Source organism: Henckelia pumila, chromosome 3 (assembly GCF_033568475.1).
Source record: "Henckelia pumila isolate YLH828 chromosome 3, ASM3356847v2, whole genome shotgun sequence".
Lineage (NCBI taxonomy): Eukaryota > Viridiplantae > Streptophyta > Magnoliopsida > Lamiales > Gesneriaceae > Henckelia > Henckelia pumila.
The window spans coordinates 30397263-30541441 of record NC_133122.1 but is presented as its reverse complement, the minus strand read 5'-3'; the positions used below and the strand labels follow the sequence as shown (position 1 = coordinate 30541441).

The following is a 144179-nucleotide window of genomic DNA, read 5'->3' as shown; positions in this document are numbered from 1 at the left end:
GTTGAGTAAATTAAATTTTATTACGGACAAAATCGTCCTTTACATCTTTAATCCCTTCGACTGAATTACATCACAAATCAGTCTTCAGTCTCCCTGAAAATGGAGTGCTCTTACAGCTTTCGATTCCAATCCCTAACGTACCATTCGTAACGAAAATTGTGAATTTCAGCTTCAATTAACCAACTTTTCCAGGTTAGTAAATCTCTGTCTCTCTGTTGATAACCGGCTTTGATTTCATTTTTGAGTTTGAAAACAAGTAGCGCTTCCCGTTTTGATTATCGGTGGGGTTCTCACTTTTTAGGAACATGAGTTTTTCAAAACTCCGCCGATACTCTACGTTTCTTGATTCAACAATCAAAACCCACCTCAAGAATCCTGCGGAACCATTTCTAGTTCCCACCGGTTGCAAAAGCAATCATCTTCCGTTACCCTATAGATTGTTGCCGGCGGCCAAGGGCCAAGATAGTGACTTTGTGAATGTAGCGTACAGTCATTTGATTCATTCCGAATGGGATAAACTTAGTAAGCTATCATCTGGTCTGACGCCATTTCGAATTAAGCACATTTTGCTGAAGACCCGAAAGGATCATGTTCTTTCCCTTGAATTTTTCAAGTGGGTTGAGCTCCAAAGTTCCGAACTCAACACCCTTGATGTGCACTCGGTAGTCCTCCACAGTTTGACTAAGCTTCTGAAGTTTAAAACCGCGGAGTCAATTTTGAGTAAACTCCTTGGAGTGGGCATGCTGGAGTTGAATTATCCGCGTAAAGTGTTCGAGGCTTTGGTCTACTCTTACAGGATGTGTGATTCGTCCCCACGTGTTTTTGACGTGTTATTCAGGACTTATGCACGTATGAAGAAGTTCAGGAATGCTACTGATGCTTTTTGCTGGATGCGTGAGTATGGGTTTTATCCCACCATTGAGTCTTGTAATTTATACTTGAGTATGTTGAATGGCTCGAACCATGCAGATGTTGCCTTGGCATTTTATAAGGAAATGTGCAGGTGTCGGATTTCGCCTAATGTTTATACTCATAATATTGTTATTGGCGCTTTTTGTAGAGTGGGGAAATTGGAAATGGCAGTTGAAGTGTTTGAGAAGATGGAACGAAAGGGATTAGCCTGTAATGTGGTCTCATATAATACATTAATCGCAGGATATTGCGGTAAGGGCCTCTTGAGCAGTGGTGTGAAGCTAAAGAATGTGATGGAAAAAAAAGGGGTGAGCCCAAATGCTGTTACTTATAACACCCTAATTAATGCATTATGCAAGGAGGGGAAATTACATGAAGCAACCAAGCTGTTGAGTGAAATGCAAAAAATGAAAGTAGCTCCCACTATTGTAACTTATAATACATTAATCAATGGTTATAGTGAAAGTGGAAATATTGAGATGGGGAACCGCCTTTTTGAGGAGATGGCAGTGGCTGGTATCAAGGCTGATATCATAACTTATAATGCTGTGATAAAGGGAATGTGCAAGGAGGGGAAGACCAAGAAAGCTGCATATATGGTAAAAAAACTTGATAATGAAAAGTTAGTGCCGAACGCCTCAACCTTTGCTGCTCTTATTACAGGTCAGTGTGTCAGAAGTAATGCAGAGCGTGCTTTTCAACTCTATAAAACCATGGTATATAGTGGTTGTCATCCCAATGAAGTAACTTTTAAGATGCTGATTTCTGCTTTCTTGAAGAATGAAGATTACAGTGGAGCAGTTCAGGTTTTGAGAGAAATGATTGGGAGAGCTATAGCCCCTGATTCAGAGACATTGTCTTATCTATGCAATGGACTCTGCCAATGTGATAGAGAGGAACTGGCCATGGATTTGTGCAAGGAGATCGAATGTCAGCGACTTATGCCAGAAGGTTTTGGGAAAGCAGTCATCAAATCGGTTGAGTATGCATGATAGTAGACTGTCTCTATGTTCTTTGATATAGTCTGTGTGGCATTATTAGAGGTTGTAGTTTGAGCACTAGATCACAGAAAAGTTTGACCCTACCAGTGAGTTCATATATCTTTTGAGAAAATAATTATTATGCTGCAACTACCGAACTACGCAGCTGGAACATTTTATAAGAAATTGGAATGACTTTTTTAGTTTGGATGTTACTGGATATCGTGGATGCTAAGATGAAAGTATGTGCCCTCTCGGCTCTCAATCACCAGCAGAGTTGGTTGAGTTAAGTTGTACTCCTTCTTACAACCAATTATGTTGGGGATCAAATGGTTACATATACAACAATCTCTCATAAGATATTGATGGTGCGTCAAGCTTTTCTGATGACCCATCTTCTATAAATAGAAGTCAGACACAGTGACAATGGTCGACCCTTTACCCTCACTTTGATTGCATCAACTTGTTTGTGGGCTTCACATTGTTATTATCATTCTTGTCCATGGATTTCACGACCTCCTGCCATTTCGGTCCATCTCTTACACTTCCTTTGCAATTATAAAAGTCTGGTATAAGAAAGTCGCATGGCTCATGCTGCTCTTGGTGTCATCCAAACCAAGAAGATCAACCCTCCAAATGTACTCTTCTTTTTATCTTTTGCTTTTAGTAAAATCTGCAGAGTTTGAAGTTTGCTAGATTTGCAAGTTTGTTTTAGAATACTGAAGGGTATAGTTTTGCAGATGTACATGGAGTTTTTGAATCTTGACTGGTTTCACTTTGACATTTAAATTTTTTTTATTTCATGAATTCTTCAATAAAACCGTAGATTGAGTTTACTCGTTGTACAAGATTTTTTGGGTTGCTGTTTTCTAGAATTTTGTTACGACAGTTGGTCTCTGTTCAAGTTGTCTATGTCTCTATGATGTCTTGATTTATTTTTGTTGAAATTCAGTCATGAGTGTTTTATTTCTTTCTTTAAATCCATTATTTAATTGTTTATGCCTCTTCGTTATGCATTAAACCTCATGGTTCATGTGATTATTCTTGTGTTTTGGCATGTATTCATATGTATGTTTAACTGTGTTCTTTATTGGTGATATAATGATTTTAGGATGATTTAAAAGATGCTAAAAGAGGCTGATTTGGTAGTATGGGGAGGAGACATGCTTGTTTTGAGAGTGTATCTGCTGAACTGAAGCCAAGGCCCCAGCTCCAGTGATCGTAATTGGTACGATTTCTTTTCGAGTTTCTAGATGTAACTGATGAATTGGTTTATTACGTTGTAATCGCATGAATTAGTTCAATAGCCGGTGTTTTCTCGCAACGATGTAAAATCTGTACCACTCCAGTTTAATTTCGTAACTAATCTGATTAATTAAAAAAGATCAAAAGGTCTCCTGTAGACTAATTTAGTTTGTGTAGAGAAATTCAATGTAGAATTCACATAGAAGGAGAAAAAGGTAGTTGAGTTCATGAATCAACTTTGAATGTTCAACATGCATATGATTCGTTAGGTAGATAGGTATAGAGAAGAAGAGGAGTCTTTAGATTTTGGCTTATCAATGTATAGTGGCAGCTTCTTTACAGACAATGGCCCCGGTGGTATTCACCTCCTCTTCGGTGTTTTCATCCCATATTTTGTCATTTTCACAGCATTTATAGGCCCTGCTGCACGCGATGTAGTACAAGAAATTTGCAGCACTCAAGATGGTGAGAATCCAATAATAATAGTCATAGTGTCCCTTGTTCAGATTACTCGATACCCAACTTTCATTCCCACCCCTTTTGGATGCAGCATCCACAATAGTCACAATGAGGCTGCCGACGAGGTTTCCAATGGCCAAAGCGAAGGAGAAAAGTGAAACCGCGATGCTGCCCATGCTGTTCGGAAATTGAGAGTAATAGAGCTCAATTTGGCCGATAGCATTTAAAGCCTCCGCTAGTCCGGTAAGACAGTGCTGCGGTATCAACCACATGGCCGTCATGTCCACCTGCATATGTGAAGTACACTTACATGATCAGGCCGGAGAATGAAGATTTAAAAAATGATAATCAACATATCATACCTGTGCTTTTGGAGTTTCCAACAATCCCTCCTCTATAGCTCGGGCCCTCCGGGTCCTCTCCACCATGGCGGCTGCAGCGGTGGCCATGCAAGAGATGACAAGCCCCATACCAATACGATGTTTCACCCCGATTCCCCGGGGATTGGACGTGTACTTGGAGAGACGAGGGACGAGTATCCGGTCATACAATGTGACCCAAGCTGTCAATGTTAGGATTCCAAATATGCTGAAAGATCCTGGAGGGATTTTGAAGTTCCCAAACAGGCGACGATCCATCGTGCTTGCTTGAAGAACCGGGAATGAATGCTGGCTTATGGTTACGGCGATCATGATTCCGGCGGACCAAATGGGCACCAATTTGATGACTAGTTTGAGTACTTCTACTTGCTGGACTGTGCATAGTTCCCATGGATTTGAAGCTGAGCCATCTGTGTTTATGTCTTTCTCGGGGTCTCTTATGATACAAGCTTTGTTGAGGTACCTAAATTACATTCTATTTATTACAAAAAAAAAATCACATAATATTTTAATAAAATAAACATCAAATCTTAAAAAATTATATCATATAAAAAATAAATTTTAGGGAAAATTGTTTTTTTGTCATGCATGTTTGTCAATGTGCGATTTTCGGTACACCCTTATTAATCTTTTACACAAAAACCATAAACACCATAAAAATGTTATATTATATATAAAATAACTAATTATATGCATACAGAATATATGATATATATGCACCCCTGTAAAAATCAATCTCTGATATATGATTAGCTGGGAATGTATTATCAAAGTCACGTAAACTTTCATGAGATGTTCATTGGTCAATTTTGTGAGAGTGATCTTCTATTTGATCCGACCATGAAAATATATAAGTTTTTATGTCAAAACTATTACTAATATTTATTATAGATATTGATCAAGTCAGCTCGTCTTATAATAAATATAAATTCCTGGATCATGTCACAAAATCCATGTGAAAGTAGAAGCATCCTATATATGAAGTAATCATACTCATCAAGTCACTTCGAATTTAATAAATAAATTGTTTTTTACTTTATAATCACCGTCTTATATGTTTTTAAAATTTTTATCATGTAGTTAGTCAATCTACTGTCTTAGTTAACTAATTTGCATATTTTTTCTACTTTATTCATTTTTTATCACAATGCTAACGTGTCATTGAAAAATCTCAACGTAACAAAAGACAGTCTGATGTCACGTCTCCACCATATAAGTACCTTGACGAGTCTGTTGGCTGAACGAGTTTCGAACCTTTGGCATGATAATAAGAGCAGCCTCCAATATCATCGAGCTTCCTATTCTTCCAAGATGCCACCCCAACTTGAAACAAACCAGTGAGCAAACTCTTGTTCGGCTTCACCATCACATAAAATCTTGAACCCAAGAAGAACACGATCCCGGAGAACAACATGAGGCCGACAGGGACTCCGAAACCCACGATCCAACCGAATCTGTTCTGGATGTAAACTATAACTGTCACTGCTATCATAAGCGATACCCCCACCGAGGCGTAATACCAGTTGAAGAAGCTCTGTAAGACCCTAGAGTTATTAGGGTTTTCGGGGTTGTTGAGCTGGTCTGCCCCGAAGGCCATCGAGCATGGCCTGACTCCGCCGGCTCCGATGGACATGAGAGCGAACGATGTGAAAAGAACTGCGAGTTGGCCTGGTTTCCGCTTCATACAGTTTCCAGCTCGTGGATCGCATGCTGGTGGCCTTAGGTCTTGGAATATGGCTGTTGACCACAATACTACCAAACCCTAATGCAAGAAAAGTTTTTGATGTGTTGGGTGAGTTTCTACGCAAAATTATTTGGATTTAAGAAAACAATAAAGAATTTTTTTTTTGGAAACCTACAATTTTGGTGATTATGTTTGTTTCGTTATGATTCGGATACTCTATGTTCTCCAATTTCAGTCTTGGTCATATATTCTTCTATTTTTAGCAATTTTAGTCATTTTTCACCCGAAGTATTGTTATGTGAGAAAATTGCAACAATGTATGAAACATAAAAAATTGTCACATGCATGTCTAATTCGGAAAATTCGATGCTGTGCAGCGTGTCAGGCCTTGATTGGCCCAATGATGTGGGCCCCACATAAAATGTGTGGGGCCCACATGCCTTGAGCCAATCAAGGCATGACAGCTACCCATGGGGGTAGTGCCCCATGGATAGCATCGAACTATCCGTCTAATTCAGTATGTTTAAAAATCCATCACATCAATAAAAACTCAACATTTTTCAATTAAATGATAACGCATGTAATAGAGAATGTTACAACCATGTTTTTTTTTCTTCTTTATTTGCCATGATTTCAAATCATTTTAACATAATTTTGTGTCGAAATTTGAATTTTGTGTGTCAAAAAAGAAAATTTTGAATATAAAATCTTTCCTCAAATTAAATCTCCGATATTCTAAATAAAATGTTACCGGACAAGTTTTGTCTTTTTTTTTTTCTAGCTAAAAGCATAATCTCTACCAATTGTCTATGATTCTCTAAAACCATAACTTCTAACGAGTATTAATTAAGTTCTATCAATTTTCTAAGCTCCTAAAAAACTTTAAAATCATATATATCATACATATATAGTTTCTGTTAATTTTTTCTTATTAAGCTTTTTGAAAGCTTTAAAACCCAAAAAAATAAAATAAAATCATACATATGAAATAAAAAAAAAATTAGAACTTTTCCATCCAACAAACATAAACTCGTAAATTGCAAGAAAATCTAATATACAAGCAAACAAATTAAAGTGGCTAGCTATAAATTCATATGCTAATTAATTCTCACCATGAACGTCGTGATCGTTCCCATGGAAATGACGAGGTATCGCCCCAAGTACGAATCCGAAAGAAAAGCACCCAAGATTGGCAAGAAGTGGGAGATGGCATTCCATATGAACAAAACATTTGTTGCACTTGCAGCATCAAAATGATACACTATCATCAAGTAAAATGTCATATTTGGTTGAAGCCCGAAACTTGCAATCTTTTCAAACGCCTCATTTGCTGAAAACATTACCAAAATAATAATAATAATAATAATAATAATAATAATAATAATAATAATAATAATAATAAACTTTTTGTTAAAAATATATATATGCATCATCAAATGGACTAAACATCGATCTATATATAACGTAAGTTCTTGATCTTGCCTATAACAAAAGGCATGGTCCGAAGGCCGCCTTTTCGCCGCTGGTGCTTCTGTGGATCACTCTCATGTGAAGCATGATTATCAGAACCCTCCATTTTTGTTCTTCACGAACTAAGAATTTAATTTCGTTTATGTTTAAAGATGAGATGATTATTGAATAATGTGAACGAATTTGATTAGGACATATATATTGAGTTTGGTTTCGGACCTCATCGGAGAAAACGAGAGACACGAGACTATTTATTTTTGGTTGTAAGAATCTGCTGAACGGTTTTGTCTTTACATTTTCTCATTTGTAAAAGAATATTGTTTGTCTCCTGTCATAAACTATATATATAACGATAATTATTTAATCCGTCTCACATAATTGATCGGTAAAATCGTTTCATAACATTTTTTATCAATATTTAAGGAGTGGAATTCGGAATTTGATATTTAAAATATTGAGTTATAAGGACGTGTTAAGATTTTAAAACTTATTACATTTTGTCTTTTAATGAATCTATGCCTTAATTATTGAATTGTTTTAGTATGTTTATGCTTTCACTTCAATGTCGATCTCCACCACTTATTAAGAAATTTGGACTTGAGAATCTATTTATTTTCTATATCAATATTTACGGTTTTGCGTTTTTTTTTTCACCTTTACTACATTCGGTGAATCTATACATTAAATATTGAATTATTCTAATTTGTTTATGCTTTCACTTTAATGTCTCCACTCTCCACCAAAGATTAAGAAATTTGGGCTTCAGAATCTATATATTCTCTATATCAATATTATTATTATTATTATTATTATTATTATTATTATTATTATTATCAAGTGGTATTTTGGTTATGAATTTACAGTTTTGTTCTCATTTTCCTGCATTTAATAATTAATTTTTTTTGTGCACCTTCATGATATTCTGTGATGTTTTTAATGAACTTTGATGCTTCGTAATATTTTGTGTTAATTTTAGTTTGTTTATTTGTTTTCACTTCAATGAGATGTCGGATTTATTTAACTAAATAACTCTTGTTTGACCATGATTTGGAAATATAATCTTTTCAATTTTTTCCTTTGTTTTGTTTTTGCATTTCCTTTGTATTTGAAGGTCATTTTGCAAATTTTTTTTGAAGGAAAGTCATAAATCAAAAAATTTCGTTGACCAAGGTCATTTTTCAAAATCTCTATTGAAGTCTCGATCGACCAATGTTTAAGGAATTTGGACTTGAGAATCTATGTATATATGTATATAAGTGGCGCTTTAATTTGGTGCTCGATCTTTTTAATGAACTTTGATTTGATGCTTCATACTATTTTTTGCTGATTTTAATGAATCTATATATTAATTATTGAATGGTTTTAATTTGTTTACTTGCTTTAATTTCACTTCAATGCGGTTTAATCAACGATTAAGGAATTCGCACTGAGAATATGAATAAAGTGGCACTATGGTGTTGTTTTTAATGAACTTTGAGTCTTTGATGCTTCATATTAATATTTTGGGTTGATTTCAAAATCTATATATTATTTATTGAATGGACTTCAGGTCTTGACCAGTGATTAAGGAATTTGGAATTTTTTTTTTGACCATAAGGAATTCGGACTTTAGAATCTATATATATATATATTTTAAATATAAAGTGGCAATTTGTTATTGTTTTTAAATAACTTTGATGCTTCATAATATTTTGTGCTGATTTTAAAGGATCTATCTATATACATATATATTAATTACTGAATGGTTTTAATTTGTTTATTTTTTTATTTCATTTCAATGTTTTGACCAATGTTTTGCTTTTTTCATTAATTATATATATATATATATATATATATTTCTTTTTATCTTTGTGCATCTTCATGATATTCTTTCATATATATTTTTAATTAAATTAGTAAAATTCACGTGCGATGCACGCAGAAACATCTTTTATTATCGATAAGTGTTGTAAATAAATGAGTTAGCATGAGATGAGATGCAATTAATTAATGATTTTATGGTATTTTAGTAAATAGTAAAATTAATGTAATATAATATGTACAACATGTATTATAAAATGAGTGCGAACAATCTTTGTTGAAATATTTTTATGTGTTACAAATCTAATTAAATCTATAGTTGTTGGAAACCATTGTAATAAATATTATAGATTTGTATAAATTAGAAATTGAGAAAAATATATAATTTGATTTCATGATATATTTAATAAAATAAAATTAAATAAAAAATAATAATACAGTATTGAAAAATTATTTTACCACTATTGATTATTGAAAAAAATATAGATAATACGTTCTAAACTTTAAATTAAATTATTGCATTTTTTTCTTCCATTATACCACTTTTTATCCTTCCATGATTTTTTCGTTTGTCATCCGTTTTATTTTTTATAAAAAAATCAATTTTCTCATCATTTTCATAACAATTCTTGTGATATTATATATTCATCAATTATTTTCATTTGTATATCTTTATTCTTTGATTATTTTTTTGGTTGCCCACTTTTTTATTTTTATTTTTTAATGCCGAAAATAGTTCTTTGCAAGAGCAGAAATAATTTTATTGACTCCAATCTCCATTCTTGTATTATTGTCTTCAAATATTTGTAAGTTTATATCGATAATCATGTTAATGATGTTATTGGACATTCTTTTTTATTTTTAATTTCATGTTTATAAGTTGTTCGAAATCTACTATCGCAATAATTTTGTTGCTACAATTTTTTTTTTGATTTTTGAATGCTTTTGATTAAAAATGCGAACAGTTCGTCTTTTGTTTCAACCGTACGTATTTTTCATTTTGAAAAGAAATATATATTCTTCTTTATTTGGTTCTTTATTTGGTGTCTCTAAAAGCTTGTAGTATATTGAAGTGTTGTTGTCATATAGATAAAGTAGATTTTATTAATAATTGGTAATCATACTTTTCGAAAGAAAAAAAAAACTATCTACATGTCTTAGTGAAAAATCAATATAATTTTCAACGTTGCAACTAATAAAAACATTTGAAATATTTTCGAACAATGTAACCCTTACAGTTTCAATGTCCATCATTTACGATCATCATTATTCTATATCTATATTAACTATTTAAAATTAGACATTATCAATAACTCATGTAAACTTATAGATATAATATTTAATATAATTTTTTCTTTGTCATGATATTGATATTGAAGATTGTAATTATTACAGCTCGGGTTTTCCATCATTTGTTGATTAATGTTGAGTAATTATGACATGTTTCGTACCATGAATGTGTCTTTTTTTTTTTTTTTTCAATCTCATTATTGTATGTTATGAATCAATATAATTTATTCTGTATTTGTTAATAAGTGAGATACGTTAATCAAATTAGATTAAATATTAATTTGTAATTTCATATCTTATGTGTTGATTACTTATTTTACGAATATTGATTTATGTTAAATATATATATATATATAATATAGATAATGCATTCTGAAATTTATTTTAAATTATTAATAAATATTTTTTCCTTTATATTTTAGAATTTTCTGTCTTTCACAATTTTTTTTTCATTTACCATGTTTGTTTCTTCTCTATGAAAGAATCAACATTATCATCATCTTTAATATCAATTAGTGTGGTGGGTTTGGCCAAACCCGAGATCCACCCCAAACCTGCTTGTGGACCCATTTGGGCAGGTCTAAAATTCGCCTCGCCGAGGTGGGTTTAATACAGGGACTGATTTAGACCCGGTCCATTGTTATTCATTTATTGAAGTGTTGTTATTATTTAGATAAAGTAGATTTTATTAATAATTGATAATAATATATATTATTTGAAAGGAAAAACTATTACACGTAGTGATGGAATCGATATAATCTTCAATATTGCAATTAATAAAAATATTTGTAACATTTTTTAACAATGTAACACTTGCAGTTTTAATGTTTTTATTACGGTCATCATTATTCTATATGTACATTAATAGTTTAGAATAAGATATATATTATCAATAATTCATGTAACTTTATAAATATATATATATAATGTTTAATATGTAGTTCTACTTTGAGACAATATTGATATTGAAACTTATGCAACTATTACAGTTCAGGTTTTTCAATATTGTTTATTTGATTAAATTCGTCTTATTTTCTATCTCATCATGTATGTATGCAAGCAATATGATTTATTTTGTATTTGTTAATAAGTGAGATATCTTAATCAAATCAAATTAAATATTGATTTTGTAATTTCTTCTCTTATGTGCTGATTATTTATTTTTTGACTATTGAAGTAATGTTAATGAATATTTTTTGTAAATATTTATTTATAAAAAAATAACAAATTTACCTTAAAACATGTAATTTTAAATTACAGAAAGATATAACTGGTTTATCTATCTCCAACTCTTGTAAAAATATTCCTTCGTTAATTGCAATGATCACATAAAATAATTGTTATAATTTTTAGTCTTTATGAGGAGGAAAAATAATTAAATTTTTTAATTTCAAATTTTAATTTACATACATGATGTGTGTGTGTTTATTTCAACATCAGTGTCTAATTTAATTAATATATATATATATATATATTAATAACTTTTACAAATCTTATATTTTTATATATGTTAGTCGGATATGAAATGAGGAACAAATATATTAGAAATAATATATTTAATTTCAAAAATTAAATAAAATTATATATTTAAATTCATAAATATAAAATAATTAGAAGAACAAGAAATGTGGTAGGCTCCAGTGAATTAAACAAGTAGGTGACCGAAGCCTGTGAAGAACACAGTTTTCTTAAAACAGATTCGCCTCCTCACCGACGGTGTTTTGAGGATCGTATAGACGTCTGTCTCTCAGGATACAACGGTACTACCAGTAGCAAATAAACACAAACTTGCAAATCCGGCGAACAAAAAATATATCTGATCGTAAATTCTTAATCACCTTTTGACACAAAATAAAAGAAACTTAAAAGCACAAGAACAAGCTTTTAATTGTATATGTAAGAGGATGTATCTACGAAAAAAATTGAATGACAATATATAAAGTTTAAAAAATAAAACACACTCCATATTGCATTCAATATCTATGGTTTCACTAAAGATATAATAAATGCATTTAGTTTAACATGTAATGCATGTTACGTTTAACTACACTTTATTAATCTAAAAATTAACTCTTCAATTTAATTCACAATGAATTTATTCCAACAATCCCCCACATGAACTAAAATTGATCCAGAAAAAAAACTGGGTGATTTGGTTCAACAGTTGAATCTTGCATAGGATAGGTAGGTTTTACCCTTTGAACCTTCCTTTGTAAAAGCATATATATTACTTTACTGGCTGATCAGTGGACACGATGTCCTTGAACTATTCTGTTTTTTTGTGTAAACTTTGATATACTTCACACAAAATTCTTCTTGATACACTTCTGTTATCATGATTTTGTTCATTTTGGCCATGAACACACGCCTGGTTCTGTGAGAGGGTCTAGAATTGAGCCGTGCAATTCCTTCGAAGCGGCCCCACTTTTCTCTCACATAGGTGATTTTTTGTAAGAAAAAATTGCCTTATTTGGCTAATTTGCTGACACATATGAATCATTAAAAGTCGTATGCTTATCCTCTACTTTCACTGTTTTACCATAGGAATGGACAAGGGATAAACCCCACAGTGATTCACCAAGTCAGTGCAAGTAGGTTGTCCCATTGAACCTAGTTTTTGGGATCTCCAGTCAGCTTAGGTTGGGTTTTCCTTTGCACCAACTTATTCGGTAGGCTTGAGTCCCATTCCCTTCAATGATTTTGCAACTAGCTCTGTAGTGACCCGCGCCGTGATCATCTACTAATCAGAACTTAAACATGCTATTAATCAATAAAATAATATTAATCAGAGTAACTGCAGAATTAAAGTAAGTCAAATACCAGATAAGCAAAACCTAGTGGTCAACCCTACTAACCAGCCTTGGTCACCACCTAACCTCCCCATCTCCGGAAGAACTACCTGCATCTGCCCCATGGAATAGGGCATCCAACCAACAGAAAATAACTGGAAGTGAGCCTAACATGCTCAGTACGAGAGTATGAGTATACACTATTATATGCGCATGAATGCAAATGAACTGGGTATCAAGACACGAGGTCAAAAATATCTGATAGAGAATAACTTGGGCCTTGGTATGTACCACGCTGAGCTATCGCTACAGGAGGTGACAGACATACCTAGATGCCCTGATGGTGACCTAACACAAATCCACGTGTCCAACCAAATATCAGTGACTGACACGAGCTTATGTGTCCAACTAATATTGGTAACCTGACACGAGCCTATGTGTCCAACCATCTGCTGACAAGGTAAATATCCCAATATTGGATATCACAAGGATACAGACTCAATATGCTCATGTATGCAACATACAATCATGACATGCTGTATATAAAGGCATATAAAACATGAAATCACATAATCCATGCAAACACATAATACATGCATACTCAATCTGGATATCTCGATTAATACTTTTGTACCTTACTAAGGCAGATCCTAGAAGCTCCCATCTAGGTCCAAGCCTACCATGCAACACTACAACATAAATAACCATCATTACCTAGCATGCCAAACATCACCTACTAGGCTCTAAAAGCCTTAATTAAACTATAGCCTACTCCCTATTTACTATAGGGAACCAAAGCCATACCTTCGTCCGTCGTCAGTCCGCTGATGTTGCATGCCCCAGAGCCTGGGCATAGCCTAGCTACGACCCCTGGACGCCTCGCCAGAGCTCCACCGCCTGGCTGCTACTGCGAACACTGTCCGCTATAAAAAAAATATTATTTCCTACTCCAACTCTTAAAGAAAGAGTCCCGAAGCCCTTAAATAGAGCGATTACCGGGAGAGGAGAGGAAAATTTGCTCTTCAAAATGAGGAATTCGGACCCCTATTTATAGACGAAGTTCGGACGGTCCGAACTGGGTTCGGATGGTCCGAACTGCCACTTGTCCGAGCCTTTTAGACACCTGGACCCTGCGGAGTTCGGACGGTCCGAACTCGGGTTCGGAGGGCCCGAACTGGTCCGTGTGCTCTGAACTGTTTTGGTCCTTCCGAAGTCATTTTTGGACCCCCGGGACCTACCCCACCATTTTCGAACGTTCCGGATCTGATTTTCCACTTATTTTCACCAAATAAGGATTCATTAAACATTTTTTGACACTTTTAAAATTATATGTCATTTTCTAACATGTTTAAAATCACTTAATCTTGTAAAATGGAACCGGGCTACTACAAGCTCTCTATTTAACCCTTTGGTTAGCGGATCCGCTAGATTATCCTTTGACTTCACGTAATCAATAGAGATAACTCCAGTTGAGAGCGGTTGTCTAATAGTATTGTGTCTACGACGTATATGTCTCTAATTATCATTATACATATTACTATTTGCTCTTCCAATCGCAGATTGGCTATCACAATGAATACAAATAGCCGGCACAGGTTTCGTCCATCTTGGAATATCTTCTAAAAATTGACGCAACCACTCAACCTCTTCACCACATTTGTAAAGGGCTATAAATTAAGATTCCATGGTGGATCTTGCTATTACTATCTTCTTAGAAGATTTCCAAGCAATAGCTGCACCTCCTTGTGTAAATACATATCCACTAGTAGATTTTGAGTCTTTCATATCAGATATCCAGTTTGCATCATTATATCCTTCAATAACAGCAGAATATTTGGTATAGTGCAGTCCATAATCACGAGCATACCTCAAATATCTAAGCAATCTCAAAATTTCTTTCCAGTGTTCAGTTCCTGGATTACTCGTGAATCTACTCAATTTGCTTATCGCATAGGGTATGTCTGGTCTTGTACAACTCATTAAGTACATCAGATTTCCAATGATTCGAGAGTATTCTAATTGAGATACACTCTCATTTTGATTCTTCGATAGATGTTGTCTCATATCTATCAGAGTTTTAGCCAATGCAGAATCATCTTTGTTGAATTTTTTAAGAATTTTGTCAACATAATGTGTCTGGCTCAAAACAAGCACTTCTGATATTCTTTGGATCTTAATTCCAGGAATTACATCAGCTAAGCCCATGTCTTTCTTGTCAAATCTTGAGTTCAACAACTTCTTAGTGGATTTAACCATCTTATCGTTGCTCCCAATGATAAGCATGTCATCTACGTAAAGACATAAAATAACCACTACAACAAATATGTGAATTAACCACACTAAAAAGACAACGGTTTTATACACAAACTGTTGTCTTTTGGTCTTTAACAACGGTTTTCACAAAAACCGTTGTCGTTGGCCGTATTTTAATGAAAAACGACAACGGTTTTTAAAAAACCATTGTCGTTTATAAGTAAAAGACAACGGTTTTAAAAAACCGTTGTCTATGAGCGGGTTTTGTATGACCTACGGCAACGGTTTTAATTGACCGTTGTCTATGTGCGCGTTTTTGGAGCTCTATGACAACGGTTTTTTTTAACCGTTGTCTTTTTGCATTGCTTTATGTTATCTAAGACAACACTTTTTGTAAACCTTTGTCCTTGGTATTTTTTTAGGCAATATATATATATATATATATATATATATATATATATATATATATATGGGCACAACCTATATGCACCTACACACGGGAAGAATGAAAAGGAAAGAAAAGAGAAAACCCAAACCCTAGCCCCAACCCGTCTCCCCTTCGATCCAAGTCAGCTCCGGCGCCCTAGCCGCCGATCGATCGCCGGAAACAGGTCGTCCTACCTCCTTTCTTCTAGCATCGTGCTCATGGATTTGGAGCCCGGGACCATGGACAGCGTCAGATCTGGTACGTACAAGCAGATTTTCCAACCTAATAACTTCGTTTTCGGACAGTCTGGGACAGGGAACAACTGGGCGAAGGGTCATTATACTGAGGGAGCCGAGTTGATCGATTAGGTGCTCGATGTGGTGAGGAAAGAGGCGGAGAATTTTTCATTGTCGCCTGAGTTTTGTGGAATTTTTTCGTTCTTTTAGGTAATTTTCATCAGTATGCACTTACAATGAATTTTTGATTCTTTTTGTTGGGTTTAAGTGTGATTTGTATATCTTTATTTTTATTAGTGCATTTTTTTAGCCTCCCATTGGTTGTGTTTAGTTACAATTCTTCAAGGCATTGTTTTGAGTGATTATTGGTCTGTTTGAGTGTAATTTTAGTCGATCTGTTGATAGAAGTGCAGTGTTGTGTCTGATAAAAAAAAAAAAGAAGTGCAGTGTTGTGGTTTTCAAGGTATTTTTAAAGTGAACTGAATTTGTGACAGTGTACGTGTGTGAAAATTGTGAAGATCTCACTCGTGGATGATCTCATAATCCAAAATCAGTGCATATAGTTTTCATGCCCGAATTTATTAATATAAATATTAGAGGAGGAATAAAGAAATAATGATCATTGAAACTTTTTTTGCTTTGTTTAAGTTTTTCTTTTTGTTTCTTTTTTAGTGGCAGGGAAAAAGACTTTATAGTATCCATTTTATGACCTCTAATTGTTGATGTCAGAATGATCCATTTTAAAAATAGCTTTTATTTGAAATCTTCCCTCCTGTCAATTAATCCAAACTTTGCTAAATTTGCTGCAGGATGCGGACCTCATTATGCTTGCCTTGACAACACATGAAATCCATTTTTCTATTATCAAAGAGGTTTTGGTTCAATGGCACTGTCTTGCCTTTGAATATTTTTATTTTCGAATCAAACTTATTATTATTGTGTTGGATGGTATTAAAATATAGTTTTGAAGAGGATAATTGGTTGAGACTTATGTATGAATACTTACGGATTGCTGGCGTTTTTTCTTTTGTCCATGGGCTCTTTGTTTAACAGGATCTCGGACCATCAGCGGAGAGTAGTGGACTTGAAGCTGAGGTTTCTATCTTGAAGTCAAGGAGATGGATCAAGAGGTGAGTTGGTTCATGGTTGATGCTTTATGCTTTATGCCATGATCCATTTAGTTGTTTATGTTGTATCTGATTTCGACATTCATAAAATGCTCATTCTTTACTTACAGCATAGGTCATTTGACGCCCTTAAACATGATGACAAGCCTTTGCCTTCAGAGCCAGGTTCATCTATAGGAGCTGCTATAGCCGCGTTTGTTACCATTCCTTCTGGATCCACTCGCACCGTTACTTTTTCACTAGCTTGGGACAGTCCTGAAGTAAGATTTTACAGTGGGAAAACATACCACAGGTAAGTAAAGAAGTAAAGAACTATAGACTATATTCTCAGATCTTCTAACCAACATGCAGATAATGATTGTATATAACATGCATATCAATGAACTGGCAGGTGCTATACAAAATTTTATGGTACCCAAGGGAACGCTGCAGCAAGAATTGCACGTGATGCTATATTAGGTAGCATTATAAAATGGTTATATTAAAACAGTGACCTTTTTGGAATAGTAAATGATCTCTGTTATCATATACTTGTTTTAAACATCTCTTTAAATGCTTGTGGCAACATATGCAACCAGAACACAAAAACTGGGAGCTCAAGATTGAAGAATGGAAAAGGCCAATCCTTGAAGACGAAAGGCTTCCAGAATGGTAACAGTGAAACGAATTCAGTCTTCAGTGCAAATATGCTTGTTTGTCTTGATTTCTTGTTTATTCTCGAATGAACTGAATTTTTTTAGGTACCCTTTACTACTTTTCAATGAGCTCTATTACCTTAATGCCGGAGAAATGATCTGGACAGGTAAAATAGAAACCCGAGTATCTTTCACTGATGTTTGTATTCATCAAGTCCATAATCAACTTTTATTGCTCACAGATGGATCCCTACCAATGCAAAGTATTGCAACTATTGGAGAGCAGAGATTATGGGTTTGATTCTTGTTTCCCCAGTATGCAAAGCACCATCTTGGACAGAGTGGTTGAATATGGTAGATTTTTCATACTACATTCTCAAAAGGAACTGTACTTGTTTCTTGTATTACTTTGTCAGTGACTTTTGTATTTATGAACTTTTTCAGGGACCTTTCTTTCAATAATTTAAGTGGTCTTTTGCCAAATATTTCTGCTCGAACATTTAAGTAGGTCATTTTTTTGTTTTTGTAACTGATCATCTCTTGCATTGTACTTGTCTCATTGCTGGAATTTCCTTTTCAAAGTAGCCGGAAATCCTTTGATTTGTGGGCTAAATTCTCAGAAGAATTGTGTTATCCGAGATTCTTGCTATTTAAGTAAAGGTATTTCCTTTTTTTGTGAGTTGGTGCTTTTTTGTGTATGCAAGTAATTGTGTATTTGTTGCATGTTGATGCATTTTTTCACTCTATTTTGGTGGGTTCGTGGTTACCCTTATAGTTTATTTTGGATGTTGTGTTGTTGTGATTCATGGTTTGACATTATTGAATCAATACACATTCTTGGGAACTAAGTTGAAGATGTGCTTATTCAGGTGACACTCCCACTGCATCATGTTTGGACACAGTACAATCTCATTGTTTTTACATCTGAAACATTGTTGTAGGTTTTCCATGCACGCATAGCCACACCAAAAGCACAACTTGGTCTGCCGGAAATCAGCCTTGGAGTCATCACTAGATTTGGAGGTAGGACTACTAGATAATAGTTTATTTTTTGTATCAGGCATGAGTGGAAAATGCTATATGATTCCGCTTTTCCTTTGTTATAAACAAGTAAATATTAGGTTTTTAATAGTTTTCTGTTTTTGTTAATGATACATGAGTTGTTATTTGAGACTTGTTTATTGTTTTTCGAATTGCTTGGTATGGGTATTTAGATGATTTGCACAAGTCTCGGACTTGGAACTTGGGTAATTTCCTAATGGGTTTTTGGATTTGATCTTGGATATTTGTTCATGAAGATATATCATTTTTCTTTGTTTGGCTTTAGGTGGAAAATACCGTCTTTCTATTTAGTATATTATTTCATCAGTAGCCGCATTTTATTCTTTTTTGTTCGACTGAGTAACATATGCTCCAATTTCGATAGATTTGTTGAGATTGCTTTCCGAATTGATTGGTGTGGGTATTTAGATGATTTGCACAAGTCTCGGACTTGGAACTTGGGTAATTCCTAATGGGTTTTTGGATTTGATCTTGGATATTTGTTCATGAAGATATATCATTTTTCTTTGTTTGGCTTTAGGTGGAAAGTACTTTTCATTTAATGTTTTGGATATCTCTTAATCTTTGTTTGAGAGTTGTCTTCTACTTGTATCAGGTTGGAAAGAAAAACATTGAAAAAAAAACGAGTTACAGGAAAAGAGATTGTTGAAGGGTGTTCCAATTTTATCGAAATTAATGTATAAATTTATTTTTTAGTGTTCATTGAATCAGAATTCGATTATTTTTAATTTCGAATAATTTATAATGTTTAAAAAATTATATATTAATTTAATTTTTGATTTTTTTAATTTCGAGTGATTATAATATTTAATTAGTGTTTTTAAATTTTAATTTTTTTTTGTCACCGTTGTCTTTGCTCAAATAAAACTGTTGTAAACAAACTGGTTATTAAAAAACATGCTCAAAGATAATGGTTTAAAACTGTTGTCGTAAGTCTCAAAAGACAACGGATTTAAACTGTTGCAAAACCGTTGTCGTAAGTTCCAAAAGACAACAGATTTAAACTGTTGCAGAACCGTTGTCGTATGTTTCAAAGACAACGGATATAAACCGTTGTCGTAGGGTATACTTTCGACAACACTGAAAAGTACAACGGTTTTTTAACCCATACGACAACGGATTATATCCGTTGTCGTTTGCCTTTTTTCTTGTAGTGAACGTAGCCTTTCTCATTGCATTTTTTAACGTATACACATTTGTCATACTCGTTGACTTTGAATCCACTTTCTATCATGAATTTATCAAACTTTTCATGTCATTGTTTTGGCGCTTGTTTTAAGCCATACAAAGACTTCACCAATTTACAGACTTTGTTTTCCTGTCCAGGTGCAGAAAATCCTTTAGGTTGTTCCATGTAAATTTTCTCTTCTAAATCTCCATTTAAAAAAGCTATTTTTACATCCATTTGGTGTACTTCAAGATTCCGCAAAGCATTAATTGCAAGTATCACTCAAATTGAAGTTATTCTCGTTACTGGAGAATAAGTGTCAAAGTAGTCAAGCCCTTCCTTTTGACGATATCCTTTAATTACCAATCGAGCTTTATACTTATCTATCGTTCCATCTGATTTTATTTTTTGCTTGAAAACCCATTTATAATCTAGTGGTTTGCTTCCCGGTGGAAGATCCACTAATTTCCATGTATGATTTTGTAAAATGGATTCAATTTCGGAATTAATCTCCTCTTTCCATTGAGGTTCATCGGATGAATTCACAGCTTCTTTAAAGCTTTGAGGTTCACTTTCTAGCATGAAAGTAATAAAATCCGGACCAAATGATTTTTCTACCCTAGCTCTTTTGCTACGTCTGGGTTCAACCTCATTGTCAACACCATTTTCTTGTTCCATCTTCTCATATGATCTTTTAGAAGAACTTGATTCTTCTTTAGACTTGCATGGGAACACATGTTCAAAGAATGAGGCATTCCTCGATTCCGTTATCGTATTCTTGTGGATATAAGGTATTTGAGATTCATACACAAGAAAATGATAAGCACTACTGTTTTGTACATATCCAATGAAAATACAATCAACAGTTTTTGGTCCAACTTTTACCCTCTTTGGAGTAGGTACTGCTTCTTTGGCAAGACACCTCACACTCGCAAGTATTGGTAAGACGGTCTTTGTTACGCCTTAAACGCATACAAATTTCGTGTAATGAGATTAATGTTTTTAATGCATTAACAATTCTCATAATTAAATTGTTTTGATGATTACAAAACTCGGTTAAATCATTACTAACAGTTTCAATGAGAAATTTGCAGATTATAATATTTTTGAGTATAGACAATATTGGAAGCAAGAACCGATAATCAAAAATTGGGAATAAAAATTCAATGGTTTGAATCTGCCCAGGTTCGAACGATCCGAAGCCCACTTCGGACGGTCCGAAGATTTTTCCAAAATTAAATAAAGATCGAAGGACAGGCTCAGAGGCTTCGAAGACTACTTCGGACGATCCGAAGACAGTTCGGACGACCCAAAGATTTTCCATGATTTTAAAATTGCTCGGAGGCACCCTCGGAGGCCACGAAATGCACACTTCGGACGACCCGAAGACAGGTTCGGATCACCCGAACTCCTTTACGGCCATGAAGATTTTGTCGGAAGAAAAATTGCCGGAATGAATTTAATGCAGCCGTTCGGATGACCCGAAGAGGACTTCGGACCACCCGAACAGTTCATAAACCGTATAAATTTGAAAATAATCAGACAACGTCCCGAAGACCCGAACGGACGACCCGAACCCGTTCGGATTGACACCTATAAATACATGTCATTTGAAGCCTTCTCAACTCACCAATTCACTCTCATCTCTTATTGCAAGCAACATCTTCTTCTTCAAAGTATTCAAGTGATAGTTGAGCATTTTATTCAAAATCGAGGGTTGTTTGTAATATTTCGTGAGTTGGTTGCTCGGTTGTTGTAAACACTTGTGTGTGAAGCCAAGTGTATTATACGAGTGTTGTGGCTATCCTTGGAGCCCTTAAGGCCAAGTGTTGAGTTGTATCGGCGCAGTGATCGTGTTTAGTTATACGGCTATCTTTGGAGCCATCAAGGCCAAGACGTTGAAGTGCTAGTGGATCCTTGGTTAATCGATCTTAACCAAGAAGGGGAGACGTAGACGATTTATCGTCGAACTTCCATAAACATATCTTATCCCTTTTACTGCTTTTTTTAAATTACGCATTTATTTACCGCACTTATTATTAACTGCTTTAAGTCTTCCGCTTGCGTATTTGAATAATCGCTTTAAATTGCTAAAGTTGCCAATAGAACCTAAATTTCCCCCCTCCCCCCTCCCCTCAATTAGGTTCTAACAAGTGGTTTCAGAGCCACCTTTTTACAAAATATTTTCAAAAAAGGCTCTATGGCAAATCTAGCTAGCGATTATGCTCAAGGGCAATCAACCAATCGTCCTCCTCTTTTCAACCACATAAACTATGGATATTGGAAAAATTGAATGTCCCTATATATCCAATCCATAGATTATGACCTTTGGAAAATAACTGTGAAAGGTTCCTACATACCTACGAAAGAGGTTGAGGGTGTCAAAATTCCTAAGGGAATGGACGACTTATCCAAGGAGGATATAAAATTAATATCTCAAAATGATAAAGCTATGAATATTCTTCATTGTTCCTTAGATATGAACGAGTACAATCGGATTTCAATGTGCTCATCCGCAAAAGAGATTTGGGACAAATTGGAGATATGTCACGAAGGGACCAATCAAGTCAAGGAGACAAAAATCGATCTACTTCAACTCAAATACGAGACATTTGAGATGGAGGCTAGTGAGGATGTTGATACCATGTTCCGAAGGCTCTCTCAAATCATCAATGAGCTAGCCCAACTTGGAGAACAATATCCAACCAAGCAAGTGTAGAGGAGAGCTCTACGTGCCTTACCCAAGGAGTGGGATGCAAAGAGGACAGCCATCATAGAATCCAACAAAGGCGACTCCGCTTCCTATGACCTTGATCAACTCCATGGGACTCTAAAAACCCATGAGTTGGAACTATCCACAAGGAAGGAATTAAAGAAAGAAGATATCAAGGCAAAGGGGATTGCTCTATCTAGCCAATCCAAAGAAGAAGATGAAGATGATGATATGGCACTCTTCGCAAGAAAATTCAAAAGATTTATGCGAGAAAACAACTTCAAAAAGAAGACGGAAAAAGAAGTTACTTGATACAACTGTCAACAACAAGGCTACTATGCAAATGAGTGTCCTCTCAAGAAGAAAGTTGACAAGGGAAAGAAGAAAGCGCTCATAGACACTTGGAGCGATAGCGATGATGACGAGGAGAAAGCCAACATCTGCCTCATGGCTAGGAGTGATGACTTCGTCTCTGACGACGATGACGAGGTACCTTCCTATGATGAATTATTGCATGCATATAAACATATGTTTGATATGGCTAAATCACTTAGAAAGGAAAATAAAAACCTCAAACATGAATTAGATTCTAAGGAGCATGAAAACCTAAGATTAAAAGATGACATAGCTCACTTAAAAAAATCTTTTGATAAGTTCAATATTAGTAGTAATAAATTGAATAATCTACTTAGCATGCAGAAATGTAGTTTTGATAAGGGTGGAATAGGGTATGGTAAGAAATCAATAGACTTTACTAGCCTAATTGCTAAGGCAAAAATGAAATCACCCCCTACATGCTCTTATTGTTGTAAAATAGGTCATGCTAGACATGTAGTGACCCGCACCGTGATCACCTACTAATCAAAAGCTTAAGCATGCATTTAACTTAATCAAATAAAATATCAGAAATAACAGCGGAAACTTAAACAATGATAAAAATATTTTTTACAACCATATCGAATAAAACCAGTGTATTAACCCAAATACAACTGAAACAAAAGCTTAGACAATAACCCTGCTGGTCCTCCATCGCCTAAGCTCTCCTGGAACTACCCGCATCGTCCAGCCGCAGACCTGCCCCATGGAATAGGGTGTCCAGATACAACAAAGTACGGGACGTGAGCATGATAAGCTCAGTACGAGAGTATGAGTATACGGTGTTATGTGTGCATGTATGCAAGTGAACTGGATACCAAGACTCTCAGGTCAAGAAACAAGCTCATAGACCGGGCCCAGGGTATATAGCACGCTGTGCCGCCGCATCAGGAGGTGGCTCATATACCTAGTGGATAATGGTGACCTGATACTAGTACATGTGTCCAACCATAAGGTGACCTGACACAAGACTTACGTATCCAACCATCCATAAACTCGTAGGGTGAGCGCCCTACTACAGGATACCTCTAAGGTAAAAGCTCAATATGCTCATGTATGCAACATACAGTCATGACATGTTGTATATATAAAGGCATATAAAACATGCAATCACATAATCCATGCAAACACATAATACATGCATACTCAATCTGGATATCTCGAATAATACTTCCGTACCTCATACACTAGGCAAGCTAGACCAGCACTATGTCCAAGTCTACAGTCCGCACTACAATGCAAAGTACTCATGCATTACCACTTTATTCTAAAAGCCTTAACTACGCTATATCATACTCCCTATTTACTATAAAGATCCAGAGCTATACCTGCGTCCATTGCCAGCCCATTGATGACGATTGCCCCAGAACTTGGGCACCACTCCACCGTAACCCTGGAGCGCCTCGCCAACCTCCGGACCAAGCCTAGGAAGGCTAGAATCACCCCTAAAACACCTAGAATACTCTAAAACCGAGAGAGAATATGTGAGATTGGTGTGAAATTGTGGCCCTCGGAACCCCTATTTATAGGCCACGATCGAAAGCTCCGATCACCTGATCGGAAGCTCCGATCGGTGCATGTTTGCCACGTTTTGGACGGCCGAGATCGGAAGCTCCGATAGCAGGATTGGAAGCTCCGATCTCCTGTATCTGGCCACGTGTTTAAATCTCCTTGACACCTGTTTCTGGTTAAGATCGGAAGCTCCGATCTCAGGATCGGAAGATCCTATCTCGGATCGGAAGCTCCGATCTGCCCGAAAGCTCCGAACTGTTTCTCATGTTTCCGAACTGGTTTTGGGCCCCCAAGACCCCCGGGACCTACCCCACCATTTTCAAACGTTCTGGATCTGATTTTCCACTTATTTTTACCAAATAAGGACTCTTTAAACATGTTTTTACACTTTTAAAATTATATGTCATTTTCTAACATGTTTAAAATCACTTAATCTTGTAAAATGGAACCGGGCTACTACATTCTCCCCCTACTTAAGATATTTCATCCTCGAACAATCTTAAGTAATGAATGCAGTAAAAAACTGAATAAACATCTTTTATTCAAACTGATTCATTTTACAAGTTACAATCTGAAAATACAACAATTCAAAATAACTCTGGATAATCTGTACGCATACGACTCTCAAGTTCCCAAGTGGTCTCCTCAGTGCCTCGATGCTGCCACTGAACTAGAACAAGAGGAATGGTCTTGTGCGTAACACCTTATCCTTATGACCTATGATACGCAAAGGTCTCTCCACGTATGTCAAATCCGAGTCCAACTGTACCTCATACGGCTGTAAGATATGAGACTCATCCGCCACATACCGTCGTAACAGTGAAACAAGGAACACGTCATGGATTTTTGACAAATACGGTGGTAACGCCAACCTGTAAGCCAGATCTCCAACACTTTCCAGAATTTCAAACGGACCAATGAACTTAGGAGATAGCTTACCTTTGTGACCGAATCTAAAAATCCTGCGAAATGGTGAGACTTTCAGGAATACTTTCTCACCCACCTCAAGCTGTAAAGGTCTGCGCTTGACATTCGCATAACTAGCTTGTCGATCCTGCGCAACCTTAATTCTCTTCTTGATCTGTCCAACAATATCAACAGCCTGGTGGACTAACTCTGGTCCCTCAACCTGTCGCTCTCCCACTTCCTCCCAGAATAGTGGAGTACGACATCGTCGCCCGTACAACGCCTCAAACGGAGCCATCCCAATACTACGATGGTAACTGTTGTTGTACGCGAACTCAATCAATGGCAACTAATCTTGCCATGCTGGACCAAAATCCATAGAACATGCTCGCAAACATATCTTCAAGAGTACGAATCGTGCGCTCTGACTACCCGTCAGTCTCTGGGTGATATGCTGTACTCAAACTAAGAGTAGTACCCATAGCGCGCTGAAGACTCCCCCAGAACCTGGAAGTAAACCTGGGATCTTGATCGCTGACGATGCTCATAGGCACTCCGTGCAATCGAACAATATCCTGGATGTACAATCGTGTCATCCTATCAAAACTAAAGTCTCGATTATAAGGAATGAAATGTGCTGACTTGGTGAGTCGGTCCACCACAACCCAGATAGCATCACAATTCCTCGAGCTTACCGATAAATGGGTCACGAAGTCTATCGTGATCAACTCCTATTTCCACTCAGGAATAGGTAAACTGTGAAGCAACCCTCCAGGTTGTCGGTGTTCTGCCTTGACCTGCTGACACACCAAATATCTAGAAACATATAGATACACACTCTTTTTCTTTCCTTTCCACCAAAACCTGGTACACAAATCCTTGTACATCTTGTTGCTCCCCGGATGAATACTCAATTTAGAACGATGAGCCTGGGATAAAATCTCCTCCCTCAGAGTATCATCCTTCGGAACAACAATACGGCCAGATAAACAAAGAAAACCATCTGACTGATAATGGAATCCAGACGAACTATCATTCATGGCTAAACGAGCCAAACGTTGGGTCTTTGGATCAGCCATCTGAGCATCTCGAATCCGAGAATACAAAGCAGGCTCAGATAAGATCGCAAATATTTGGATACTCTGCATACCTTTCTTATGATTGAAGGTATACCCTGAAGAACAACAACCTTCAATTTCACTTGCCACAGAACAAGTCTGTAGTGCGGACAGTCGCACCTTGCGGCTCAAGGCATCAGCAGTGAGATTAGCAGCTCCTGGATGATACTTGATTTCACAGTCATAATCCTTAAGCAAATTCATCCAACGTCTCTGTCTCATGTTCAATTGTGCCTGAGTAAACAAATACTTGAGACTTTTGTGGTCTATGAAGATCTCAAATCTTTCTCCATAAAGATAATGACGCCAGATCTTCAATGCAAATACAATAGCTGCTAACTCAAGAACATGCACTGGGTAGTTATTTTCGTGAACTTTTAACTGTCTAGAGGCGTATGCAATCACATGCCCATTCTGAGTCAGGACACATCCCAGTCCCTGAAGAGAAGCATCCGTGTATACTACATACCCTCCAGATCCAGACGGCAAAGCCAACACAGGCGCAGAAGTCAACCGTCTACGAAGTTCACAGAAATTCTCCTCACATTCTGAGGACCACTCAAAATTCACGCCCTTCCGAGTAAGTTGTGTCAAAGGTCGAGCGAGCTGCGAGAAATTCGCGATAAAGCGACGATAATATCCTGCTAGACCCAGAAAACTACGGATCTCAGCTACCGTCGTCGGATGCGACCAGTTCATTACAGTCTCAATCTTGCTCGGATCCACAAAAACTCCATCTCTGGATATAATGTGGCCAAGAAACACCACCCAATCTAGCCAGAACTTACACTTACTCAATTTGACGTACAACTGTCTATCCCTCAGAGTTTGCAATACCAGCCTCAAATGGTAAGCGTGTTCATTTACATCATGTGAATACACTAAGATATCATCAATAAATACAACGACAAACTTGTCCAGAAATTCTTTGAATACACGATTCATTAGATCCATAAATACAGTCGGTGCATTAGTCAACCCAAATGGCATTACTAGGAACTCATAATGCCCATACCTGGTCCTGAATGCTGTCTTGGCTATATCTTGATCTCGAACTCGCATCTGATGATATCCAGATCTCAAATCAATCTTTGAGTAAACCGACGTACCCTGCAATTGATCAAACAGATCATCTATACGAGGCAAAGGATACTTATTCTTGACCGTTACCCTGTTCAACTGGCGATAGTCAATGCACAAACGCATAGACCCATCCTTTTTCTTCACGAATAGAACAGGTGCTCCCCAAGGAGAAACACTTGGACGAATATAACCCTTGTCCAACAGATCCTGAAGCTGCTGCTTCAACTCACGCATCTCTGACGGAGCCAGACGATACGGTGCTCGAGAAATAGACGAAGTCCCTGGCATCAGATCTATACCGAACTCAACTTCGCGTACTGGAGGAAATCCTGGAATCTCTTCTGGAAATACATCTGAGAATTCATTCACAACAGGAATAGCTTCTATACCAATACTTCCAGCGAATGTATTAACTGCGCAGATGAGGTAGCCTTCCGTGCAAGATTCCAAAGCTCGACAAGCTTTCAAAGCTGATACCAATGGCATCTGAGGTCGCGCTCCCTCACCGTAAAAGAACCAGTTATCATCGCCAACCGAATGAAATTTTACCAATCTCTGGTAACAATCCACTGAAGCTCGGTATATAGTTAACACATCAATTCCCAAAATGCAATCGAAATCCTCCATTGCTAATATCATGAGATTCACCATCAAGACATTCCCTTCGAACTCTAAAGGGCAACCCATCACTAGACGCTTAGCTGATGCAGACTAACCCGTTGGGGTAGAAACAACAACCACTGTGTCTAGTGAAATATATGGCAACTTATATTTCTTAACAAAACGTGCAGATATGAAAGAATGAGATGCACCAGTTTCAATGAGTGCAAAAGCAGGTATATCAAATAACAAGAACGTACCCGCTATAACTTTCTCATTCTCATCCACCGCCTGATCATGTCTCAAGGCGAATACTTGACTGGAAGCACGAGGTTTCAAATTAGAACCCCCTGTCGACTGTCCCTGTGGCCTCTGCTGCACTGAAGCCTGAGAACCAGAACCTAAGCCAGAACCAGCTCCCCCGGCCTGTGGACAATCCTTCTTCAGGTGGCCAATTTCTCCACATCGAAAGCACGCCCCTGAAACCTTCCGGCACCTGTTGGCAGGATGATTCCCACCACAATGCTTGCAAGGACCTTGATTCTTTATGCCGAAACGCATCACCTCCCCAGATCCTGAGGAAGAAGAAGTAGAACTAGACTTCTTGAATGACTGAGCACGGGGACCCAAGGAACTCGTGGGTCTAGATGAGTATAAGGATCTATTACGGCGGATTCTCTCCTCTGCCTGGTGACATCGGCTCACTAATCACTCGTAAGTCATGTCATCTCCCACAGCAACTCGGTCATGAATCTCCGGATTAAGACCTTGCAGGAACAGATTATACTTCGCCTCCGTGCTATCAAAAATCTGGGGGCAATAAGGCAGTAACTCAAAGAACTTCAACTGGTATTCCTCGATCGACATCGATCCTTGCCGCAAACCCACCAACTCACTTGTCTTCGTCTGTCGGAGAGCAGGAGGAAAATACAGCTTATGAAAAGCCGTGCGGAACTCATCCCAGGTAGCAACTCCTCGGGCTGCAATAAAAGGTGCAGAAGTAGAATCCCACCACTTCCGAGCTCGTCCTTCGACCAGGAAATCAAGAGTCTCCATCCGCTGCTCCTCAGTGCATCGGAACTCCCGGAAACAAACTTCCATACGTCGTAGCCAGTTTCCCGCATCCTCCGGTGACTCTCCTCCGACTAAAGGCTTCGGACCCATCTGCATAAACCTATGCATGCTGAAACTCCTGCGATCATCATGGCGATGGTGATTACGGCCATGACGATGTTCCAGATCGTTCTGATCCTCCCAACATCCACCTACGCTGTCGTGACTACTCTCGTCATCATTACCCGCCATCTACACGATGATTAAAAGTTAATCTCAATTTCAACAATCTAGATCCCAAGATTACTATGCATGCTCTGATACCATAAATGTAGTGACCCGTACCGTGATCACCTACTAATCAGAAGCTTAAGCATGCATTTAACTTAATCAAATAAAATATCAGAAATAACAGTGGAAACTTAAACAATAATAAAAATATTGTTTACAATCATATCGAATAAAACCAGTGTATTAACCCAAATACAACTGAAACAAAAGCTTAGACAATAACCCTGCTGGTCCTCCATCGCCTAAGCTCTCCTGGAACCACCCGCATCGTCCAGCCGCAGACCTGCCCCATGGAATAGGGTGTCCAGATACAACAAAGTACAGAACGTGAGCATGATAAGCTCAGTATGAGAGTATGAGTATACGGTGTTATGTGTGCATGTATGCAAGTGAACTGGGTACCAAGACTCTCAGGTCAAGAAACAAGCTCATAGACCGGGCCCAGGGTATATAGCACGCTGCGCCGTCGCATCAGGAGGTGGCTCATATACCCAGTGGATAATGGTGACCTGATACTAGTACATGTGTCCAACCATAAGGTGACCTGACACAAGACTTACGTATCCAACCATCCACAAACTCGTAGGGTGAGCGCCCTACTACAGGATACCTCTAAGGTAAAAGCTCAATATGCTCATGTATGCAACATATAGTCATGACATGCTGTATATATAAAGGCATATAAAAAATGCAATCACATAATTCATGCAAACACATAATACATGCATACTCAATCTGGATATCTCGAATAATACTTCCGTACCTCATACACTAGGCAAGCTAGACCAGCACTATGTCCAAGCCTACAGTCCGCACTACAATGCAAAGTACTCATGCATTACCACTTTATTCTAAAAGCCTTAACTACGCTATAGCATACTCCCTATTTACTATAAGGAGCCAGAGCTATACCTGCGTCCGTTGCCAGCCCACTGATGATGATTGCCCTAGAACTTGGGCACCACTCCACCGTAACCCTGGAGCGCCTCACCAACCTCCGGACCAAGCCTAGGAAGGCTAGAATCACCCCTAAAACACCTAGAATACTCTAAAATCAAGAGAGAAGATGTGAGATTTGTGTGAGATTGTGGCCCTCAGAACCCCTATTTATAGGCCACGATCGGAAGCTCTGATCACCTGATCGGAAGCTCTGATCGGTTCATGTTTGCCATGTTTTGGACGGCCGAGATCGGAAGCTCCGATCTCCTGCATCTGGCCACGTGTTTAAATCTCCTTGACACCTGTTTCTGGTTGAAATCGGAAGCTCCGATCTCAGGATCGAAAGCTCCTATCTCGGATCGGAAGCTCCGATCTGCCCGGAAGCTCCGAACTGTTTCTCATGTTTCCGAATGTTGGAAAACTGGCGGTCAGATCAATCACGATTGATACCCGGTGCAGCGGAAGTTTAAAAATTTTTATCATGGAACAATTCCATGGTGTGGGTATCAACCATTCAACGATTAAATTATTGTGTGTGTAAAATTCAAATAACAATTAATTAAATTTTACCTTCAATCTCGAAGCGAGATTATTGGACACCACACAGATTTCTCTGCGCTTCTTGTATCTCCCAGGAACTGATGAACTCCTTCAATCAGGTCCACGAATGGGGTTTAAATCCCTCTGATAGATTGCACTAGAAAATCTATCAGAAGTTTTTCTGCGAAGAGATTAAACGAATCTGATTCGTTATTCCTGACTGCAATTAAAAATCACAGACTGGAATTTCTCGGGCAGAGGGGGAGGGTTCGGCCGATTTCTTTTGAGAGGAGGCTAGGGTTTCGAAAATCCTGTCTCAAAAATTATGACCTGTTGTGTGTAATTTCTGTACTGCAATAACTTATTTATAATGCAGGCCACTAACACCTTAGGGCCCATTAATCATAAGTTAGGGCCCGACAAGCAAAGCCCGCACGTTCAGAAATTAATATAAAATTCATCGTGACTCCGATTGATGAACCAATTTCACCAATGTGCACAGAAACCATTTCTGCACATTTTAAAGTCAAAATACATTTTCCTGAATCCGAATTCAGTGGTTTCCAAAAATGTCCATCCCTATGTCATTTTAGGAAATCCTACTCCCTTACTCTTATTTAAGAAGTCCAACTTCTTTGTTCATTAAATTTAACTCTTTAAATTTAACTATCTCAACGGGGATTAAAACTCCATTACACTGTGTGACCCTCAATGGTTCAGGGATACAGCTAGCCGTGGGCTCACAACTCCTTGTGACTCGGAACAACACTTTCCGACTTGCCCAACGAATCAAGGTAAAGCGCCTAGCAACATCGCCCCATGATTCCCTAGGTATCACTGATAGTGCCTACAAGAACCAGTAGATTTTGGTTAGCGTACAGTACGGTCCCTTCATCCATATATCCCGATCGAATCAACAACCATTGGTATATCGAGAGTCGCTCAAGATTCGATAACTATGCAATACATCTTGAAGATCAAATTAGTGACATCGCATGTGCTACTAAGAAACCATTTCTTAAATCACATCAAGTACTCTGGCCAGAGATTTGTCACACTAATATCTCCTCAGATCGCATAGGATATCCACACTCGCAAGTATGTGGTGAATCCTTGACAACAATGCATTGACTCCTATATGTGTCGTGACTGTACCCAATCTCGACACCTGATGACCCCCATAGAGTCGGTAAACGAGTCAAAGCACAGCACTAGCATATAGAGTCTCCATGATGTTTCAAGTCGTAAGGACTAATGGTGTACAACCAAAACCGCGGACTTTATCCACTCGATAAGTGATAACCACTTGGAAAGTCCGGATAGGGTAGTTCGATTATTCATCCTATGAATATCCATTTGCATGCTTCGAACATCTCCATGTTCCCTACCAATGAAACGTGGTACTCCGCATCGCAAATGCTAGTCTCAAACTCGAGCGATCCTTATCCTTATTATCGGACGGCTCAATCGACTAGGAACGGTTTTAGAATATACAGTGACTATAAGATGTATTTCATGATAGACATCCACATGTTCTACCACATCTTACATACACTATAGTATATTCAAGGTCTTTATCAAAACAACAATAGTATATCACAATATAACAATATGAAGTAATATAAAGTCATTGCCATTAATAAAAGTGTAAATAATATTAAACAAAAGATTGTTTATACAAAGAGTCATCAAAGCCCATAGCCACACAGTTGGCTCACTGGGCACCCACTCTTACAATCTCCCACTTGCCCTATAGCCAACTAGTCATACTACGTAGACCCATTGCTTCGCGATGTTTGTCAAACAATGGTCCTGGCAAGGGCTTAGTAAGCGGATCAGCGATATTGTCTGCAGAGGCCACTCGTTCGACAATGATGTCTCCTCTTTCCACAATCTCCCGGATTATGTGGTATTTCCTCAGTACGTGTTTGGATCTTTGATGAGACCTTGGTTCCTTTGCTTGAGCAACGGCACCCGTGTTGTCACAGTACACCGGGACTGGACCAACAAATTCAGGAATAACGCCCAACTCTTGGACGAACTTCCTCATCCAAACGGCCTCTTTAGCAGCAGCTGATGCTGCAATGTATTCAGCCTCAGTGGTGGAATCCGCTGTGGTGTCCTGCTTGGAACTCTTCCAAGAGACAGCACCGCCATTGAGCATGAACACAAATCCAGAGGTTGACTTCGAGTCATCCACATCACTTTGGAAGCTAGAGTCGGTATAGCCTTCCAATTTGAGATCTCGTCCTCCATACACCATGAACATATTCTTAGTCCTTCGCAAGTACTTAAGAATGTCCTTCACGGCTTTCCAATGCATTTGACCAGGATTAGACTGATATCTGCTCGTGACACTCAGAGCAAATGCTACATCCGGTCTGGTAGATATCATCCCATACATGATACTACCTATAGCTGACGCATATGGTACATGTGTCATATTCTCTATCTCTGCATCAGTCTTGGGACACATAGACTTGGATAGAGAAACTCCATGACACATGGGTAGATGTCCTCTTTTGGACCCATCCATTGAAAACCGTTTCAATATGGTATCGATGTAGGTTGATTGAGTGAGTCCTATCATTCTCTTAGACCTATCTCTATAGATCTGTATCCCAAGAATGTAGGATGCCTCTCCCAAATCCTTCATCGAAAATCTACCTGATAACCATATCTTTGTTGACTGCAACATCCCTACATCATTCCCAATGAGTAGGATGTCATCAACATAAAGTACTAAGAATGTCACCGCATCCTTAACTACTTTCTTGTACACGCAAGGTTCCTCCGGGTTCTTGATGAAACCAAAATCTTTTATTGTTTCATCAAATTTCTGGTTCCAACTTCTTGATGCTTGTTTTAGACCATAAATTGATCTCTGAAGCTTGCATACCTTATGCTCGCTTCCCATGGATGTGTACCCCTCAGGCTGCTTCATATAGATTTCCTCCTTAATGTCTCCATTAAGAAAAGCAGTCTTCACATCCATTTGCCATATCTCATAGTCATACCATGCAGCTATGGCAATTAGGATTCTTATGGACTTGAACATTGCAACTGGTGAAAAGGTTTCGTCATAGTCAACTCCTTGCCTTTGAGTATAACCTTTAGCCACCAATCGCGCCTTGTAGGTCAATACCTTACCATCAGGCCCAAGCTTTCTTTTGTAGATCCATTTACACCCTATCGGAACAATTCCATCGGGAGGATCTACTAAAGACCAAACTTGGTTTGTATGCATCGAATCCAATTCTGACTGCATAGCTTCAAGCCATAAATTCGAATCCGCATCAGAAATTGCTTCCTTGAAGTTTCTTGGATCACATCCAATGTCGGGTTCATCTTGATCCCCTTCAAGAAGAAGACCATATCGAACTGGAGGTCTAGAAGTCCTTTCGGATCTTCTAGGTGCAGGCGTGTCCAGCAATGGTTCCTGAGGTGTAGGATCGTTATTTTGTATTTCGGGTTCTTCTCGAACTTCTTCGAGTTCCATCATCTCGCCTTTCTTATCCAATAAGAACTCCTTCTCCAAGAAGGTGGCATTCCTAGAAACAAACACCTTTGTTTCAGCAGGATAATAGAAATAATATCCGATTGAATTCTTCGGATACCCTACAAAATAACATAAGCTGGATCGACTATCCAACTTATCTCCCACTGTCCGCTTCACGTAAGCAGGACATCCCCAAATCCTCAAGTACGAATACTTAGGAGCTTTGCCATTCCATAACTCGTATGGTGTTTTGTCCACTGCTTTAGTGTGGACGTTGTTCAACAACAATACCGCCGTTTCAAGCGCATAGCCCCAAAACGAAGGTGGAAGCTCAGTGAAGCTCATCATAGATCGAACCATGTCCAACAAAGTTCGATTACGACGCTCCGATACACCATTAAGCTGTGGTGTCATAGGAGGAGTCCACTGAGAGAGAATCCCATTCTCTTTCAGATAGTCCAAAAACTCGGTACTCAAGTATTCTCCACCTCGATCCGATCGAAGTGCTTTAATACTTTTACCTAGCTTGTTTTCTACTTCAGCCCTGAATTCTTTGAACTTCTCAAATGCTTCAGACTTATATTTCATTAAATATAAATACCCATACCTTGAATAATCATCAGTAAAGGTAATGAAGTAGGTGTGGCCATGTTGAGTCCCTACTCTAAATGGACCACAAACATCTGTATGGATCAAATCCAACAGATTCTGACTACGCTCAGGTTTCCCCTTAAAAGGAGATTTAGTCATTTTTCCTTTTAGGCAGGATTCACAAGTAGGTAGAGAATTAATATCAGACATATCAAACATGCCCTCTCCCACTAGCTTGTTCATCCTCCTTGAGGAAATATGACCTAGCCTAGCATGCCAAAGGTTTGCCGGGTTTTGACTATCGATTTTCCTTTTGTTTGTTGTCGCCGGTTTATCAACATAATTCACTGGAACGTCTTTTAGTTTTAAGTTGTATAGATCGTTTTCAAGTTGTCCATTTCCAATTAAACATTCATTCTTGTAAATATTGCAAATCCCATTCACAAAATTGCAAGAATAACCATCTCTATCAAGCATAGAAATAGAAATAATGTTTTTAATTAAATCTGGCACAAATAAAACATCATCTTAACAATAATTTAAAACCGTTCTGCAAAGTCAAACAAACATCTCCAATGGCCGTAGCTTCAACTCTGGAACCATTCCCGAGCCTCAGCTGGGTCTCACCCATTCTAAGCCTGCGACTTCTTGTCATCACCTGCAAATCATTGCAAATGTGAGATCCACATCCGGTATCCAATACCCAAGAAGTTGTATTAAGTGACATGTTTATTTCAATATAGAACATACCCTTTGCAGTTCCCAACTGCTCAAGATATTCCTTGCAGTTGCGCTTCCAATGACCCGGCTTCTTGCAGTAATGGCAAACATCCTTGGATTTTCCATTGTTTGAAGCCTTTGTCTTTTGCTTCTTCTCGGGCTCGACTTTCTTGGGTGGGGTAGAACGTTTCTTGCCCTTCATACTTGGCCCCTTCTTAGCAGAAGATGAGGAGCCCACCAAGAAAGCTGGCTTATCCTTCTTAAGTGTGGATTCATATGTAACGAGCATATTGACCATCTCTTCTAGGGTGGCCTCTATCTTGTTCATATTAAAATTTATCACAAATCCATCAAATGAAGAAGGAAGAGACAGAAGCAATAAATCCACATTGAGTTCATGCTCCAACACCAAATCTAGGGTCGCCAACTTCTGTATGAGCCAAATCACTCGTACCCCATGATCACGGACCGAAGTCCCTTCACGCATGCGGCACGTCATCAACTCCTTAACAGTAGCGAACCTTTCAGCCCTCGACTGAGCCCCAAAAAGTTCCTTGAGTTGCGCGTGAATGTCAGCAGCATTCACCGTGTCCTCAAATCGCCTCTGGAGTTCATCAGACATCGAGGCTTGCATATAGCATTTGGTCTTGATGTCATGGTCACACCATGCATCAAGTTTGGCCAATTCCTCCGGACTTATGTCAGCTGGTGCTTCCTTCGGAGGTGCTTTCTCTAACACGTAGAGCATTTTCTCCGAAGTTAAGACAATCTTCAACTTCCGGAACCATTCCGTATAGTTGGCGCCAGTCAACTTGTTTTGTTCGAGGATCGAGAATAATGGATTTCGCGAATTCATTGTATGAAATACTGAAAAGAAAAACAGACATATATCAATGATTGTTTAACAATTTACTAAGACATAAAATAGGCGAATTTAATTTTATGAATCTCACTCCCACTATTTTAACGATTTCACCACCCTCTAGTGAAAACGGGAAACTTTTTCCTTAGTGAGAACATGGAGTCCAATTGACAAACTTATGGTCCCGAATAATATCAGCCAACCATAATTCTCAAAAGGTAGAGCCCAATTGCTTCCAAAGCAACCCCCATGTGTTTACCTCATGTCCAATAAGGGCCCAATAATATGACGCCGTTTAAAGTGACATGTCAAGATGACCCATCAATATTAAGTTGTGATGGACGGTCGCCATGTGGATCCCCCAATAATATGAGCCGATCCCATGGGAGTTCCACCCAACTTACAACATTTGTCGATCCAATGTACAGCTTTCCGACGGACGGGCCCCCCAATAATATGAGCCGGACCGTATCCGCGGGTAGCATCACATACATTGACCGTTGATGGAAGGTGGGAACATTTAAACAAATTTAAATTTCCTTTATTTATCTTGATATAAATTTTAAATCATATTTAAAATGAGGGATTTTTAATTATAAAAATATTTGTCTCATCATATTCATTTTATTGCATGCTTGCCGGATTCACGCAATTTATGTCTAAACATGCATACAATCATAATATCAAATTATATAGGATGATCGATTCCATTTCTAATTGACCCGTGGTTGCCAATCACGGTCTTAGTCCAATCCTAGGTAATATGCAGTATGCAATGCAATCCTATTACATGTGCTTCCAATTTACATTTCTTCAGTCTTTATTGTCTGCTGGGCCCACCATCTTCAAATCTTGATCTCCCACTAAATCTAATGCATTTACAATAAATAACAATGACAAGTAGGGGATACATTTTTAGGGGTGGGAACGGGCTATAAACCAAGCCCACTTTTATTACATATGACATTCATATCGGGCCATAAACCAGGCCCATTAATAAAACCAACAACAATAAAAACAAAATGTAAATTCCTAACATACACCTACAAAATTGGTCATGGCAATCGATCATCCTTATCCAATAACATTTAATTCAAAATTAATTTATTGGATAACATGCAGTGGCAATTCAAATTTAAACAAGATAAAATCATATTTTATATATAAAATCTCATTTCACATATAAAATCATATTTTATCTCTATATCAAATAAAATCATATTTTATCTATAAAATCCAATTTTACAAATAAAATCATATTTTACTCAATATATCATAAGATCATATCTTATCATCAATTGTACCAAAATAATTGATTTCAAAATTCAATTTACGGATAAAACATTAAAATTTTCCAAAAATTCAAATTTATCCAAAATCAATTTTAAAATTTACGGACTCGAACAATTCGATCCGAAATCTCGTGAACCAATCAAAAACAATTTTTGACCGGACCAAAAATAAAATTTTATCACATTAAAATTAATTTTAAATAAAAATTTAATTATTCCCGCGGGCCGCCCGGGACACTCCCGGGCCGGCCCGCACCCGGGGCGCGGCCGGGGGCAGCCCGGCTGCCCCCTTAGGGCAGCAACAATTGCTGCCCTGGCGGCGCCTGGTGCCGCCGCTGGGCGGCGCCGTGCGTCGCCCTGGGCGCCGCCCCTGGGCAGCGCCGAGCGCTGCCCTGCGCAGCGCCCAGCGCTGCCCTGGGCAGCGCACAGCGCTGCCCTGGGCGGCGCCGTGCGCCCCCTTTGGGCGGCGACGGTCGCCGCCCTGGGCGGCGCCGTGGGCCTCCCCCCGGGGCAGCGACCATCGCCGCCCCCACCGGGCAGCGATCCAATCGATGCCCGGGTTTTGCCCCGAAAAAAAAAAAATTTATTTAAAAAAATTTATTTTGTTTCAAAACCGAGACTCAAAAATTTTGTACAATTGATTAATTCAATCGTTTGATCTGAGCAACCTGGCTCTGATACCACTGTTGGAAACTGGCGGTCAGATCAATCACGATTGATACCCGGTGCAGCGGAAGTTTAAAAATTTTTATCATGGAACAATTCCATGGTGTGGGTATCAACCATTCAACGATTAAATTATTGTGTGTGTAAAATTCAAATAACAATTAATTAAATTTTACCTTCAATCTCGAAGCGAGATTATTGGACACCACACAGATTTCTCTGCGCTTCTTGTATCTCCCAGGAACTGATGAACTCCTTCAATCAGGTCCACGAATGGGGTTTAAATCCCTCTGATAGATTGCACTAGAAAATCTATCAGAAGTTTTTCTGCGAAGAGATTAAACAAATCTGATTCGTTATTCCTGACTGCAATTAAAAATCACAGACCGGAATTTCTCGGGCAGAGGGGGAGGGTTCGGCCGATTTCTTTTGAGAGGAGGCTAGGGTTTCGAAAATCCTGTCTCAAAAATTATGACCTGTTGTGTGTAATTTCTGTACTGCAATAACTTATTTATAATGCAGGCCACTAACACCTTAGGGCCCATTAATCATAAGTTAGGGCCCGACAAGCAAAGCCCGCACGTTCAGAAATTAATATAAAATTCATCGTGACTCCGATTGATGAACCAATTTCACCAATGTGCACAGAAACCATTTCTGCACATTTTAAAGTCAAAATACATTTTCCTGAATCCGAATTCAGTGGTTTCCAAAAATGTCCATCCCTATGTCATTTTAGGAAATCCTACTCCCTTACTCTTATTTAAGAAGTCCAACTTCTTTGTTCATTAAATTTAACTCTTTAAATTTAACTATCTCAACGGGGATTAAAACTCCATTACACTGTGTGACCCTCAATGGTTCAGGGATACAGCTAGCCGTGGGCTCACAACTCCTTGTGACTCGGAACAACACTTTCCGACTTGCCCAACGAATCAAGGTAAAGCGCCTAGCAACATCGCCCCATGATTCCCTAGGTATCACTGATAGTGCCTACAAGAACCAGTAGATTTTGGTTAGCGTACAGTACGGTCCCTTCATCCATATATCCCGATCGAATCAACAACCATTGGTATATCGAGAGTCGCTCAAGATTCGATAACTATGCAATACATCTTGAAGATCAAATTAGTGACATCGCATGTGCTACTAAGAAACCATTTCTTAAATCACATCAAGTACTCTGGCCAGAGATTTGTCACACTAATATCTCCTCAGATCGCATAGGATATCCACACTCGCAAGTATGTGGTGAATCCTTGACAACAATGCATTGACTCCTATATGTGTCGTGACTGTACCCAATCTCGACACCTGATGACCCCCATAGAGTCGGTAAACGAGTCAAAGCACAGCACTAGCATATAGAGTCTCCATGATGTTTCAAGTCGTAAGGACTAATGGTGTACAACCAAAACCGCGGACTTTATCCACTCGATAAGTGATAACCACTTGGAAAGTCCGGATAGGGTAGTTCGATTATTCATCCTATGAATATCCATTTGCATGCTTCGAACATCTCCATGTTCCCTACCAATGAAACGTGGTACTCCGCATCGCAAATGCTAGTCTCAAACTCGAGCGATCCTTATCCTTATTATCGGACGGCTCAATCGACTAGGAACGGTTTTAGAATATACAGTGACTATAAGATGTATTTCATGATAGACATCCACATGTTCTACCACATCTTACATACACTATAGTATATTCAAGGTCTTTATCAAAACAACAATAGTATATCACAATATAACAATATGAAGTAATATAAAGTCATTGCCATTAATAAAAGTGTAAATAATATTAAACAAAATATTGTTTATACAAAGAGTCATCAAAGCCCATAGCCACACAGTTGGCTCACTGGGCACCCACTCTTACACCGAACTGGTTTTGGGCCCCCAAGACCCCCGGGACCTACCCCACCATTTTCGGATGTTCCAGATCTGATTTTCCACTTATTTTTACCAAATAAGGACTCCTTAAACATGTTTTGACACTTTTAAAATTATATGTCATTTTTTAACATGTTTAAAATCACTTAATCTTGTAAAATGGAACCGGGCTACTACAAGACATAAATATAGATCTTTAAGATTTCAATATGATCAAAAGAGCTATATGAAATGGAGGCCTAAGAGTACTTAACAACTCATCAGTTGGCATTATGAGATCATAATCTAAGGGAGTTCATCATAGACCGGTTTAAACTGCCTTGACTTGCGATTGGTCTTCCTGATGAACGCTGCTCTGTCCAAGGAAATAGGTTTTTAAAGAGGCCATAGCCCTACCTACTACTGGGAGCACTCTTAGAAAGTGGCGATGATGTTGCTATGAGAGACTGAACTCTTAGAAGTCTATTTTGTATCTCTCTTTTCTAACACTGTGGACCCAAAAGAACTAAAGGGTACCAATATCAAATTCTTGTAGGGAAATAGGAAAAATGTTCTTCCTAGCATATGGTATCTAGAGAGTGGTTGTTCTAGACATATGACGGGGAACAAGGACCTACTCCAATCCATCAAACCAAAGGAGAAGGGATCTGTCACCTTTGGAGACAACAGCAAAGGAGTTATCGAAGGAATCGGCTCAATAGGTATTTTTAAATCCTGCTTGATTGATGATGTACTCCTAGTAAAAGGACTTAATCATAATCTACTAAGCATAAGTCAATTGTGCGATAGAGGTTATGAAGTCAAATTCACTCCCCAACACTGCACTATATCACTCACATCCGATAAAACCATAAATTTCAAAGGATATAGAAGTGAAAATGTATACAAGGTTTCTTTAAATAATTTATCTTTATCAAATATCAAAAGTCTTGTATCTTGAATGTTGATGACAACATTCTTTGGCATAGACGACTAGGTCATGTTAGTCCTAGTATCATAGAAAAACTTTTTAAACTTGAATTAGTTATTGGTATGCCAAAACTCAATTTAAAATTAAATTCTGTTTGTGATGCGTGTCAACTTGGCAAACACACAAGGGAATCTTTTAAAAGCAAAAATTTTATATCAACCTCTATGCCCCTTGAACTTCTTCACCTAGATCTATGTGGTCCATCAAGGAATGCTAGTCTAGGAGGGAAGCTTTATGCATTTGTTATTGTGGATGATTTTTCACGTTACACGTGGACATTGTTTTTAGCCCACAAAAATGATGCCTTTGATTATTTTAAAACATTTGTCAAACGTATTGAGAATGAGAAAAATCTTTCAATAAAACAGATCCGTAGTGACCACGGAACTGAATTTCAAAATGAGAGTTTTACAAATTTTTGTGAAGAAAAAGGCATCGGTCACAATTTTTCTTGTCCTAGGACTCCTCAAAAAAACGGGGTCGTTGAGAGGAAAAATAGGAAACTTGTGGAGATTGCGAGGACCATGATATGTGAGCATTATCTACCAAAATATTTTTGGGCTGAAGCAATGAAAACTGCCTGCTACATTATCAATCGTGTATCAATAAGGCCAATTCTCAAGAAAACTCCATATGAATTATAAAGAGGGAGAAAGACTAAAATTTCATACTTTCAGGCCTTTGGATCAAAATGCTTCATTCATAATAATGGTAAAGACAACCTTGGAAAATTTGATGCCAAATCCGACAAAGGTATTTTTCTTGGGTATTCTACTACGAGTAAGGCTTTTAGAGTATTTAATAAACGCACTTTACTTGTTGAAGAATCAATGCATGTTTTATTTGATGAATCTATGTCTATAGTTCCTCGTAATACTAACGATGATGTAGAATTACTCGAAGAAGAGATGGCCTCCTCAAGCTTAAATGAAATAGATGTTTCTGTTGAGGAAACACCACTTCCGAAGGATTGGACTCTTCACAAAGATCATCCTATAGATCTTATCATTGGAAGTCCTTCGAAGGGAGTAACCACTCGCTCTTCACTTAATAATATCTGCAATCATCTTGCTTTTGTTTCGCATGTTGAACCTAAGTGCATTGATGATGCTTTATTAGATGATTCATGGATTATTGCTATGCAAGATGAATTAAATGAATTCAAGCGCAATGATGTTTGGTATCTTGTTCCTAGGCCGCATGATAGATCTATTATTGGTACTAAATGGGTCTTTAGGAATAAACTTGACGAGCATGGTACTATCACTAGAAATAAAGCTAGACTTGTAGCTAAAGGATATAGTCAAGAAGAAGGCATAGATTATGATGAAACTTATGCGCCTGTTGCTAGACTAGAATCTATTCGCATGCTACTTGCTTTTTCTTGCTCTAGAAATTTTAAGTTATTTCAAATGGATGTCAAAAGTGTATTTATTAATGGTTAATTAAAAAAGGAAGTGTACATTGAACAACCTGATGGCTTTGTTGATGCATTATTGTCTGTTCATGTGTATAGACTAAACAAAGCATTGTATGGTTTGAAACAAGCTCCTCGAGCTTGGTATAAAAAATTATCAACTTTCCTTCTTTAAAATGGTTTTTCAAGAGGAAAGATTGATATTACGTTGTTTACCAAACATGCTAAAGATGACTTATTAATTGTGCAAATTTATGTTGATGACATAATCTTTGGTTCTACTAACGAAACTCTCTGTCAAGATTTCTCCAAGCTAATGCAGGAACACTTTGAGATGAGCATGATGGGGGAACTTAACTATTTCCTCGAATTGCAAATCAAACAGCGCAAGGATGGGTTCTTTGTGAACCAAAGCAAATACATCAAGGAGATTCTAAAGAAGTTTGGGATGGAGAACACAAAATCATCATCCACACCGATGAGCACAGCAATCAGACTCGACAAGGATGAAAATGATAAATCTGTAGATCAATCTTCCTTTCGTAGTATGATTGGCTCCTTACTTTATGCTACCGCTAGTAGGCCGGACATTATGTTTAGTGTTTGCTTGTGTGCACGATTTCAATCATGTCAAAAGGAATTACATTTGTTCGCCTTAAAACGCATTTTTAAATATCTTTCAAATACTCCAAATCTCGGCTTGTGGTATTCAAAAAATTCTTTCTTTGATTTAAAAGCATATTGTGATGCCGACTTTGGTGGATATAAGGTGGACAGGAAAAACACTAGTGGAACTTGCTTCTTTCTAGGAAATTGTTTAGTTTCTTGGTTTTCAAAGAAACAAAATTGTGTTGTGTTATCAACAACCGAAGCCGAATATATGGCTGCCGGTAGTTGTTGTGCGCAAATTCTTTGGATGAAGCATCAATTGCTAGACTATGGTGTATCTTTTTCAAAAATCCCTATTTTCTGTGATAACACTAGCGCCATATGTCTTACAAAGAATCCGATTCAACATTCACGCACCAAACATATTGACATTCGTCATCATTTTATTCGTGACCACATCGAACGAAATGAAGTTGAACTTCAATATGTTGACACAACTAATCAAATTGCTGATATTTATACAAAACCACTAGATGAAAATACTTTTATTCGTTTGCGTGGTGAACTTGGCATGATTGAGTTGTAATCGCTTGTAAACATAAAATAAATTTAAAGTCATATTAAGGGGGAGCTTAATATTAAACTCGAGCAAATTTATTTTGGATAAATATAAATCAATTGTATTTATTCAAAATTAAAAAGCTCACATTTTATGTGAATTATTTGATTTATTAACTTGAATTGCAAAAATATCATTTAAAGAGTCATTTTCGAAAATTTTGTCTTTGGCAAGTTCGGACCACCCGAACTTTAGTTCGGAGGACCCGAACTGCCCCCGGCCTTTCAGTTTAAAACTTTCAAAATTCCCTCCATTTTGGCTAGTTCGGACCAACCGAAATACACTTCGGGCCGTCCGAACTCCGCGCGGTAAAATTTTGAATTTTGACCGCCTTAGCATCGGGCCCTCCGAAGTTCTTCGGACGTCACGAACTTAAAAATGAACTGTTCGGATCGTCCGAACATACTTCGGGCCCTCTGAACCTTAATTATAGACTGTCATTCTTATCTCCTCGGTAATCATCTTCGGGCCATCCGAACCCTGTTCGGATTGTCCGAAGTCGCGGCTATAAATACCCCCTCGGGCCATCCGAATTATTCACCCCTAAAATCATTTCTTTCTTCTACCTAGTCCGAAATCTAGCCTATAAAATGCCTGCCAAACGCCGTCGTGATCAACCTAGCTCTAGTCGCCCAATTCCTATACATGATCCAAATTTACCTGCTATTTCTCGTCCTATCCCCGACGATTACCCCACTCGACCAATTTTACCCGGTCGTATTTTTGATACTACCTACCTTGCATCATCTCATCTTCAGTTGCTGCCTCTCATTGCTGCCCAGCATTGGGAATCCTTTTTCCTGCCTTCCCTTCCGGATGCCATTTTTCCAGAGTTACTTTTTGAATTTTATGCCAACCTGGAACTCGAACTTGGCGAGGAGCTTCATATCGCCACGATTGTCCAGGGTCGGCATGTTCGCTTTTCTGTCTCCAACTTTGCCGAGTGGTTTGATCTTCCTATGCTGGGGCCCAGCAACTATTTCGGTCAGGGATGGCCCACTGACGATCCCACTTTTGATCGAAATGAGGTTCTTTCTATCATTCTTGGTCGTCCAGCCACTTCTGCTGACAATCGTCTTGTTTTGAAACAACTCCGTCCTGACTACCAAATCATTCAAAAATTAATCACCACTTCCATCATTCCGCGCAGTGGAGACTCCTCCACTTGCAAATATCTTGACCTCTATGTTCTCTACCACATCGTTTCCTCCCGTCCTTCAACCTTCCTCGATTCATTATGCATGCTATGCATAATGCGGCTAAAGAATAACAGTTTTGAACCAAGAAAACGAAGTTTTACCATCACATTGAAAGTTTCTCTACCTTTTCCTCGGGTCATCAACCGTATTTTGACTCATTTTGATGTTTCTTTTGATTACCCAAATCCTCTATCCATCTCTGATTACCATACCTTCAACCATGCTATGATTACCAAGATGAAACTGTCTTGGAATCCTGTCCTTTCTTGTTGGGTTAATGACCCAACTCATGCCTTCAAGAAATATCTTCCGGACAAACATTTTTCACTTCCTTATTCGAGTCTTTCACCCTCCTCTCAGGCTAAGGGATTTCCCAATGGGCCGCCTGCAGATGAAGGAGGACCTTCTTGTGGATTTCAGTCTTTTCCAGCCAATCTTGGCGAGCTTCCTTTTGAGTTACCTGAGATTCCTGATACCCCCGCTCATCAGTCACATCAGTCTGATCGTCTTTTCAAGACTCTTCAGTGCATTGAAGGGAATCTAGCCAGCCACTTTTCATCTTCTGCTGCCTCTATGGATGCCTTGACTATGAGAGTTGCTTCGTTGGAGACTCGCTTTGACGACTTTCTTTTCCGCTATCCTCCGTCGCAGCACGATGATGACTCTTAGATTTTATTTTGCAGTTTAAGTTGTACTTTGCTTATGCTTTTTATGTAAAATTCAATATTAGTTTAAATGAAATTATTGTGTATTTTTCTCGTCTTTTATTAACTGCTTTTTGATTATCGCAAAAAGGGGGAGAATTAATTTGGTTAAATAAATATTAAATTCGAGGGGGAGTTTTAATATTTGAAACATTATTTGGTTATTTGTTTAAATATTTCTTTATTGCTTATATTTTTTTCTCTCCTATTTAACCAAGTTTTGTGATCATCAAAAAGGTGGAGATTGTTACGCCTTAAACGCATACAAATCTCGTGTAATGAGATTAATGTTTTTAATGCATTAACAATTCTCATAATTAAATTTTTTTGATGATTACAAAACTCGGTTAAATCATTACTAACAGTTTCAAGTGAGAAATTTGCAGATTATAATATTTTTGAGTATAGACAATATTGAAAGCAAGAACCGATAATCAAAAATTGGGAATAAAAATTCAATGGTTTGAATCTGCCCAGGTTCGGACGATCCAAAGCCCACTTCGGACGGTCCGAAGATTTTTCCAGAATTAAATAAAGATCGGAGGACAGGCTCGGAGGTTTCGAAGACTACTTCGGACGATCCGAAGACAGTTCGGACGACCCAAAGATTTTCCATGATTTTAAAATTTCTCGGAGGCACCCTCGGAGGCCACGAAATGCACACTTCGGACGACCCAAAGACAGGTTCGGATCACCCGAACTCCTTTACGGCCATGAAGATTTTGTCGGATGAAACATTGCCGGAATGAATTTAATGCAGCCGTTCGGACGACCCAAAGAGGACTTCAGACCACCCGAACAGTTCATCAGCCGTAGAAATTTGAAAATAATCAGACAACGTTCGGACGACCCGAACCCGTTCGGATTGGCACCTATAAATACATGCCATTTGAAGTGTAGTAGCCCGTGCCCTAATTGAGTAATTAAAGGATTAATGCTAATTAATTGAATTTCGCAGTTTTATTCTGATATCTGTTTAATTAAGTTAATTGCATGCATAAGTTCTGTTTAGTAGGTGATCCGGGTAAGGGTCACTACATCTATGGTATCAGAGCATGCAAAAAAATTCTTGGGATTTAGTCTCATCTTGAGGTACTTTTGTAGATGGCAGATCGTGACGACCAGAGTTCTCATGGCAGTATTGGTGGGCGTTGGGGTGTTGCCGACCGGGAGCCTCGTCGGGAACGCCGCCATCGTCATCGAGATGAGGACCGTTTCAGTGTACGTCGATTCTTGCAGATGGGGCCTAAGCCTTTAGTTGGAGGTGAGACTCCGGAGGATGCGGAGAACTGGTTAGACCGCATGGAAACGACTTTTCAGACTTTCCAATGCACCGATGAGCAGAAGGTGGAGACCCTTGGCTATCTTCTGGATGGGCATGCAGGTGGTGGAGGTTTACTTCTACACCTTTTGTTGCGGCGAGAGGAGTGGCCACCTGGGCCGAGTTTCGCACAGCTTTCCAAAAGCGGTATTTTCCTTCTGCACTCCGACAGTCGAAGGCAGGCGAGCTACTGAGTCTGCGACAGGGAACCATGTCTATCGATGAGTATCAGCAGAGGTTCTTTGATCTGCTATCCTATTGCCCCGAGATTGCTGATAGCTCAGAGATGAAGTATAATCTGTTTCTTCAGGGTATACCTTCAAGCATAAGAAAGGTATGCAGAGTATCCAGATGTTTGCGATATTATCTGAGCCAGTTTTGTATTCGCGGATCTGAGAGGCTCAGATGTCTGATTCGAAGACCCAGTGTTTAGCTCATCTAGCTAACGAGGGTAGCTCGTCTGGATTTCATTATCAGTCAGATGGCTTTTTGTGTTTGTCTGGTAGGCTTGTGATTCCGCAGGATGAAGAGTTGCGAGAGGAGATTTTGTCTCAGGCACATCGCACTAAGTTGAGTATTCATCCTGGGAGCAACAAGATGTACAAGGATCTACGTACTCGTTTCTGGTGGAAGGGAATGAAACGCAGTGTTTATCAGTTTGTTTCGAGATGTTTGGTGTGTCAACAGGTCAAGGCAGAGCACCGACGACCTGGAGGATTGCTTCACAATCTGCCTATTCCTGAATGGAAATGGGAGTTTATCACAATGGACTTTGTGACCCATTTGCCGTTATCCCCGAGGAACTGTGATGCTATCTGGGTTGTGGTGGACCGACTCACCAAGTCAGCGCATTTCATTGCCTATAGCCGGGAGTACAATGTGGATCGTATGGCTCGGCTGTACATTCAGGAGATCGTTCGACTTCATGGAGTGCCTGTGAGCATTGTCAACGATCGGGACCCCAGGTTTACTTCTAGATTCTGGGGGAGTGTTCAGCGTGCGATGGGTACTACTCTCAGTTTGAGTACAGCCTATCATCCGGAGACTGATGGTCAGTCATAGCGCACTATCCGTACGTTAGAAGATATGCTTAGAGCGTGCGTCATGGATTTTGGTTCAGCCTGGCAGGATCATTTGCCGTTGATCGAGTTCGCTTACAACAACAGCTATCACACTAGTATTGGGATGGCACCTTTTGAAGCGTTGTATGGGCGACGTTGTCGTACTCCACTCTTCTGGGAAGAAGTGGGGGAGAGACAGGCTGAAGGACCGGAGTTTATCCAGCAGGCGATAGACATTGTTGATCAGATCAAGAAACGGATTAAGACTGCACAGGATCGTCAGGCCAGTTATGCTAATATCAAGCGTAGGCCTTTGCAGTTCGAGGTCGGGGAGAAAGTGTTTCTGAGAGTGTCACCTTTTCGCAAGATTCTCAGATTTGGCCTTAAGGGCAAGTTGTCTCTCAGGTTTATCGGTCCGTTTGAGATCTTGGAGAGCATTGGCGATTTGGCTTATCGACTAGCTTTGCCACCGCATCTATCTAGTATTCACGATGTGTTCCATGTATCTCTGTTGCGACGATATGTGGCGGATGAATCTCATATTCTGCAGCGGTCTGAGGTTCAGGTAGACAAGGATTTGACTTATGTTGAGAAACCTCTTCGCATCCTTGATTATAAGGATAAGGTTTTACGGAACAAAGTTATTCCTTTGGTTTTAGTTCAGTGGCAGCGCCGAGGCACTGAGGAAGCTACTTGGGAGCTTGAGGACAGGATGCGTAAAGACCATCCTGAGTTGTTTTGATTTCATTCTTCAAGTTGTATTCAGTTGCAAACTCTGTAAACGTTTGATTTGAATAAAGAATGTTTCTGATTTCTGTATTTGCGTTCGGTACTTAAGATCTGTTTTCGAGGACGAAATATCTTAAGTGGGGGAGAATGTAGTAGCCCGTGCCCTAATTGAGTAATTAAAGGATTAATGCTAATTAATTGAATTCCGCAGTTTTATTCTGATATCTGTTTAATTAAGTTAATTGCATGCATAAGTTCTGTTTAGTAGGTGATCCAGGTAAGGGTCACTACATGAAGCCTTCTCAACTCACCAATTCACTCTCATCTCTCATTGCAAGCAACATCTTCTCCTTCAAAGTATTCAAGTGATAGTTGAACATTTTATTCAAAATCGAGGGTTGTTTGTAATATTTCGTGAGTTGGTTTTTCGGTTGTTGTAAACACTTGTGTGTGAAGCCAAGTGTATTATACGAGTGTTGTGGCTATCCTTGGAGCCCTTAAGGCCAAGTGTTGAGTTGTATCGGCGCAGTGATCGTGTTGAGTTGTACGGCTATCCTTGGAGCCATCAAGGCCAAGACGTTGAAGTGCTAGTGGATCCTTGGTTAATCGATCTTAACCAAGAAGGGGAGACGTAGACGATTTATCGTCAAACATCTCTTATCCCTTTTATTGCTTTATTTACATTACGCATTTATTTACCGTACTTATTATTAACTGCTTTAAGTTTTCCGCTTGCGTATTTGCATAATCGCTTTAAATTGCTAAAGTTGCCAATAGAAACTAAATCTCCCCCCCCCCCCCCCCCATTAGGTTCTAACAATGTTCTTCCTTTCCATAACTCATATGAACTTTTATCCAGCTTCTTTTAAGGAACCTTATTTAAAAGATAATTTGCTGTCAAAATAGCTTCACCCCACATGTTTTGTGGTAAGCCAGAACTCAACAACAATGCATTCATCATTTCTTTTAAAGAACGATTCTTTCTTTCTCTAATGCCATTTTGTTGAGGAGAATAAGTTGCAGTTCTTTCATGTCTGATTTCATGTTGAGCACAAAACTTAGCAAAAGATGATTCATATTCACCTCGACGATAAATTCTTAGCACCTTAATTTTCTTGTTGAGTTGATTTTCAACTTCACTTTTATAGATGACAAATTTATCTATGGCTTCATCATTACTTTTGAAAAGATACACGTAACAAAATCTTATGTTATCATTAACAAAAGTAATAAAATATTTATTTTCACCATGTGTTTGCACTGATTTTAAATCACACACGTCAGTGTGAATTGAATCGAGAGGTTCACTATTTCTTTCAATAGTTTTTTAAAAGATGATCTCGTTAGTTTTGCCTCAACACAAGTCTGACATTTGTGTTTTTTATCAATTTGAAACGCATGAATGTTTTTCAAGTTAATTAATCTATGAATAGTATCATAATTAATATGTTCTAGTCTATCATGCCATAAATTAAAAGACTCGAGAAAGTAAGCGGAAGCATTAACTTTATTCATTTTAGGCTTAATAGCCAATATATTGAGCTTAAAAAGTCCATCACTTACATATCTCTTTCCAACAAACATTCCATTTTTAGACAAAACAACTTTATCTGACTCAAAAACAATACGAAATCCATGCTTATTCAAAATCAAACCAGAAACTAAATTCTTTCAAATTTCCGGAACATATAGCACATTTTTAAGAGTCAGCTCTTTACCAGAAGTCATTTTCAAGATCACTTTCCCCTGACCTTTGATATCAGAGGTAGCTGAATTCCACATGAACAGTTTTTCTCCGTTCTCAGATTCCTCAAGAGTAGTAAACATCTCCTTATCGGAGCACACGTGGCTAGTGGCACCGGTATCAATCCACCACTCTAGTGGGTTGGAACCCACCAAGTTAACTTCAGAAATAACAACACATAGATTCATATTAGAAACCTCTTTAGATATGGACTCCACCATATTTGTCTCTCGATTTTTCTTGGGTTTCTTGCATTCTGAAGCCTTGTGACCTGGACCGCCACAATTGTAACATTTTTCAGATAATTTTCTCTTGAATGTATCTTTCTTAGGTCCTAACTTGGAACCTCTTTCAAATGGTCCAGTATTTTTCTTGGCCTTCGAGCTCTGACCATGCTCGACCATATTTGCTTTAGCCACGTCAAGATTAAAAAATCTTTTCTCAGAACCCTTGTTGTCTTCTTCAATGCGCAGTCTAACAACAAGTTCCTCCACATTCATTTTCTTTCGTTTGTGTTTCAAATAAATTTTAAAATCTTTCCAACCCAAATGTAGTTTTTCAATAATAGCTGCAACTTGGAAAGATTCACTCAACACCATACCTTCGGCATGAATCTCATGCAAGATGACTTGAAGCTCTTGAACTTGACTGATCACAGTCTTGGAGTCCACCATCTTATAATCCAAGAACCGGCCAACAATAAATTTCTTGGCTCCGGCATCCTCAGATTTATATTTTCGGTCCAAAGACTCCCATAACTCTTTAGCTGTCTTTTTATCAATATAGACATTACACAGCGAGTCAGCCAAGCCATTCATTATGTAATTTCTACACAAGAAATCTGAATGGTTTCATGCATCAATCACACTAATGGCCTGCATATCTCCCTCACCCTAAGCTGATTTGGGTGCATCCTCAGTCAAAAACCTTGTCAAACTCAAGGTGGTGAGATAAAAGAACATATTTTGTTTCCATCTCTTAAAATTCGATCCATCAAATTTTTTTGGTTTATCGCCATGGTTAACTGGCACTGTAGCAGTATGAACATTAACTTGTGGTGCTGACACCTTGGTAACAAGTGGAGTCACCTTTGGTAATGAAACAATTGAATCGGTGTGTAGCGACCCTACCCGGATTCACTACCTAATCAGAGTGATTAGCGCAAGCAACAATAATTAAAGCGTTAAATAACGGATAGTTCCAAAGTACAACAAATCCAATCGGCAGAATACAATCGACGATAGAAACAGTGTATAATTTTTCATACAACCAAATCGAAATTAGGGTATCAGAATCCCTAACAAACTACCTCTGCAAGGTAGCAACCTCAACCCTGCTGAGAACCACCGGGACCGTCCAGCCTCAGACCTGACTCGCCACAAGGTGTCCCAAAACACGAAACATAAAGGGAGTGAGCGACTACGCTCAATACGAAAGTAATGATATAAATACAAATATGAGCATGCACATGACTTTAAAAATCAAGGTTAAATCACTTTACTCATGGCGCCTGGAATACACAGTACCGGGCAAGAGAGCGACTCCGCGTGGTACTCGTATATTCCCAAGACACGAATCCTCAGGAAGAATCGCCTCGACTGATGGAAACTGTCATGACTCACATCATACCCGATGCAGTCTCCGTAAAAACATATGCATGTGCTAAAAACAGTAAAACATAGCCAATACAGCACATACATCATGCATCACACACATATGTATAAATATCATGCCGGATATCTCGGTCAGTACTTACGTACCTCTAACACTGCAGGTCAACTCCTAGCACACCCGTCTAGGTCCAAAGCCTACAAGTCTGCTCTACTGCGTCTACACATGCAAAAGTCCATGCATAACTATAAACGCTCTAAAAGCCTTAACTAAGCTATTTCATACTCCTAAATATTTTTAGGAAGCCAAATTATACCTTCGTCTGTCGTCAGCCCGCTGGTGTAGAATCGCCTCAAAACTTAGGCACACATCCGCTACGACGCCGGGATCTCTAGGCAACTTCCGGATTCCCAATAGGATGCCTAGAACTCCGTAGATCTAAGTAAGAAGGTTCGAAAACCAGAGGAGAGGAGGGAAATTGGTGCACAGAATGAGGGCTCGGACCCCTTATTTATAGACGGCGATCGGAACGTCCGATCGCGAATGGAGCATCCGATCGTGACATCGGAACGTCCGATGTCACCTCACGTGCGTAAGCAGTGACGTCATTTTGCTGACGTTGGTGATGACGCCAGCCCTATCCAGATCGGAACGTCCGATCCTCCAACGGAACGTCCGATCCCGATCGGAGCTTTCGATCTGTGCTTTGGAGCTTCCGATCCACTTCGGATAATTTTAGGCAAAATTTAGTAATTAATTTCCTTAATTACCTTGATTAATTGCGGGTCACTACATTCTCCCCCACTTAAGAAATTTCGTCCTCAAAATTACATCTTAAGGAAAACATAGTACGCAAAATCTATGCTCTTATTACAACTGAACAATATACATTTGATACAACAGAGTACAAAATCTTAAAACAACTCGGGGTGCTCGGCTAACATCCGACTCTCCAACTCCAAAGTAGCTTTCTCTGTACCTCTGCGTTGCCACTGTACCATAACCAATGGTATTCGCTTGTTACGAAGTACCTTGTCCTTCCTGTCAAGAATCCGCAGGGGTTTCTCCACATACGATAGATCCCGATCTACTTTTACCTCGGTCGGATGCAAAATATGCGACTCGTCCGCCACATACTGCCTCAACAAGAACACGTGGAACACATCGTGGATCTCCAAGATTTGGTGGCAAGGCTAAACGATAAGCCACGTCTCCAACTTTCTCGAGAATCTCGAAAGGACCAATAAATCTTGGTGACAACTTACCCTTGAGACCGAACCTCATCACCTTTTGGAAAGGTGATACACGCAAGAATACATACTCTCCTTCTTCAAAATGAAGTGGCATGCGGTGAGTGTTCGCGTAGCTAGCCTGTCGATCCTGGGATGCCTTAATCCTGCGTCGGATCAATTATACTGCATCAGTCATCTGCTGAATCATCTGAGAACCCTCCATCTGCCGCTCACCAACCTCGTCCCAAAACAAAGGTGTACGACAACGACGTCCATAAAGAGCTTCAAATGGTGCCATGCCAATGCTGCTATGGTAGCTATTGTTATAAGCGAACTCCACCAGTGGAAAATGATCGTGCCATGCTGGGCCAAAATCCATTACGGTAGCTCGAAGCATGTCCTCGAGAGTACGGATAGTCCTCTCCGATTGTCCATCAGTCTCTGGATGATATGCTGTGCTCAAACTCAAAGTGGTACCAAGAGCACACTGAACACTCCCCCAAAATCTTGAGGTGAAACGAGGATCTCTATTACTCATAATACTCAGTGGAATACCATGCAAATGGACAATTTCTTGCACATACAGCCGTGCCATCCTGTCGAAGGTGAAATCCCGGTTATATGGTAAGAAATGCGCGGATTTCGACAATCGGTCAACAACAACCCAAATCGCGTCGCAATTCCTGGAAGACATAGGCAAGTGGGTGATAAAGTCCATCGTCACATGCTCCCACTTCCACTCAGGAATATCGAGATTTTGAAGAAGACCTCCGGGTCGACGATACTCTGCCTTGAGCTGCTGACACACAAGGCATCGGGACACGAACTGATAAACGCTGCGCTTCATTCCTTTCGACCAAAATTGAGTACGTAGATCCTTGTACATCTTCATGCTTCCAGGATGTACTGAGAACCTACTATGATGAGCTTGCGATAAGATCTCGTCTCTAAGTGTGGAATCATCAGGCACAACCACACGGCCAAAAAGACACAACAAACCATCCGGCTGAAAATGGAAACCAGCTGAATTCTCACCCTCAGTGAATCGGGCTAATCTCTGAATCTTGGGATCAACACCCTGTGCCTCACGAATACGTCTATACAAGGATGGCTCGGCAAGCACAGATGCAACACGAACTCCCTGTTGTTCCTTCTTATGACGGAAAGTGAAACCCAAGGAACAACACTCTTCGACCATTCATGACACTGCACTGGTACGAAGGGAACTCAAATAAATCTTGCGACTAAGCACATCAGCAACCGGATTAGAAGATCCTGGATGGTAATTGATTTCGCAATCATAGTCCTTCAGCAAGTCCATCCAACGGCGCTGTCGCATGTTCAACTCTGCCTGAGTGAACAGGTACTTCAAACTCTTATGATCAGTAAAAATCTGGAATCGTTCACCGTACAAATAATGACGCCATATCTTCAGAGCAAAGACAATGGCTGCAAGCTCTAGATCATGTACGAGATAATTCCCCTCGTGAGCCTTAGTTGCCTGGAGGCATAGGCAATCACATGCCCATTTTGAGTCAACACATACCCCAAACCCTGAAGAGAAGCATCGGTGTGGACTACAAAACCACCAGATCCAATCGGCAAGGATAGTACTGGAGCAGTCATCAATCGACGTCTCAATTCACAAAAACTATCTTCGCACGCGGAAGACCACTCAAAAAAAACATCCTTTCGCGTCAACTGTGTCAAAGGCCTGGCTATCTGAGAGAAATTCTCCATGAATCGACGGTATTATCCGGCCAAACCCAAGAAACTACGAATCTCAGATGCTGTCGTCGGGTGCGACCAATTAAGAATAGCCTCTGTCTTGCTAGGATCCACTGATACTCCATCTCTAGAAATGACATGACCAAGGAACACAACTCGGTCAATCCAGAAGTCACACTTGCTGAGCTTAGCATACAACTGATGCTCTCGCAAGGTCTGTAAAACAGTACGAAGATGAAAGGCATGCTCATCCATGCTACGAGAATACACAAGGATGTCATCGATGAACACTACAACGAACTTATTCAAGAGCTCTCGGAAAACCCTGTTCATCAAATCCATGAAAACAGCTGGAGCATTCGTCAGACCAAATGGCATCACTAAGAACTTATAGTGCCCATATCGAGTACGAAATGCTGTCTTCGAAACATCCTCGTCTCTAACTCGCAACTGATGATACCCAGAACGCAAGTCGATCTTGGAATAGACAGAAGTACCCTGCAATTGATCAAACAGATCGTCAATCCGCGGGAGAGGATACTTGTTCTTTACTGTCACTTTGTTCAACTGACAATAGTCAATGAACAAACGCATCGAACCATCCTTCTTCTTGACGAATAGAACCGGGGCTCCCCAAGGTGAAACACTGGGTCGAATGTAGCCCTTATCAAGAAGATCCTGCAACTGCTGCTGCAACTCTCGCACAGGTGGTAACCCTGGAATCTCGTCGGGAAACACATCCGGGAACTCACTGACTACTGGTATCTCCTCCATGTCCGGACCCTCTAAGGATGCATCAATCGCATAGATCAGGTAGCCTTCCCCGCCAGACTCTAAAGCACGTCGGGCTTTCAGAGCAGAAACCACTGGCATCAGGGGTCGCGCTCCCTCACCATAGAAATACCAAGCATCCTCAGCCTCGGGGCAAAACTGGACAAATCTCTGGTAGAAATCCACTACCGCTCGATATGAAATCAGAAGATCAATCCCGATGATACCATCAAAGTCATCCATCACTAAAACCATCAGGTTAGTGCTCAACAGATGTCCCTCAAATCCCAAAATACAACCCAAAACAAGACGCTTAGCTAAGACTTCCTGACCTATCGGAGTCAAAACCGCTAACAAGACGTCTAAGGAAACAAAAGGTAACCTATGCCTCTTAACAAATCGAGCTGATATGAATGAATGCGAAGCACCAGTATCGATCAAAAGATAAGCAGGAAAACCGCACAAACTAAAAGTACCTGCAATCATGTTCTCACTGTCTGCCTGAGCCTGCTCCTGGTTCAGCGCAAACACCTGCCCCTGAGCATGCGGGCGCGATGACTGTCCTCTCGAAGAAGACTGAGAATGATGTTGCTGCGATGGCTGCGACTGCTGACGCTGATGCGGAGAAGACTGCTGCAGATACTGCGGTGGCTGATAGATAGTGGTCTGAGAACCACCAACACTCCCCGAACCACTTACTGTACCGGTCAAAGTGGGACAATCTCTCTTCATGTGAACCCTCCTGGCCGCACTGAAAACAAACACCAGTGATATGAGGACACGGTCCTGGGTGATGCTTTCGTTTGCACTGACGACAACGTCGTGAATCACCAAAATGATGAACACCTCCAGATCCGAAAGAAGAAGAAGAAGAAGAAGAAGAAGAAGAAGAAGAAGAAGAAGAAGAAGAAGAAGAAGAAGAAGAAGAAGAAGAAGAAGAAGAAGAAGAAGAAGAAGTACCACTCTGTCTCTTAAAAGACTGGGCCCTTGGACCCAAAGAGCTAGATGGTCTGGATGCAGAAGATCCGAAAGTCCTGTTCCTCTGCAGACTGTCCTCTGCCTGGTGACAATTGTTCACCAAATTCTCGAAGTTTCTCTCTCTGCCCACGGCAACCAACTGATGAATGTCAGGGTTAAGGCCCTGAAGAAATAGATCGTGCATCGTCTCTGAGCTACTCGCAATATGGGGACTGAAAGAAAGAAGCTCAAAGAATTTCTGCTGGTACTCATCAATGGTCATAGTACCCTGTCGCAAACTCGGCAACTTGCTCGCCTTCGTCTGATGCAAAGCTGGAGGAAATTAATGCTTCTCGAAGGAAGACTTAAACTCAGCCCAAGTAGCGGTACCCCTGGCGGCAATAAATGGAGTAGAAGTAGCTCTCCACCACCTCTTCGCATTTACCTCTAGAACAAAAGCTAAAGTCTCCATCTTCTGGGCTTCAGTACACTGATACTCCCAAAAACAACTCTCCATACGCTCCAACCAGTCCTCAGCAACTGCAGGAGCCTCGCCACCTACCAATGGCTTAGGAGCCATCTGAAGAAAACGATTCATACTAAAACGCCTATGATCTTCATGATGATGTCTATGGTGATGTCTCCTTGGTGGATCACCCCAACGACCACCGCTAGCCTGACTCTCGTAATCATCATCTGCCATCTGTCAATAACAACAGACAACTCTTAAAATCCGTTTTACTAATTCCCAGTTGCAATGCGCTCTGATACCAATAAATGTAGCGACCCTACCCGGATCCACTACCTAATCAGAGTAATTAGCGCAAGCAACAATAATTAAAGCGTTAAATAACGGATAGTTCCAAAGTACAACAAATCCAATCGGCAGAATACAACCGACGATAGAAACAGTGTATAATTTTTCATACAACCAAATCAAAATTAGGGTATCAGAATCCCTAACAAACTACCTCTGCAAGGTAGCAACCTCAACCCTGCTGAGAACCACCGGGACCGTCTAGCCTCAGACCTGACTCGCCACAAGGTGTCCCAAAACACGAAACATAAAGGGCGTGAGCGACTACGCTCAATACGAAAGCAATGATTTAAATACAAATATGAGCATGCACATGACTTTAAAAATCAGGGTTAAATCACTTTACTCATGGCGCCTGGAATACACAGTACCGGGCAAGAGAGCGACTCCGCGTGGTACTCGTATATTCCCAAGACACGAATCCTCAGGAAGAATTGCCTCGACTGATGGAAACTGTCATGACTCACATCATACCCGATGCAGTCTCCATAAAAACATATGCATGTGCTAAAAACAGTAAAGCATAACCAATACAGCACATACATCATGCATCACACACATATGTATAAATATCATGCCGGCTATCTCGATCAGTACTTACGTACCTCTAACAATGCAGATCAACTCCTAGCACACCCGCCTAGGTCCAAAGCCTACAAGTCTGCTCTACTGCGTCTACATATGCAAAAGTCCATGCATCACTATAAACGCTCTAAAAGCCTTAACTAAGCTATTTCATACTCCTAAATATTTTTAGGAAGCCAAATTATACATTCGTCCGTCGTCAGCCCGCTGGTGTAGAATCGCCTCAAAACTTAGGCACACCTCCGCTACGACGCCGGGATCGCTAGGCAACTTCCGGATTCCCAATAGGATGCCTAGAACTCCGTAGATCTAAGTAAGAAGGTTCGAAAACCAGAGGAGAGGAGGGAAATTGGTGCACAGAATGAGGGCTCGGACCCCTTATTTATAGACGGCGATCGGAATGTCCGATCCCTCATCGGAACGTCCGATCGCGAACGGAGCGTCCGATCATGACATCGGAACATCCGATGTCACCTCACGTGCGTAATCAGTGACGTCATTTTGCTGACGTTGGTGATGACGCCAGCCCTATCCAGATCGGAACGTCCGATCCTCCAACGGAACGTCCGATCCCGATCGGAGCTCCCGATCTGTGCTTCGGAGCTTCCGATCCACTTCGGATAATTTTAGGCAAAATTTAGTAATTAATTTTCTTAATTACCTTGATTAATTGCGGGTCACTACACGGTGTCCATGTCTGAAAATACAACATAAACGATCAAATGTTTGAGAAAAAATCTGTTTTAAGATTGTTAGTCGGATATGAAAGTAGGAACAAATATATTAGAAATAATATATTTAATTCAAAAATTAAATAAAATTATATATTTAAATTCATAAATATAAAATAATCAGAAGAACAAGAAATGTGGTAGGCTCCAGTGAATTAAACAAGTAGGTGACCGAGACCTGTGAAGAACACAGTTTCCTTAAAACAAATTCGTCTCCTCACCAACGGTGTTTTGAGGATCGTATAAAATTCGGTCTCCCAGGATACAACTGTAGTGACCCTGCATGTAATCACCTACTAACTGACAACTAATAGCATGCATTAAACTTAATACAACAAAATACTTAACAGAGTAAAACGTGGAGAAACATAATCCATAAATTACATATCAGCTTAGTAAAATATATTCAGGCTTAATACTGTAGTGATAAAACCATATCGAAAAACTTAAAAGTAAACATTATACAGCTATATCGAATCCTGTTGTATAATAAACTCCTCAAGGCTCCTGCTCCCTAGTCCTGCCTTGAACTACCAGCTCCGTCCATCCTGCGACCTGCCCCATGGAATAGGGTGTCCAAGATAATAACTAGGACGTGGGCGCTAACGCCCAGTACATAAACATGAGTAAACATATGTATATAGTGCATGCAACATGATGACTGGTAAAGGGTCATCTGAAAAGTCATGCTCAGTACCGGTGCCACATGAGTGCTGCCACCGCACGGATCAACCTCTGGGTGAAACCACACTCGTCAAGTACACCAGAGTAGTCAGACATAAATGTCCCCGCCGTCGCGGTAGTCTCAGTGACAGAATATCGAGTATAGAGCTGAGCGGCTCTATAATCAGGTATATCAAGGTATAGGCTCAACGTGTATATGCACATGACATATGAATATAGAAAGCAATAAATCATATATCATGTCATATAATAATGCCAAATAAATGCAACATATAAACATGTATACTCGCTGGCAATCTTAGTCAACGTGTACGTACCTCTAAGCTAGTTCAAGTATAGTAGGATCCTAGGTTCCAAGCCTATATTCAGAAGTTCATCGTATCACTACACAAGTTCTATAAGCCTTAACTAAGCTAATAAGTACTTCCAAAACTTAAATAGATTCCCGGACCATACCTTCGTCCGTCGATAGCCCTTTGAAGTCGCTAGTTCTGGATGACTATAACCACTCTTTGGTTATTCCAGAACCTCTATTATAACCGATATGGCCCTCAAGTGTATAACTCACACTATATAACTGAAGAAAAAAACTCGGAAATTCGTATTCAAATTATGACTCCGAAGATCCCTATTTATAGCCAAAAATCCGTCGGAGTTTGGAGCCTCCGAACTGGGTTCGGACCCTCCGAACCTGCATGTACGACACTTGTCAAAAATCGTGAATTAGTCATCTAGCATTGCTGTCTGGGGGAGTTCGGAGCCTCCGAACTGGCTGAGTTCAGAGCCTCCTAAGTGCTGGGTTCGGATGGTCCGAACTTTGTATTTGAGTTCGGATGGTCAGAACTCATTTCGGTGCCTCCGAACTGTCCGAGACCCCCAGGACCCTTCCTACCATTTTTGGACGTTCCGAAGCTGATTTTCCACTTATTTTTACCAAATAAGGACTCCTTAATCATGTTTTGCCACATTTAAAATTATATGCCATATCATAGCATGGAAAATGGAACTTGGCTATCACCCTTATATGCAGCGATCTTTCTGGTAATTCTGAAGTCCAATTGTGCCCTGGAATTGGTTAATTACTAATCCTTAATCATGTTTAACATATCATTATCTTAAAATGGAATCTGGGTTACTACATTCTCCCCACCTTTAGATATTTCGTCCGCGAAATAAAATCTAAAGACAAATCAAGATAATAATATGAAACATCAAACCCAGTTTTATTACAATAACTGTAATTACATCTTTACATGATAATAAAAAAATACACAGCAAACAACTCAGGATATTATGCTCGCATATGGCTCTCGGTTTCTCAAGTTGCTTCTTCAATGCCTCGGCGCTGCCACTGTACCATCACAAGTGGTATAGTTTTGTTTCGAAGAACTTTCTCCTTCCTGTCTAGGATACGAAGTGGTCGTTCAACATACGAAAGATCTGGCTTTAACTGAACATCATCAGATTGAATTACATGTGATTCATCAGCTATGTACTCTCGAAGTAACGACACATGAAAAACATTATGTATACTGGAAAGAGATGGCGGTAACACCAAACGATAAGCAACATCTCCAATCTTCTCCAATATCTGGAAAGGCCCAATGAAACGAGGTGACAACTTGCCTTTCACACCGAATCTCATCACTTTCCTAAAAAGTGATACTCGTAGGAACACATATTCGCCAGGCTCAAACTGCAATGGCCTGCGATGAATATTAGCATGACTGGCGTGTCTATCTTGAGCAGCTTTGATCCTCCTCTTGATCAAATCTACCTTATCTACAATCTGCTGCACCAACTCAGGACCCTCGACTTGTCGTTCTCCGACTTCATCCCAGAATAACGGAGTACGACACCGTCGACCATACAATGCCTCGAAAGGTGCCATATCAATACTACGATGATAACTGTTATTGTAGGCAAATTCGATCAAAGGTAACTGATCCTGCCAAGACAAACCAAAATCCATGACAGAAGAACGTAGCATATCCTCCAGCGTACGAATTGTCCGCTCTGACTGCCCATCAGTCTCCGGATGATATGCAGTGCTCAAACTCAGAGTGGTACCCAAAGCCTGCTGACAACTACCCCAAAAACGTGAGGTAAATCGCGGGTCTCTATCACTAACTATACTCACTGGAATCCCATGTAATCGCACTATCTCCTGGACATATAAGCGTGCCATGCGATCATAAGAATACTCCCGGTTGTAAGGAATAAAGTGTGCTGCTTTCGTCAAACGGTCAACAACGACCCAGATAGCATCACACTGACGTGAAGTCATAGGCAAGTGAGTGACAAAATCCATAGTCACGTGCTCCCACTTCTATTCGGGAATCTCAAGATTCTGCAGTAATCCACCTGGTCGTCGGTGTTCAGCCTTGACCTGTTGACAAACCAAACATCTCGAAAAAAATTGATACACACTCCTCTTCATCCCTTTCCACCAGAATCTAGTTCGCAAGTCCTTATACATTTTCATGCTTCCAGGATGAACTGATAATCGGCTCCTATGAGCTTGAGAAAGAATATCGTTCCTGAGTTCCGCAACATCAGGTACAACCACTCAATTAGATAAGCACAATAATCCATCTGCCTGAAAATGGAATCCAGATGTATTAACCCCATTGGCTATATGTGTCAAACGCTGAGTCTTAACATCAGATATCTGAGCAAATCTGATCCGAGAATACAATGCTGGCTCAGATAGAATAGTATACAATCGAATCCCATTTCTCCCTTTCTTGTGCTTGAGCGTAAAACTCAATGAACAGCACTCTTGTATCATATGAGATATTTCATTAGTCTGAAGTGCAGACAGTGTCACCTGCCGACTCAAGGCATCAACAGTAAGATTAGCAGAACCTTGATGATATTTGATTTCACAATCATAATCCTTCAGAAGATCCATCTAGCGTCTCTGTCGCATATTCAACTCCACCTGAGTGAATAAATACTTCAAACTCTTGTGATCCATAAATATCTCAAATTTCTCACCATAAAGATAATGCCTCCAAATCTTGAGTGCAAATACAATGGCGGCTAACTCGAGATCATGTACTGGATAATTATTCTCATATGTCTTCAACTGTCGAGAAACATAGGAAATAACATGTCCATGCTGTGTAAGAACACATCCTAACCCCTGACCAGAGGCATCAGTATAGACAGCATAACCTCCTGATCCAGAAGGTAGAGCTAACACAGGTGTAGTAGTAAGACATCTACTTAGCTCGTGAAATGACTCCTCACAATCCGAGGACCATATGAAGGCAACATCTTTCCGTGTAAGCTGTGTCAAAGGCCTGGCCAACTGTGCAAAATTCTCGATGAACCGACGGTAATAACCCGCTAGACCCAAGAAACTTCGAATCTCAGCAACCATCGTCGGACGAGACCAGTTCAGCACTGCCTCTATCTTACTTGGATCAACAGATATCCCTTCACTAGAAATTACATGACCGAGAAACACTACCCGATCAAGCCAGAATTCGCACTTGCTTAATTTCGCATACAGCTGCTTATCTCGTAACGTCTGTAAAATAATTCTCAGATGTTGTGCATGCTCATCCTTGTCATGAGAATAGACAAGAATATCATCAATGAAGACGATGACAAATCTATCCAGATATTCTCGAAATACCTGATTCATCAGATTCATAAATACTGCCGGTGCATTCATCAAACCGAATGGCATCATCAGAAATTCATAATGCCCGTATCTGGTCCTGAAAGCAGTCGTAGAAATATCTGAGTCTCGTACCCGCATCTGGTGGTATACAGACATCAGATCTATCTTTGAGTAAACAGAAGTACCCTGTAATTGATCGAACAGATCATCAATCCATGGCAAAGGATACTTATTATTGATGGTAACACGATTCAACTGCCTGTAGTCAATACATAATCGCATCGATCCATCTTTCTTCTTGACGAACAAAACAGGTGATCCCCACGGAGAAACACTCGGACGAATATATCCTTTATCAAGCAGATCCTGCAACTACTATTTCAATTCCCTCATCTCTGACGGTGCTAGACGATAAGGTGCTCGGGATATAGGCGTCGTTCCTGGTACTAGATCAATACCAAATTCAACCTCTCGAACCGGAGGAAAACCAGGAATCTCATCAGGGAATACGTCAGGAAACTCGCTGACAATCGGTAGCTGATCAATACTCGAACTACTCGTGGACATATCAACTGCATAAATGAGATAGCCCTCCCCACCTGACTCCAAGACATGACATGCCTTCAGAGCCAATACAAGTGGCATTGGAGGTCGCGCACCCTCACCATAAAAGTACCAGCTATCACCCTCATCCGGATGAAACTGTACCAGACGTTGATAACAATCCACAGTAGCGTGATACAAAGTCAGCATTTCTATTCCCAAAATATAATCAAAATCTGTCATCGCTAATATCATCAAATTAGCCGATAACACATTACTCTCAAACTCTAGAAGGCAACCCATCACTAGACGCTTAGTTACTACCTCCTGCTCCAGCGGAGTAGATACAACTAAATCCATATCTAATGATACATAAGGTAATCTATGTCTCTTAACAAAACGGCTAGAAATAAAGGAAATGCGATGCTCCAGTATCAATTAAAACAAGTGCAGAAATACCACATAACAAAAAGGTACCTGCCAACATGCGATCGCTTTCCTCAGTAGCCTGGTCTTGAGACAAAGCAAACACCTGACCTTGTGAGTATGGACCGTAACCAGAAGAACTCTGTGGTGCTGGCTGCTGACGTGGAAAACTAGAAGCCTGAGATCCAACCTGTGACCCGATCCACTAGCAGTACGCTGAGGACAATCTCTCCGCAGATGTCCCTGCTCACCACAAATATAACAAGCACCAGTAGCCTTCCGACATGAAGCTGCAGGATGTTTGCCTCCACAGTGGCTGCAAAATTCCTCCTTCTTCTTCTTCTTCTTCCCGAAACGGAATGTACCTCGTGAACCACGAGAACCAGACAAAGTAGTAGGAGTAGAAGAAGACATAGGTCCAGATTGCACAACAGATTGAGCTCTAGGCTCAAAATATCCACTAGGCTGTCTTGGCATCATCAACTGTGCCCGCTTGTTGCTGGTCTCCACAAGACGGCAACGGTTCACCAAAGTCTCATAAGATGTCGGATCATCACAGACGACAACTTGTGAGTAGATATCTTGATTCAAGCCTTGCAGAAATATATCATACTTGGATGCATCACTGTCACTGATATGAGGACTGAAAGGTAGCAGATCAAGAAATCGTTGCTGATATTGATCAATAGTCATTGATCCTTGCCTCAGAGTAAGCAACTCCATCGATCGTGCCTGGCGAACAGCTGGAGGAAAATACAGTTTCTGAAACTGCTGACAGAAATCTCCCCAAGTCACCTGTACTCTCTCAGTACGTGCCTGATCAGCCTTGGCATCCCACCAAAATCATGCTTGATCCTCTAGAATGAATTCTAGAACTTCCAATTTCTGCTCCTCAATGCAATCGAAAGCTCGAAAAGCACTCTCGAGCTTGAACATCCAACTTCTTGCTTGTTTAGGATTCTCATCTTCCACCAAGGGTTTCGGTCCTACTTGCATGAACTTATTAATAGTGTAGCGACGTCTACCCTCATGAGGACGATACTGATCATCACGATGGAGATGATGACGATGATGACCACCTCCCTGGCCAATACTACCGTGACTCTCGTCAGCCATATCCTGAAAAGAATTGCACATTAAAATCCCAAATGTGCAAGAATTACTCAAGACTAAACTAAATCCCAAGTACTAATTCCCAAAATCTATGCATGCTTTGATACCAAAAATGTAGTGACCCTGCATGAAATTACCTACTAACTGGAAACTAATAGCATGCATTAAACTTAATACAGCAAAATACTTAACAGAGTAAAACGTGCGGAAACATAATCCATAAATTACATATCAGCTTAGTAAAATATATCCAGACTTAATACTGTAGTGATACAACCATATCGAAAAACTTAAAAGTAAACATTATACAGCTATATCGAATCCTGCTGTATAATAAACTCCTCAAGGCTCCTGTTCCCTAGTCCTGCCTTGAACTACTAGCTCCGTCCATCCTGCGACCTGCTCCATGGAATAGGGTGTCCAAGATAATAACTAGGACGTGAGCGCTAACGCCCAGTACATAAATATGAGTAAACATATATATATAGTGCATGCAACATGATGACTGGTAAAGGGTCATCTGAAAAGTTATGCTCTGTACCGTGGCGCGGTAAAGGGTCATCTGAAAAGTCATGCTCAGTACCGGTGCCACATGATTGCTGCCACCGCACGGATCAACCTCTGGGTGCAACCACACTCGTCAAGTACACCAGAGTAGTCAGACATAAATGTCCCCGCCATCGCGGTACTCTCAGTGACAGACTATCGAGTATAGAGCTGAGCGGCTCCATAATCAGGTATATCAAGGTATAAGCTCAACGTGTATATGCACATAACATATGAATATAGAAAGCGATAAATCATATATCATGCCATATAATAATGCCAAATAAATGCAACATATAAACATGTATACTCGCTGGCAATCTCAGTCAATGTGTACGTACCTCTAAGCTAGTTCAAGTATAGTAGGATCCTAGGTTCCAAGCCTATATTCAGAAGTTCATCGTATCACTACACAAGTTCTATAAGCCTTAACTAAGCTAATAAGTACTCCAAAACTTAAATAGATTCCCGGACCATACCTTCGTTCATCGATAGCCCTTTGAAGTCGCTAGTCCCGGATGACTATAATCACTTCTTGGTTATTCCAAAACCTCTATTATAACCGATAGGGCCCTCAAGTGTATAACTTACACTATATAACTGAAGAAGAAAACTCGGAAATTTGTATTCAAATTATGACTCCGAAGATCCCTATTTATAGCCAAAAATCCGTCGGAGTTCGGAGCCTCCGAACCTGCATGTATGACACTTGTCAAAAATCACGGATTAGTCATCTAGCATTGCTGTCTGGAGGAGTTCGGAGCCTCCTAAGTGTTGGGTTCGGATGGTCCGAACTTTGTATTTGAGTTCGGATGGTTCGAACTCATTTCGGTGCCTCCGAACTGTCCGAGACCCCCAGGACCCTTCCTACCATTTTCGGACGTTCCGGAGCTGATTTTCCACTTATTTTTACAAAATAAGGACTCCTTAATCATGTTTTGCCACATTAAAAATTATATGTCATATCATAGCATGGAAAGTGGAACTTGGCTATCACCCTTATATGCAGCGATCCCTTTGGTAATTCTGAAGTCCAATTATGCCCTGGAATTGGTTAATTACTAACCCTTAATCATGTTTAACATATCATTATCTTAAAATAGAATCTGGGTTACTACAACAACGGTACTACCAGTATCAAATAAACACAAATTTGCTACTCCGGCGAACAAAAAGTATATCTGATCGTAATAACCTTTTGACACAAAATAAAAGAAACTTAAAGCACAAGAACAAGCTTTTAATTGTATATGTAAGAGGATGTCTCTACGGAAGAAATTGAATGGCAATATATGGAGTTTAGAAAATAAAACACACTAGTACTCCATATTGCATTCAATATCTACGGTTTCACTAAAGACATAATAAATGCATTTAGTTTAACAAGTAATGCATGTTACGTTTAACTACACTTTATTAATCTAAAAATTAACGCTTCAATTTAATTCAGAATGAATTTATTCCAACAATATATTTATGAACTCATGATATAATTATTTAGCTTAAAAAGTCCTTAAACAAATTAAAATACATAAGATTTTTTGTTGAAAAAATATGTTCATTTCATCTACGAACAAATAACAACCAAAGTATTTTGGTATTTCAATATTTTAAGAAACTGAATAAGTATTTAATTAAGATTTTTGTGGAAATTTTTTTTAAATTTTTAGTGGAGAAAATCTGTTAACTCTATCTACAAGAAAATAAAAACCAAAGTATTTTGGTATTTCAATTTTTTTGGAAACTGGATCATATCTAATATGCATATACTTTGTCAATTTTGACCTTATCATAACAATTGATTTTACAAAATATCCTTACAGAATTTGTCAAGTGTGTACAAATCAAAGACAAAGTTAAAAATATATAATGTAAAACTTTGACTTTAGTTCACATTTTTTATAATTGATGATGATTGATGATTGATGATTGATGATTGATGATTAATGGTATATATATAGATATAGATAGATTTGATGCTTCATAATATTTTGTGATGATTTTACTAAATCTATATATTAATTATAAAATTGTTTTAATTTGTTTATTTGCTTTTATTTCAATGTCTTGACCAATGATTAAGGAACTTGGACTTGCCATATAAATTATTATGCTAGGTTCTATAATGCATAGCTTTCTTTTATTATTATTAGTTGACAATGCACACACCTTGCATGTATAACACAAAATTAATATTTTTTCATGAAGATTGGATCAAATAATAGACCGATTTTATAAAATTGATATGTAGTGTATGCTAAAAATTATGTTAATTAGCATTCATCAGTCCTATTTTAGGCCCGAAAATGACTTCTTTGTTGTCCATTTGCGTAGGACCAAAATGTTTTGAAGAAAAAATTAAAAACTGGTGGCACAATAAACGTGATTTTTTATTATTGTTTCCTATCTAATATTGAATTTGAAAACATCATTAAAATATTAGCATGTAATATCATAACCAATATGTTTATTTCCTTGAAATATGATTTCCAACTTCGGATAAATATATAACAGACTAAAACGAAATTATGATTCAAGTATCTCATTTTGGTTGACTAAAATGCATTATTTTTGTTTTTTAGTTGGGAAAATGTTTGTTACAATTAGACCTCGAACTTGAGAATTCATTTTAAACTTGGGATATCGATGATACATGGATTACAAGTCAATCGGCTAAAATATGTGAATTTGGATGTTCTTTATTTGTCGATTCATGCATGTTGGACTTACCTTGCTTCACATGTCAAAAAATCCCCACAAATATATTCAAAATCTACTGTTGAAGTCATGGAGAAACATATATAGATCAAACTGGTAGATGCAACTTACTTCATGGAAATCTAATGTCAAGACTAGTGAGAATTGTTAAAGATGTTGATAGCAAGACAACTATGTTTTATGTGGTAAACGTGAAAGATAGTTTCATAGGCATCATTAATCATTCGCCAGTTCAAACTTTATGATCCTCGTTTTTCAGTATCATGTTAAAATCGACTGCCACAAAAACGCGATACATTGAATAATGAACTATAATAGGCTTATGGATGGTTTATGTTTTTAAGTGTATCACTAAATTTTTCTAGACAACTAAGAAGTAAAATTGTCGGGGCAAATATCATAGGTTATAGTGTTGGAATCCAATCATATATGGTGACATGTAGCAAATAACATATTCATCATTGCATTCGATAATATGATGTTTTGTCACTGAATTTTTATGTGCAAATATAAGCATAGATTATGGAAATTGCTACCAAGCACTGTCTAAGACTACTAGCAAACATCAGAGATCATAACTTCACAAATGCTCAATTCACATACTTTTTCTATAAAAGGGGTAAACAATTGTTTTCTATGTTGAATATAGGAGTGAAAAATGATTTGGTACAGAAGATGAAATTGTAGGGAGACATAGCTAAAGATACAGGGGCATCTACTCACTCCCACACAGCCAAAAACTTCGGTTACCAAGGGGCAGGGGGATAGGAAAAAAGGTACATAAATGAGAACTAAGCTGAGAAAGAAAAGTATAGATGGAAAAAAGAGAAAATTGTGGTCCATAATCTTGTTTATGGGAGGTTGTATCGATGTACATATTCTTTTTGCAAAAGCTTCCAATATCTCAAACATGAGGGATTCACGTGGATCGCTCTTAGCATCCATTTAAGCGAACTCCCACTGGAAACGCGAATGGATGACAAGTCGGAACCATCTTTCAGCTGTCTGGAAAGCAAATGCATTTGAAATAAGAGCTCAGCTGGCCTCATTTCTGCAAGGAATGGTAGGAGATAAGTGAGAAGATAAGAGGAGCATGCAGCTGACGGTAAAAAGGATACGCGACAAACACCAGATTCAGAGATCAGAAACTAAGCTTGTTAAACATCCAATGTTACTGTCAGGAACTAAGCTTTTTAAACATCCAATGACACAAAACACACGAAAGATTCTTAGATTGTCACCATGAAGCAAGTAGTGCCCTTCTGAAAGATGATTCACATATCAGCTTATAGACATATCCGTTATTATGTATGCTTGGGGTGGTCCTCTCATGGACACAAGGCCCTTCTAAACCTTAATTGTACAAAATGTGAACGATTTGGTGCACTAGGGTTTTTCGCTTACACATGCCAGTCCTAGAACCAGTGTTGCATCAAACTTTGACCACTGATTCAAACAATCCATCAGCCAATTAATTTTACAATTACTCAGACATTCTCGAACTTTTAATCTAGAAGCATCCGCTATTCGTTTGTCCTTATTTTTTCTTTTTTTTGCCCTTCTATTTCGATATTTCCCGAGTTATAAAACCGAACCTTCCTGTAATGTGCAACAGCAAGAACTGAAACTCGAGAATGGGGCGGTTCTTATTTCCTGAAAAACAAATGCATTTGTCAAGAAAATGCACCTGAAGGCCATGAGAGCCATTCATCACGAAGGTTGTTTTCCCATTTTGTTTTGGAACCAAGGCTTGCCTCTGCTTGTGCAAGCAGAAGTGAGACGATAGGCAAGGGGCCCAGAGAAATCTCTTTCGCTTTTTTGAGACTTCTTATGGCACGTGATATGTACTGTGCCTCGAATTTCTGTCTGGCAAGCTCCAAGCAGATGGCACCTGAATTCAAGAAAGACAATATCAATTAGTGGCACCAGACCAATGGTATATTAAAACATGGGCAGACTTCTGAAAGTTGCATTGCATGATATTCTCTTTCATTACGAACTAGATAGACCAATGAAGTTCCATAATCCAGAAAACCTAGAATTAGATCAATCTCAACCATTCTATTTTAGAGCTACTGTTTGAAATAGTTTGAAAGTATACAATTCACTGTCATTAGAACACCTACTATAGAGACAAGGAATGAAAAAGGCTTAAATTTCAAAGAATGATACCATGACAAAGAAAGAGAATTGTCTCGCTCTCTGCTACATTGCAAGCTTGTGTAAGAAATTCTTCTGCACCAACAAAATCACCAAACCAAATTGCAGACAAACCCTCTACCATATTAAATATGCCCATCCACATATTCCTTGAAAGCTCCATATCTTTGAAGCAATCCTCAAAGCTCAAGTGCGATATGCCAAGATCATTTTGCAGCTTAAATCTACTTTCAATAAACTTCAGACAAATCCAACCAATATGAAAATCAGTCTTAAGTTCCAAGCACTGTCTGTACTCTTTGCTCATGCTGACAAGATCATTTTCAGTAGCATATGCACGGCACAATAGCAAGTGTGCGAAAAATAGACAGCTATTATCAACTGAAATACGCAAAGCACTTCTAGCCTGTTCAACGCATTCTCCAGTATTTCCTTGTTGCAAATTCAACTCAGCAGAACAGAGAAGAAGCTGGAAATATTGATATTGGAGACACATATATTTACTCAAGTACAACTGATGAGACAGAGCAACAGCTGTTAGCCTCGCTAGAACACGGCAAATTTGTGGAGGAAATCTCGATTCGCGGGCCTTCTGTAAATAGTTTAATGTAAGCAAATACCTGGCATTAAAGTTCCACGGCTCTTGATGTAAAAACCTGCAAGTTTGGATTAGATAGTTGAGAAAAGAAGGAGCCAAAAAAATATCTCAGCATCGTTTATTGGAGTGTATTGCATATAAAACCATAAAAAATGATATTACAGACAAGAAAAGGTTGCTTGAGCATTATTAGTTAATTGGAAAACATAATAGTTATTAGACCGTTGAAAAACAAAAATGAGGGGATGAGAGGAGATACTTTTGCAGCAGCTTTATGATTCCAGACTGAAACGGCAGTTGTTGCCTACGGGTTAAAGCTGCAAAATGCTCATTGCTGCTTTTTGTGTCATAATTGGCAATTGTTCCAGCACCAATAAGCTCGCATGCTGATTTCATGCTCTCATCTTTTTCACGGTGGTCTGATATGTCAATGCTGGGGCATCTGGTTGCAAGACCAAGATCTCTCCATTCTTTGCTCGACAGTAAGAGAGAACTAAGAAGATTTCTGTTATCATATATTATGTCAGACGAACCTCAGAGCAACAACAAAACAGAAGGAAAAGAATTATCACAAAACATTAGAAATATGGTGCACCAAAGATGAATAAGGACTTGCTAAAAATATCAGGACAAATTCCAAAGAATCCAGAGAACATTCAAAGTCTGCAGCTCGACAAGGTGTCAATTTGCTCGACAGTAAGAGAGAAATAAGAAGATTTTTGTTATCATAAATAATGTCAGACAAACCTCCGAGCAACAACAAAACAGAAGGAACAGAATTATCACAAAACACTCGAAATATGGTGCACCAAAGATGAATAAGGACTTACTAAAAATATCAGGACAAATTCCAAAAAATCCAGAGAACATTCAAATGTCTGCAGCTTGACAAGGTATCAATCATCTGGCTAATAACTGAGGAAGTATAATTTATAATCTAAACTCTTAGATGATGGATGAGGCTAAGGATAAGGAGAAAGGATTAACAGGGGTATATCCTAATCCCCAAGAAATGATGGATCACACAATGAGCCAACATAATGAGATTTTTTAAAGTTCAATTGCTCTGGTTACTTTTTGTCCAACAAAGTTGTCAAAACTCCAGGACACTTTCTTCCTGTATAATTTGGGTATTTGGGTTTTTGTCTAACTTCTTTAGATAAGATTCAAGAAAAGTATAATGAAGTTGAGCTCCATCAACCACAAAATAGAATGTTAATCAAGCTCCATCAAATTGCATCATGTCTTGATGCCAGCATAAGTTTAATGTTTTTCCCATTCCCATTATTAGTTTTCCATCTGTTAATTTCTAGAATTTTAACCTGTTTAAACGCCATAGAATTGAAATAATACCGTATAAGGCTTCGCTAAGGCACTATGTTAACTGCTGTTTAAAAAAAAGGTTGACTTATGGAGGTTCATATCTTCGCTACACCGGCCTTTGAATCGATAAGCTTCTATATATCAGCAATTCTAAAAGGCAGTGTACTAGAACAATAGAACCTATAAGCCTCCGTTTGTTCCACAATCATGTCATGAAAGTTAATCTAATTGCAAATGACCATATAATTCCATCGTAAAACTTCATGATTTTGTTTCGATATGAATGTGAATCAGAGCAAGAAAATCATTAGATTAATTCCATCATAAGTTTGTACCTGTACATAGGGAGTACCGATCTACAGGTGAGTAAACAGAAATACATCAATTGAAAAACTATAATTGTATAGTATAATGCTTCAGTAATCATTAAGATGTTGGTTGATAGAAGGCTAGAGGAAGGAAATCTCTAATTTCTTTTTTTGGTTCTTATACAAGAAACAACAGTATCACTGCCTAGAACAAACTAATACTGTAGGAAATTAATAAATATATGATACAGGTGTTAACACTACATTTGTTTTAGAAAAAGGTAGAATTTGTTAAAAAGTAAATTTGAGAAATTTTATTCATGTCATTTTTTTTATTACAACCAACTATGAAGTAATATTTAATATATATTGATATATTATAAACCTTATGCATATTTACAACAAACACCTTGAATATGCAATATGAATTTAAAATCTTTAACATAAATTTATATGCTGCTACCAAAAGTGTGCAGTATACATATGTAATATGTTCAAATTTTAAAATATAACTTTTAAGAATGCAGATGTTATATATTTAGGGGTTAAAAAACACACAATAAGTTGAATAATCATTGCATAAAAATTAACATAAGCCCGTGTATGATCAGCTCAAACTTACTATCGGAACAAAAGAATCTAGTCCAGGACATATATGACACCTGGCTCAATCAATCGCGAAGCCATAAATTATAGATTATCAATTAAATTACCTTAGGACACTACTGTTAGGATACATGTGAAGAGCCTTTCTTAGGTGCTGTATACCATTGTGAATCGCAACGCAGTCCTTTTGTTGATGCTTAACCTGAAAATATTGAAAGCAGATAATTTGCCTGAACAAGCAATTTAAAAGCCAACAAGTCCCAAAAAGAAATAGTAAAAACTGGATACCTACAAGTTTACCGAGTGCAATTAGAAGGTGCATTGCAATTATCTCTTCATGAGATGTAACAAAAGCACGACTGAGAGAAACAACAGAATCAAGTCGACCTTTTTGGTCCAACACATGCATAGCAGAAACGACGAAACTAATCTTTGAACTATGAAAAAACTCCTTGGGCATTTTCAGTATGCTTGTCATTGCTGATTCCTGTCCTGAAATGCAATACAGGACTCTACAGATGAAGCTAATGGAAGCAGCAGCCATATTTTTCTCCATGGACAAGATGCGGGACCCAAGTTCTCTAGTAATGGACAGAGCCATATCGTATTTCCTAAGTTTCCATAAACACAGAGCATATACTTGTAAAACTTCGTGACTAAGCTGTCCTAGAAAATCAACAAACATACTATGCATTAGCGTGTAAACTTTTAAGTTTGGTGTAAAAGATGACCCAGAAGTAAATATGACTAAATACCCAAATAATATAACAGAGAGAGAGAGAGAGAGCAATCGAAGTAAACCGATTTGGAGCACATTGTCCATAGGGTTCTTTAGCCATGACTTTATGATTTGTTCTTTTCATTAATCATTATCATTTTCAGATAAACAAATGCATTCAGCTGAAGTTACCCTTATCTTCTCCACCTTCAAACCCTCGCCTTTAAAGGTATCCTTTCCTTGGGTGGGTGGAGGGAGTAGGGACAAATATTTTGCAATAAGAACATACTAAACTACATCACCCAGAGTTCGCACCTTTTTGCCTTAAATATTCACACTCTTCAACAGCATCTTCTGCGTGTCCTGCCTGAACCAAATAAATCATTAGCTGATAAGCACCTTAAGGAATCAGCTCAACCCCTTGCCTTAAAATAAAAAGTCACATGGCTAGAATAACACATCTTGAACTCCAAATGATAGCAAATAACTTTACCATACAAAGTGATCTAGCCAAATTGATGGATATATCTGTCAGACAGGGTTCTACTGATTCTGCTGCAAAAGATTTTAGAGCACAACGTGCAAGCTTGTAGGAGGTAATAGCATTTTCATAATCAGATCTTGATTCGCATACTAGGCCATTCAAATTGTGAGATTCAGGGTATTCAGGGGCACGCAGCAAAGCCTGCTTGATGGCACCAAACACCTGCAATGCAATAATTGACATATTATTCAACATTTTTTATATATAATCGGAAGTTTTTAAAAACATTCGATTTTAAAAACATGCGTATGAAAGAATCACCCACAAAGAGATATCTAGAGACGAGCAAAATACCTCTGAAGATGATAACTGGCCAGAATACAAGGCAAGCTTTGCGAGACCAATTTGGAATTCTGCAAGCTGATCAATCAAAAGATGTAAGCGAATTTGGATTGGATTGGATTGGATTGGATATATGATCATATTCAATCTGAAAAACTAAGACTGTCAGCGGAAGGCATCGGGGACTTATAATACTTGTAAATACTCGTACACCAAAAAATCCAATGTCATATACAACATATATTAACCAAAAACTAGATAATACTCTAAACTAAGGTTGTAGATTTCTTTTCAATGCTATGCTGCTGTTACAGAAAATCGCATCATCTGATCAGCGTGGGGAGAAAATATTACCGGAAATATCTGCACAGCTCGTAAACAACATTCATACGCTTCATTCTCGTTGAGATTTCTGTAAAAAGAGAAAATATAAATACGGCTTTGCATGACAAATAATATAGGGAACTGTCCCTAAAGTCCCTGGGTGAATCTTAAAAATACCTAGCCTCAGCATCCGCCGACATGCCTGCCCATGGCAGTGCAAGAGAGGGATCTATACTTCTAGCTTGATCAAATGCTTGTTGGGCCAGCTGTAGTTCACCTTCTTGCCTATAAACCTATAAAGATATGATCTCAACACCATCTGAGAAGATATTCCAAACGGTTGAAACAGTCACACAAATAAATGAAAAGGACCAAAAGAAAAAAAGAACTGTCTGCAAGTTATCAGAAAAATGTGCCATAAATAAGACCTAATTGTTACACTTGGGGAAAACTTCATGGGGCACTGATAATGGATAAAACATACCCTCCTCCAATTGTACTCCCAAAAAAAAGGAACATAATTTTCATTTTTTTCCATCATCTCACACTGGCTTTCTGTTCTGTTCTCCAAGGGATGGAAGAGTTATGTAAAGGAAAGATAACCGTACAAAACAATCACGAATCCCAAATATATAAAGCGAGGCTTCATAATCAGGCTACGCTGATTACGGAGTCAAGTGCACAAGATAAATCAGAAACTGCAATCTGGATTCATTCATTCAAGTGGCGATTCCCAAACAAAGTTGCAGCGCACAAAAACCAGTGTTTGTGTGGCAACATTGCAGGCATCCCCAGCCTCTCCATGGGGAAAAGAAAAGGAATTTGTAACCTACAAAGCTTTAACGAGGTATTCTAATGACAAAGAATTGAGAGAGATGTGTTCCTCTATTAAATAAAAACACAAGTCTTCCAGTTCAACCTCGGCTCACCCCCTAAAGTTCCAGTATTCAGAATTTCAGAGCCAACAGCATAAGAAATATCAAGATGGTCGGTAACTAATTGTGAATGAAGCTTTAGCTAGGATTAAGCATGATATTACCAGCTTTAACTAGGGTTAACCATGACATTACCAACTTTAACCTTTATAACAATTCGACCAGAATTTGAGTGTGTACTTGAGGCCACCATTAGAAGAAATTACGTAAAAAATCTATATACGAGCCACATATTGGAAAAGGATATTTAGTACAATATGATGTAAAAATTCAAACTCCATAGTCACCAAAAACCTGCAACATAGCCAAAAACTCCAATATTATCAGTTCATATATGCATACTAAGATTGGAATCTTACTCCTATCTTATATGATCATATAATGGAACATTCTAGAAATGAGCTAATAGAAGGTTGGGCTGGCAGCGATTAAGAATAATTTATGGTTGACATTTAAATTTGTTTGGACACATTCAATCTCAACCATTAGAAACAGGCAAGGGATTGAAAAAAAGATGCATATTGTAGACACAAGAAAATGAGTGAGATTGAAATTGACTAAATGAGAAGTTACTGAAGCATCACTTAAGTAATATGAAGACTTCGAGATGTTAGTCTCAAACAAATTAAAAAGGAAAAGGAGAGATTTATGTACACCAAGATGATGATAATTTATCCAGGCAGACACAGAGCTAATATAAAGATCACCTTTCCAATGTATGCCCATGCAACAGCTAGAGATACATCCAATTGCAGCCCACGTATGAAAGCATGTTGTTTTAATGCAATATCATCTGATAAACACCCCAGAGCCACCCAAAATTCCTCATTGTGTCCCTCAAGAAGTATACTACCCAAGCACATCTTTTCAGCCAATGGCCTGGTTATTAGATGTTAGAGTAAGACAAATACGAGAGGCATAGATAAATTCATTTGATAGAGAAAGATGATTACCACACATGTAGGTCCTCTTTAGGTTTCACCTTCAAAGAGGAAATGAGATCTGATGCAATAGCAACATCAGCATATATATTAGCTTGCCAGGGGGTCAAGCGCAAAGCGCGTTGGTAGAAGTGGCTAGCATGTGATGCAGCAAGGAAGCAAGTTCTTCTCCAGGAATTGATAGAAGAACTGAAAGCAGTCTCATCAGCTAGCCCTTCCTCAGTCCATGGGAAACATCTTGCATACATAAGCTACAGAAATTGAGGAAGACCTTATTGTCAACATGAAGATAAAGGGAAATATCAATTCAAGTAGAGAGAACAACTTGTCTAGCATGTGATAACAGGTGACTTCAAGAAGTAAATGTGTTTACCTGGATATCACCATGCAGCTTCCATAAACACGAAATGTTTCCAGCTAATGATGTACCATGTGTTGCCACAGCAGAAGCTTCCTATGTTAAGCTTGTATATTATTTTAAAGAAACTCGTGGATAGTTGCAGATTTGGAGAAACAGGCATCATTTTAAGGCACTAACCTCTAAAAGTATGGCTCCCCATCCAAAAGCACCTAAATTTGTACATTCTTTAGCAAAACCAAGAAGTGCAGAAGCAAGCCCAAAATGTGCAGAAACATTGTGAGGTGAGATTCTCAATGCATTCCTAAATTGCTCAACTCCCTACATTCAGACAGCACTGATAATAAAAAAACGGATAATACTATTGTGAAATTTATCATCATATATTTTGAGTGTCTTTAAGAATGACTGATGCCGAACAACAAATGTTTACAAGCCCAAAATGTCCAGAAACATTGTGAGATTGATAATCTCAAAACATTCCTAAATTGCTCAACTCCCTATAGTCAGAAATAGAAAGCCGACGACAAACAGTAATGGCAGCATAAGACGGATAATAATATTGTGAAATTTATCGTCATATATTTTGAGTGTGTTTAAGAATGATTGATACCAAACAACGAATGTTCAAAGGAACATTTAACAAATCATCTGGAAATTAAATTAGAAACTTATTTCAATCTGAACAATAATCCAACCGATTCCATTATGAATTTCTCTACAAAACCCAAAAAATACACACTATGCCGCATTTCTATCGAATCTATCATAAACATTGGCCGACAAGCCAAGCAACTCATAAATTTAATGGTAATACTTGTTTTCTCTTATAACATCTCATCCTTATTATCTTTCTCCAATAACAAAAGGTGTTGATAAGTAGGCCTTTATAATTATTTGGAAGAATTATTACTCCTTAGAGCCATAACAGTGGGACCAAGAATATTTCATTTGATGGAGCACCAAGTAGTGTATGGGCTGCTTTACTTTCTTATCAGTTCACCCTATCTAAACCCAGCGACACACAAAACAATCATTGCATTTGTAGACAAAGAAATAATTCCTTCAGGAGCCGACCAGAAATAGTCTAGCCTGAAGATCGAGTAATGGCATAGATAATCTTAAACTATTATATACACTGCATACATTCTCCTGTGTGGTCCTCAGCTCACCTACTCTAAGTCTTTTGCGTCTCTGATAATTTTTCAATGGCCAAATCCTACTCAATATTCATCACATTTTCAATCCATAGTGGTTGGATACTTGAGAAAATAAAGGGGGAGATAAGTATTTTCGAGGTTGTTGCAAAATTTGCACCTTCTTACTCTCCAAGAACATTTGTGCCAATTAATGTGTATTTCATGATGCAGACAAGCTAATTAGCTTTGGAGCATTTCCAACCAAGGAAAGTGTGTGATATAAACATGTTGATACCACATAAAAAAATTCGAGGTATGAGGTAATGGGGATTGAAGCTGTTAGAATAGTAACAACACGAAAGATCGCAAGTTATGGACAATAGAAATATAGAACAGAAATAGCTACAAAATAATACTCTTACATTTCTAAAAGAACCAAGCATCAAGGAAATATTTCCACTTTCAATCCATGCAAAAACCCTTGATTCCTCCAATTCAATGGCTCTGCCATGTGACTATTTAAAACCAAAAAAACAAAGTATTAGTAAATTACATGCTCAGCACCAGGCAAAATAGAGAAAATCCAAGTTTAGGAGAATGAATGAGTAGTACAATGTTACCGGCAATGCTAGTGTAGAACCTAGCAAAGATTTTTATAATCATAAGTTATTTTTTAGTGCAATCATAACAATCATTAATGGAGGCATGCAAATTTACAATCCTTGTGTTCTTATGTAAAATAGTACACGAGAAACGTTAAGTGAAGCAACAATTCACATCAATGGAAAATTTCTTGAGATAGAATTCACATTAAACATGTGTATATTATAGATGTGAAGAATGTGCACACTACCTTTAAATTATGCTAACAGTTACCATTCAACAACACAAGCTACATGTGCTTCTCTATTAGAGATAAAGAGGATAAAAGGAAATGATTAAGTAACATGAGAAGATAAAAGTAAAAGGATTGTTGAACATCACCTTAAGTGCAGCAGTTAACATGCCCATTCGTTGGTAGGCAAGACCTAAGGTCTACAAATTTAAGGTAAATCAAGGACTGAAAGCTTAAAGATAGATGACTGCAACCAGTCAAGGACGAGGAATTGCTAAAATTGGAACGAGGAAGGACCTCCCACAAATCAGCACAGGTAGGAAAGCCACGAATGGCATGCTGAAGATTTTGAATAGCTTCTGACCACTTCTTCTGATGAGCCTGCTAGAAAGTACTCGATCAAATTTTTCCAAGATTCATGCAAAACATACAAAAGAACCAGCGGAACAATGTGGTGACATACAACCTGAAGGTAACCCAATTGACGAAAAGCCCAAAAGGCCCTAGCAGACTTCTCAGAAGCTTCACAGCAAACAGCAAACACCAAGCTCTCTTTCCCTTCTTTGTCCAACATATCACAGATTGCTTCCTGCAATTTTGGGTTGAAAGTAACCTCTAAAACATTAAAATGCGTGGAGAAAAAAAATGAACTCCCAGAGGATGAAACAGATGTTTAAAACAAACCCCTGCAATGGAATCATCAGGGTTGAGAAAGACAGCTCTTTGGTAGCACTTGAGGGCACGGGCAGGCACCGAGGAATCATTTGCGTAATAGTGACCTAGATATCTAAATGCATCCCCATTCTGGGGGTTAAGCTTCACAGCCATCATGAAATGCTCCACCGCTTTTGCCCTGATTTCTTGACTTTCATCACCTTTTTCCCACAAAGAAACTCCCTAAATTCCATAGGATACAATTCTTTATATAAACAAACAACCCTTCAAGAAAAAAGATGCAAACGAAAGTAAAGAAGAGACCGTGGCATTACCAGATTAAAATGGAGAGATGGGTCCGCTGGCAAGGACTCGGACTCCACATATTCCTCTTCCAACTTATTTACAGACTCGGGTACTTCTTTTTCCAGTAACTGCAATCAAAGATGGCACATAATTAACAAAAAAATAGTCAATTAACTTCGTTATACGCAGGAGGAGAGCAGGTATTCAGAAGGGCTGGGAGCAAGAGAGCACCATTTCTCCGTAAACCGAGGTTCTTTGCTACAAACGCTCGAAAAAGGGCCAGCTTTGATCTGAGGAACGATATGTGTGTTTCTGCAACAGAGAAAATTTTTTCTTTCTTTTCCGTTTTAGCTTTCAAACGTTTTAATAGTATGGATTAATATTTTTGGTGCGTGGGTTTTTCAAGGGCTAACCAAGAATACAAAATATAATTTTATTTTTATTATATTTTACAAATATTATTAGTTTTATAATTTAAATAAAAACATCTAATGATAATGATAACAACAGTGATTAAATCATGTGAAATAATAATAGTAGTAGTAATTATGTTTAAAAAAATTAAAATTAACAGCCCCTACTTGGTTTCATCAAATTTTAAATGATAAATAATATTTTTTTCAATTTATTTTTTAAACATAATAAAAAAAATATTATATATCTGTGGTTTTAACATTCTGAAGACAAAATTTTTATATTTTTAATTAAGAATATATTGAGAGAGCACTAAAAATTGGATCGGGTTTGAATCAAATTAAATCGATTACGGAATGTAAGGTAATGATCAGTTCTATCCCATAGCATTTTAATAACAATGACTTCCAAAAATCTCACAAAAATAAAATAAAAAAAAAATCGTTTTAATGACATCCAAAAATAATATACTTTAAACTCATTATAGGTCGATTTGGGAAATTTGTATCTCGTCTGTTATTTTAGATTTGTGGCTACTCACATTCGCCAAACTATTTCGAATTTAAATACATGTACTTCAAAAAAAATCATATTAGATGGGAGGTGGGAAAAATACAAGACTTGGGTCTAGTAGTGTGTTCATAACGAACAATTTGCAAATCACGTCAGTGGATACCGTATTTTGTAAATTTTGTGTAATAGATTCGATGGATAAATTATTAAGAAGAAAAATTTCTTTTCGGAAAATTATTTGAAAGAAAAACCGAACTTTTGATAATTGATCAAGGTCTCACTTGCTCCAATCGTATCTAAAGATATATCATATATATGAACCAAATTGTTCGGAAGCTATTCGAAACTCGATATAATAAAAACTCGCTTAACGAAACACAATGAAATAAATGAATCAAGTTGAATCTTTATAGGTCAGTATTTAGCTTATTAGCTCATTAACAAATTCATGTTTACTTTTGATTAAAAAAAAAACAAGGGTTTTGACTTTTGATATTCAATTTATGAATTTTACATGTTTACTTTAAAATATTACATATAACCCAACTTTTTAATAAACATCTAAATTTATAAGGGTTTATATTTCTCAAAATCATATAAATAAACTCCATAAAAATTCGGATAAGTTCGTATTAATCTATAAATAAAACTGAAACTCTCTTAGTAGTCTCAATTCAAACCCCTAGGAATCGTAGGCAACTCTAGAAATGCTAATAATATTCAGCAATTGAGAAAGTAAACTGCGCGTAATTGAAGTTAGCAAAGTAGTAATTAAAGCTTAAGCTTAAAGTGGAAAAAGCAGAGAGAAGGCGAAATTTGCAAGACTCGAGGAAGAATTCAATCGTGGGTTTTTGGTGTTGGTGTGTGAGTGATGGGAGATGAGAAATCTTTAGGGATAATGGGGAGCAGCAGTAGAGATAGGGATCGAGAGCTTCTGATTCCGGTGGCGGATTCTATCGACCACCATCAGCACCACGATGACGACGGCGCTTCCTCCTCCTGCAAGCCCTCCCTCTCTGCTTCTTCCTCTCACCATCATTCTGGCTGGGAGGTATTGTTGTTTGCGTTCTGTTTGTGTTCAACTTTCCCATTTTAGGGTTTACCTTGTTAGTGCTGGTCCGAGTCGTTTGATTTATTTGATTGGATGGACTTTTCGGGAGGTGGTTGTTTTTGCGGTGTTCAGCAATGACGATTGGAGGGCTTGTTTAATTGCTGTGACTGAAAGCTTGGTGTTTTCATGACATCGACAGATAATTTTGAATGAAAAATGATTTATGAGATATTGTTTAGTTAAGTGTAGATTGTAAAAGGGAACCTGCCAAATTTGGTTTCTATAGTTCGATTATTCGGTTGTGGAATTTAATTATCATGCATGCATTTCTAAAACCTCGAGGCGAAATGCTTGGCCTAGCTACAATTGTTGAAGGTGGACTCGTTTTGATGTATCTCATCTTATTCAGGATGAGAGTGAGAATGTAGCTGGCGTGTGAAAGGTTCAATTGTTTTTTTTGTTTTTGATCATCTGTTCCAAATTAGAAGAGAGGAGAGGTCCAAGTATAATTATCTTCAGTTTTTCAGAAATGTTTAAAAGGGGTTTCAACTATTTATTGGCCCCGTGAATTTAATTTCACGAGGAAGACCACTTGAATTTGGAAATATATTTGTTAGGTTTGCGTGTAACTTGGGCTTGTATCGTCGGAGTTATGTTAATGTGTTTCCTTTATGGCGTAAAATTTGGAAAGTAGCACCTCCATAGAATCTGTGATTCTTCCTGTGACGGATAGTGAAATATTATCACCCGTCTTGCTTACTGTGCAGGCATTCTACAAAGTCGTGAGGAGTTGGGCGTCAAAGAAATTTATGACTGGATGGTAATTGTTATAAAACCCTGTTTTCTGCAATATGTGTTTTAAGGTACAAGGATATTGGAAAACATACAATTTAAGAACCTGCTTAGACAATCAGTTGTTTAGATAGTTGTGCTGTTGCTATTCTTTTAGTTCTGGTTGTCTTAATATATGCATGTTTCATCACTTAGTATATTGTAAGTTAAAGCCTTTCTTGATATACTAAACAAACTGAGGAGGTTTGATCTGTTCATTGATGTCCGTGTGTCTAATAGAATGTGCAAGACCTTAGGTTCGAAGGCAAGATCATACAGATTATTTGTCTTTGAGATAGTAAATTATCATTGTAAAGGTGAGGCTTTATAATAATTTTTGATGCGACTATGCGAGCATTATTTTCATTTTGTTACGCCATCTTCTTCACCAAATCTCATTTTTTTTCTTGACAACAGATCATTCATTTGCAAAGAAAAAGGTCTTTAAATTCTTGTAAGTTGTTAGTATATAAATTGATAGTATTGTGAATCGAGCTTGTTAGGCTGTGAGAGAAGATGAACTACTAGAGGAACACAATACACTTTTTACTAGAGGATTAAATAATTTCTATCTAGAGCGATCCTTTTTGTTGCGACAAATTTTGCTTACTATTTTGATTTGCACTTTGCAGTGTCATCCTCTTTCCTATAGCAATAACTTTCTACATTACATGGTGGTTTATTCATTTTGTGGATGGCTTCTTCTCTCCAATTTATGCCCAACTAGGGATCAACATATTTGGTAAGCTTGCCGTTCCATCGTGATGAAAAAAAAAGGAATAAATTATTAATCATTTTGATGATATGCGTTGATTCGGTGCATTAATGCATTCATTTCCTGTCTTAATTTAAGTTCTCTCGCTGAACTACCCATTTGAAGCCTTAACGTGTTTTGTTTTCTTTAGGGCACCTTCTGCTGCTGTATCATATATCCATGGTTAACAACTAGGCATCCAGATAAATGTCTTTTCGTCTCACGTCTTTTGGTTCATTGACATTTGCTACTTGTTATGTTTAGGTCTAGGATTTGTTACCTCAATCACTTTCATTTTCTTGGTTGGAGTATTTATGTCATCATGGTTGGGGACTTCTACTCTGAGCCTTGGAGAGTGGTTTATTAAGCGAATGCCATTTGTTCGTCACATTTACAATGCCTCCAAGCAAATTAGTGCAGCCATATCCCCAGGTACACTTTTTTTTCCTTCTTGCATTTTTCTTGTTGATAGATTGTTTTGGCATGGATCATAACTTTTTTCCAATTTGATTGCAGATCAGAACACTCAGGCTTTCAAGGAAGTGGCCATTATAAGGCATCCGCGTATTGGTGAATATGCATTTGGGTTCATAACTTCATCTTTGACCCTCCAGGTCTGCCATGTTTTGCATCCTTTTTATTTAGCATTGCCGCATCTGTTATTTTTGTCTTCAAACTTGTTCTTTTTCTGCATCTGAGTTAATTTTTGTGGATATTAAATTATTAATAGTTCATTTCTCCGGTTTATCAAGATAATCTGATTGTCATTTCCTAAATATTTGTTTACATAGTTGCTCTATAAAGACCCATAAAAAATGATGGTAGAGGGATTTCCACTTCTACAATGCTGATGTAATAACATTTTACCGCTTGTCTCCTGTTCTTATTGTTGATTGTGATATATAAACCATCTCAAGAAGATTGTCTCGTCTCATTTCATGTAATGTTTGTTTTTGGATTGTTGCCTTGTATGGTACCTCTTGATAACTTTCTCTCTGTGAATCCTATGATTTAATATTTGAAATGGTGGGATGAGTAGGACTCGATACAATTTTAGAACGTTTTAGTGTCTCTAAATTGTTTTTCCTTTGTATTCAGGTTTGGACTTGAATGATTTACTTCGTAACCACTAAAATAATGGCATCTCACTAAATGTGGTGATGGAATATAATATATGGATATTGCTTCTTTTTTTAATCTTTGAAGTCAATAGATCCACTGTTTTTTTAATCAAAGTTTGCACAAATTTTGTTTATGATTCCAGAATTATTCAGGAGAAGAAGAGCTATGCTGTGTTTATGTCCCAACAAACCATCTTTACATTGGTGATATATTCTTGGTCACTGCCAAAGATGTTATAAGACCAAACCTATCTGTTCGAGAAGGGATTGGTATGATGTCTGTGTCATGAATCTTCTGTCTGCTAATTTTATCCTCAAAATTTTTTTGCCTTCATGTGGTATTTTACTTTTCAAGGATGCATTTCAATACCTGAGGGCATATATTTCTATTTCATAAGTGCATGTGTTTTATAACTCTTGGATCTCGGATAGCAGTCTAACAGTGTCAGGTAAACCGGAGATTAGTAATTTGAGATGCCTGCCTGCAGTCGCGGCTCTCACTAGAGTAAATTTTGATAATTATCTCTTGGGAAGTTGAGCTAAGTTAAAGTCTAGATTTGTGTACTCAAAAGTCCAAATTATAGAATTAGGATAATGAATCGCTTAATAATGATTAATGACTATGACAGGAAAACATTTGTCCGTTAAAGCACATTTGTTTTATAAACTTTTGAAAGACCATTTTATATAAATGCCCGCAATAATTTCCTTGATAAGTGTGACACATTTTTACGAAAAATAATATTAATTGTTTTAAATCTGTACTTACTTTACATCATCAATTCTATATGGGCAAATTTGGGGGAATAACCTTGGTCAAACTTCATTTTTTAAAAATAACTCTCCCCAAGTGTATTTGAGTTCATTCAAATACACAGGGGAAGATTATTTTGGAAAAAAGAAAATGATTGACCAAGGTGGCAAGGTTATTTTGCTAACTATCCCCTAAATATATATATATAAAGAAACATTTTTTTTAATAATAGGAGGTGGATCGAGAAAGTGATGTGATATAAATGCTTGTATATTAATCAACGTCAAATGTGTATCCTTTACACTCCCTTTTAGTAGATTAGTAGATGGCCTCTTAAGTTCAAGGCATTGGTGAAGCTTTTTGAGTAAATGTAAAATGATACCATAGCAATAGTAGAGGAAATTTAACGAATTTGAATTGCTTAAAAATGTTAAAAAAATATCATAGTGCAATTCATTACATAATGTTTATCGATACCATGCTGCCGATAACTTCAAATCAAGGTGATAACGCTTTACCCATAGGTAATATTATTATTTCTCTGGTATTAGAAGGTGTTTTAGCTTTTATTGATTAACACTGCTGCCATGCAATAAATAGAGATGTGACATATCCTTGTTACCTTACCACTTATGTAAAAGAGAAAACAGGGGGAGGTGTTGAGATGCAAATCCTTGATATTAGCTCAAGAATTCTTGAGGCCTAATAGTACTTTAATACGTAGTTCTTCATTACCATTGGAGCCCTACTGTATGTTTACTATTTGTTTGTTATGTGCAGAAATTGTCGTCTCTGGTGGCATGTCAATGCCCCAGATATTGTCTACCTTGGATCCAAGAATTGTTCAAGTCGATAGAAACTGAAATGAGTGAAAGTGGATGTGGACATAACATTTTCTCTACTTTATGTGTTTGTAGATTAGCCGCTGGCACGTTCTCATAGTTTTCTTGGGATAGCATCTTAAATTAACAGATTTCTATCACGTATGTAACTATTATTCAAAGTTTATGCGAAATTATAAGGACTCATTTTGTTATTTTCCGTTTTGACGGTGAGACGTCCAGCTTTCAAGTTTATCAATGTGTTAGGCTTCTTGTCCTTGATTTCTTCATGGTTTCTGGTATAGCATCGTTGATCCAATCATTTACGAGGTGAGTTGTATGCTTCTGGTTATGACTGGTCCTCATCATTACTCGGGAAGGAACAACTAAATCAGTGTGATAGATAAAAATTAATTAGTCCAAATGCGTTATCCATTCTTGTTCCTCTATGGAAGTATTGTGGAGACCATTTCAATCTCTCTACATGCATTGCTATCTATCTATATACATCTCCATTTCATATCAAATCATCGGCATCGGTTTATTCCACCCGTACAACTTCATGATTTCGTTAGTTACATATGACATGGTTGTTTTACAAGGTGATGACTGATCTTTTTAGCCCGATAACCACGGCCCACGTCGAGGGAATGATTTTAAAATATTTTGAGTCCATCGATGGTTTTCTGGTTTGAATCGTTGCTGGAAGAAGTTATTACGAGTTCTTAACTTCTTATTAATGAGAAGTAGCGAGTCTTGATCGGTTGGCACTGTATTACTCCATAAATAAAGAGGTTGGTTGGGAATGTTAGCTGTCTTGTCCTATTTCAAGTTGTAATAATAGCATGAATAAAATAACTTGTGTTATATAATTAGACGAAACACAACATATTTGGTAAGAAAGACATTGGATTATTAGCTGTATTGTACCGAATTGTCTACTTTGAAAGAAGTATAGTGTTGCCCGTGAAGGCAATGTCAACTTCAATTGTTGCAATATCTATATCCTTACTATATAATTACAATAGAAACCTTTTAATTAGCTAACTTTTAATTAATTGATAAATCTTGAGATAAAATTACAATGTTATCCTAACTAACTTCCTAACAAAACCAAAATTTTTAGACAAATTAATCATTTTTATATGACCTTTTTTTTTTGTTTTAACCATTAAATGTTATCTTATTTATCAAAATGATACTCGCTATTTTTTTTTGTACTTTTAAATTTTTAGATTAGATAGTTAACACTCTTAAACTTTTGATATCTAATTCATCATGTAAATTCTAAAAATAACATGAAAATAAATTAGCATTAAAAAAACTTATGTATATACACGCATCACATGCAAAGGAACGCTAGTTATTATATAAAGGTTAGATCCATTTTGAAATTGTTTTGGTTCGGCTCATTACATCAATGTAAATTTTCAAAAATAACTTTCAAACCATTCTAATAACTAGTAACCCTTGGCAAACACCATGTAATATTATAGTTTTTTTCACAATTAATTCAATTTTTTCAAACAAATTATAATATTTTTTCAAATAAATTATAACATTATAATGATAAATTGTAGTGCAGAGTGGTAATGCAATTTGAAATGACTTCAATTGAGTTATATCTTAATTGTAAAAATTAATAAGGGATTAACTATAATTTGAAATAATATAATCGAAAAAAGTAAAAAGACAAAAGAGCTACACTATAATTTAAAATGATGATTTTTTTAAGGGGAAAAAAAAAAAGAAGAGGGGAAAAAAGGAAATTAAAACATAACACAAATTTGGCTCTGGAAAACCTTATCGCACTTGATAATATAGTAAGATTGCATCATATCACAACTTTGAGACGCAAATATGAATTTTTTTTTTCTTCTCTTTACGGAGTGAATATGATTTTTTTGGTAGTGGCTTAAAGAGTGTTTACGATCTTTAAAAATAAATGATTGTAGATTTTTCTTAACAAAATTTGTGAAGAAAAAAATTCATAATCACTTATTTTTAGTGGTTGCAAACACTCTCTTGACAATGTTTTTGAAATTAAATTATGGGGTATAAAGTAGTCAAGCTACTCATTCCTTTTTTTCTAGATCCGTCTACAAGTACAAAGGAACCGTATCATTTTGCTCATCATCGATTAAATTTAAATCTGCAAAAGTATAATCATCCACCCACTCAAGATTTCAATACAGAGTACACGATCAGCTATAAGAAACAACTTATTTTCTAAGAAACAATATTTGAATTTGAAATTCTACAAGTGCTTAGTCGAACTTGTTTTCGGAACAAACCGCCACAGGTCCACAGCAACGTCAACTTCCTTTTTCTTGTGAAATTTGTACAGTTGGGGAACATCGAATCGGAGCTAAGAAAGAAAGGGGTGGGTTTCTCATAAATGTGAGTTGTACAAAAGCTAGCATACTACCAGAGAGACAGAAGTCAATACTTAGATACCTCACACAAAACTTCTGCACTGACTGCATTATAATCTCGCAAGGCCGTTCTTTTGACATGCTGCAGTCACAATAGATCAAGACAGGTAATAAAACACTGTATTATAAGTGATATCATGAGAAACAGTATGATGCGCTGCTAAGAATAAAGTTCATTATAAATATATTTAAACAGAAAATGGATGCTACAGGCAGATAAATTGAGGTAGAAAACTAGATGTGGAAAGCACCGAACTTTGTCAGTATCAAGGAAAGTGGTGCAGAACTGGAGAATATTGGCATGTACAGGGAGCGAAAAAGCCAGAGTCGCAAACAGAAAGAAGCTAACTTAACTCGGGAACAAGCCTGGAAATGCTCCACAACTACATACCTATAAACTAACCCATACAAGTTTTGTCACAACTGGACCGGATGATAAAACTAAGACAATCACAAACAAAGAACATAAACTCAACCCGTTACAGCACCCAAAATTAAATTATGCACATCCCTCTGCTGCTCATTCCACAATTTTCTTCCCAAGATTTACTTTCAGGTGAATGACAGAACTTTATTCCTCGTAAACACTTTAGTTCAATATATGTAAGGTAGAGAACACACAGCTGATTGGCCAACATCAAGCCTTTAAATAATTGATGAAAAGGATGATTTGTTGGCCAGCCATGCAGGATACTTCGCAGAAAATGAATCCAAAAGTCAAGCAGTTAACTTGGTCATTTAAAAAGAAGCAAATCCTCAGAGTTCTGATACCAAATGAATAGAAACTGATTTATGATTCATTAATAAAAATTGCCATGACAAGTGGCTGCAATTTGGAAAGACAACGTGAAAATTTAATCACAATTCATTGCATATCAAAAGACGAAAACAAATTCAAACATAAATGATCTCAGATTCATTAAAAACACAAGCTTACGTCTCTTGTTGTGCTCTTGTGCAACGAATAAACTGCTTGAGAAGCAACCTGACATGTAGATATAAAAAGAAAAACAGATAGATCAGACAAAAAAAATGTAGCCATGGAGGTCTCCTCACAACATTATTACCAAAAAACACATTGTGAAACTGTAGTCATGGGTTACCTTCAACGCTGTGGAGAGAAATTCCATGTCAGCTCCTTTCTTTCTAGTTCCAAATGGAGGATTCAGTACAACAGTATCCACAAATCCACCTATACAAAGGTCGGAACTATTCACACATACAGCATAAACAATTTTGGTTGTCTAGCAATTTATAAAGGTCTTCTAAGACTCTCATTCAAGAGATATTCATCGATGTAACAGATATGTATTAATTAATACTTTTGTATTTTGGTTAGGTGGATCCAGAGAAAGAACTACCTCGCCATCTTAAGTGCCTTATATCAGATTGGATGAAATCCACGTCTAACTGCAAATGCAATTCATCATGAACAGAAAATAAACATTGTCAAACCTTTCAAATTCAATCACATAAGAGCATCATGTTTTTCCAATTAGGAGAAGTCTGGCCTCTCTAAATAACGGCAAAAATAAAAATGAAACTAGACAAATTTTAGTGCATACTAACCAACTTATTGTTGGAATTTGCATAAATTCCAAAACATGCATAGCTGAAATTAAATAATGAAATATTAACTTTCAATGCAAACCTCAAAGCTTATATGAAGATGACGCTGCCTTGAAACTGCAAGACAGAAAACAAAAAAATCTAGATTTGTTGCTAGCTTTAAAAGAACATACTTCCTATGGGATGTCGTCATGGAGAGATATTTTCCCTTTTTTATGTATCTTGAATTTCTAATTAGTTCAGGGATAAAATCCAATTAAATACTAGTGTCCAAGTGGGACTTGTGGTTTTCTACACGAGACAGAAGTGATGGAGATTCAAAAGCAAAACCCTATCTTCAACAACCATAATCACCAATAACTGACTCATTCAACAATCTAGAGTGCTCTAGACAAGGTATAGGTATTCATTTCGGCCAATTGAACCTTCTCGAACTGTTCCATTTTAACCGGTTATCAGAAGTTGAGCTCTATTGATAAACATGTATCAACGGCCTATCAGCTTTAACCAGAAGCAAAGCACATGTAAAACCAGACCTCGAGTTCATCTGCATTTGAGGAAGCAATTTCTATAGATTCGGCATCAATATCAATCCCAATAACATGCCTGATCAGATAAAGCAAGGATCAACATCCCGCATGTTTAAAAAAAAAAACAACTCAATCCCAGAGCTGGAATCAGATAAGTTTAAGATACGTACTGCAGCATAACCATGGCACATAAGCAGAAACACTAAAAGATAACTTATTCACTTACTTTGCACCTAAAAGAGCAGCAGCTAGTCCCAGCGTACCACATCCACAACCAAAATCTGCCACAACCTTATCGTTCACATCCCCAAAAGAATTCTCCGCCTAATTTGACGCAAAATACAGAATCTATTCATAACCATAAGGTAGCTATATACAAAATTAACATAAATGGCAAACAAAAAAGAATAAATTCAGCACATGAAGAAAAGGGCATTCGCTAAAAGTAGAAAAAAGGAGAAGAATAAAAAAACATAGAGGATCTTTACAGTGTAGAGCAACCGAGATGCAATGTGGGGTCCTGTCGGATATTGTTCCAATTCAATCTGTTTTATCAAAAGAGACTCCAATGCATTAATCCACACTGATCATAATGTACAGGACGAACAAATAAACTTGCATCCGCACAAAGAAAACCCCATAATAAGCAAGAAAATTTTCAAGAACCTTGGGGTTTTCGAACTGTTGCAGAGAACCAAGGTAGCTCTCCAGCTGCTTCAGCTTCATCTTCTGCTTCGGGAAGCTAAGCGCGTGCCCTAGGATGAATGTTTTGGGAAATCTTTACGCAGATTTTGTCTGCGAGGTTACAAAATCTTGAAATTTAAATTTATTTTTAAAAAAAATTGAATTCTGTCTTCTCAAAAATATAATTAATTATAATGTCAAAAAATATATATAATTAATTATTGGTAAAAATGCACGCTAATGAGTTCAAATTAAAATTCAGAAAGAGACGTAAAATGGTTGATAAATCCAAAACTATCACATGCCAATAAACATATTGGATGATTCAATCTTAATTTATCACTATTTTAAAAAAATTATTTCCAATTTACAACTATTAAGGATATAGTAAAACTTTTATTTACAAATTTTCGATTGAGAGAATGATTAATCAACATATTTTAATACTTAAATGAAAAAATGATGCATGACACTAATATTTTGTAGAATTTAAGCTAAACATTAACAAAACAAAGATGAGTAATCAATCAATATTTTATGTATCACGTCAATAAATGTATAATGGAGTATCAAACTCAAATATTTTACTTACAAAACTCGTACATTTATCTAAGTTCGTTGTTCTACGATTACAAGTAAATATTAACATATGTTTTCGGATATAGATATTAGACCTCGAATAATATCGGGTTGGGATATTATCGAACTCAAAAGTCTCAAATGAATAATTCGGGGTTGTTTCGGATCCTTTTTAGATATCCGACCGGATATGGGTTACCACTTGCCTACTATTTTTTTATTTTCAAGTTTTTGAATTTATTTCGGATGGCATAACACCACATGACCACAATGCTTCAAATCTATATATATATAATAACTGAGTTTTTGCTAAATATAGTAAAATCCCGCCAAAAACTTTTAGCTAAAACAGGAAACAAACTTTATTTAATTCTATTTATATGTTTAATGCACCGAAATTCATTTTAAATATTACTTATTTAGAAATAGTTTTCATTTTAATATATATCTATATATATAATGCACAAATATAATTGATTCAAATTAACTTACTTTATAATAATTTGATTTGCCAAAAACTTACGATTAAATTGGTAGATATTAATTAATACTATAAATATAATAATAAATCAATTTTCAATTTAAAATTTGCTTAATCACTTTATACAAATATAATTAATTATTTGAGTTCATATATATTTCAAAATCTCTTACAATACTATAAATAATAATGTATAAATGTATTATATAACAAATTCTTTCATTTAGTATTTCGAATTTGCTTCATAAACAATTTTATACGGAATTAAATTCGTCTGAATACATGCTCCTAACGCCAACAAACAAACTTTTCAAAAAATTATCATATATATGTGAAATCTTCAATAAATGCTATAATAATAATAATAATAATAATAATAATAATAATAATAATAATAATAATAATAATAATAATAATACAACAAAATTTTGAAGATTTCCCAATTATATATAAAATTTTCAATAAATGATAAAATTTTTGTAATTTATAATTAAAATTTATATGGGTCAAAATTCATCTGAAAATTTGCTTCAAATCAAATTTTGAAACAAAGTACCACATATATGGGAAATTTTAATAAATGCTATATTTCAATAATAATACAACGAATTTATAATATTTCTCAATTACATATAAAATGTTCCATAAATAATACAATTTAACTATTTTAGAATTAAAATTTAGAAAGTTTACAGAATTAAGGAGGTTAAATTTGCTTAAAAAAATACATAAGATAATATTATTTGCAGAAAAAAATTGATTCGTTTTAAAATATTTACCATATTTATAAGAAATACTTATATCATTTGAGATAATCTTTAAATGGACATACCAATTTTATGTGATTACATTAAATTATTTATCTTAGTTGAGATAACTCTTACTAATAAAAAATATATATAAAGATATTATAAAAAATCATATATTATTTTTCTATCAAAATTTTTTAAAAATAAATATTTTTCAAAAAATTTAAATTTTTGTCGATTAATAAATTTGATTAAAAATGTTAATTATTTTTTAGAATATGTTAAGAAAATTTATATCAAGGTTCTAATTAAGATACATAATATAGATTTATGGAAAGTCAATACACCAAATATTCTAGACGACGCTCTTTTAAAAAGTTTGAAAATGTAATATATATATATATATATATATATATATATATATATATATATATATATAATCTATATATATATAATAACTGAGTTTTTGCCATTTTTAGCAAATTTCCGCCAAAACTATATTGCCAAAAACGGAAATAAAAAATTCCATACTTAAATTGCAATATTAACTTAATTAAAAATTGCATAATCTTTGCATATTTATATATACATATATATAAATTAAAACTTCCATAATCTTTGCATCTTTTATATACATATACATATACATATATTTACAATATTTTTTTTCCAAACAATATTTATGTATATTTACGTAACCTTTGTCTATATATATAATTTGTAAATAAAATAAAAACTATAAAAAATTCACTAATTATTTTTAAACCCGTAAAAAATAGAAAAAATTTCAGATTTTAATTACTAAATTAAATCACAATATTAATATAACTAAACATTCCATAATATTTGCATCTATATATATATATATATATATATATATATCCAATTAAAATTACACAAAATTATTTACATTATTCCCTAATTTCAGCATTCTTTTTTATAATATTTGCTTTTAAAAAAAATAAAAAATAAATATTTAAAATAAAATCCAACATAAGATTCGGAAATAAAAAATTTTCAGAACAAAAATGGGAAAAAATAGTTTTAAAAAATCATACTTTTTAAAATTATATTAAATCAATTATTCTAAATTAAGCATATTTTGATTATGGAGGATTTTCAAAAATTTAAATTTCAGGCTTAATCAAAATATTACGTAATGAAAAATTGCATAATATTTTAATTTTTAATTTTGTATAAAAAAAACTATACAAAATCATAACTATAATTAAAACTATAAAAAATCACTATCTATAATTGCGAATTAGAAGCATACAAAATCATTACCTTAATTAAAACTATAAAAAAATCACTACTAACTTCTCGGTCATTCTTAAATACAACAAAATCTAAAAATTAAGAAAAATATAGAATAACTTAGGTTTAACCAAAATATAAAGCATTTCATATCTTGATTACGAAATTAAATCAAAATATTCATATAATTAAACATACATAAATATAAGTAGAATTTTTTTTCATTTTGGCAAAATTCTGACAAAAATGTGTTGCTAAAAACGAAAATAAAAAATTCCATAATTAAATTGCAATATTCATGTAATTAAAAATTCCATAATATTTGCAACTATTTATATACATATATATATACATGTAAAATTACACATGATTATTTTCATTATTCTTTGATTTCAGCATTTCCTTTCTAATATTTATTTAATTTTCTTTTTGTCATTTTTAGTAAAATCCCGCCAAAACTTGGTTTCTAAACAAAAATTTTGTGAAAATCGGAAAATAAATTGTTTTAAAAAATTATATCTTTTCAAATTATAATTCTTCATATTTGGCATATTTGGATTACGAAAAAATATTTACAAACTATTATATTTCTAAATTGAATCGTATTATTCATATAATTAAAAATTTTATAATATTTACATATATTTATATACATATATATTCATTTAAATTACACAGAAATATTTAAAATATTTCATTATTTCAACATTTCATTCATAATATTTGCTTTCCAAAATATATAAAATTCATCAATTAAATTTTTTAAAAAATCCAACATAAGATTCGAAAAATATTTAATATAAATTTATACATAGACATATATATATATATATATATACACACACAGAATTCAGTAATATAATTTATATACATACACCTTTAAGATCTATAAATGTTATTATTAAATATAAATGTAATTTCTTAATATTTGCATAAATTAATATACATAAATATCATCCCGTAATATTTGCTTTCTAAAACATCAACAATTCTTCATCTAATCACAATATTCATGTATAAAATTAAAAATTTGTAATATTTACATTTATTTATATACATATATATTCATTTTAAATACGAAAAATATTTACAAACAATTTAAATTCCACATTTCTAATAAATATATAATATTTCAATTTGAAAACACTTATAATTACAATTAAAGTGCACTTTTAAAATATATATTAAATAATATTGCTAATTTACCATGTATGTGTGAATATATTTATAAACATATGTATCATAATATCAATAAACATTTAAAATACCAGATAAATTTTAAATATACATGTATATATGAATTAGATAATGGTTCTAATGTGAAAAAACAATACTAAGAAATACAGAATGTTTCATATTTACCATATATGAATAAATATATTTATATATAAAATATATATCATAATATTAATAAAACATTTAAAATACCCGATAAATATTAAATATACATGTATATATAGATTACACAATGTTGTTAATTTATCATATATGTATACATCTTAACCAAGATTTCAGCATTCCGTATACGATAATTGATTTCTTTTTTAAAAAAATTAAAATCATATTTTAAGATTCAAAAAAAATCACATTTAATACATTCATATATTTATATGCACATACAATATTTTCTTTCCAAAAAATTGAAAATTCCACCTCTAATTTTTTTTAAAAAACAATCATGATTTTCCTAGGGGTGGAGTTTCGGTATATCGTATAAAAATATTTGTATAAAAAAATTCATACCGGTACAGATATCGAAATTCTAAAATTTTGGTATGAAAAAAATCCATACTAATACCGTAGAGATAACGAAAAAAATTTGATATATCAAAAAAATGTTTATATATCGAAAAAATTTTGGTACGGTATCTCGAAAAGTCGATATTTTGGTTCGATATCGCATCCCTAGATTTTTCTGCACATAATTAAAAATTTTAAAATTTAACAAAACTGACCGAGCATTTCCAATATTGGTTTGAATAAACTTAATGTATAAATATATTTATGTGCAAAAAATATTATTTAACATGATCAACTACTTCAATAAAACAGTCACCAATCAATTGCAAACCAAATGACACATTTGCTTAATGTTATTCGTGAACTATGCCCTTCAGACTAGCATTGATCGTTGAAACATAGTTAGTATGTTGTTAAGATCTACTAGATAGCACACGATAAAACCATATTTTAAGATGTTGATGTATACATAAATTTTTTTGATTTATTTTTATGTTCTATTTATGTTCGTTCAAATGTTTAATCTTACTATTTTTTTATCATTAATTGTATAAAATAACATCATGTGCATCGCACGACACATTTTTTAAAGATTTTTTTTAAAGTTTTTAAAAGTATTTTTTAACATTATTATTATTACTTATTGTAAAATTAAATTTTTTTATATTTTAATTTCATATTCAAAATTTTTATATTATCCAATTTAACCATATTATACATGATATATAGTCCGTGCATCGCACGGTGAATTACTAGTTAATAAAATGCATGAAGTCTTTCAAGAAAATTTCTCTCAAACATTCAAGAACTCAAAACGTAGTCTTTTGCCATTTGAATCACAATGTAGCCACACGCAGTTCGCTGTTGGATGATCTTCAAAACCATTCTGCCACCGTAGTCCCGTCTCGCCGACCAATTCATCATGCCAAAGAAATTGCGCTCCTTGTATCAAATTCTACCAATCTGCAACAACTTCGCCAGGTTTTTGGTCATGTGATTCGCACCCATTTTATGGAATGGTACCCGGATTCATTCCATTATAACAACATCAGTAGAACCTACGGGAGATTGGAATCATACACGGAATCATTGCATGTGTATATAATGATGTGTCGCGCTGGAATCACGCCTGATCAATTTTCACTGCCTGTTGTTTTGAAAGCGGCGAGCCAGAGGTTGGATATTGAGTTTGCAAGACAAGTGCATGGGGTAGCTGTGAAGTTTGGGCTGGAAACTGACATGTATTGTGAGAGCGGGTTGATTAGTATGTACTGTAAGGCGGGTGATTTTGAAAATGCTCGCAACGTGTTCGTGAATAACACTGACAGAAAACTGGGTTCTTGGAATGCTATCATAGGAGGGTTATCGCAAGGTGGGCGTGCAAAGGATGCCATACAGATGTTTGTGGAAATGAAAGAAAGTGGGTTTAAGCCTGATGATGTGACTATTGTTAGTGTCACTTCGGCCTGCGGTAATCTGGGTGACTTGAATTTAGCTCAACAGTTGCACAAATTTGTGTTTCAGGTAAAAGATTTCGTAAAATCTGATCTTCTCATGATGAATTCCCTTATAGATATGTATGGAAAATGTGGTCGAATGGACTTGGCGCATACGGTTTTCGGTGAAATGGAGCAGAAAAATGTGTCCTCCTGGACATCTCTAATCGTTGGCTATTCTACGCATGGGCATGTGAGTGATGCCCTCGAGTGTTTCCACCTTATGACAGAAGCTGGCGTTAGGCCGAATCACGTCACTTTCGTTGGAGTATTGAGTGCTTGTGTGCACGGGGGATTAGTCCAACAGGGGAAACATTATTTTGACATAATGACGACGATTTATGGGATTCGGCCATTGTTACCCCATTATGGGTGCATGGTGGATTTGCTCGGCCGTGCAGGGCTGCTCCACGAGGCCAAGTCTATGGTGGAGCAGATGCCGATGAAAGCTAATGTGGTGATATGGGGGAGTTTGATGGGTGCATGTGAAAAGTATGGAGATGTCCAGATGGGGGAATGGGTAAGTAAACATTTGGTGGAGTTGGAGCCAGAGAACGATGGGGTATTTGTGGCTCTGTCGAATATATATGCCAGCCATTGTATGTGGGAAGAAGTGGAGCGGATGAGGCAAATTATGAAGCAGAGAAAACTGGCCAAGATTCCTGCTTATAGCTTGCCTGATGGTTCGTACTGAAACCTTTATGTTCAATACGAAGCTCGAAAATTTAACTCTTTTTTCTCAACCTCGATATCTCGAAATGAGTCGGGTATACATACTTGCTAATACAGGTATACTAATAATGAAGTCATGAATAAGTGATGAGCATTCCATCTAATTAGCTTCATACTAAAGCTTGAAGGTGATAAAAAGGTGGCTTGGAGGAGAGAAATGAGAATACATTAACATTGGTGTTGTAAGTTGGGCCTGGTGAAATGTCCTGTTTCGGAACCTATTGTAGCATGAATGCATACATTCATGGGTGATGTTACATGTAAACGGAGGGTTACACGTTGGGTTACACGTTGGGTTTAAAATTACATAAATATCTTTAATGTATTTTGGAAATATTTTTTTCAAATCAAGTGGAGGGATAATTTTGTAATTTCATGTGTAGTGTGTAACCCAATGTGTAAATCAATGTGTACATGTAGCATTTTCCTACATTCATATTATATAGGTTGGCGTCCAACTTGCAATTTTTTCATTTTGTTATTATAAAAAAAAATTAAATGTTCGTGTGCATCTGGAAAAATTGGTAAAAAAATTCCCCAAGTCATATGTTTCATTAAGATTTAGTCTCTGTCATTATTTTAATTTTTCTGCACTCTCAAATTCATAAAAAGTTGGTCTCCACTCCATTGGCCCACAAATTATTTTCGAAGTGAAAAATAAGGTACGTACAAATATATGAAATTTCAATACCAACTATTTCAGATTTGATATAAAAATAAGTTTTCTTGGTATAAAAATTTTTGCGTTATATTTCATCTCTCTAAAACTGATAAATATAAATCATGATTTTGTACTCAATTTGAGGTAATTGATGTCATAAATATATAAATCAATACGTAAATTAAATATTTTTGTATTCAAATTTCTTAAATTAGTGCACATAAATTGTTAATTTTCGTGTCTCAAATTACTAATGTTTGTACTAATTACTAATGAAAAAGTGTTTTAGTATAAATATTTTGTACATAAACATGTATGTACAATAAGTTTTTGATATTAAGAAAGTGATTTCAATGTTACTCAAAATCTTAATTTTTGTATCAGATCTTAAATTGTTAGTATTCAAATATCATATATTAGTATCATATATTTAATTTTTTATATCGATTTTTATCTATGAAAATAAATGTGGGACCAGAGAGTTCAAATTAAATTTTCTGACACAAGGACGAAATCTTAGTTTATATTTGAAATTAGGGACTGAATACAAAGTTTTCCTGCAAAATTTTGCAACTTTTTGTAGTCTTTGGGTGTCTTTTTGCCTATTGAGGAGGACTTGATTGGTCTATTCTCCAATCTTATAACATGTGCATTTTTTTTTTTGTATGAAACGTTAGTAGAATGTATGTTATTTTCTTGATATAAGAAATCATATATAGAAATCATATATAGAGTGAAATATTTAATTGTTCCCAAATTTCAGTTAAAATGGCGAAAATATGGAAGCGGGGTTGTTGCAATTGTGATTGTTGCCCAATTGTAAAGTAAGAAAGCCACTAGAAGAAGTGGCATCTCGAGGTGCCAGTGCCACGTTAACTTAAAATGCATCACTTATATTGTTTTGTTTTCAATTTATCTAAATTATGTATTCGATGATCAATATCTTTATATATAAGTATAATTAATGGTATATTGTGAGACACTAAATTTATGGTTAGTGTGATACCTTTAAGATAGGTTGAATTGAACTTTACCCTCAATTACAAGAGTCTATTGGTCACGTTTCTTTTTTTATTTGTATCAAATATATAAGGTTGTACTATATTTATTAACATATCGTATTAATTAAGTTTTAAAAAACATACAACCATTTTTTGAATGAAATTAAATAGCGATAAAATAGAAAATTTGTATATAATTTGTTTTTCCAATAATTTTTTTTACATGTATAATCGGGACGAAGAGATTATATGATACATATTATTATATTTATTTTAAAATTTTCGATTCAAAAACAACTTATATCCCCTCCGAGTTCAAGATTCATCCACCAACATTAAAGAAAAAGAAATTGAAAGGCATATATTGGAAACGAACTAATAGTGGGAATTATGTCACGTAACGGCGAATATAGAGAATTAAATATAAAAAATTGATGGAATTAATTACGGGACCAGACTGAATAATTGTGGGTGACCCCTCGGCTTACGCATTGTCCATTTCAGAGTTCATCAATGCTGAGAGAGAATAGTGGACAAGTCCTGTAAATTTCCCCTCTCATTTAATCTTGTGGATATAAATGCTCGCAAAATTAATTTATTTACTGTCACACTCAATAATTCCTACTCCTATATATCTAGATTATTTTTATAATATATATATTATAATGTGCCATTATGATATATATTGAAAGAATGTTTGTTATCTTTATCATAAATAGTATTTTGAACACACATCTTGATTATAAATGCCATATTAGAACACTGGGTATCAATTTTCATATTGGTTTCTCAAGAGAGAACTTAGAGGGCTAATATTTAAATTAATCGATTAAATTTGGTTATTTAAACTTAGGGAATTAAACAAGACTAATATTGAGAAGATTTTAATTAAAGTTAGAATATGATCTAGATTTGGAGCTCGAAAATTTACTATTATCATTGAAATCGTTCGGACTAGAGTTTGACTTTAATTTGATTCAACTTGAAATATTGGCATCTTATATATCCAAATTATTGTTCGAAAATAAAAACTCAAAATGTTCGAAATATATTTACTTAGTATACCATCATATTGATAAAATAGGATAATGATATGCCACCATTATAATAAGTACCCTAAAAGATACATCTATAATTTATTATTTTCCAGTAGACCTTGTATATATTATTTAAAAGCTAAGCTAGCTCACGAAGTATCGAACACCACTTGAAAGAGGTTCGAGCATGCATGTTCGATAATTTCATATATATATATACAACTAGCGAAGCAATAGGTTCGATTTATTTACACGCCTAATTTGACTTATATAATATATTGGGTGAAGCATAACCTTAAAGAAACGAGCAGGTCCAACAGTTAACCTCTAGAGCTTTACATTTTTAACCACTACCCGTGCATATATGTGGTTGAGTGGGTACTTGTGGTAGGGTCTTTGAATTAAATACGTTAATTAATATACATTATTGTGTGCACTACGTACTTATATAAATTAAATACAATATTCTTTGTGGTTCCTCATTTTCTATATAAATAACCCCTTCTCTTTTTTATATTTTCCAACACACCGAACCAACCAAACAAATCAACAAATTTCTCCAATATCGATCTGATCTCCCCACACGTACAAACCAAAAAAAAAAAAAATGGTGGAAATGGAAAAAAGCCCTAAAGAGATAGGCAAGAAATATTGGAAGATGCTGAAAATAATGGTGTACATGGTGAGAAAAGGGTTATGCAAGAGCAAGCTAGTGGTAGACTTTCACATGCTCCTCAGCCAACAAGGCAAGCTAGCCAGCAAGGCCATCAACAAGCTCATCCTCCACAACCACAACACCTACCTCTCGTGCCGCTCCGAAAACGACGTGCGCATGTCGTTCATCTCGCCCCGCGAGTACGAGTTCAGCTGCAGCAACACCCCCGTCTGCAAGAATCATCGCCGAGGCGGCGGCGGGGAGATTGTTGTGGTGCAAAAAGTGTTCGAGATCCTAAACGACGACGACGACTACGACTACGACACGCCGGTGGCGGCGTCCCCATGCATGCCGGCGGACAAAAACCACCAGGTGGACAAGGATGCGGAGGCGTTCATCAACAAGTTCTACAAGGATTTGAAGAACCAGAAGAGAATAGCTGCGACTTTGGAATCTCCATCGCCATATCATAAATGGTCTCGATAGATATCCATCCATCCCATATTTCCAAACCAACTTGTATTAATTAATTTTGTTTCTTTGTTTTTCTGATCACTGTTCTTTCAACATCTTAATTAATTCCAGGGTAATTAATTAATTGTGGTCCTGTAGTGTAAGACAAACTTTTATTCTTATTATTTTCACCACATGATTTCCATGCAAAAGAGCTACCTACCTGCGGTTAAACGTATATCTTTTGTATTATATTATAAAAATTTTAAGTAAGTGTTAATGAAACAGTAGTAATATTAAATTTAGACATGTCATGTACGTATATATATATAAATTTTAATTTCATATGTTATTCCTTAATTGTAAATATTTAGTTTTCTGTTTCTTGGACAAAAAATGCTATGTTTTGAGAAGAAATTAAAGAGTGGTGGCTGGCTCAAAAAAGGCTAGCAATAATTAATGACTACAAATTAGGCCACTCCACTCGAACTCGTGACTCAACGTGTTCCAGTCCCCCAAGTGGTTGAGACGTCACTTTTCATGCACGACATATGGAATTAAGGGTACACTGCTATACAGAGTAAAATATATTTTGATATACGAACTATTGGTAAAATGTCATATTGATACACGAACTATTGAGAATGACTTAATTGGTACATGATCCAATTAAAAGGTCAATTTTACTCTTAATAGGAATTAATATTATATTTATTAATTTTAAAATATCATATTTATTTAAAAATTAATTGAGTAAAATTCATTTTGATACACGAATTATATGTAAAATGTCAATTTGGTACACGAACTATAAGAGAATGATTTAATTGGTACATGATTTAACTAAAAAGTTTAATTTATCCTTTAGTAATTGATTTTAAGTTCAATTATTTTTAATAATAAATTCAACTAAGTGTACATTTTATTTTTTAATTAATTTTTATTTATTGTAAATTAAAATTTATATTAATTTAAAAATAATAAAAAATAAGTATCTTAATATTTTTATAATATATTTATATTTTACTCATTAATAAATTATTTATATTTTTAAAATATTAATAATATAAAATAAAATGGTATTTTTCGCTATCTATGTAAATAATTATCCATTTAAAAAAATTGATATAAATTATATAATAATAAAATCACAAACTCAATAAATAAATCATATGCAAGACTAAAATATATTTAATAACGATAAAATATAATTAAATAAATATTTATTTATTTATATTTAATTTAAGTAGGAATAAAAAAAATATAAAATTACAAATTATTAAATCGAGTAAAAATTTTTGGGTTATTAGAACTACGTAAATTGAGATAATGAGTGAGATTTTTTTCTGTGATATTTGTTTTTTCATGATCTAATATTTAATGTTGAAAATTTTTATACTAAAATTTGAAAAATTAAAATGGTGATTATGCTTGTTTCAATCATTTAAACACAAGATCAACATACTTCGGTGATATATATTTTTATCATATCATATATTATAATATTTGTTGTGTAATTTGACTTAACAATTGTTTATCATTATATATATAATTATTTTTTAAATAAATACGATATTTTAAAATTAATCAATATAATATTAATTTCTATTAAGAGTAAAATTGAACTTTTAATTGGATCATATAACAATTAAGCAATTTTTAATAGTTCGTGTACCAATATGACATTTTACCAATAGTTCGTGTACCAAAATACATTTTACTCTTTTAAAATTAATAAATATAATATTAATTCCTATTAAGGGTAAAATTGACCTTTTAATTGGATCATGTACCAATTAAGCCATTTTCAATAGTTCGTGTACCAATATGACGTTTCACCAATAGTTCGTATACCAAAACACATTTTACTCCTGTTATATATATATATATGGTCCAAGACGGATATCCGACTCGGACCAACTCAATAAGAAGAGGACGTTCGGATAAATTAGATAACATATATCGATTTTTCTGTACGAAAGAAATTTCGATAATTATTATGATCTGACCCGACCCATTAAAGACATCAACTTGTCTTCATTATGTTTGAAAATGAGGGAGGGATTTATGAATGATATATTATGGCGAAATTATTGTTGCTGTCCACTTAAATTTTAAGAAAAACTTTGATTTGAATAGAACAGGTCTCGAATATAATAATTTTCGAACCAAAACCGACTCATCCTCATATCTAATTTCTGATTTATCACCATCAATCCATTATAGATATAGAATGTTCAAATATACACAATATCGATTATAATTAAGGTCTCTGACATGGTCAAAACCGTTGGATTAATTGATAAGGTAATTATGACTTTTATAAATTAATAATTCATTAAGGTACGATGAGATTGCATTTCACATCACATCACTTCACATCACATCACCCATGTGTACACATTTATTGGTTCCTCATGTGTGTATAATGTTAATGCACACAATCATGAGCTTGAAACATGTTCTAAATATAACCATCTTTAGATTATCATAATGCACAAGAGATAAGTTGGTTAAAAGTTTAGTCATTTTTAGGGTATTTTGTGGTCCTAAAACTTTAAGACCATGTATGTATGTTAGCTATCATGTATGTGCCATTTTCGTTTTCGGTTCAAGAAAGGTTTTTCTAGTAAATTTAATGAGTCCTATTTTTATCGCTTTACTTTTTTGTCCTTGTTCCTAACTTTTCAAGAAGTTCAATACTAATCTAATGATCTTTAAAAAAAAAAAATCTAATGTGAAGCAGCAACTTCCCATTAGCATGAAATTATATGAAAAATTAATTTTTTTTAATATAATAATAGTCAGTTTTGGTCTAACTTGTTGAACTTTAGTTTTGATACATTAACTTTTAATTTTCAGCTATTTTTTATGTAATTATTGGCAAAGTGTCAAATACTTCAGAATTATATGATGTTATGCCAATAATTTCTGACGTCACATCGACATTTTATGGTATCAGGTAAACACTTTGATGAAATATTACTAAAAACCAGAAATATCTAATTCATCAAAATCAAACTTTGAATACTTAGTAGACCAAAACATAAAATGAAACAAATTACTAGACCAAAAAAATTATTTTCATGTATCTTCTACACCATATATGATACATGAATCATAATAGAGACTAGTATACGCATGTTGCGTACACGTTCGCGTTCATGTACAATCCGTTTTTTTTATTAAAATTGTAGAAAATAAAAAAGTATTAAATAATTTAAAAAAATAAAAAACGAAGAGGCCACACCAACATACCAATTTGGTGTGACCTCACACTTAATATAATAGAAGTGATAAAATAGTATTTATGTATGATTTTTAGAATCCCCATCCTATTTTAGCCGTTATTACTTTTTTTCTTTTTAATGAAAAATTAAATATATGCAAAAAAAAAAATCTAAAAAAACATTTTAAAATAATAAAGTTTTTAATTTTTTTTTAAATGCATAAAGTTTTAAATTTTAGTTTCAATCTTTTCGCAAGAATGTTATATATATATATATATATATATATATATATATATAGTACAGGGTTTATGTGTTCGACTATACAAATTCGATACCGTATTTGAGACCAAGTGTTCATTTTTTATTTTTTGATACGTCATGACATACCAATTTAACTACCATTATTTTTTAGAAAAATAAAACATAGAATAATATATTAATGATTAAAAAAAATATCATCAAATAGAAATTATTTTATAATCTTATATCAAAATTTATAATGTACAAATATAAAAAATAATAATAATAATAATTCAAGTGCGCATCGCAATATCGCATGCATATGTTCCAGTACATGTCTAAGTATATATAAATATATAATGCGTGTGTGCGAGCTTTGATTGGAGTCCCATACTGCACACAGATACCTCCAAGACAGAACAGCTATAGCAAAGAAACATACCACTAACTAACTACAAGGCCTAATAAATACCATGTTGAATAGTTTGTGGCCATAATTTCCCATTATTAAATAAAAGTCTCTCTCGCATTAAAAAAGGGGCGTTGAATCATTTTTGTTCATTCTTTCTTTGACACCCTCTATTCATTGTGAAATCATTCTTATCCACCCATGCATCATATTCATTTCAGTGGTGCCCAAAAACATTCTTTCATTTCTAGCAGCTACCAATACCTTACTTCCATATAAACTAACTATTTCCAGGCAGCCAATTTCCCCCAAAACATGGAGACGCTGACCGAATCCGTCCTGGACAATTCGAGAGACTGAAGTAGTAGTACTTCATCCATATTTCACAAGCAGGGTTCATATGCCTTTGAGGAAGGTGATGGATCCAACTAAGGATAGTGATTACAAGATTTTACGACTTAGAAAGTCAGGGGGCAAGAGCGATGATTCTATGCTATTCTGTACAATCTTGTACAAAACAAAAGAGTAATATAAACCTCACTTGTTTTTCATTAAGATGTTCGCGCAAACATCTTATTTTATGGAGTAAAACTCATGGTGTAGCATAAAATCACTCATAGCAGAAATTGCCGCCACATAAACTACGCCGAAACGTTTTGTTCGGGTAACTAATGACATAAACAGCTCGATTATCGGCTGTTGCACCTCAAGATTCGATATTGAGTCAAGTATTCAAGGTCTGCATATCCATCGTACTAAAGCCACTGAAATTCTACAGTGCAACATATTGACAAGGAACTTTAGATACAATTACGCATCCAAAAGTTAAGACTACTTAAGAGTCTCCTAATTGTAGATGCAAAATACTTCCCGTGAGTACTGGGGTTCAGGCAAAAGCAAGAGCATCCTTTTCAGAACATCAACACGAAAACTCAAACCGCGAATGCGCAAATTCATTAATAGATAAATTCGACTAATTTTGGCGTCATAGGCCAATGCATGCATATTTTATGATCGAGGGTGATTGGGAGACAGGACGACACTGTTTTTTCAGTAACATTCAAGTGAATAATTTTCATGTTATATCTTTAAACGCCTAAGCCCTTTAATTTGACTTCCATGTGCAAGCACACCAAAGAATCTACCATTGGAAAGCTTTGATTACATAGATCAATATGTCTTACTAGACGAAACACTTGCCCGGTCTATGCATACTGAAATTCTTGTGGTGGCATCACTTTCCACATCAGCGACCTCATTTAGAAACTCGGTATGAGTTCAAGTCAGTATGAGTATCTTTGTACCTCATTTGTAGGTAATCTTGGCATTTGATTGGAGGAAACCTACAAAAAGCATCGTGTTGCGTTATATAAAATAAGGATCTAGAAATTTGACGTGCGAGAAGGAAAAAAACATTGGCTAAACAGGTAGCGATATTAGAATCAACTACAAGAAAAATGGCTAGCACTATGGATGTACTCACATTGGAGGATTCTTCTGTGATTGGCATGTAGGCAGGCATTCTACGATGCAATCGTGATTAGGTTCGACAAAGTAAGCTATCTGTACAAGAACGTTAATAAAGATTGATTGTCGTCCAGTCTTGCCGTACCAAACAAACAAGTATTAGGGTGGATGCAGAACAAACACAGACACTACCCAGTCCAACCCATAGTGAAAAAATCACCAGAAAATGGCTATCTTTTTCCATAACAAAAGAAGCTACCATACACTTTATGTAGTATCTAACAACGGCAGAGAAGATCAACCAAAAACTCACGAACATTCTCATTTACTCTTAATTTAAAGGGTTGTGTTTCAATCCAAAATGGAACAGTTGAAAATTCAGTTCAATTCATGACCTACTCAGACAAGATCAGACCAATGGGTCATTCATGGCTAGAACCGGTGCAATACTCTTTGCCTGATGCAGACCACAAGTTCTGCACTATTACCCGATCTAGCCAAGAAAAATCCCATTGCAGAAAGATCTCACCCATTGCGGGAGTAGGTACATGAATTTTCTTCCCCTTTGCTGTGCTGAATGAATGGTCAGCGACGAACCAAACAAAAACAAGAAACAATCATGCACAAAATAAGCATAAGAAATATCGCATGACAAAGAGGAACTCCACGAGTGAGAGTCCAGGAAGAGAAATTTCAAAAACTTTAGAAAGCCTTACCGAATATCTTTCTCGACCAGTACACACTACCCGGTGTAAGGTAGACCTGCGCAGAGAAATAAAAGCAAACACATTTATAACCTAGTAATTTCATATGCAAAGTGTCCATACATTTTCTAAAAATAGATAAGCCGATGGAGATTCTATGGACAATTTAACAAACTTGGACCTGCAATGCATTCAAACATATAAATTGTGAAATAAAAAATCCAGTTTCTACTCGCGCAATGCCTTAATATCACGTAGTGTATATATGGTCAGTAAATAAGCACATTGAGGCCAAAATTCAGAACAGCTGATTGGATTATGAAATAGGGCAGACAGTATTCCTTGCGGCTTCAAATGAAAGAATCAAATCAAATAACCACATCCATGATTGCAGGCATTTCTAAAACTAATATTGCTACATTACAAGCATACCCATATTTTGCGATCAAGTCAACAAGGGGCCAACATTTTAAGCGGAATGTCAGCTCCAAATCAGGGAATAGAAATAGCAGAAAATACTTCTATACACTTGCACATTACCTGAAAATGCAATTGCTCCAGCGTTCCAACATATCACCAAGATTTACAATAAATGCCCTGAACCAGCAATAACATATTGGAAAAGCATCATTGCTAAATTGATAAACATCTAAATATGCATCTGAAGTTCAGACAGACAAAATTTTCAATGCATCTACAGGTTAAACATGCATGCACAACTTGTTCGATTCATTAGACTTGGTACATCACCAATCATTCACAATTGTCAATCCAATGTAAGCAATAAAATTTGGTACTGCTCCAATCACTCCAGAATTTTGAACAATGAAATAGATAATTTCTTCGCATCCCATTTCAAACATGAATATAACCGAATTTTTCAGGAAAATAAATGATTTAGGGTGACAAACTGTATATTTCAGATCATGCATGAACAATAATTGACTAGAAAACCACTGACATAAGGAACAGACAATTCTTCCTGAGAAGGTAACAAAACAGAACATAAAGCTACCCTTTTAATGGAGGGACATATTCCCATATCTGAGGATTAGCATCCTTGTCTCTACATATCTGTGTATATTACAAGGTTCAAGAACATATTTGAGGAAAATTAACGAAATAAATTTTTGAAGTTTTGTCTTAAACCATACCTGAAGACCAACGACGTCGTCTGTAGCCAAAAGGGTGATCAAACCAAAATCAGAATGTGCCCCAGCTCCAAATATTCCCTTTGCAGGCTCAGAAACTTGATCTAAACCATGGCAAAAAATACTTAAATAGTGTCAATCAAGAAAATATGCTGCTCCTCATTAAATTTCAATTCATCATCACCTGCATAATGTAGCAGCCGCAAGACTGCAGATGGTTTTCCAAGCATTTCGGGTTGGTCAAAAAAGTCAAGTTTTAAATCAAGTGCCTGAGCTATCAACCGTGAAACAGTTTTTGCTACTTCACTGTGGACAAATAAATACAAAGGGAATAAGGAGAAAAGAAAATTGATTGTATGGAATACTGTTTGAAGAACTGGTAAATTCTGGATATCTGGAAGAAAAAAAGATAATTTTAAAAAAAATATACAAATATGTCAAGAGTAGAGAAACCATAATTGTGTTGCCAGCCACACAACGAAGATGAAGAATATTCAGAGAACTTCACGAGAGTGATAAAAAGTGTATTGTGCCTTTATGATTTATAAATAAAAGATCAGAGGACTAATGGTGCCTGCTTGAATATCACATGGTTATTTAAGTAAAAACATTAGTTTTCCCTTAATTGTAAAATTTACAAGACTTGACACTAAACATCAGTTTGGGGAAAATAGGAGGAAAATAGGAGGGAGTATAATAATACTTGAATATGGAAAAACTTGTATTACAATTACAATAAATTAAACAATACAATAATAGATCCCATGAAGATAAAGAAGTCGAAACCAAACCAAGACCTGTAATAAATTACAGTTTCCTTAAAACATATTCGTCTCCTCCTATGGTGCTTCGAGGTTCACTGTAGACGATAGTTTTTCAGGATACAACGGTGAAAACCAGCAACAACTTAGCTCAAAGTCTAATACAGGCGAACTGAACAGTACCTGAACTTTATCACGACTTGGAGAGAAATAGCACAGACAGAAAACCGATAGAAGAGAGATAGACAGAAAACTGGTTTTCAAGTTATGAGTTTCCAAATGAAATGACGAGTATTTATAGAAAAGGAAATGACCCTTTAGTATGTCAAGGGTCAGTGTCCTTTCGACATGTCAAAGGTTATTCGACCTTTCAGAAACCCAAATGTTGATCTTTCAAAAACCCAAAGGTTATCGACCTTTCAGAAATCTAAAGGTTATCTACCTTTCAGAAATCCAAAGGTTACTGGCATTTCACAAGCCCAAAGATTAATTGACATTTTATTAATTTTCATTCATTATAATAAAATTATAACAAACCCCCACATGAATGAAAATTAAATTTACAGAAGTTGTCGTGATAAAGTTCAACAGTTGAATCTTGTATAAGATAGATAGGTATGATCCTTTGAACCTATCCTTGTGAGAGGACTTTTTATTTACTAGCTGACAGTAGAGGTGATGTCCTTGAACTATGATGTTTTTTGTGTAAATTAACAAATGCTTCACACATGATTCTTCCCCTAATAAAGTTCATGATTGTGTTCCTTTATGTTCCTGAACGCACGTCTGATTCTGCGAGAGGGTCTAGAATTGAGCCTTGCAATTCTTTCGAAGCGCCCCATTTTTCTCCTACATAGGTGATTCTATGTTACTCCAAGAATCATTAAAACTCGTATGCTTATCCTTCAATTTCACTGTTTCATCATAGGAATGGATGAGGGTAACCCCCACAGTGATTCACCAAATCAGTGCAATTAGGTTGTCCCATTGAACCTAGTTCTTGGGATCTCTAGTCAGCATATGTTGGGTTTTTCTTCGCACCATTTATTCAATTTCAGTCTTATTCCCTTCGATGATTTCACAACCAACTCTCTGTTTAACCATTTTGTTAGTGGATCCGCTATGTTGTCATTTGACTTTACATAGTCAATAGAGATAACTCTAGTCGAGAATAGTTGTCTTATGGTGTTGTGTCTACTATACTGTATAGCTGACACTGGTTTTTCCCACCGAAATATCTTCTAAAAATAGACGTAACCATTCAACCTCTTCAACATATTATGAATTCAGATCCTATCGTAGATTTGGCTATTACAGTCTGCTTAGAAGATTTTCATGCAATCGCTGCACCTCCTAGTGTGAAAACAAATCCACTAGTAGACTTTGAGTCTTTCATATCAGATATTCACTTCGCATCACTGTATCTTTCAGTTACAACAGGATATCTGGTATAGTTTAGTCCAGTCACGAGCATACCTCAAATATCTCATCAATCTCATGATTGATTTCTAGTGTTCAGTTCCTCGATTACTCGTGAATCTACTCAATTTGCTGACTGCATAGGCTATGTCTTGCCTTGTTTAGCTCATTAAGTACATCAGACTTCCAATGATTCGAGAGTATTCTAATTGAGATACACTCTCGCCTCGATTCTTCGATAGATGTTGACTCGTATCTATCGAAGTTTTCACCAATGTAGAATCATCCTTGTTGAATCTCTCAAGAATTTTGTTCACATAACGTGTATGGCTCAGAACAAACCCTTCTGATGATCTTAATTCCAAGAATCACATTAGCTAATCTCATGTCCTTCATATCAAATCTTGAGTTCAACATACTCTTACTGGATTTAATCATCTTATCATTGCTCTCAATGATAACCATGTCATCTACGTAAAGACATAAAATAACATAATCATTTTCAATGTTTTTAACGTATACACATTTGTCACACTCATTGACCTTAAATCCATTTTCTATCATGGTTTTATCGAATTTTTCGTGTCATTGCTTTGGTGCTTGTTTTAAGCCATACAAAGACTTTACCAATTTACAAACCTTGTTTTCCCGTCCAAGCACAGAAAAACCTTCAGGTTGTTCCATGTAAATTTCCTACTTCAAGATTCCACAAGGCAAGAATCACAATTATCACTTTAACTGAGGTTATTCTCGTTACCGGAGAATAAGTATCAAAGTAGTCAAGTCCTTCTCGTTGACGATAACCTTTAATTACCAGTTTGACTTTATACTTATCAACTGTTCTACTGATTTCATTTTTCGCTTGAAAATTCATTTATAACCTAGTGGTGCTTCCCGAAGGAAGATACACTAATTCTCATGCATGATTTTGCAGAATTGATTCAATTTCATAATTAATCGACTCTTTCCATTGAGGTCCCTCAGATGAACTCACTGCTTGTTTATAAAGATTTGAGGTTCACTTTCTAGCATGAAGGTAATAAAATTTGGACCAAAGGATTTTTCTACCCTAACTCTTTTGCTACGTCTGAGTTCAACATTAGAGTCATCTTTATTTCCTTGATCAATTCTCTCATATGATCTTGTAGAAGAACTTGATTCTTACTTAGATTTGCATGGAAACACATGTTCAAAGAATGAAACATTCTTGATTCCATTATCGTGTTTTAGTGAATATCAGGTATTTGAGATTCATACACAAGAAGCCAATATACACTACTGTTTTGTGCATATCCAATGAAAATGCAATCAATAGTTTTTGGTCATCTTCACTTTCTTCGGAGCTGGTATTGCCATTTTGGCAGGACACCCCACACTCGCAAGTATTGATAAGAAAATTTTTTTCTTTTTCATAGCTTATATGGACTTTTATCTAGCTTCTTGCGAGACACCTTATTTAAAAGGTAATTTGCTGTTAAAACAGCTTCCCCACATGTTCTGTGGTAAACCAGAACTCTACAATAATGCATTCATCATTTCTTTTAAAGAACGATTCTTTCTTTCTGCAATGTCATTTTGTTGAGTAGTATAAGGTGCAGATCTTTCGTGATTGATTCCATGTTGAGCACAAAACTTAGCAAATGGTGACTCATATTCACCCCACTATCACTGCTTAGCACCTTAATTTTCTTGTTAAGTTTATTTTCAACTTCATGTTTGTAAAGTACAAACTTCTCTATAGCTTCATCTTTACTTTTAAGAAAATACACATAACAGAATTTTATGTTATCGTAAATAAAAGTAATGAAATATTTATTTTCACCACGTGTTTGCACTCTTTTTAAATCACATATATCCGAGTGAATCAAATCAAGAGGTTCATTATTTCTTTCAATATTTTGGAAAGATGATCTTGTTAACTTTGTTTCAACCCAAGTTTCACATTTGTGGTTTATATTAATATGTAATGCGGGTATGTTTTTCAAGTAAATTAATCTACAAATTGTATCATAATTAACAGGTCCTAGTCTACCATGCCACAAATTGAAGACTCCAACAAATAAATAGAAGCATTCACTTCATTTATTTTCGGCTTAATAACCATTATATTGAGCTTAAATAACCCATTACAAACATAACTCTTTCTGACAAACATTCCACATTTTGATAAAACAACTTTGTCTGACTAAAACACAATACGAAAACCATGCTTATTCAAAAGCGAACCGGACACCAAATTCTTTCGAATTTCCGGTACATATAACATGTTGTCAATATTCAGCTATTTCCCGGAAGTCGTTTTCAAAATAACATTTCCTTGCCCCTTGATATCAGATGTAGCAGAGTTTCCCATGTGCACATTTTCGCTATTCTCAAACTCATCAAGAATTGCAAACATCTACTTATCGGAGCACATGTGGCGAGTAACACCAGTGTCAATCCACCACTCTCTTAGGTTTGAACCCACCGAGTTCATCTAAGAAATACTAGCACAAAGATTTATATTAGAGACATCTTGAGACATGGCCTCCACCATATTTATCTCCTTGTTTTTCTTCGGTATTTTGCACTCAGAAGCCTTGTGACCCGGACCGCCACAGTTGTAACATTTCCCAGAAAAATTTCTCTTCAAATTGTCTTTCTTGGGTCCCAACTTAGAATCTCTCCCAAATTTACGTGTTTTTCTTGGTCTTTGAGCTCTGACAGTGCTCGACCACATTTTCTTTCGCCACCCCAATGGCCCAAAGTCAAATACGGAAGGACATCAAGATTAAAAAATCTTTTCTCAAAACCCTTATTGTCTTCTTCAAAGCGATGCCTAACAACAAGTTTTTCCACATTCATTTCCTTTCGTTTGTATTTCAAATAATTCTAAAAAACCTTACAAGCCGGAGGCAGTTTTCAATGAGAACTGCCACTTGAAAAGTTTCACTCAGCATCATGTCCTCCGCACGAATATCATGCAAGATCACTAGGAGTTCTTGAACCTGACTGATCACGGTCTTGGAGTCCACCATCTTGTAATCCAAGAATCGGCCAACAATAAATTTCTTGGCCACGGCATCCTCGGTTTTATATTTTCGATCCAGAGACTCCCAGAGTTCTCGAGCCATTTTCTTTTCACTATACACATTATATAGCGAATCAGCCAAATCATTCAATGAATAATTTCTACACAAGAAATCCGAATGGTGTCATGCATCGGCAACAATAGATGTATGAACATCTCCGTCAGCCTCAGCAGGTTTGGGAGCATGTTCGGTCAAGAACCTCGCCAGATTCAAAGTAGTGAGAAAGAAGAGCATCTTCTGCTGTCACCTCTTTTTTCTGCCGTCACCCCTTGAAATTCGACCCATCGAAATTTTTTGGTTTGTCAGCCTTGTTCACTGGTATCATACCAGCAGGTGCAGTAACTTGAGATATAGTCACCTTAGTAACTGGAAGAGTTACCTTTGACCCATTCGAGTTATTCTCCATATATGAAACACAAATCACGTAATGAATATTTCGAAAATCAAATATGTTTTAAGATTGTTGGGGGAATATAGGAGGGAGTATAATAATAATTGAATGTGGAAAAACTTGTATTACAATCACAATAAATTAAACGATACAATAATAAATCCTTTGAAGATAAAGAAATCGAAATCAAATCGAGGACTGTACTAAATTACAGTTTCCTTAAAACATATTCGTCTCCTCCTACGGTGCTTCGAGGTTCACTATACACGATAGTTTCTCAGGATACAAAGGTAATACATGCAACAACTTAGCACAAAGTCTGATACAGGCGAACTTAACAGTACCTGAACTTTATCACGACTTGGAGAGAAATAGCACAGACAGAAAACCGAGAGAAGAGAGATAGAGAGAAAATTGGTTTTCAAGTTATGAGTTACCAAATGAAATGACAAGTATTTATAAGAAAGGAAATGACCCTTCAATATGTCAAGGGTCAATGTCCTTTCAACGCATCAAAGGTTATTCGACCCTTCAGAAAGGTTATTAATCTTTCAGAAACCCAAAGGTTACTGACCTTTCAGAAGGCCAAAGGTTAATTGACATTTTATTAATTTTCTGTCATTATATTAAAATTATAACATCGTACCAGGAACTATTTTCTTGCAACAAAGACAACTACATAATTATTGAGAATTTAGAGCATTATAAATATATTGAATGGAAGAAATGAGTCTTCCTCTTGTCAGAATAAGAGGTGTCTCACAAAACAAAATAATAAGTTGCAGGCTCATAGGTTTCATCAAAGTTACGACACAAACAACTAAATACTATGTGCTTAAATATGGGATGAAGCATTGTCAATTAAGGCACGGATATGAGTTTGTGTTTCATACACTAATATTTCAGGTGTCATTGCCATGTAGTAACATCAAACTACATTACCAATAAAAAAAAACAGATCCCTCTTCTAACCATAAAACCACATGCGTAGCTTTTGTTTGAATACATCATCTGCTTTTCTATGTTTTATTTTAGTAGCATCCACAATTTACAGATATAAGAAAAAATCCGAAATAATTGAAAGAACATATAGAGATGGACTATACACTATACATACATAATTAAACCTCCACCAATGAAGAGAATCACCAGATTGGAATTGCATAGAGGAGTTCGTATGATAATAAATAATGCTTATCACAAAATTTAGGACGTGGAACTAACAGTGCCTTCTGCTGATACTTCTCCATAGTTTCCCTCCATGCAGGCAAAATGTCTATAAATGACAAAAATGATTGATAGTCAGGCATGCACAATAAAAGCACAACTTAGATGAAAGCATGTCCTTTTTCTAATCTCAGTGTCGGTCCTTTCTATCTCATACATGCTGAAGATTATCGATATCCTACAATATGCTTAAGGAGTGTGCATGGATAGTTTGTGATTCACTTTGACAACATGCACATGTTACCATAACGTGCCTTCAACATTCGACAACTATTTTCTGAACCAGTTGTTATGCTAAATATCATTTCTACCTGAACGAATTACCTGCACGCGGCCACACGTTTGGCCCGTATAATGGTTTTTGTGCATCAGGATCATCTTCAGACATGTCAATGCCAATGTAATATCCCTCTTTATAGTCTCCTGCAACATGCCTTGAAACATTAAGATTTAAACCAAATTAAAAAAATCAACCACAAAAAATTCCAGATGGTTGAGAAAAACGGTATAGCAATAATGCAGAGGCCTCATTTACCATGCGTCAACTGCAATCATTAATGTGAAATTTTTTTTAATACAGTGTGAGAAGGGACCATAATACCGTAGCTAAAAAAGGCTAATCTACACTGATATTAGGTCAAAGGAAACTTCAAGAAAGAGAAACAAAATCCTATTTCCACAAGTTCTATGTTCCGTCCAACCTTAGGCCACTGTTTTGGCTTTAGATTTTCCAGATTCAACATCCCATTATCTTATAATAATGATCATTTGCTAAAACGTCAAGGGAACAAAGATAGATATTAGCCCAAGACATTGAGTTTAGCACTTTGATGTATGATATTATTAAAATAATTAATGATTGTCAAAGATATTAGAAGAACATAACAAGAGATTTAAACACTAATATAATTTTAAAAAAATAGTATGCATACCATTATCACATTAAACTGTTGGGTATTAAAGGGGAAAAAAAGACAAAAGCTAGGCAATCAAGTTATTAATATACCAATATAAGTTTAGGAAATGATATTTTTGAAAACCAAAAGAACAATACTAAGGTAGTGTTTAGGAGAGCTTCTAGGAAGTATTTCTCAGTTTTTGCCTCGCCATTTCTAGGAAGATTGTGTCCAGGATCTGGTAATCTAAACCTTGCTTCTTCTGGTCGGCTCGTATTAGCCTGTGCTTTATTACAGGTAGTCATTCCCCCGTTCCTTTAGTCTTTTAACAAAATTTTGAAATTTTGTGAAATTTTGTTAAGGAAAAACTGAGAAGTGTTTCCTAGAAACTCTCCCAAATACTACCTAAATATGTCACAATTCACAATGATTCTCTAAAGGGTGGGGTCACTTCCTTAATGCATCTATAAATTTGGTCCACTAACTTTTCTTATTTTAGGTTTGGCCCTCTTAAGTTTTCAATGCATGATTTTGATGCACTAACTTTGTTTTTTTTTTTTTCTTTTTTTTATTTCACTCCTATTTTGGAAGTACGAATGTGGCACTAGAAAATGTTGGCATGATATCGAAAAACACCGACGTGACATCAGAAATTGTTATCTCCTCTGTCGCATCAGCAATTAGATCAAAATAGCATCAAAATAAAAGTTAGTGTAGCAAAACCAAACTTAAAAAACTTAGTGGAACAAAACCCAATATTGAACAAGCCGGTAGACCCAAAAAATTTATTTTATCTATTTATGAATGCATTATCATAAACCTAAAAAAGACAAAAGTCATAGAGTATAGCACAAACCATGTATCTGATTGACAGGATCCAAACGTTGATCAAAAACAGGAGTATAGCCTCGATGTTTTTCATTCCTTAAAAGCTTCATCTTTTCTTCCATTGGCAAATCAAAAAATCTTTTGCTTTGCAAGAAAATCTCCTCCATGAATTCAATGCCAATTTCATGATTGATAACATAGAAGAATCCAGTATCCAAGCAAGCCTAAACTTCATTTACAAGAGGGAGAGAAGCAAGGCCGATATTTTAAACGAGCCCCAGCTCAAAATTCAAACTCTATGAATTTGAAATAAATCCTTGTTAGAGGGAGTTTGAAATCTATTGTCAAGGGGATTTCGCAAACAATTCAATGAATTTGTTATTATGCTCCGCCTTCAAATCCATCCAAAAAAATCTATTTGTAAATTATTATTGCTGTTCGACCGTATGATTTTTTTTTGCAGAAGAAAACTAATATTGAAATGAAGCGATAAAAGAAAAGGTTGGGAAGAATCAACAAAAAAAAAAAACCATCACCGTTTTCGCTGGGTAAACATGATCATACTTGCATAAGTGACTAAAATTGTGTGAAACAAACAATGAAAAGGTAAGGAATTTGCCTGTTTGAGGAGTGAAACGGAGGACTGAACGTCAGGGCTAGAAAGATCGATGCAGTTCAGAGCTGAGACGCTGGCCGATTCTCTTGATTTCCCCGACATATCTGCACTTGATATGTATTTGTTTCTTTGCATTAAAAAATAAAAAGAGGAAGCAAGAGTAGCTTTTAAGAAGCCAAAAGACTGGGAGTTGACTAGTCTGACTTGAGTGATTTGCAGATTATAAGTTCAGGGTTTAAAAATAAGAGTATGTATTATATTCGGATGTCATGAATATAAATTCTCAAAAAAAATTAATTTTTATTTTTAACGATAAATTTTTTAAGAAATTAGAAACTAATGATCGAAAATAAATTATAAAAATTTAAAATGTGAAATTTTTTCTATATTTCGTCCTTAACAAATTCCCAAAGAACCAATACTATCTTCAACATTATTTCTTCAAATATCTTGATTTTCAAAAAAAAAAAATATAACTCGAAATCAAGGATGGATCTTATTTCAGGATGATTCCGCTAGAAAATTTTTTAAAATGATATGATTTACCAAATATTATTTTTTAAAAAATATATTTGCACTGGATTCAAGTATTCAACTTCAATAATTTAAATATGAAAATAATATTCTAGTTGACTTGATTTGGTTGTCACGTACATATATAAAAAATGCTTATTCTTTTATTTATTAGGGAAAATAGTTTTTTTTTTCAAATAACTTGTCTATTCTTTTGTTTTGATCCATTAAGTTTTTAAAGTTTGGTTTTGATACACTACTTTTTAGTTTTGATTATTTTGGTTCAATTGCTAACGTGACACCGGAAAATGTTGACATGACATCGAAAAATGATGACGTGTCACCGAAAAATATTGACATGTCAAGCTGCTACATCAGCAATTTGATCAAACTAAAATAATTCATGAAAATTAAAAGTTAATATACTAACAAAAATATAGATAAGTTAATAGACCAAAAAAATTATTTTATATATCTATTATGTACTAGATTAAATATGTGTGTGTGTGTCTCAAGTAGCATGTAATAATTATGTGTGGGAGTCATTTGCAGGCACAATCCGGCTTCCAGACCAATTCCAACTATTAATGCTTCCAAGCTGGAAGGAACCAAACACATTTCATGAATACGGATGAGAGTGGTTAATGGCTAAGCCTAACCTTAAGTAAAGTTACATGGGATGATAATATAATACGAGGGGAGCATTAAATTAAGATAGTATTTGTAACCTCTAAATATAAGTGATTATGAATTTTTTTTTTCATAATTTGTTAAAAAAATACGTAATCACTTGTTTTTAGAGGTTGCAAACACTGCCTAATTAATCTTCATCCTAATAATGACAAGAGTAGGTTCTTTATCAATTCGATCGAAACTACTTTGATACCACTCGTTGAGATGGTAATCCGATCTGATTATTATTTTCAAAAAAAAAAAGACAGCTTCTTAAAATTATTATTTACAATCTATACATGATTAAGTATCGTTTGGTACAAGTATTATTAGTCCATGTATAACTTATTCTATCCAATCTCGTGTACTTTTCGTCATATTATTTATCCATCTATTAATTATTTATTTTACATCAATCAAATTATTAATCATTTATCTTACATCAATCAAATCATTGAATTTAAATTACTATATTACCCTTATAAATAATATTATTCATATTTTATTTATTCTTTAAAAAGACAAATGGTAATTTATCATTTTTATATAAAATTTAACCAATCAAATCAAATAAACTATAATTTATCAATCAAATCAAATATTATATTAACTATCATTTTTTATTTATTTTATATTACATTATATTACTTATTTATGTATTATTCATCACATCACTCGAAACAAACGGTACCTAGCTAAGAAGATTTATTTCATATCAGAAGAAAGTTTTTCTTTTCTTTATCAAAATTCACAATATATTAAATACAAAATCTTGCGATAACAAAATCTCACGATATTATTGTTGTAAATATCGTTGTACACGATATTTATTGTACCTTTGACATTTTTCAATTTTAATTGTGCAACCTCCTCCTCAATAACAAAAATCGTATCCATCTTGACTATCACCGAAAAAAAAAAATCATCTTAACTAAAATCGTTTTGAAAGATTTTATGAAGTGACAGATTTTCAGAGATTTAAACATATATCCCTTTAACTGGATGAACACAAATTTTTTGTCATGTATAGCATGTTTTGATCCATCAAATTCATTTTTTTTAACTTATGATAAGAAAAATTATTTCAATTTGCTCAGTTTTATCAGCTGATTTCTCTTTAATAGAGTTAGCGCATCTTGAGCACCAACATCATACCTTTTATTTGAGATATGAAGTATCAATCAATTTTCTGATTTCACAGAAATTAGCGAGATTGTTAAAATAATCGTTTAATAGAAAAAAACATCAATTATCATTTGATATATTTACTTTGAAAATTGACATTGTTATATATCCGTTATAACTGCAATTGTAGATAGCGTTTTTTGGGTATTGAAAATTATTAAAACATCACTTCGTAATCGGTTGAAAGATGATCAAATAATTGTTTGATACCTCATGCGTTTCATACAGTTGATAAAAAAAATATTATTCATTATTTTCAAAGCATGAAATTTAGTAGAGTTATATTGTAAAAAAAAATATAAAGTTAATATATATATGACATTTATTGGACATATTCGCCCCCTCTGATCGAAAATTTTGGGTACGCCACTATATATATATATATATATATATGAAAGAAACTGCATATTCAATTTCAATGCTTTTTTGTTTGTCGTAACTATAAATACAGTCACGAGTTTAATTAAAGAAAATAATGATAATGGAATCCCTATGTTCCTTGCCTCTCTTTCCTTGACCACTTCACTCACGTAATAGAAAAAGAATCCTCCACCCCAATCCCACTTCAATGCTTTAATCAAACTCTAACTCTTTATTATAAACTAGCATATTTGCACGCCCGTTGTGTGTGACGAAAAATTTGATTTTTTTATTAAAATGAATTTTTGAAAAAAATCTAATAAATTTATGGAAAAAATAAATATTTCTTGGTTAAATATTATTCGTAAGTATACAAGAAATAATTAAAAGAGCATGAATTATATATTTACATTGGTTATTTTTCACCATTATTTTTTTAATAATTTGAAATTTAAATTGAGGTCATACCAAGAGATCAAGTTGATTTTTCTAAGGGGCTCTCACTTAATAAATATTAAATAGGTATAGATATGAGTGAACTTAACTATCTCATGAATGAAGAGCCGTAAGATCGTATCACCAAACTCTTTTGAAAATAATTCGTTGTCACGATTTTTAAAGACGAAATCGATTGCAATCGAATATTTATTTTTAATTTATTAAAAAAAACAAAAACAAAAATCTATATTTATATCTCATATTTGAATCAATTCCCATCATTTTAACATCATAACAACTCTTGTGAGGCATATTTCTGTAATCTCAAAAAAAAAAACAACAACCACCAATTTTATCTATTTTTACTTTAAAACTTTTTTTACACACACCAAATACTCAAAGGCTGCCAGCCGCTAGGTGTCACCGCTTCTCATTAAAATTTTTTGTCAATACAAATGGCTGGCAGAAGCTCCTCAAATAGAGATTCTTTCTTTCGACCATATTTCAATTGTTAATACGATATATAAAGAGTATTCCAGAAAAAAGGTATTTATATCATTCACAAATTCGTCAAAGGGATCTTTAGTTTTCGAGGGACAAGTTGGAGCCAAAAAAATATGTAATTATTTAGACTGAATTATGCTGGTAAGAATTATGTCAAACACGTTATATGCATTATGTTGTGTTTACTTGATTTTGCATATTAATGTAGTGTTCAACGGGATATTCAATAAATGCATCCACATCCTCAAACATGGTAACCTAACAATATTTGTGCTATGTTCTACCAAAAATGTTAATCTATACCTTCATGTTTGAATTATTTTGTCGTTAATTTTATGTGTCAGCGTAAGATATATGATGGCTGTCAAAATATCAATGTATTGTATTACTTCGAAACTATCTTCATTCGCCTTTTTTGTTGGCTGTCTTTGGACAATGATCACAAGCTTTGTAGCATGGAAACGATCTATTCTTAATCTTCAGTATTATATTTATCTATAAGCAAGGACGAAGCTCGGGTGACCCAAATTTTTTTAAAATTTTTTATATGGCCCAAAAATTTTAAAAATAAATTTTAATGGTTATTTTTTGGGCTAATGTTATATTAGTCTGGGTAGCCCAATTAAAAAAATGAAGTAGCTCACCTTTTAGTTTTCAAAACTAGTCCAAAAAAAAAAACAAAATAAAACAAAAAATGAGTTTTTCTTCATATCTATTATTGTGTTAGTGTCATATTCTTCACTCTCAATCTTATAAAGTTCTCTGACATTATAATGCTCTCAATTTTATAAAGTATATATCGATCAAACAATGATGAAATTTGTATATACGCTGAGAAATATTTAATATTTTTGTAATTAATTTTGAGACGATTTTTTCTAGTTTTTTTAATAAAAAATTTTACTATTTTTTTTCTACAAAAATCGGTATTTTCAGCTTCCATGATTTTTGGATTTCTCGCTAAATTTTTTTAACCCGGGTGAAACTGAAATCCTGGCTCTCCATTGTCTATAAGTTAAAATTCAATCATATCATTATTTGTTTGTTTTTCTCTCTGTTCTTTCAATATCTTAATTCCGGGGGTAATTAATTAATTGTGGTCCAGTAAGACAAACTTTTATTCTTATTATTTTCACCACGATTTTCTTGCAGAAGAGCTACCTGGCAAACGCATATTATATCTACTATATTTTCTTTAAAAATATATATATTTGTATTTTTAAGTAATTATTAATGATATTGTCAGCTTCAAATAAATTAATGAAACAGTAGTATATAAGATTAAATTTAGACATGTCACGTACGTATATATATAATTTTTAATTTAATATTTTATTCCTTAATTGTAAATATTTAGTTTTCTGTTTCTTGGACAAAAAATGCTATGTTTTGAGAAGAAATTAAAGAGTCGTGGCTGGCTCAAAAAAGGCTAGCAATAATTAATGACTACAAATAAGGCCACTCGAACTCGTGACTCAACGTGTTCCAGTCCCCCAAGCGGTTGAAACGTCACTTTTCATGCACGACATATGGAATTAAGGGTACACTGCTATATATATATATATGGTCCAAGACGGATATCCGACTCGGACAAACTCAATAATAAGAGAGTGTTCGGATAAATTAGATAATATGTGTCCATCGTACTAAAGCCACTGAAATTCTACAGTGCAACATATTGACAAGGAACTTTAGATACAATTAAGCATCCAAAGTTAGTCTCCTAATGGTAGATTTTATTTGGACTTCCATGTGCAAGCACACCAAAGAATCTACCATTGGAAATATTTGATTACATAAATCAATATGTCTTACTAGACAAAACACTTGCCCAGTCTATGCATACTGAAATTCCTGTGGTGGCATCATTTCCACATCAGCGACCTCATTTAGAAACTCGGTAGGAGTTCAAGTCATTATGAGTATCTTTGTACCTCATTTGTAGGTAATCTTGGCATTTGATCGGAGGAAACCTAAAAAAGAATCGTGTTGCTTTATATAAAATAAGGATCTAGAAATTTAAAGTGTGAAGGAAAAAAACATTGGCAAAACGGGTGGCGATATTAGAATCAACTACAAGAAAAATGGCTAGCACTATGTATGTACTCACATTGGAGGATTCTTCTGTGATTGGCATGTTGGCAGGCATTCTACGATGCAATCGTGATTAGGTTCGACAAAGTAAGCTATCTGTACAAGAACGTTAATAAAGATTGATTGTCGTCCAGTCTTGCCGTACAAAACAAACAAGTATTAGGGTGGATGCAGAACAAACACAGACACTACCCAGTCCAACCCATAGTGAAAAAATCACCAGAACTTGGAATTGACCTCACACATTTGAGCTCTCCGAAATGGCTATCTTTTTCCATAACAAAAGAAGCTACCATACACTTTATGTAGTATCTAACAACGGCAGAGAAGATCAACCAAAAACTCACGAACATTCTCATTTACTCTTAACTTAAAGGGTTGTGCTTCAATCCCAAATGGAACATTTGAAAATTCAGTTCAATTCATGACCTACTCAGACAAGATCAGACCAATGGGTCTTTCATGGCTAGAACCGGTACAATACTCTTTGCCTGATGCAGACCACAAGTTCTGCACTATTACCCGGTCTAGCCAAGAAAAATCCCATTGCAGAAAGATCTCACCCATTGCGGGAGTAGGTACATGAATTTTTTTCCCCTTTGCTTTGCTGAATGAATGGTCAGTGACGAACCAAACAAAAACAAGAAACAATCATGCACAAAATAAACATAAGAATACTGCATGACAAAGAGGAACTCCACAAGTGAGAGTCCAGGAAGTGAAATTTCAAAAACTTAAGAAAGCCTTACCGAATATCTTTCTCGACCAGTACACACTACCCGGTGTAAGGTAGACCTGCGCAAAGAAATAAAAGCAAAGACATTTATAACCTAGTAATTTCATATGCAAAGTGTCCATACATTTCTAAAATAGATAAGCCGATGGAGATTCTATGGACAATTTAACAAACTTGGACCTGCAATGCATTCAGACATATAAATTGCAAAATAAAAAATCAAGTTTCTACTCGCACAATGCCTTAATATCACAGTGTATTTATGGTCAGTAAATAAGCACATTGAGGCCAAAATTCAAAATAGCTGATTGGATTATGAAATAGGGCAGACAGTATTCCTTGCGGCTCCAAATGAAAGAATCAAATCAAATAACCACATCCATGATTGCAGGCATTTCTAAGCTACATTACAAGCATACCCATACGTTGCGATCAAGTCGACAAGGGGCCAACACTTTAAGCGGAAAGTCAGATCCAAATCATGGAACAGAAATAACAGAAAATACTTCTATACACTTGCACATTACCTGAAAGTGCAATTGCTCCAGCGTTCCAACATATCACCAAGATTTACAATAAATGCCCTGAACCAGCAATAACATATTGGAAAAGCATCATTGCTAAATTGATAAACATCTAAATATGCATTTGAAGTTCAGACAGCCAAAATTTTCAATGCATCTACAGGTTAAACATGCATGCACAACTTGTTTGATTCATTCGACTTGGTACATCACCAATCCTTCACAGCAATAAAATGTGGTACTGCTCCAATCACTCCAGAATTTTGAACAATGAAATAGACAATTTCTTCGCATCCCATTTCAAGCATGAATATAACCGAATTTTTCAGGCGAAAGGAAGTGATTTAGGTGACAAACCGTATATTTCAGATCATGCATGAACAATAATTGACTAGAAAACCACTGACATAAGGAACAGACAATTCTTCCTGAGAAGGTAACAAACAGAACATAAAGCTACCCTTTTAATGGAGGGACATATTCCCATATCTGAGGATTAGCATCCTTGTCTCTACATATCTGTGTATATTACAAGGTTCAAGAACATATTTGAGGAAAATTAACGAAATACATTTTTAAAGTTTTGTTTTAAACCATGCCTGAAGACCAACGACATCGTCTGTAGCCAAAAGGGTGATCAGACCAAAATCAGAATGTGCCCCAGCTCCAAATATTCCTTTTGCAGGCTCAGAAACTTCATCTAAACCGTAGCAAAAAATACTGAAATAGTATCAATCAAGAAAATATGCTGCTCTTCATTAAATTTCAATTCATCATCACCTGCATAATGTAGCAGCCGCAAGACTGCAATTGGTTTTCCAAGCATTTCGGATTGGTCAAAAAAGTCGAATTTTAAATCAAGTGCCTGAGCTATCAACCGTGAAACAGTTTTTGCTACTTCACTGTGGACAAATAAATACAAGGGGGAATAAGAAGAAAAGAAAATTGATCGTATGGAATACTGTTTGAAGAACTGGTAAATTCCGCTAATCTGGAAGAAAAAAAGATGATTTTTTTAAAAAAATATATAAATATGTAAAAAGAAGAGAAACCATAATTGTGTTGAAAAAATTATAAATATGTAAAAAGAAGAGAAACAATAATTGTGTTGCCAGCCACACAACGAAGATGAAGAATATTCAGAGAACTTCACGAGAATGATAAAAGTGTATTATCCTTTATAATTTAAATAAAAGATCAGAGGACTAATGGTGCCTGCTTGAATATCACATGGTTATTTAAGTAAAAACATTAGTTTTCCCTTATTTGTAAAATCTACAAGACTTGGCACTAAACATCATGCAGGAACTATTTTCTTGCCACAAAGACAACTTACATAATTATCTAGAATTTAGAGCATTTTAAATATATTGAATAGACGAAATGAGTCTTCCTTTTGTCATAATAAGAGGTGTCTCACAGAACATAATAATAAGTCGCAGGCTCATAGGTTGTCATCAAAGTTACGACACAAACAAATAAATACTATGTGCTTAAATATGGGATGAAGCATTGCCAATTAAGGCACGGATATGAGTTTGTGTTTCATACAATATAATTCAGGTGTCATTGCCATGTAGTAACATCAAACTACATTACCAATAAAAAAACAGATCTCCCTTCTAACCATAAAACCATTAGAGGCCATTATGCGTAGCTTTTGTTTGAATACATCATCTGCTTTTCTCATGTTTTATTTTAGCAGCATCCACAATTTACAGATATAAGAAAAAATCGGAAATAATTGAAAGAACATATAGAGATGGACTATACACTATACAGACATAATTAAACCTCCACCAATTAAGAGAATCACCAGACTGGAATTGCATAGAGGAATTCGTATGATAATAAATAATGCTTATCAATAAATTTAGGACGTGGAACTAACAGTGCCTTCTGATGATACTTCTCCATAGTTTCCCTCCATGCAGGCAAGATGTCTATAAATGACAAATATGATTGTGATTGATAGTAACGCATGAAAAATAAAAGCACAACTTAGATGAAAGCATGTCCTTTTTCTAATCTCAGTGTTGGTCCTTTCTATCTCATACATGCTGAAGATTATCGATGCCCTACAATATGCTTAAGGGGTGTGCATGGATAGTTTGTGATTCACGTTGACAACATGCACATGTTACCATAATGTGGCTTCAACATTCGAAAACTATTTTCTGAACCAGTTGTTATGCTAAACATCATTTCTACCTGAACGAATTACCTGCACGCGGCCACAAGTTTGGCCCGTAGAATGGTTTTTGTGCATCAGGATCATCTTCGGACAATTCAATGCCAATGTAATATCCCTCTTTATAGTCTCCTGCAACATGCATCGAAACATTAAGATTTAAACCAAATTAACAACATTAACCACAAAAAATTCCAGATGGTTGTGACCAATGGAATACCAATCATGCAAAGGCCTCATTTACCATGCGTCAACTGCAATCATTAATGCAAAGATTTTTTAATACAGTGTGAGAAGCTGGACCAGAATACCGTAGCTAAAAGAGGCTAATCTACACTGATTTTAGGTCAGAGGAAAATTCAAGAAAGAGAAACAAAATCCTATTTCCACAAGTTCTATGTTCCGTCCAACCTTAGGCCACTGTTTTGGCTTTAGATTTTCCAGATTCAACATCCCATTATTTATAATAATGATCATTTGCTAAAACGTCAAGGGAACAAAGGTATTAGCCCAAGACATTATTATATTATTATATTATACATTGTAATAGAGAGTTTATCACTTTAATGTATGATATTATCAAAATAATTAATGATTGTCAAAGATATTAGAAGAACACAACAAGAGATTTAAACACTAATATAATTTTTAAAAAAATAGTATGCATACCATTATCACATTATGCTGATAAGTATTAAAAGGAAAAAAAGACAAAAGCTAGGCAATCAAGTTATTAATATATACCAATATAAGTTTAGGAAATGATATTTTTGAAAACCAAAAGAACCATACTAAAGAGATCACAATTGAGAATGATTCTGTGGGGTCACTTCCTTAATGTACCAATAAATTTGGTCCACTAACTTTTCTTATTTTAGGTTTGGCCCACTAAGTTTTCAATGTGTGGTTTTGATGCACTAGATTTTTTATTTTTATTTTTGCTTTCGGTCCTACTTCGGGAGTACAAATGTGGCACTGGAAAATGTTGGCATGATATCGAAAAACACCGACGTGACATCAGAAATTGTTATCTCCTCTGTCGCATCAGCAATTAGATCAAAATAGCCGCAAAAATCAAACTTTAAAAATTTAGTGGATCAAAACCCAAGATTGAACAAGTCGGTAGACCCAAAAAAATTATTTTATCTATTTATGAATGCATTATCATAAACCTAAAAAAGACAAAAGTCATAGAGTATAGCACAAACCATGTATCTGATTGACAGGATCCAAATGTTCATCAAAAACAGGAGTATAGCCTCGATGTTTTTCATTCCTTAAAAGCTTCATCTTTTCTTCCATTGGTAAATCAAAAAATCTTTTACTTTGCAAGAAAACCTCGTCCATGAATTCAATGCCAATTCCATGATTGATAACATAGAAGAATCCAGTATCCAAGCAAGCCTAAACTTCATTTACAAGAGGGAGTGAAACAAGACTGACATTTTAAACGAACTCCAGCTCAAAATTCAAACTCTATGAAAGCAATGTATCGGAGGATTGGGATTTGTAATAAATCTCGTTGGAGGGAATTTGAAATCCATTGTCGAGTGGATTTCGCAAACAATTCAATGAATTTGTTATTATGCTCTGCCTTCAAATCCATCCAAACAAAATCTATTTGTAAACTATTATTGCGGTTCGACCGTATGATTTCTTTTGCAGAAAAAACTAATATTGAAATGAAGTGATAAAAGAAAAGGTTGGGAAGAATCAACAAAAAAAAAGCAAGGCTTCTGCTCAAACCCATCACCGTTTTCGGTGGGTAAACAGGATCGTACTTGCATAAGTTGAGTAAAATTGTGTGAAACAAACAATGAAAAGGTAGGGAATTTGCCTGTTTGAGGAGTGAAACGGAGGATTGAATGTCAGGGCTAGAAAGATCGATGCAGTTCAGAGCTGAGACGCTGGCCGATTCTGCAAGTTGAGCGCTTGACTTCCCCGACATATCTGCGATTTATACTTGTTTGGGCAAAATCATGCTCTAGAATTTTTCCTTATTTGGATTGAAATACCGTCGTCAATTTGAGTTAATTCCGTGGGATCCATTTGTCCGACCGTAATATTTAAATAGTTTGGGTTGAAATTTTTTCCTTAAATGTATGTGATAGGTTACACTTAAAAATTCAACTGGGCCTAAGCCCAATCATTAAAGTCCACTCCGAATATTTTTAAGGCCCAAGCTTATTTAAATATTATATATATTTAATTCAAGCAGGCCCTGAATTCTACAAAAGCCCATAAGAGGCTCAAGCCCATAAGGCTCTCCGAATATCTATAAATAGCTCAAGTCACCTCATTATTAAGGTACACACTTTCTTAAGCAATATATCGCTCTACTCTCGATTATTATTCCTTGAGTAATAACTGACTTGAGCGTCGGAGTGCCTTCGCCGGGAACCCTCCCGGCTCCTCTGACTTTGTTTTGTGACGTAGGAACAACCCACTGAAGATCTCCTCCGGGAACATACCAGGACTTACTGATACTCCGGACTTTGCGGAAGCATCGTGTCCTATACAAGTGATTTTTGGCTACATCAGCTTGGCGCCGTCTGTGGGAAACTGTTCATTACGTCATTGAGAACACATATTACTTCAAAAATGTCTCAAGGAAATATTAACAATGGAAACGCACCGCAGAGTATTACTCTCACCCGTGAAGACTTGACCGCGCTAATGGAAAACACAGCCGCACTCGCAGCAAAAGATGCAGTTGCTCAGTACCTAGAAACTCGCAAGCGCAAAAGCAGCAAGAAAAAGGCTCAGACTGAAGGCTCGTCATCTCTTGACCCTAATAACGGAGACCCAAATAAAGATAAATCTAAAGTGAATGATAAAGATCAAGGGGGGACCAAGAAAAATACTACTCAGAAAGACGGTGAAGCAAGTGTTCACACAGTTCATGACATTTCTGGCGAAAACAAGATCACTAATCCAGCTCGGAAGGATGGATCTCGCACACATGTAACTGGAGAGAATATTTCCGCAATTTTGCCGTCACGCCGAAGCCCCTTCACTGATGACATATTATCTGAAGCATTACCAAAGGGAGTCAAAATCCCCAGCTTACCTGAGTTCGATGGAACGAGTGACCCCCAAGACCATATTGACAAATTCTACGCGAAAGCGGATTTGTATGATATCACAGATGCTGCATACTGCAAAATTTTCCGAACAACATTATCAGGAAGAGCGCTCACATGGTTCAACAAGTTACCCTCCGGATCTATTGCCAATTTGGAGCAACTTACTGACTGCTTCATCCAGCAATTCTCAATTAACAAAAAATACCCAAAAACAACAGCATATTTGTTCACAGTCATTCAAAAAGAAGGAGAATGTCTGAGGGACTATGTTCGGCGATTTACTCATGCGGTGCACGAAGTCTTACATGTGAACCATGATTTGTTAGCCGGAATAATGCAGCAAAACTTGCGTCATCGGAAGTTCAAGGAATCAATAGCGGGAAGGCCGCCCAAAAACCTAGAGGAATTACTGGAAAGAGCTGAGAAATACATTCGGGTTGAGGAATCTATTGAACCACACTACCTGAATAAAAGAAAGAGAGAAGAAGATAAACCAGATATTAGAAAGCGAGACGAGAAGCGAATAGCACAGAGCCCCCGTCTCCAGAATACACCCCTCAATGCACGTCTGACCGATATACTGGTAGTGGCTGAAAAACAAGGATTGTTACGTCCCCTTCGCCCAATGCAGAATAACCCAAAGCGCCTACGTTCGGAAAAGTATTGTCATTTTCATAAAGATAAAGGCCATACTACAGAAGATTGCTTCAGTTTGCGAGCAGAAATTGAAAAACTCATAAAGCGCGGACATTTGGGGAATTTCGTGGACAAGTCCCGCGGTGAAAAACGAGACGACAGGCGTCGGGACGAACAACCAAAACATGACTATCAAAAGCGCCATGACGAAACTGGGAAACAGCATGAACGAGCGGATGAAAATTTGCCCTCGGGAGGGGTAATCGCCGTAATCACTGGGGGGCCTGCTTATGGCGACTCGAACAATGCAAGAAAAGCTCTTCTGCGAGCAGCAAAAGGAACCAACAATTTATCCAGCCCCACATCCTTGTCAATATGTGAAGTTGGAACCATTCAAGATGGATTATCATTCAGTGACAAAGATCTGGAGAACCCTCGGGGTACCCATAATGATGCTTTAATCATCTCAGCCACAATCTCCAATTTTTGGGTAAAGAAAATTCTAGTGGATTCAGGAAGTTCGGCCGACATAATTTTTCATAATGCATTCGTAAAGTTGGGTATTAGTAATGCACAGTTAACTCCAGTCAACACTCCACTAGTCGGATTTTCCGGAGAAATAGTTGAAGCTTTGGGAGAGGTAACGCTTCCTCTATCCTTGGGTTCTTACCCCAAGCGGTCTACTAAAATGGTGAAATTCCTTGTGGTAAAAGCTTCATCTGCGTACAATGTGATATTGGGACGACCAAGTCTCAATATATTCCAAGCCATCGGATCGACATATCATATGAAGCTGAAGTTTCCGACTCCAGGAGGAGTAGGAGAAGCCCTTGGTGATCATCGTCTAGCTAGAGAGTGTCATGTAGTGACTCTGCGGGGTTCGTCAGAAAATCGGAAAAGACAAGTCTCTAGCGAGGAAAAACCACCAAAACCCGGAAAGCTTTTGCGTGAAAACGGAATTCATTTGGTGGATGAAGAAGCTGAGAGCAAAGAGAGAATAACAGCAACTGAAACTCTGAAACAGAAAACCCTAAAGATTGGGACCGAATTACCTCCTGAGCTGGAAGAGAAGTTGAAAAATTTTCTTGGTCGCAATCTGGACGTGTTTGCTTGGGGTGATGAGCATCTGCCAGGAATACCTCATGAATATGCGCTTCATCACCTCCGTGTTGATCCGAAAATGAGACCGGTGAAGCAAAAGAAAAGAGCATTTGGTCCAGAGAAAAATCGGCATATAGCCGCGGAAGTGGAGAAACTCTTAGTGGCAAAGTACATCAGGCCAGTTTCATACCCAGATTGGCTTGCAAATGTGGTTTTAGTACCAAAACCTGGAGGAAAGTGGCGTTTGTGTATAGATTTCACTGATCTCAACAAAGCATGCCCCAAAGATCCGTTTTCACTCCCTCGAATTGACTTGTTAGTCGATTCGACAGCAGGATGCGAGCTGCTCACTTTTCTTGATGCATATCAAGGATACAATCAGATCGGCCTAGCGCCAGAAGACCGAGAAAAAGCAAGTTTCATCACTGATCGAGGAATTTATTGTTATGATGTAATGCCGTTTGGTCTGAAAAATGCTGGAGCTACCTATCAGCGTTTGGTAAATAGCATGTTCGAACAATTGATCGGGCGTAACATGGAAGTTTATATAGATGACATGCTCGTCAAAAGTATTCAAGCATCTAATCATTTGGAAGATCTTGAGGAATGTTTCAGTATACTCAGAAAATACAGGATGAAACTTAATCCGGATAAATGCACTTTTGGTGTACGAGGAGGCAAATTTCTCGGTTATATGGTGTCAGAACGAGGAATAGAGGCCAACCCTGAAAAAATCAAAGCTATTTTAAACATGAATCCTCCGAAGAGTGTAAAAGGCATCCAAGAATTGACAGGACGTTTGGCCGCCCTCAACCGATTTATCTCAAGATCTGCAGACAAGGGTTTACCATTTTTCAAAATGTTGAGGAGTGGGAAAGGTTTTCAATGGACAGAAGAGTGTCAGCAAGCATTTGACGAGTTGAAAGTGCATCTGACCTCTCCGCCGTTGTTGGTGAAACCAAACGAAGGTGACACCCTGTTAATTTATCTGGCAATATCTGCGGAGGCGGTAAGTGCAGTATTGGTCTCTGAAGTAGGACGTGAGCACAAACCAGTTTATTATATCAGTCGAACTTTACACGGAGCAGAATTAAGATATACAAAGATCGAAAAACTGGCACTGGCTTTGGTAATTGCAGCGAGAAAATTACGTCCTTACTTTCACTCTCATCCAATAATTGTACTCACCAATCATCCTCTCAAACAAATTATCTCGAGTCCTGAAGCATCAGGAAGAATGGTTAAGTGGGCTGTTGAACTGAGCCAATATGGAATTGAATATCGCCCGCGTCCAGCAATTAAAGCACAAATTCTGGCTGATTTTCTAGTAGAAATGACAGTAACTCAAGAAGAGAGTTCCACCCAAACATGGATGGTTTATGTCGACGGGTATACACATAGATACATACAAATAATATGGACTTTGCGGAAGCATCGTGTCCTATACAAGTGATTTTTGGCTACATCAGTATGAATAATTAGAAATTTTATTAATATGTTTTATTAATATTTATTTATAAAATGAAATTTATAATAAATTATAATGATTTTATTTATTTATTTATTTTTATTTGTAATGAGTTATCCATGGGTGAGCCGCCTAACCCGCAACCCATTTTGAATTGAGTTGAGGATTTATAGCCTGTCGGGATGATAGATCGGTCTGCCCTCGACCCGTTAAACGGTGAGTTTTGCTGGACCGACCCATCCTGCCGTAAACATCTTTACTTGTAGGAGTAGGTTTATCTCACTTATATTTCCTAAATCACTTGGGTTTTGTTTGGACATGTACTTTAAAAACGTTTTTAGTGTTTTATAAGTGAAAAAATTTAAAGTATGTGTTTGGATAAAAGTTTGGTAAAATGTTTTTGAAAATTATTTTTTAAAAAGTATTCTCCAAGTATAGTGTTTAAAAAACACTTAAAATGTGTTTTGAGATGTTTTTACCAATGAACCATGAAAAGTAAAGATGAAAAACATGTTGAAATATTAAAATATTTTTATAGAATAATTGTTCAAAAACATATTTGTTCTTAAATAACTTTAAAAACATTTTATAAAAGTTTTTAAAAAATATTTTTATAAAAACGTTTTATAAGTACATGTCCAAACGAAGTGTGGATCGTCACCTTAAATTAAAGTCTCCGTTAATTCTCATGCTTATCGGACCTCCACAGGGCTTTAGCGGATCGTTTTACCGAAGGCCGAACCCTAATTAAGCCCTATGACCACCAGACAGGCCTCATGGATCAAGAGATTTAGGGCCCATACCTTTTTGGGCTTGGTTTACCGCCGTGCCGTTTTGCAACAAGTACTATTGTTGGCGTAGGTTGCTGTAGCCTGTAAGCCTGTAACTCCGGCAAACGCTTCTCCTGTATGGGCCAATAGTATAATTTATAAAAACGGGATTGTGAGATATTTATAAGATAATAAAACCAGAGATATAACACAATATAATTTAGGGGTGTCAATTTGGGTGGTTCGGGTCGAGTGGACGAAAATAATTCCAAAAATTTTTTCAACCTGAATTCGAACCCGGCTAATCCGACTAACCCGATCAACCCGATTTTATTTATTATTTATTAATAAAATCATTAAATAAATATTCAAAACACATAATAATAATATAAATATATTTAATATAATCACATAATAATAAAATCTAAGCTTATATATAGTTTAAATTTGAAACTTTAGTTGTAAAAAATTTAAAGTATACTTATTACAATAAAAAATATTTTAAAAAATAAAAATTGTACAAAATAAACATTAAATGACGAAAATCTATTATATCAATATACAATACTTTTTTTTTCAAACATACAACGTATTAAAATATAGTAAATCTTTCTTAATTTTATATAAAAATAATAATAATTAAAAGTTTTGGGTCATATCGGCTCAACCCGTGTTGACCCGAACCCAACCCGAACCCGATTGATTTTTTCGGGTTAGCTTTCGGGTCAACCCAAACCCAAAAACTCTCATCTCTAACCTGATATTTTTTAGATCGATTCATGTCGGGTTAGCAGATTGGGTTGAGTTTTGACACCCCTAATATAATTTAAATTCTAACTCAAAAAACTTAAAACGGATTTCGTATTACATTAGAAATAGCCTTGCACTAGTTTATAATTATTGTTATTTACTCTAACGAAACAAAGAGATGTACAAAAAAAACATTGATAGGTGCGAGCATGGAAGAAAAATAAAGGAGGGAAGAGTGGTACATATCATCATCCAATTACGGTTATTGATTTTTGCCAATTCTCCAACCGTATTTGTGTCCTGAATATCTTCTTATATATCTATATATTTCTATATATAAAGAATCTCTTTTTTAGGCATCATCTTTTAATTTGGCGAAATTGCCCTTATGTGATATAATTATTACATTTTTATTTTTATTTTTATTTTTTTGAAATTTTGATATTTCAAATTTCCATATTTTTCTCAACTCAATATTATAGTTAGATAAGATAAATTGATAAATAAATTTTAAATTTATTTTTATATTATTTTATAAATAAAAATAAATAAATTTAAATATTATCGAAAAAATAATATTTATACATAACATACAATATTAAAAATATTATATGATTTTACACACGCAATGCGTGTGTCCGATTATGCTATTATTAATTAATGTTAAGAACGAAATTCATCGATCGATCATATTTTAGTTTATACAGATATGTATGTATGTATGTATGTATGTATGTATGTATGTATGTATGCGGGTGGCTTGAATGTATATGTTTTTTTAATCGATGAAATTTTGATTCGTGTTTAATGAAAAAAAATTCTTATTCGAACAAATATTGCATGACTTTTATTCAGATCCGTAATTGAATTTTCTTGCGTTAATTGTTTTTTTTTTTCGTTTCTCAAACAACATATATAAAGGTTGGATGAAAAAATTGTGTTTTCAAGAAGACTGTGTCTGTGTCTTGTATATGCACGGGCTTGTGTTACTGCGTGATGTGTGTGCTTTCAATACACGATATACAATACGTATGTATGTATTCTTTTGAAACTTAAGAAGGGAAAATGTGTGATACAAGATAAATACAAAAGAGTTTGATTGTTCATTTAGAGCGTCCGGTTTCGGATTTGTCAATAGTAGGTCTGTGACTCTATTTTGAGACCGGTCTAATTCTATTTAATATTTATAATAAAAATAATATTTTAGTAGAAAAAATAATATATTTTTCACGAAACTCTCAATTAAGAGACTCGTCTCTAACCATGACACTTTTTCACAAGAGTTTTAATGTTCAATAATGATATTTATTCATAGGGTCTTATATTATAGAAGTATGTATGCGTGTGGTTTTAATATATGTTTTTTTATCAGAAAATTTTCATTTTTGTTTAAGAAAAAAAATTTTGATATAAAAAAATCTTGCGTGATTTTTATTTGAATCCACCATTCGAATTTTCTCGCGTTAATTGGTTTTCTTTTCTTTTTGTTTCTCAAACAATAACATTTATATATTGGCGGGAAAATTGATAAATTGGTCCTATAAATTTACCATTTTTGGATTTTGGTCCGATATTTTTGTCATATTTGATTTTCGTCTGCTATCTTTAAATGATTTAGGCATTTGATCATTTTTCAACCAATTTCAAATCTGATTGCTGAAATGACATTTTTTTTCTTATTAAAAATAAATCTTTGAATTTTTTTTCGCCACATCATAGGCATATCTAGAATTTTATTTATACATCAACACATTTTATTGGAGGAAAAGTTAGAACTCTTCCCTCCCATATGCATCGATTCTAGTTTGCGGGAGAAATAATCAAACAAATCCTTTTCTTCTCAAAAATTTGCCCTAATTTTCTGAGGATAAGAGACATTATTTTACAAAAAAATCGTATTCGAGCTACATCTGATCTTCATCTACCACCACCTAAATATGGTATGAAATATTTATGGTTTCTAGATTTTTTGTTTTTTTTCCTCCCATTTTCAGTAAGCATTTATTCTGAATTTCATTGTCCAATTTTCAGTCCGCATTTATTCTGAATTTTATTGTTATGCATATGCAGATCCAAAAAAAATGTACTGACCATGGTTATTCACTATGGAGGCAAGTTCAATGTTGGAGATCCACATGTCTATGTAGGTGGTCGTATACATAAGTTCGATTATTATGATTCAACATGCTACTGTTGCAGTACTTTAAAATAGTTGCTGAATGTGGGGTGTAGAGCATCCTATGAGATGTTATAAAAATGCTGATATTGGTTTTATAGTGATAAAAAATGACAAGAATTTGTAGAGAATCTGTGAAAAAATATTGAAAACTTCTAGAGAAGTGAACATATACATTGTGAAAGGGGAACATAATATTATTTTCAATCAATTTGCTACTATTCACATGATCATTGAGCAAGGAAACACAAATGAAAGTGTTGACAATGAAAGTGATTGGGCAGAGGTTGAAGATGAAAATGTTCGAGAATATGATAGTGATGAATTTAGTGAGGTTTGTTATGAGGACGAAGATGATGATACATTATTCAATACGAATGTTGATATTGGAGTAGAGTATTTTGGAGATCAGCAATTAAGCATAGAGATTTTAGATGATTTCATGATTGGTGAGTTTAGTGATGAGAATTTGAATAGCAGTGAGGATGATTTGAGAAGTATCAATGGTTCAGAGAGTGAAACAGATTAACAGAGATTTCCAGTCTTCAACCATGTGGTGCAATATTGTAAGGCCCGAAAATATTAAGTTATTAATAACGGGATTTAAGATTGAAATTCCAAATAAGAGAGAAAATATGAATTTACGAATTTATGGAAATTAGAGATTTCAATTTCAGGTCAAAAATATTTAATTTGAAGATTTTTTTGGATTTTAAGATTTTAATAACCGGAATTATTAAATTAAAAGATTAAAATTATTTGAATTGATATTTATGGAATTTAAGATGTGAATTCCAAGATTAGAAATATCAAGGATTTAATTTTAGGATGAAATCCGAGCAAGGACCCGTTTGTATATATTGAGAAGTTCAAGGACTAAAATGCGATAAAGTCCGATATTATTTAATTTTAATCTGACAATATTTAATTTGAGAATATTTAGAGTTTAGAATTAAATTCTAATATTCTTAAATTATTTATGATTGAAATTGAATTAAATCGCTTGTCCGGGGACTAGTTTGCAATTATACCAAAGTTCAGGGGCTAAACTGCAAATAGGTCAATATATATATATATATATATCTACTTTGACTTAAGAATTCACGTGAGAATCAGATTTGGGACAGAAAAAACCGAGAGAGAGAGAGAGAGAGAGAGGGAGAAATGGGTTCTAAGCCATTTTCAAGATTTCAAGCTCCGATATCTTTTGATCTGCTCGGTAAAATTTCCGATTGATCGTATATTTGCGATCAGAGCTTCGAGTGCTACGTTTTGACGTAAGTTTTATTAAGTTCTATCATGTTTTAATTTTAAGTTGTTGTTAGAATTAAGATTTGATTGTCTAAACGTGTTCTAGTATATACGACGATAGCATATCTAAGACGGATCGAGAAAAGATCGTCGTTTGGACATGTTTTCGAATTTTATAAAAAGTGTTAGAAATCTGAATTTTTGGGCTGTTGAAAACGTGAATGGTTTGCTGAAATGGTGATGATTATTGGTTTATATGATTGAATTATTGATGTTTGCGCTTTCGAAATTACCGACTTCGAACTGTTACGCCGCCGGTTTGCAATTTCATCCGATAACAGCTATAGATTGAACTTAGCACTAAATATAATATTTGAGAATGATATTAAGTATAGTATCCACTTCATTTCAGTTGGAAATTAAATTTATCGAAGTCAAATCGACGAGTTCAAGCCGTTTGAACAATTAAAGTTGAGTCAAGACTTTGATCAACTATCAACGTCGATGAGCAAGCGTGGAATGAATAGACGTTTAGAGATGTCATCTGATTTGAAGCTAGCACGCTTGAATATGTCAACACTACTATTGAAAGGTATGATTTGACATTATCCTCGCCAGGTAGAACAACTCGAAAACGTGGTGGTTTTTTAGTTTTCCTAAAATCACATACTTAATTGTTTATATGCTTTCATATGAATTGTTGTTTGTTATTGCTTGGCTTGCTTGGCTTGATTAAGTAATTTGAGTGTTCAAGATGTTTTATAGTATTACTGCATACAGATTATATTGCATTCATCTTGAACCCTACCTTGATAAGCACAGAGGGTTGAATGGCCTAGAGTGCAGATGACGTTTGGAGGACTATAGTTGAGTGACACAAAATGTAGATTTATTTCCAGAGCTATATGACTCACTATAGTTGCACCAAAGTCAGGGAAATTGAGAGATTTAACGCCACCTCGATTGGATAAGTTGGTGGTTGGTTAAAGATTTTATTTCCCCGGGATCCCAAGAACTGTGATTTATTGATATCAGATTTGATAACTTATTCCTTGAAACATGCATTGCATTTATGCATTAACCGAGAGATTTCTACGGTTTAGAATATGCGTTTATACATTCAAGATATGAATGTGTGTATATGTTGGTATGAGATTACTGTAGATGAACATATATGCTTTAAGAATTAAGAATCGGTTATGCCTGTATGATGGACATATGATTATATGTTTTGTGATTTAAGATTATTATGACATATAGATTCAGTATGCTTAAATGATATATATGCATGTCTTTCATACTGAGAATTATATTCTCACCGGAGTTATCCGGTTGTTGCTTTGTTTGTATGTGTGCATTGCATCAGGTTTGGGCATGAACGAGTCAGATGTGGCTTGGATAGCTCGAGAGAGAGTAGTAGCAAGTGGTGACTTTGGGTTTTAGCAGATGGTGTACCAAATTGTGAACTTAGACAAGATGTTCTTTATTTGATATATTATGATCTTATTATAAGATGGTGAAGTAACTTGTGAATTGATATGTTTGTATTCCCTTTAGAAGAACCTATGTAGATTAAGGATGATGGTTTCATGTTGCAAATGAAGTTATCATGTTCATATTCATCTGTACATCATATATAGCATGTATAGAAGCATTTATATCAGCAAAACATGAAAGAACAACAATAGGTGGTATCAGCAGATTTTCGAACAGGGCACGCACGCTCGATCGCATGAACTCGTAGGATCGAGCGCATCATGTGATTTTCGTAAACAGAGAATTTTATTTTGAGGCCCGCTCGATCGGATGAGTTCGTGGGATCGAGCGCGACCAAATATTTTCCAGACCCGAGAGCTGATGATTTAAGCTCGCTTGATCGAGTGAGTTTACCCGATCGAGCGAGGTGCTGATTTTTTTTTTAAAAAATAAAAATTTAAGCTCTTGGTTTACACAATCTTTATTGTGTGCTTATTGTTAATTCAACATGAAATGATTTGATCCTTTATTCATTAATCATGATTATTGATTAATTGCCCCAAGATGAGATTAGCAACCCGAGGTCCCCACAAATATGATCCTACTTTTGAACTTGGGATGATGTTTAGCACAAAAAAAGAGTTGAGAAGTGCAATACACTCACAAGCCATTAAAGAAAAAAGGAACATAAATATTACGAAAAATGACAAGACTAGAGTTCATGCAAAGTGTGCAGACAAAGAGTGTGGTTAAAAGCTCCATGCATTGAAAATTCAAGGTGAATGTTATTTAAAATCTTATCTTATTGACAGTTGCAGGTGTCTGAGGATACAGCCACAGTTTTAAGTACAAAAAAAAAAAAACAAACACGTCCTCTCAAATTGAATCTGGAATCATGGATACTGTAAATAATTATTAATCTAGTAGTCATTTGTATATCTTTAACCTAATTGTATTCTCAATCTCTTTCTATTGATAGGTGAAAAACCATGTCAGTACAATCCAACCAAATTTATCTTCAGGGCGAAGACCAAGTTTCACTAATGATGTTGTCTCTCCACCTTCAATGTATGCTCAGTTCCAGGAATGCCAGAATTCAGCAAAGAATATTAATATAAGACCACATGTACATTTTATTGGAGGCCCAATGCCAAGATACAACATACAACCATTCAAAAACTCCGATATAATTGTTGCTGAAGGATGAAAGAAATTCTTGGCACTATCGTCACAATTAGGAAACAAAAATAAATATGTACTTGGAAAAGATAAAGGAAAAAAGAAGATGCTTTGATTAGATTGTTTTTGGTCACTTAGTATTCTGTTTTGCATTTTGTATTTTGAGAATTGCAACAAAATTTTGTTTGACCAATATTTGGTAATTGGTGAACAATCTCATGTAAGGTTTGATCCTTTTTCCAAGTGAATCCACTTTGTTTGATGAATTCGTGTTGTTTTCAGTTTACCTCTGGTATTGTTTGTTTTTGCCATTTGTGTTGTTGAACTGCTATATGTGACAACAAATGTTTAATATTTGAGCTGTCATATTTTTAGTTCATTTTTTTCGTACAGTTTCATTGATGATTGGTATGCAAATTCGTACAGTTTCTTTTGAATCTATTGGTACTTGTTCTGTGCATTCAAATTTATTGTTTCTTTTAATTTTTCTGTACCAAAGCTTGCTATTTAGGTGTGTCCATCTACTTGTTCAGTTTTGCACCAAGATTTGACATCAGTTTTGCACCAAGACTGTTCCAAGATTACTTGTTATGTGCATTCAACAGGGAAGCAATGTGGATAAAATTGTTCTGTAGCTCCAATCTTTGTGATCTTGTGGTTTTAGAATGATATCACAGTATATAATATTCAAAAATTCATACTTAAATGCAAATTAATGGAAACAATAATTTTAGGAACTTTTATTGATCAATATAAACAAATTTACAATAGATTCAGAACTAAATTTACATTAGATTTCACAAAACACAGTTAACTATTATCACTTTCTCATATACAAAGTAAACACTCTTGAACGATTCACTGTTTTAACTTTGTGCTCTTGTATCTTCTGTTCTTGTATCTGCAGCTCCATTCTTGAACAAAGTAAAAACTCTTCAACAAAGTACTTCTTGAACAAAATTCTATATCTGCAAAATCATACATTTGTAACCGAGAACAAAATTATGTATTTGAAAAATCATACATTTCCAACCAAGAATTAGTTTATCAATAAATTCTGATTACTTAATCAGAAAAGAGCAACAACAGCAAAGAGGAAGGAAAATAAATAAAATGAAACAATAGAATATCAATACTCATTTTCATTCAATTCGCCACAGTCAGTAATTGATACAATCATACAAGTTCATCCATCATCTCAAGTTTACAGTTTCCTCTCAGAAAATGACAAGGTTTTTCATTCCCACATTTTCAACAAAACACCAAATA

The 144179-nt window shown here is 35.8% G+C and overlaps 10 protein-coding genes across 20 annotated transcripts; 4 read left to right on the top strand and 6 right to left on the bottom strand.

Annotated features, from left to right (window-relative positions):
• The first annotated feature begins 64 nt into the window (after positions 1-64).
• On the top strand, positions 65-3957 carry LOC140888599 (uncharacterized). Of its 6 annotated transcripts, XM_073296294.1 has the most exons (6): positions 65-192; positions 302-1575; positions 1699-2530; positions 3004-3120; positions 3546-3602; positions 3688-3957. In XM_073296294.1, the coding sequence occupies exons 2-3, from the start codon at positions 306-308 to the stop codon at positions 1902-1904; spliced, it is 1476 nt and encodes a 491-aa protein (XP_073152395.1). In that variant the 5' UTR covers positions 65-192; positions 302-305; the 3' UTR covers positions 1905-2530; positions 3004-3120; positions 3546-3602; positions 3688-3957. The 6 variants fall into 6 exon arrangements, with proteins under 6 accessions (XP_073152395.1, XP_073152394.1, XP_073152390.1 ...); XM_073296293.1 differs by having other exon boundaries at positions 302-1894; XM_073296289.1 differs by having other exon boundaries at positions 302-2530.
• Positions 3132-7413, bottom strand: LOC140888598 (protein NRT1/ PTR FAMILY 1.2-like). Its single transcript, XM_073296288.1, has 5 exons — positions 7143-7413; positions 6773-6990; positions 5197-5738; positions 3959-4439; positions 3132-3883 (listed from the first exon to the last, which is right to left on the bottom strand). The coding sequence occupies exons 1-5, from the start codon at positions 7234-7236 to the stop codon at positions 3452-3454; spliced, it is 1767 nt and encodes a 588-aa protein (XP_073152389.1). The 5' UTR covers positions 7237-7413; the 3' UTR covers positions 3132-3451.
• A 7270-nt stretch (positions 7414-14683) lies between these two features.
• LOC140888371 (secreted RxLR effector protein 161-like) lies at positions 14684-15265 on the bottom strand. The gene has a single exon (XM_073296052.1). The coding sequence runs from the start codon at positions 15263-15265 to the stop codon at positions 14684-14686; it is 582 nt and encodes a 193-aa protein (XP_073152153.1).
• A 54369-nt stretch (positions 15266-69634) lies between these two features.
• LOC140886869 (tetratricopeptide repeat protein SKI3) lies at positions 69635-81454 on the bottom strand. 2 transcript variants are annotated; one of them, XM_073293764.1, is made up of 22 exons: positions 81304-81454; positions 81102-81200; positions 80797-81009; positions 80579-80701; positions 80410-80493; positions 80262-80312; positions 79700-79792; positions 78319-78459; positions 78154-78234; positions 77793-78031; positions 77547-77718; positions 76082-76197; positions 75935-75992; positions 75593-75658; positions 75248-75460; positions 75070-75121; positions 74329-74702; positions 74144-74238; positions 72059-72304; positions 71214-71857; positions 70729-70932; positions 69635-70092 (listed from the first exon to the last, which is right to left on the bottom strand). In XM_073293764.1, exons 1-22 carry the CDS (start codon positions 81304-81306, stop codon positions 69893-69895), a joined length of 3567 nt encoding a protein of 1188 aa, XP_073149865.1. In that variant the 5' UTR covers positions 81307-81454; the 3' UTR covers positions 69635-69892. The 2 variants fall into 2 exon arrangements, with proteins under 2 accessions (XP_073149865.1, XP_073149867.1); XM_073293766.1 differs by lacking the exon at positions 80262-80312.
• Positions 81455-82636: 1182 nt separating this feature from the next.
• LOC140886557 (protein CONTINUOUS VASCULAR RING 1-like) lies at positions 82637-87626 on the top strand. Of its 2 annotated transcripts, none has more exons than XM_073293194.1 (7): positions 82637-83050; positions 83818-83870; positions 84514-84623; positions 84900-85067; positions 85152-85249; positions 85900-86026; positions 87291-87617. In XM_073293194.1, exons 1-7 carry the CDS (start codon positions 82871-82873, stop codon positions 87371-87373), a joined length of 819 nt encoding a protein of 272 aa, XP_073149295.1. In that variant the 5' UTR covers positions 82637-82870; the 3' UTR covers positions 87374-87617. The 2 variants fall into 2 exon arrangements, with proteins under 2 accessions (XP_073149295.1, XP_073149296.1); XM_073293195.1 differs by lacking the exons at positions 82637-83050; positions 83818-83870 and adding exons at positions 83902-84198; positions 84299-84335 and having other exon boundaries at positions 87291-87626.
• A 1809-nt stretch (positions 87627-89435) lies between these two features.
• Positions 89436-92684, bottom strand: LOC140891136 (uncharacterized). Its single transcript, XM_073299458.1, has 9 exons — positions 92532-92684; positions 92354-92410; positions 92092-92189; positions 91872-91941; positions 91128-91176; positions 90870-90958; positions 90704-90751; positions 89789-89848; positions 89436-89699 (listed from the first exon to the last, which is right to left on the bottom strand). Exons 1-9 carry the CDS (start codon positions 92589-92591, stop codon positions 89589-89591), a joined length of 642 nt encoding a protein of 213 aa, XP_073155559.1. The 5' UTR covers positions 92592-92684; the 3' UTR covers positions 89436-89588.
• Positions 92685-98123: 5439 nt separating this feature from the next.
• Positions 98124-100030, top strand: LOC140888370 (pentatricopeptide repeat-containing protein At1g77170, mitochondrial). The gene is made up of 2 exons (XM_073296051.1): positions 98124-99534; positions 99641-100030. The coding sequence occupies exons 1-2, from the start codon at positions 98124-98126 to the stop codon at positions 99661-99663; spliced, it is 1434 nt and encodes a 477-aa protein (XP_073152152.1). The 3' UTR covers positions 99664-100030.
• A 2859-nt stretch (positions 100031-102889) lies between these two features.
• On the top strand, positions 102890-103423 carry LOC140888369 (uncharacterized). The gene has a single exon (XM_073296050.1). It carries the CDS (start codon positions 102890-102892, stop codon positions 103421-103423), a length of 534 nt encoding a protein of 177 aa, XP_073152151.1.
• Positions 103424-108196: 4773 nt separating this feature from the next.
• Positions 108197-120003, bottom strand: LOC140887279 (kihadalactone A synthase LFS-like). Of its 3 annotated transcripts, none has more exons than XM_073294436.1 (11): positions 119804-120003; positions 119213-119480; positions 117785-117883; positions 117458-117509; positions 110776-110897; positions 110595-110695; positions 110456-110514; positions 109981-110037; positions 109453-109498; positions 108753-108832; positions 108197-108612 (listed from the first exon to the last, which is right to left on the bottom strand). In XM_073294436.1, the coding sequence occupies exons 2-11, from the start codon at positions 119349-119351 to the stop codon at positions 108525-108527; spliced, it is 843 nt and encodes a 280-aa protein (XP_073150537.1). In that variant the 5' UTR covers positions 119352-119480; positions 119804-120003; the 3' UTR covers positions 108197-108524. The 3 variants fall into 3 exon arrangements, with proteins under 3 accessions (XP_073150537.1, XP_073150536.1, XP_073150538.1); XM_073294435.1 differs by having other exon boundaries at positions 119213-119408; XM_073294437.1 differs by lacking the exon at positions 119213-119480.
• A 5036-nt stretch (positions 120004-125039) lies between these two features.
• LOC140887281 (azadirone synthase LFS-like) lies at positions 125040-131049 on the bottom strand. 2 transcript variants are annotated; one of them, XM_073294438.1, is made up of 11 exons: positions 130855-131049; positions 130226-130421; positions 129051-129149; positions 128718-128769; positions 127607-127728; positions 127426-127526; positions 127287-127345; positions 126830-126886; positions 126316-126361; positions 125583-125662; positions 125040-125445 (listed from the first exon to the last, which is right to left on the bottom strand). In XM_073294438.1, exons 1-11 carry the CDS (start codon positions 130963-130965, stop codon positions 125358-125360), a joined length of 1011 nt encoding a protein of 336 aa, XP_073150539.1. In that variant the 5' UTR covers positions 130966-131049; the 3' UTR covers positions 125040-125357. The 2 variants fall into 2 exon arrangements, with proteins under 2 accessions (XP_073150539.1, XP_073150540.1); XM_073294439.1 differs by lacking the exon at positions 130226-130421 and having other exon boundaries at positions 130855-130994.
• Positions 131050-144179: the final 13130 nt, after the last annotated feature.

Excerpts from the sequence above, each read along its gene's own strand:
- LOC140888371 (XM_073296052.1), bottom strand. The coding sequence starts at position 15,265 with ATGGTTAAATCCACTAAGAAGTTGTTGAACTCAAGATTTGACAAGAAA.
- LOC140888598 (XM_073296288.1), bottom strand. The coding sequence starts at position 7,236 with ATGGAGGGTTCTGATAATCATGCTTCACATGAGAGTGATCCACAGAAG. Across the intron at positions 6,991-7,142 it reads GACCATGCCTTTTGTTATAG|CAAATGAGGCGTTTGAAAAG; the intron begins GCAAGATCAAGA and ends TAATGTTTTCAG. Across the intron at positions 4,440-5,196 it reads CAGCCAACAGACTCGTCAAG|GTACCTCAACAAAGCTTGTA; the intron begins GTACTTATATGG and ends AATGTAATTTAG.
- LOC140888369 (XM_073296050.1), top strand. The coding sequence starts at position 102,890 with ATGGTGGAAATGGAAAAAAGCCCTAAAGAGATAGGCAAGAAATATTGG.
- LOC140888370 (XM_073296051.1), top strand. The coding sequence starts at position 98,124 with ATGAAGTCTTTCAAGAAAATTTCTCTCAAACATTCAAGAACTCAAAAC. Across the intron at positions 99,535-99,640 it reads TGCTTATAGCTTGCCTGATG|GTATACTAATAATGAAGTCA; the intron begins GTTCGTACTGAA and ends TTGCTAATACAG.
- LOC140886557 (XM_073293194.1), top strand. The coding sequence starts at position 82,871 with ATGGGAGATGAGAAATCTTTAGGGATAATGGGGAGCAGCAGTAGAGAT. Across the intron at positions 84,624-84,899 it reads ACTAGGGATCAACATATTTG|GTCTAGGATTTGTTACCTCA; the intron begins GTAAGCTTGCCG and ends TGTTATGTTTAG. Across the intron at positions 86,027-87,290 it reads ATCTGTTCGAGAAGGGATTG|AAATTGTCGTCTCTGGTGGC; the intron begins GTATGATGTCTG and ends TGTTATGTGCAG.
- LOC140887279 (XM_073294435.1), bottom strand. The coding sequence starts at position 119,935 with ATGCAAAGAAACAAATACATATCAAGTGCAGATATGTCGGGGAAATCA. Across the intron at positions 119,409-119,803 it reads CCGTTTCACTCCTCAAACAG|GCTTGCTTGGATACTGGATT; the intron begins GCAAATTCCTTA and ends AATGAAGTTTAG. Across the intron at positions 110,898-117,457 it reads AAGTATCAGCAGAAGGCACT|TGAAGTAGCAAAAACTGTTT; the intron begins GTTAGTTCCACG and ends ATTTGTCCACAG.
- LOC140886869 (XM_073293764.1), bottom strand. Across the intron at positions 78,460-79,699 it reads TGCTTGGTTCTTTTAGAAAT|GGAGTTGAGCAATTTAGGAA; the intron begins GTAAGAGTATTA and ends GTCTGAATGTAG. Across the intron at positions 75,993-76,081 it reads TCGGCGGATGCTGAGGCTAG|AAATCTCAACGAGAATGAAG; the intron begins GTATTTTTAAGA and ends CTCTTTTTACAG.
- LOC140891136 (XM_073299458.1), bottom strand. The coding sequence starts at position 92,591 with ATGAAGCTGAAGCAGCTGGAGAGCTACCTTGGTTCTCTGCAACAGTTC. Across the intron at positions 92,411-92,531 it reads AACAGTTCGAAAACCCCAAG|ATTGAATTGGAACAATATCC; the intron begins GTTCTTGAAAAT and ends TTGATAAAACAG. Across the intron at positions 90,959-91,127 it reads AAGGCACTTAAGATGGCGAG|GTGGATTTGTGGATACTGTT; the intron begins GTAGTTCTTTCT and ends ACCTTTGTATAG.
- LOC140888599 (XM_073296293.1), top strand. The coding sequence starts at position 306 with ATGAGTTTTTCAAAACTCCGCCGATACTCTACGTTTCTTGATTCAACA.
- LOC140887281 (XM_073294438.1), bottom strand. The coding sequence starts at position 130,965 with ATGTCGGGGAAGTCAAGCGCTCAACTTGCAGAATCGGCCAGCGTCTCA. Across the intron at positions 126,362-126,829 it reads TGGAGCAATTGCACTTTCAG|GTCTACCTTACACCGGGTAG; the intron begins GTAATGTGCAAG and ends TTCTTTGCGCAG. Across the intron at positions 125,446-125,582 it reads TCACAGAAGAATCCTCCAAT|GTTTCCTCCGATCAAATGCC; the intron begins GTGAGTACATAC and ends ATTCTTTTTTAG.